General features: G+C 40.3%; 2 protein-coding genes across 16 annotated transcripts; one reads left to right on the top strand and one right to left on the bottom strand.

Moving 5' to 3' along the window:
• Positions 1-12,255: 12,255 nt before the first annotated feature.
• LOC120719283 (inhibin beta B chain) lies at positions 12,256-17,259 on the bottom strand. Its single transcript, XM_040008389.1, has 2 exons — positions 16,318-17,259; positions 12,256-15,472 (listed from the first exon to the last, which is right to left on the bottom strand). The coding sequence occupies exons 1-2, from the start codon at positions 16,658-16,660 to the stop codon at positions 14,691-14,693; spliced, it is 1,125 nt and encodes a 374-aa protein (XP_039864323.1). The 5' UTR covers positions 16,661-17,259; the 3' UTR covers positions 12,256-14,690.
• A 1,234-nt stretch (positions 17,260-18,493) lies between these two features.
• LOC120719217 (R3H domain-containing protein 2) lies at positions 18,494-75,066 on the top strand. Of its 15 annotated transcripts, none has more exons than XM_040008273.1 (28): positions 18,494-18,795; positions 19,147-19,198; positions 45,951-46,110; positions 46,545-46,700; positions 46,849-47,071; positions 47,673-47,714; positions 48,743-48,829; positions 48,980-49,100; positions 49,215-49,293; positions 49,876-49,935; positions 50,242-50,382; positions 51,720-51,828; positions 53,766-53,861; positions 55,146-55,177; positions 55,841-55,894; positions 60,112-60,380; positions 61,880-62,055; positions 63,198-63,296; positions 64,936-65,229; positions 66,610-66,745; positions 67,737-67,894; positions 68,702-68,841; positions 68,972-69,072; positions 70,178-70,347; positions 70,610-70,754; positions 72,558-72,652; positions 73,346-73,430; positions 73,856-75,066. In XM_040008273.1, exons 5-28 carry the CDS (start codon positions 46,913-46,915, stop codon positions 74,257-74,259), a joined length of 3,252 nt encoding a protein of 1,083 aa, XP_039864207.1. In that variant the 5' UTR covers positions 18,494-18,795; positions 19,147-19,198; positions 45,951-46,110; positions 46,545-46,700; positions 46,849-46,912; the 3' UTR covers positions 74,260-75,066. The 15 variants fall into 15 exon arrangements, with proteins under 15 accessions (XP_039864207.1, XP_039864191.1, XP_039864224.1 ...); XM_040008257.1 differs by having other exon boundaries at positions 55,128-55,177; XM_040008290.1 differs by having other exon boundaries at positions 18,495-18,795; positions 60,112-60,344.
• The last annotated feature ends 53,942 nt before the right edge of the window (positions 75,067-129,008 follow it).

Below are 129,008 nucleotides of genomic sequence, written 5' to 3'. Positions count from 1 at the left end.
GTGCTCATTATGCCTCATTATCTGACAGATTTTCTACTTTTTGTTAGGACATACTTGGACGAAATGCACGCCAAAAATGGTTCTTGGCCTTCATAAGCATGAAGCAATAATCATGAGTAAAATATATCTGAAATATATCAAATCAAAGGTCTATTTATTTACATAACTAATCATTGAGGAAAATATGCCTGATGTAAACTGAATGTATATCAACCAAGTAAATTTCTTTTATACAGTTCTAATAAATAGGGATGGGTATCGTTTAGGTTTTATCCGATACCGGTGCCAAACCGGTACTTTTGAAACGGTGCCGGTGCTTAAACGGTGCTCAAACCGGTGCCTAAAGAATGGAGAACACAAAATTGGTCCAAAAACCTCTCATGTTCAGCTGTTTTTTTGTAAAAAGATAACAATGTTAGCCTTTTCTGCAGCTATGGGGCATATATGGCATCACTCTTGGCTGGAAGCAGTGCTTAAACAATGGACAAAACACAAACTTTGTCCAAAAACCTCTCATGTTTAGCTGTTTTCCACTTTTTCTTTGGTCATTTTAGCCTTTTTGGCCAGGGTGAAGGGAGTATCTGCCATCAAACAAGAAGACAGCCGCATGTAACTACGACGGTGTTTGCTAGTTCACCTTACATGCATTAATGTAATAACGTGGTTAGCCTACTCAACGTAAATTCCACACGAACAACATTAAGCTACTCACGCAGAGTAGGTGATGCTGCGGCCATCATCATCATTTCTGCTACACTGGCAGGGCTAGGGGCCAGGACTCTCCTCTTCGGGTTCTTGGGGGATGTTGCTAACTCCGGGTCCGATAACAGGCAACCCACCCGCAGTAGATGTGCACGATGTGAGGTCTCGCAGCAAGCTATCAAATACGGCGCATTTTTCGGCTTTTAAAAAAAACTCTATGCGTCGCCAGGTGTTTCATCACATTCGAGGTGTTACCTCCTTTGACAGTATCACAGTATCAGCTTAAAGCACTTGTTGTAGGGTGCTGAGTTTGCATATTTTGCTGAGAAGTACAGCCAGACTTTGACCGCTTTGCCTTGGGCATTTTTAATCTGTAGCTCTGCTCTAAAAGAACGTACGTACCTGGACCCGCCTACTATCCTCGGAAACGTAAAATGATTGGCTACAATCTAAAGTGTATCACAGCTCAGGAAAAAAAAGCACCGAAATGTGCGCTGCTTTTCGGTCTGGTTACTACCGTTTATGTCAGAACCGATACCGGTACCCATCCCTACTAATAAATTTAACATTTTACGTTGTACTTATGAAACAAAATTATGTTTAAATTTACATGTAATTAAAATACTTAAGTTAGCATTTTCAGGTATAAATATTTTGAGTCTATCCCATAGTCCCTTCATCCCAGCTCTTGCCCTGTAACAGCTGGGGTAGGCTCCAGCTCACCAGTACCCGTCTGAAAGCAACCCTGATAGGCAGTTAAGATAATGAAATGTAGTGAGTCTGTATTGCTGCATTGTTATGTGTCATATGGAGTGGTGCAAATAAGACAGCTGATGCATGATGTAGGCTAACTTAAATGTTTATATAAAATTTCAGGTGGATCTCTTCTGCACTCTAACCTCTAATGACTTTTAGAAAAGATAATCCAGTGTGTGACCCATTACTTTCTCTAAGTTAGTATGACCCCGCTAAAAAGAAGAAGAAAAACAAAAAACAGTGACGTTCCTAACACACCGAAATACTAAATTGGTCCAAGCCTTTTGAACAGCTACAGTCTTTTTATGTGACCTATTAATGTGACAGCATTTCTGCTTCTTTTTATCTATTATAAATGGGATGGCATGATCGATTAAATGATCTTTAATTTTTTAATTTAATTTATTCAGAGAAAGCTTTTGTCGAATGACCTCTTTGACTGTGCCCAACAAGTCAAAGCAATGTAACACACTGATGTAACACATAGAGATAAAAGAGGTAACTAGGCCTGATGTAATGGGATCATCCTGTGGATTTAGGAGTTATTTGAGTGCTCTGTACATTGTACTTGTACATTGAAGTACACAGGCAACACAGAAGATACAGGCCCATCTAAAATGACTATCAAGATATAACTTCAGTTGAACTGGATGTCCAAAAATGTAAAAGTTTAAATGGCAACAAAACAGATTTAACAAGTAATAAGATGTTTTTGTATTCTGTCCTTTTACAGCTTGTATACCCATTGGACATGTTAATGCTCACTTTTATGTTTAAGTCAAGTTTTGATATTGCTGTTTAATAAGTATCAGCAATTACCAAGACATGTACGTACAAAAGAATGAAATACCTGAAATAATAAATTGCACTATTAGTCAGCCGGCCAGTGTCATATTGCAAAATTAAATCTGACCTCTTTAAAGATTTGATTTGACAAGTCAGGTCAAATAAATCAGACACTTTCCTTCAAGAATCTTAGAATGGACAGTAAAACAGTGTGTCAAAGCATAGTTAGTATATGGTGCGATCATTAGTGTGAGTAGATGTCTGAGTGTTGTTTACTGTTTGCCTGAAAGTCTGCTGGGAGAAAGGACAGTGTGTGGGAGAGTTTCTTACCGTCTTGTCCTGTCATGACACTGCGGGGGGTGGGGGGAACAAGTCTGACGGACACCTTAACCCTCCCTAGAGGATTTTCGGGATTGTGAGTGGAGTAAAGGATTAGGGACTTAGTGGCAAACAGCAAACAGTGGGTCTGTGGGTCAGCGTGTCAGTGTATCAGTGAGTCAGTAGGCTTTTGCTTTTCCCAGAGTAGGTCAAATCTTTGTTTTCCATGAGCAGTGCTAATGCAGCCACTTCCTGGTGTCAGAGAGTACTCACCTGCTCACCTCACATGTTAACATCAAACTGTCCTCATGGTTATCCTCTAAAACCATCACACGTGCAGCCACAGACTAAGGCGTTATCTATGTTCTTCTTCAAACACAGGCAAGAGGCCTCTTTTCTTGTTACAGGAAAGAAGAGCTCTCTGCTTGCAAAGTGCATTTTTTTTTACCACCTATCCATCCATTCTCTTCCACCTATCCTTTACAGGGTCGCGTGGGCGCTGGAGCTTATCCCAGCTACCATAGATTGAGAGGCGGGGTACACCCTGGACCGGTCGCCAGTCTGTCGCAGGGCCAACACTTAGAGACAGACAACCATCAGATTCACACCCACATTCACACGTATGGGCAATTTAGAATGACCAATCAACCTAACCCCACTAACTGCATATCTTTGCAAGTGTCATCCTTAGTCCTTTAATTTTAAACTTCAAGACTGTGTTTTCTGCAATTCAAACCAGGCTCATAAAATTCAGATAACACCTGCAGAAACCAGTATCTAATTCTCAACATCTCATTAAAGTGTTATGCTAGGGTTGGTCTTCATGTTGATATTTTCTTTGAAATGTAGCATGCAACTAAACATTGTGCAGACCAAGCACACCCTCTCATTGCAACGCCTTGCTTTGACGCCTTTCCCACCAAGACAATACATCTCGCCTCTCTCTAAACACTGCTATTAAATGCTTAAAGAAGACATTACAGAGGTGAGGGCATTAATCCAACTTCTAAATACCTCAGATTCCAGACTAATCAAGCGTTGATGGGATGGGCCAAAACAAGCCCAATCTATGTAGGCCTCACACTTAAGCCACGGGACTTCAGCTCTTTTGCAGTGCATCACATGACACCCCCTAGAGCAGGGGTGGGCAATCTCAGTCCACGAGGCCGGTGTCCCTGCAGGTTTTAGATCTCACCTTGGGTCAACACACCTGAATCACATGATTAGTTCGTTACCAGGCCTCTGGAGAACTTCAGGACATGTTGAGGAGCTAATTTAGCCATTTAAATCAGCTGTGTTGGTTTGAGGACACATCTAAAACCTGCAGGGACACCGGCCCTCGTGGACTGAGATTGCCCACCCCTGCCCTAGAGGTCCGGGGGGTGTTATATGGTGTCTGCATGAAGGGGACTTCCAGTCTTAGCCAGATGGTTGTACTACTGTGGAAATCTATGGTGTCAATTTACTGCTGCCCATCCATATTACAGTTTTTCTTGATTACTTTGGCCTGCCTAAGGAAACTGGGATCCACTCAGTTTTTATCATCACTATCTCATCAGAGCAGAAGACACCTTTTGGAAATGTGTTAACCTTTTCTCAATGGATTGACACAGATGTCATTCAAGCAGCCCAACCCCCACTGTTTTAGCTATGGTAACCAAACAGAAAGCACACATTTATTTATTTCAGTCCAACTCATTGCAAGAAGCCAAATTTGACACATGTGGAAAGATAACACATGTGGAAAGATAACACATGTGGAAAGATAACACATGTGGAAAGATAACACGGAGGCTATGTAATGGGCTACATTGACAAGCAATGGTGCACTGATTTGCACTGAGTGCTGTGTTTTGTATTTTGCTGTCCATTGTGTAATGACTGACTGGAAGAGCTCATATACGTGTTTGCAAGCTATTTTATTTGGAGGCAACATTTGCTTTTGTTTCATATTTCAAATGTTTTGGCACGGTTAGAGCCTTATGCAAACAAAACGTGCCACTTTGACAACGAGAGCCTCTGTTTAGGTCTGTGTGTTAACTGTTTGGAAAATGTGGAGTTTGCTGTCATGCAGCAGTCAAGTCAATCAAGAAAAACTGTACATCATACGTCTTACTTCTAAAAAATGTTTTAGTGGCTAATGCCGATTGGTTTTTATTGCAAAATTTAGCAGGTGACACAATAGTTGCTTACTTCATTGAGAGCTGTACGATTTTTCTTCTTCAGTTCATTAGCCATCAGATACTTAAATGTGCACCTCGAAGGTGGTGGTACCTGACTAGTGTGCATAGTATCAGGTGCATAGTCTGCTCTGCAGCTCACGTTGACTATAAGCAATTAGCTTCTGTTGCGCTACTTACTTTTGCTTTGTTGACGATCAGGATTTTAAGTACCATGTAGTACTAACATTAATTTCACACAATATTTATCAGTTTATTTTAGTTCACTGTCCATCGCTGACTCGAGGCAGTAATAGTTAATAGAATCTCATTTAAATTTGCATCTATTCACAAATTTAACTGTTTACTGTAATGTGATACAAAACCTGTTCGGGACAAATGCACCCCACACCCTACGCTATACTTCTTATCTGTGTTCCTTTATGTTCTCATTCACCTGCAAAAATCTTATCTCTCACACACATTGTAGTTCAAACTTCTGAACTGTCAAAATGTGCATACTTTATTTATACACTAAGGATTGAAAGAAAACTATAACAGAGTCTGTGCAGAAAAATAAGCCGGTCTAATAAAGGTCTTACGCAGGAGATAGATGAGACTGCATCAAAAGCATTGCGACACCAACATGGTATACCTAGCATTAAATATAGATGGAACAGCATCACATGAAGGTAACATGGACTTGGGCTTTGTGATACAAAACACAATAATTAGTCTGTTCGGTTGTCCCCTCGTTTTTTGCTAATGTTTCTTTCACAGAGACCAACAACTCAGTTTAACCAGGAATTCTTCGATCTTCTGTTAATACAGATGAAAGCGACCTTTTAGTCCAGTAACAGAAATTTAAATAAACAACCGCTATCATCTAACACGATTTTAGTGCCAGGTTACACGCAGACACTGATTATAGTCCATTTTGGATGGTGTAACATCAGCATCACTGTTGATTGTACAGGGGGAGTTGGCAGATTTTGGCAGGAAAGCATATCATGGTACAAGTCATGGAGTCTGATAATTGATCTTTTGGACATTTGCTCCGTGGTGGTTACAAAACATGAAAAATGTTTATTATTTATAATCTTTTAATGTTCTTGATATAAAAACTGTGCTTATAAATTGTTACAGCGCAGCTGTACTGGGCTGTGACTGTGATTTTATTCCACTGGATTGATAATGTAAAAATCAGGATGCAGATTCTTTCCATTATTGCTCTTTTTGAAATTGCAAAAATTAAAATATAGATCATTTAATATTTTTAAATATTATTTCTACTGAGATGTGTAAGATTTAGATTCAGATCTATCCCAGTTGCTAATGTATGATGTGAAAATGACGGCATGCCAGGAGAAAAAGACAACTGTTTACACAGCAAACACAGACAGTCCATAAAGCCACTTTTGCTGTTTGAATGAGTAAACACACCCTTTGCCTCTTAGACAGTACAAATGTGGTTACACTGCAGGTGACTTGTTTCTCAACTGGGAATTTTATAACCTTGTTTTTACATACAAAACAACCCTGTTAATTAATAATGATGAATTTCTTGATCAAAATATATTTCTACTTCAATCTGAAAAGCAACGCTTACCAATGCATTACATTTGTCCAATGAGAAAAAAAGAAGGTTACTATTTACAGTGATGTGCAAAAGTCTTGAGCCACACCTCTTTTCTTCATATTTTACTAGGAAAATGGGAAATATGTTCAGAGATTATTGAAACACATGCAAACATACATGGAAATACAGTATATAAGGAAAGAACAGAAAGAACAGAGTGTGTAATCTTCTAACACGCTTGAAAGTCAATATTTGTCATGATCACCTTTGTTCTTCAATACAGCCTGAACTCTTTTAGGCAGCTTTCTTGTAATTTCTTTAAGTAGTCTTCGGGAAGATTTCTCCAGGTTTCTTGAAGAAAGCTCTTCTTCTTCTTCTTCTGCCTTTTGTTCTGTTTCCACACTGCTTCAGTAATTTTGAGGTCCTGGCTCTGGAGAAGCCAATTCAGTTCAATTCAAATCATAACAACAGTCGCCTCAAGACGCTTTATATTGTACAGTAAAAAGATACACCGACTGATAGTGTCTCACTATGTGTTTTTGTATTTAGGTATGCTTTTACTATGTTAGCAGCATGTTTGTGGGCACTGTCATGCTGAACAACAAAGCCACTGCCAATCCAACACTTTCCAGATGGAATTGCATTGCAGATCAAAATCTGACTATATGTTTCTGTGTTAAATAATTCTGTTCAATTTTATTTATATAGTTCCAAATCACGGCAACAGTTGCCTCAAGGTGCTTTGTAGTGTAAGGTAAAGGCCCTACAATAATACAGAGAAAAGAGAGAAAAGCCCAACAATCATATGCCCTCACCCAACCACCCACCCTCTATGACCAAGCACTTTGGCGATAGTGAGAGGGACAAACTCCTTTTTAACAGGAGGAAAGTGCTAGCAGAACCAGGCTCAGGCAGAAGCACTGATCTACAGTGACTAGTTGGGGGTAAGGGGAGGAAGACAGGACTAAAGACATGTTGTGATAGAGAGAGATTAATAATAGTTAATGATTAAATGCAGAGTGAGGGGAAAAGGTGAGTGAAGATGAAACACTCAGTGCATCATGGGGAGCCCCCAGCAGCCTAGGCCTATTGCAGCAGAACCAAGGGAGGAATGTTGACAAGATCCCCAACACCACTGACTGAAATGCAGCCCCAAACCACGGCAGCACCTCCACCACATCTTATAGATGGGTATAGACACTTGCTGTTGTACCTCTCTCCTGACCTGAACCAAAAAGTTAAAATTAATCATGGACTGAACCTTATAAAGCGCTTGTCTACTCTCCCGGAGCAGTCACAGGCTTTATACATCATGCCACATTCACCCATTCACACAAGTGCTTTCTTCTAAGCTTTTCAGTGCTTTCTAGCTAACATTCACACACATTCAGTCTCTGATGGCTGCATCGGCGTGTTGGCATCGGAGATCTTGCCCAGGGATACTTGGCATGGAGACTGGGGGAGCCAGGAATCAAACGACTAACCTTCCAGTTAGTAGATGGACCTGCTCTACCTCATGAGCCACAACAACCCATAAGACCTTTTGCCACTGATTTTAAGCCAAGTTCTTGTGTAATCTGATATACCTCAGCATTTTCTCCAGACCATTTCTTTTTTCTTTCTTTTTTTTTTTTGTGTGTGTCCCGTTTGGACCTTTAGCCATCAGAATTGTTGTCTTAAGGCCAAGAAAGATGCCAAGCGGATTTATTTTACCAAGTGGATCATCATGGCCTTGCCATATTGGTCCATTTGATTGACCTTTATTATAATTATGAATTTATTTTATTTTCGGTTGCTACAAACGGGACAGACATGACTGGGGGATAGGACAGGGAGAAAGAATGAAAGAAAGAGAGGGAGAGAAAGAAAACCAAAGGGGAGAAGAGACAGTGAGAAGGGGGGAAGAAAGAAAGAAAGAAAAACAAACAAAACACCTGGATCACCTGTATGGAGAAAAAAAAACAGAAGAGAAAGCAAACAACAAAGAGCAACATAATAAAAAAACAGCACCATCACAATAAACTAGCTAGCAGTAGATAACAGTAGATACTAAATAATAAATGATATTGTGCAGCACGCAAGACAGCGCACAATGTGCTTTGAGGCAGCAGCCAAGAAAGGTGTAGTCCGCTTCTGTGAACACCCGTGTGTACACCTGTGTGCATACCTGTGTGGATCAGCATGCTTGTATTCCAAAGGTTTCTCCATGTAACGATCTGCTAGGGAGTGTGGGGAGCCATAGCCCCGTCCACCAGGGTATGAAGCAAGTATGGAGAAGATCCAGGCCCCAGATATCCAGAGGCCCCAGAGTACAAGGACCCGAGGAGGACCATCAAGGGGGGGGGGACCGTGCCACCCTCCTGGGAAGAGCTGAGTGGAGCCCCAAAGGAGAGGTCACCCCAAAGCTACGGAGCAGAGGCCAGAGGAGGTTGCAGTGGCATGCCCGCGGGCTCTGCCGGCAGCCAGCTGTGCCAGAGAGGACCGAGCTTCAGGCCCAGAGGCCAGAGGCCTGAGGGCATCCCACCCCCCGGAAGGAGCCCAGCCGGGCCACAGGCGCCCGGCCCTGCCAATCGGCCACCAGGAGTGAGCCGGTACATACAGTGGGGCAAAAAAGTATTTAGTCAGCCACCGATTGTGCAAGTTCCCCCACCTAAAATGATGACAGAGGTCAGTAATTTGCACCAGAGGTACACTTCAACTGTGAGAGACAGAATGTGAAAAAAAAAATCCATGAATCCACATGGTAGGATTTGTAAAGAATTTATTCGTAAATCAGGGTGGAAAATAAGTATTTGGTCAATAACAAAAATACAACTCAATACTTTGTAACATAACCTTTGTTGGCAATAACAGAGGTCAAACGTTTACTATAGGTCTTTACCAGGTTTGCACACACAGTAGCTGGTATTTTGGCCCATTCCTCCATGCAGATCTTCTCGAGAGCAGTGATGTTTTGGGGCTGTCGCCGAGCAACGCAGACTTTCAACTCCCGCCACAGATTTTCTATGGGGTTGAGGTCTGGAGACTGGCTAGGCCACTCCAGGACTTTCAAATGCTTCTTATGGAGCCACTCCTTTGTTGCCCGGGCGGTGTGTTTTGGATCATTGTCATGTTGGAAGACCCAGCCTCGTTTCATCTTCAAAGTTGTCACTGATGGAAGGAGGTTTTGGCTCAAAATCTCACGATACATGGCCCCATTCATTCTGTCCTTAACACGGATCAGTCGTCCTGTCCCCTTGGCAGAAAAACAGCCCCATAGCATGATGTTTCCACCCCCATGCTTCACAGTAGGTATGGTGTTCTTGGGATGCAACTCAGTATTCTTCTTCCTCCAAACACGACGAGTTGAGTTTATACCAAAAAGTTCTACTTTGGTTCCATTTGACCACATGACATTCTCCCAATCCTCTGCTGTATCATCCATGTGCTCTCATGCAAACTTCAGACGGGCCTGGACATGCACTGGCTTCAGCAGCGGAACACGTCTGGCACTGCGGGATTTGATTCCCTGCCGTTGTAGTGTGTTACTGATGGTGACCTTTGTTACTTTGGTCCCAGCTCTCTGCAGGTCATTCACCAGGTCCCCCCGTGTGGTTCTGGGATCTTTGCTCACCGTTCTCATGATCATTTTGACCCCACGGGATGAGATCTTGCGTGGAGCCCCAGATCGAGGGAGATTATCAGTGGTCTTGTATGTCTTCCATTTTCTGATGATTGCTCCCACAGTTGATTTTTTCACACCAAGCTGCTTGCCTATTGTAGATTCACTCTTCCCAGTCTGGTGCAGGTCTACAATACTTTTCCTGGTGTCCTTCGAAAGCTCTTTGGTCTTGGCCATGGCGGAGTTTGGAGTCTGACTGTTTGAGGCTGTGGACAGGTGTCTTTTATACAGATGATGAGTTCAAACAGGTGCCATTCATACAGGTAACAAGTGGGGGACAGAAAAGCTTCTTACAGAAGGCGTTACAGGTCTGTGAGAGCCAGAGATTTTCCTTGTTTGAGGTGACCAAATACTTATTTTCCACCCTGATTTACGAATAAATTCTTTACAAATCCTACCATGTGAATTCATGGATTTTTTTTTTTCACATTCTGTCTCTCACAGTTGAAGTGTACCTCTGGTGCAAATTACTGACCTCTGTCATCATTTTAAGTGGGGGAACTTGCACAATCGGTGGCTGACTAAATACTTTTTTGCCCCACTGTACATGAGCGCCCAGCCCCAGACGACAAGGACCACCAACACACCAACGTCTGAGGGCATCAGCCACCGGCAGGGAGTGTGGTGAGGGGAGATAGGCCTCCGTACTTTAGAGTGCCTGAGATGTACCCAGAGAGGTGGAGTCTAAGACCCAACCTGACCTAAAGACACAGACGAACAGGCGTACGCGGACACAAACGTGCATTCCCACCCCATATGCACAACCAAATACTCGGCACTCACCCAACATGTAGACAGACACAAATAGACACTGCACAGACAGTCGCACTCCCCAAACATACTCTATATCCCAGGTCCAGGTACCCCCGCCCTCAGAGGGGCAAGCTGCACCTAGACCCAGGAGATGTAACCCTTCTCTCTGGGGTGGAGGCAAGCGGACCACCTCCTTATCTGCAGTAGCAGGGAGGCCCTGCATCCCAGACCCCAGTCTGATGGCCAGCACCTCCTCCCAGCCCCCCAGCCCTGACGGCTAACAGAACTGGGGTGAGTGAAGACCTCAAACCTCCCTATGCCCGCTCATATGTAGTGTTGCTGTGTGCTGTTCTAAAGTGCATTTAAAACTCAGGAGAGCATGGTACTAGCTTCCTCTCAGAGAGCAGCACGGCTCTTCCTGAAAACCCTTAGTGTCTAAATGCATTTAAAATTGAGGGTAGAGCACCAGCGCCAGAGGTGGGTTGGAGTACACCGACCATCCTCTGGATGCTGTAAAACGTGCCCACCCCCAAGGCCCTATATGTATGTGTTATGTGAGAGTGTGAGTAATGTGGATGTCTAGGTTGCAGAATAAAATTGAGGCACAGGCGGCCAGAAGGGGACAGAGGGGGAGTGCCTCCCCTGCACCCTGGTGACACACCTGCACCCCAAGCCCTGCGTGTGTGGGTGGGTGTGGTAGAGCGGGAATAGGGAGGCAGCTGAGGATGGGGAGGGAAGAAAGGGAGGGGCAAGCGGCCCCTCCCTGGGGCCAGCTCCCCCGCTGACCCCAGTAGGCACCCCCACACTCTGGAACCCACCAGGGCAAGGGGGCCCAGGCCCATCCAGACCGGGGCCCGCAGCAGCAGCACCGCCCAGCCCCACAGAGTCCGGGGCAGCCCACCCGACTCCACCCCAGAGAAAACTGCACCCACCCCATCATCCAATCATCTCCCAAACTACACAAGACAATAGACACCCAGGTTGAGACCATTTCTGATGAGGCTTTGGTGATTATTAGATTAATTAAAGGGCCAGATGCATCTCTCAGGTTCTGTTTCAGGTTTTTGCTGGATTCTTTCCCGTCTTTGTTAACATGATATTCAGAAACTGATCATCTGCTGTGGATGCCTTTTTTTTTTTTAAGTTTGCCACTTATTGTTTTGTCTTTGATTTGTTCAGTTTCATCAGATTTATTTTAAGAACACACTACATACCATGCTGAGATATGCCAAGGTTTGATCTAACAGGTCTTTGGGAATCAGCTTGTTGGTGCAAAAATGCTCTTTTTAAGTCTGTTTTATCTTTGTTATTTTTATAGATTCAACTAAAGCAATGGGAGGAAAGATGAGCTCAAGGCTGTTGCACAGTACTGTACTTACATTTTGCTGCTACAGTTGGCTTAATTTACCTAATAACCAGTACTGCTTTTGCTGTACACTGCAGTGTGTTGTGGCTTAAGAATAAGACACATACAATAAAATGCCATTTATACAATAAAATACAATGAAGCAATTTAGTCTGTTTAAAATATAGATTTATTTATTAATTAAAAATAGAATCATGACATTTTATCACACACTGACTTTTCTGAATTGTATTTGCTCTTACAAAGTTTTCATTTACATAAAATAAAATAATATGATACAAAAATAACAACAATGATTACAAATTTCAATTGAAACAGAATTCAAATTCTTGCATTCTGTGAATGCTCCAAAAGTACACACACACACACACACACACACACACACTTTTAAAAACAACTAGAACTTTGAAAATTGACATTTTCTTTCTGTAGGCCCGCTTTTAGGTATTTCAGGTAATGCCAACCTGATGCATTAAGTACAGTAATAGAACTGTCAGCACACTCTAAAATACAGTAGGGTGATAAAGTGCTTAATAAGATATGTTGCAATGGCACTTCAATGTCACATTGAGTCTTGGACAAGAAGTGCCTACAATATCAATCATAATATTAAAATACAACAGTTTTATAATTATTTCACACAGGTGTAAAGTAAATTGCTTTAATACAAGAGCAGCTCATAGAGGCAAGAGAGAGAGAGGTGAAAATAGTTTATCAAATATCAGCACAAAAATAAAATAAAAGGGTTTTTATGGTCTTTGGTAAAAAAATTCCCCCATGCACTGTTTCAATTGTTTCCTTTGCATTATGGCTGTAAAATCCAAGTCCGTAAGACATATAGTATATCAATACAGCCAAGATGAACACAGTGTTAATACAGGTAGAAGTAAAGAAACCCTGGGTATCATCTCTAAAAATAAAAATGTGATGTATTGATAGACATTAATTTATTAACACTCTTCCAGGTTCAAAGTTGGGGAAACTAAAAAAAAAAAATCTATTGCTGAGCTCCTTTGCTTTCTCGTTGTTGTACTGCTGTTTTCATTTTTCCCTTCCTTGAGTAGATCTCAGTTTGCACCGTTTCCCACCAAATTTAAACTGTGAAGTGATTTTAGTATGGAAATCGGTAAACATTTGCTTTACTTGGTAATATTCCGATAGACATTCTGCTATACAGTTAAAACTATACAGCTATGCAAAGATTGTGAAATTATGAAGCGTAAATTATGCTACTGGGACATGTGTACGATGTTTCCAGCATATGAAAGAAACAAGACTGCCTCCACCTGGAAAGCATGAAATTTTGCAATCTTTAGACTTTGAGAGCTAAAAATGCCAGCGTGCAGCAGCACATGCTCACTGACCTACCTACCCTCCAAACCTTCACCTGACACTGAAGCAATAGCTAAATGTTTGCTCACATTGCTGAGAATAACCTTGGATTCATATGCTGTTTGAACCACAGTTGCCCAAATGATAAGCCAGGTTGTGTAAATAATACAGTGGAGATGCTGATTAAACATATTCCAGCTGCATGCAGCATGGGGTACCCTTTGACAGAAATCAGTCCAGATTTCTTGCATTGTAACAACAACTTGTTCCCCTCGCAGCCTCACAATGTGATCAAAGTATTTGTGGAATGTAAATGTATTTGCTTTAATGTCATCAGAAGTTAAAGAAAAAGGCACGCTTTAAAAGTTTTTCATTGCTTTGAAAGCATTTCTGTAAAACAGCAGCATTTAGGTGGATGAAGATTTACAATGAAAGAAATAGTTACGTAAAAATGAAAGTATAGAATATATATATAATTTTTTTACATTTGGACACTGATTATAACACAAAACAGACTATAAAACATACAATGAATTAGGAAAAAAATGTAGTGCATCTTTGAACTTCATCCCGGCAGCATGTGAAAAGTAAAAGTTGTAAGGTACAAATGACAAAAGTGAAAATTAATTAATGCAAGACTTTATGGGTTTATATAAGTTTGAAAATGGAACCTGATATCATTACTGTACTTTTGTATTCACTGTACTTTTTTGCATTGAAATTTAAACTTTATTATTGAGTCTTTCATATTTTAGTGCTGCTCTTTGATTTTTGTCTCTGACATATAAAAGAATAAATGTATCTGCATCCAGACTTAGCGTATTTGCTCACCTCTAGGCACTGAAATGCATTTGAGATTCTTTAAATACTGACTACAAGAGTTTAGAAATAAATTAAAAGTTACTACAAGCAGTAAACTGTATCAATACCTATTTCTTTAGAACATAATACTTATATACTCATAATATTCTTTTTTGTGCCCATAATTTTCTTAATGTAAACCTAGAGTGTTAATTCATACGTTTATGCAAAAATACACACAACACACCTATTGAGTAACTGCTATAAAACAAACGTGTTTGTATTTGTAAAGATAGTTTAGTAACATCCTCTGTCGATAATTCAAAAGTCTTTTGGGTGGGCATTTCTCATTTTAAAGTACTCTGTGTAAAAGTTGTTTGTCCAAAGTTGGTCAAATTTGTGTTTCTTTAAGTCAACTTGTCTACAATACACTCAAGAAAATAATTAATTATACCACTAATAGTAATACTCAATTTTTTATGTGCATCCACAGGTCTCCACTATCATGTCAGGGACATCTGTTTTGACAATGCTGTGCTGAGAGTTGAAGTAAACCATGGAGAGTGGTCGACGCTCTGTGGGAACGCAGCATGAGGCTGTAGCTGTGTTAATACCATTGACTTTGAGTTGGCTGAAGACAGTGGCATGGAATGAGGATGCTATACCTGGGGAACCGGACAGATGTTGGGGGCAATGTCCCATGCAGTAGTTCATATGGTAGCCTTCAGGCGCAATGATCCACTCATCCCACTGGATGTCTTTAAACTTGATGTAGAAGTCTCTCTTGCAGCAGACTGTTACATCGTCACCGCAACGCACTGAGCGCTTCCTGAGCAAATGCTTGGAGTGGTCATCACGGAGACGCACCTGAGCCACCAGGAAGGGCTGGTAGGGGGTTTCAGCAGAGCCATCTAGGGAGCAAAGGTTCTGTCCGTCTTCTTCGCAGGTGACCTCCAGCTGCAGCCGATGTTGGCCCCCGTCCAAGAAGGTTTGCAGGGTGTGGGTGACAGAGAAAGTGTGCCAGTTACTCTCCTTGACGTGCAACATCTTTTCCATCACCAAGGTCCGATTAGAGCCTGAGATGTCACCATCTACGGAGAGGAAAACCTGGGCAAGGAGACGAGAGTTCCGTTGTGGGTCCTCAGAGGCACGGGCATAGATCCACAAAGAGGACTGGAGGACCTGGATACTTTGGCCACGTTCCTGCAGAAACTGAAAGGTAAGGCTAACGCTTGCCTTGTCACTGCTCTTTGCATCATCTATGAAACAATGACAATTAAGAAAAACACACAATGTTAATATCTGGAAAAACTTCATAGCTCATCACCTTTCTTACCCTTATAAAATTAATGGAAGTAACAATCCTCTTTCACTGTTTTAAGCATTTCACCTTATGGTTAACTTTTCCTACAATACAGCACAAGGGATATTGTATTTAAATGTTTAGGCAGATTACATGTGTATTTGATTTTAAATATAAAGACCCAAATGCAAGTCCTGGAGCAAGCAGCCATCTTCAGATTTCTTCAAATTTAAATGCACCGTTGCATTTTATGTTGTGAATATGTATAACAGATTTTGGAGACCCCAGCAACAGAAACCTTCTGAGAGAGGGCTTTTAGTCATTTGCACTCCTCTTTGCAGAAGCTGTCTATGCACTTCATACAGATTTTGATTTACATATTCATTCTTGTCCTCTTTGTCTGCCACCCAACTCCAAATCAGAATCCTATCACCACAACCTGCACGAAATTACGTAAATTCACTTTTTATTACTTTCCCGTGTAAATCTTGTTAAAAGTGCAACAATGTAACACTGAAAGATAGATTCCTTTTAAAGCTTGCTTACCACCAGTTCATGTATTTCCACTTTAAAAGGCAATAAAATATGTAGTTTGCCCAAGGGGAGCAAACCTTTTTGCATATAAGTAACGATAGATACTTGGATCCTTAATATTACAATATAATAGTTCAGGGAACCCTAGCCTTATGTTAATATCTTACGCAGGAAAAGAGACCTTATTAATCACAACGCGCTCTCCTGTAGCGTTATTGTGCCATGCGAAAACAGCTTTATAGCATAGAAAGTGGATACAAGACTTACTTATATCTGCAAAGCTCACTATTTCATAGGCTTGATCTCTGGTTGGTATATTGTTTTCTAGTTCAAGGGTACCATCCTGTCTGACGCGCCCCGAGTGAAGTTTGCGCAGCGCCGTGAGGAGCGCGACCCGGGGCACGGTGTGAGTGATGTTTGGTTTCTCTTTCAGGTGCAGTTTGTCCAAAAGTTGCTGCTTGGCGAATTCTATCATCATCCTTTCCTCTGCGTCCTTATCCATCGCTGACAACCTGCAAGACGCGCAGCCCGGGGAGCCACTGACCCAGAGACCCTTAAACAGCAACGGTGCCAACAGGAGGAACGCTGAGAGTGACAAAGACATGGCCATCTTCGATCTTGAAGTAAATAACTGCGTATTTGTACTCGGACTGAGGTAACTAATAAACGTCTAGACTTCTAAACTGGACAACCAATAAAAAAAATCTTCAAATCCTTCCCCTTCTGAGTTGTTCTTTGCGAAAGAAAGTCTCCCAAACGTCAGAGGTCCTTGTTGGTAGCTCGTGAAGAGAGGAGCTGAGTGATGTTTCACCCTCCTGATGGTAAAGATATCTGGGGTAATCCACCAAAACTGGTGACACGTTGGAAGGATGCACCAATGAGCGCATCGGGAAGCTTGGAAATTACTGGCAAAACACCTCTGTCCTCTCTCACAACACACGCACGGGCACACGCAACACACACGCACGCAACACGCGTTCACATGTAGGTTACTGTCTCACAGTCGCTGCGTACACGTGCTACATGATATCACACGCTGCTTTAGATTAATTACTACGCAAGTCCATGGCTGGTTTGGACACATATCGGGAAAGCCCGATAAGGTCTTGAGTTTATCACAACAGGTATTTTCTGTGCCACGTTTCTCCACTTCGGTGCCACTGATACGTAACCTACCAACGTTCTTGTCGATCAAAGTTGAAATTCTTTGCCCTTTAACCTACTTACAGAATATTCGTGTCCCACAGACACCAAGCAATTGAATCCGTGGGCTTTAGCTTAACCTGACCGAAAACACTGGAGGATATGAGGCGGAGAGTTTAATGCGGTATTTGAAACACGTTCCGTCATGTTTCCTGCAAGGTGTCATAATGTGGTGCAGTAAAACGATGCCTCGTGTGTGTATGTGTGTGCGTGTGTGTGTGTGTGTGTGTGTGTGTGTGTGTGTGTGTGTTTGAAGGAGAGAAAGAGAAAGCTGGGAAAAGGCGAATCCTGCCTTCATGTCGGTACATGATTTGTCTGTCTGGGTTCTCGCAAAAGTGCTGAGCCAGCTTGACATAGCCTACTAAAGATAACGCTGCCAATAAGCCGGACAGTGTATGCACTTAAATAGGCAAACATACGTTAAAGTGACCCTCTTTTCATCATGTCGGGGTCCAGGTCCAGTGTGAGCAGGAAAAACAATGACTTCCACAATCATTTAACACATAAACTATATGCATATGCACATGGAAATAATAGTTGTGAAACAGATTATCCTAAAGCGGTCACGTGTTGATTGTGCGCACATCTCCACAAACATAAACTGTATGGATCACAACACGGGTTGCACGCATTTTTATTTCTTTTATTTTCTTTGTGTTCACGTTTAGTGTTAAATGTGAGTCAAGGCCTTATCATGTTAAAGGAGTACTTGCCTGCCCACGTGTGGGGCATTTTGAGAATTACAACTGACCTCACCAAGTTGTGTCAAAGAATGTGCCCAATACATTTGAATAATTTAAACGTAAAGTTAAATCAAATAAACACGTTACATTTATTACCTAGAATTGTCAGCATTTTTCCTAGGGAGGTTTGAAAAATAAGGTTAAAACCAGCGTATTTTTAACCAATGCCGTGAATACAAACAATACAAATATATATATATATATATATATATATATATATATATATATATATATATATATATATATATAGACTAGATGTTATAGGCTATAAGAAGAAAAATATCATCTTAAGAAATGTGAAATCGTTACATTTTATAGTATTTAAACAACTTTGAATGGCACATCTCCTACAGAAGTGGACAGCTGTCAAATTACATCCCAGTAATAGATTTTCAAACATACATCACTGAGATGTAACGAAACTGCATATTACATTTTAACGCTTGATGCACAAAACAAAGTTCTCATGCATCCTGTAGGCTACGTATCCGTACGACTAGGAGGTACGCCGCTGACGTCAACTGTCGGTGAGGGGAAAAAAGTGACGCTAACACACACAAGCCGGAGCCCTGACGGGGGAATAGCGTTTTGTTTCTTTTTTCTTTAGTTTTGTGTCATTTATTCTTTAGGGTTTAGTTGTTATTTAGCAGTATTCCTGCGTCGGACTCGACCGCCGTGTTCTTCAGCGCTTGCTATCTCGCATTAACGTCCATGCTGCTCTCCCCTCACGCGGCGCTATTTTGACAGTCGGGGTCGCGGTGAGCCAACTCAAGCTAGCAGCACCATTATATTAGCATCGGTAAGTCATTTGGAAAGCTTGCTAACCGTACTAGCTAGCACCTTCTATTTTGAGACCTGACAGTGCTTGTACATGTCCACAGCAAGTTTCGCCATTCTGTGATCCACGGCACACTCTTATTGAACAGCGAGTTGTAATATTAACGTTGTGTTTCATGGACGCTGAGTAGCTAGCGTCCACTAAAAAGAAAAGGCTAGCTAGCGGGCTAGTATTAGCTAGGTAGCTAATTATACACGCCGGACGAGGCAGGCTAATGCTGTGAACTAGCTATTGTTAGCATAGAGGCAAGCTAATATTTTCAGTCAGCTGCACAGCTACGACTCTGACCAAACTGCCATCTGTCTTCTACAGACCCAAGTTGAAGGATTCTCCACGCAACTCAAGACATACTGCCAACAACACGGTAAGCCGAACCCGCGAAGATGACTCAAGAGCCACTATCTTTAATATGTAACGCAACGTTAAGCACCATCTTTAAAGTCCGCCTTCTCTATGCCAGGCACGAGATGGCCATGTTAACATTTTATCCTTCCAATCGTGACCGAGAAGGTTCACTAAAACCCTGGGAATATTTGCTTTTTCCGAAGCGATTAACTATCTGGATGAATCAAAATTAAGTAATTGTTAATTGCTTATGGCTCTTCATTGAAGTCGTACTCAAAACACACACTGGATACAACAAAGTTTTATTTATTGACGTGTGTGACTTTCATATAACAACTCAAGACTTGAAACGTCAGCTAACAAGGTTGAGATATTAATACAAACCAACGGAAAGTTACAGAGCTGTAGTGTTTTTATAGGACTGAGTGCCGGTGGGTTGCATGGCGGAATGCAGGTTGTACTACAGTACTAAGCCGTCTTCACTGCTCCAAGCAATTTAAGGTTGTATTGTGTTAAGTGTTTTCATTAGCTTGCTTTTTGACATTCAAGACTAAGTAAATATCAGTGATTTTAAGCCTTGGCTCTTCCAGTCTTAATTCCTTAATAATTCATTATTAGTGACTCAGAGCTGGCTAGAGATTTGTGCCCCAGTAAATCATCTGTAAAACGCACTGTTGTAAGTGATCGAGAAAACAGTGGGGTTTTCTCAAGACATACTTCACACGTGGTCATCACTCTCCGAGTCTTGGCTTTAGCTTTACTTTTTTGAAACTCAATCCTAAAATAGGCAGCAACAGTGCTGTGAAAACAAGGTGGGATCACAGCATAGAATAAGTGGTTCAAACATCTGCTCTGGGAAAACATGTGTGCCTGGGAAAACAACAAAAAACTCCCCCCCCCCCCCCCCCCAACATATCAGTTGGTGTTGGCTAGTCATGTGACAATGAGAACTGATAAGTGGCAAGCAGGGACTTCCATTTTAGTTCCATTTGATGTTGAGATTGTCATAAAAATGCTTCCCAGTTAGATTAATAGTAGTCCAAGGTGATAACCCCAATAAAGCAATGTTAGTTTTTCTGGTTTAAAGCACTGTTACTACTTTATAATCAATTTTTTCCCCTAACACAGCTTTATTCTCTTAAATATTTTGTAAGCAACACAGAGTATGATTGTTGGTGTCAGGGCAGTATCATTGAAAAGTATGGTCCATTGTAAGATCTGTAGGAGGTGAGTCATTGAATCAATAGTCTACTGTTGCTAAGGCCACCAATGAGAAAGATGGAGTAACCTGCCTCTCTGTCAACATATTTCCCTCCCTTATACCCTGCAGCCTGTGGATCTTTGTGCATATACATAAATTCATGTAACTGTGAAGCATCGATTGCTTATGGAGTTTTATGAAAATCAGGAAATTTGTTGATTACTATCTGTTAAGTATATGTAATTTCATGTTCGTGTTTATTGTGGTTTGCAGGGTGCTTTCGCCTATTCTAGTAAATCATGTGGTTTTTATGCTAACTTGCTCACTTTAATGTATTTGCTTCCTGCATTCATGTATTCATACAAGCCAATATGGCCATTGTAAGCATATTTTAAACCCAGAGTAATTAAAAAAAGAAACTTATCCAATAAGATTATATCTGTGTATTTATCGCTCAGATATCTGCTTTTGCCTCTGAATCTCTGTTTGCAGCAGCATAAGCAGAAGAGTGGCTTTTTCTAGAGAGATTTGAAGAGCTATTTATAGATCTCTGCCAAAGCACCAAGCGTGGTGCTGTTGCTGCTGCTCCTATCTGTCTCTGCTCTTAACTGCTCCTGCTTCTGTTTCTCTCTCTCCATCTTCATTTGTTCCCCCTTCACCTGTTCTTAGTTTTCTGAACTCATTTTCTCATGATGTCTTCCACTCTAAGTGTTTGTCAGTCTTCTTTTTCCATTACTGTCCTCCATTGCTTGCTTTGATGTAAATTATCGATCAAAGCAGAAGGGAAGTGACATGGTTATAAGTCAGGCCTCAGATTGGTACATCAGCTTGACTAACTTTAGTATACTTTGTTGCAAAGCTGGATGTTTTTTGCATTTGTTAGTAGCCTTTATTTAGTAAAAGATATGGCTCACAGTCCTCAGACCATGCAGAATCACAGTAGATAAGGTGGGTTTGCCTAAATAAAGGTGTTTTTGTAAAAACCTGTTATGACTGCTTTGAATATTTGCAGTGCAAATAACAACAGCTTTCCAAGTGTTTCATAATAGCTTTAGCTTAGCTATGCTGCATGCAGAAATGGCAGCATCTTGTAAGGTGGTTGTGTTCCCACTCAGTCTATCTGTGGTATCTTTGGATACTGATCCTCACTCAGCCCCTCCCCTTTCTTCTTCCTTCTTTCTAAGCCCTTCTCTTACTGATCTGTGAAAGAAGCTACCTGGCTGAAGAAGTGACAGGACAGGTTATGAGGCATTAGTCCATGCAATGCATTTTATCCCAGTCATGTTGTTAGCCTGAGACGAACCTTTATTCAAGCCCATGCTAGGATTGTAGAATCATTGGTTGGGTAAGTCTGGTGTCTTAAATTAAGCAATGCTAGAAAAGAAGTTCGATGCTAAACAGCTGTTTATTAAATTTCTCTGGCTGCTTATGTTTTGCAGGGCCCTCTCAAATGTTAGGTGATGCTACTAACCACTGAGCCACAGTACTGATCTTCTGCTCAGTGTTTCGACTTTAAAGGGAAATTTATTGTACAGTTAAGTGCATAAGTGTATGGGCTATGGCACAATATTTGTAATTTTTCCTCTTTACACCACCACAGTGGATTTTAAATCAGATAGTCAAGATGTAAGTGAAGTGCAAACTTTTATTGTCACTACAAGGGGTTTAACAAACACATTGCATTAATTGTTTGGAATGTTTTGGCGTTTTTCATAATAACACATTTTCAGAGGCTCAAATGTGACTGGACTAACACAATTTGAAATATAAAAATGATCATTTTAAATACCTGGGCAAAGATGACGTGATTGTAGTGACTGCCTGAAGTCAAAAACCCCTGGACACCACTAAATCTCCCTTGAGATGCTCTGCCAGCCTGTTCTGCAGCCACCTTTAGTTGCTGGTTGTTTGTGGGTTTTTCTGCCTTCAGGTTTATCTTCAGTAGGTGAAAAGCATGCTTTGTTAAGTTGAGATCAGGTGGCTGGCTTGGCCACTGAAGAAACTCTTAGGTTGCATTTGTACCGTAGTCTGTTGTAATTCATTATCCATTCACTCCGTGGAGTGATGTTCAGTTTTGTAGGATTTGAATCTGAGCAGAGACTGTAGCCTTGTACACTTAGTTCATCCTCCTACTACTACTTTTATCATCATCAATAAACACTAGTGGACCGGTTCCACTGGCAACCATACATGCTCATGCTAGATTTGACAGATAATATGGCATGCTAAGGTAGGGCTGTTCGATATAACGATATATATCTGATGACGATATAAAAATGTCTATAGTTTCATTTTACGCTATCGTTTGTTTCATGGTGTCGCAAAATAAACTGTTTACGGCATTATTTTCTCATAGTTTTGATGGTCACTGTAGTGGCTATATTAATTTATTAAAGTTCTCTCTTTCTCTTATATTTAATATAACCACACAACAGACGGACAATCGCCTGTTTTTATGCGTTGTCGTTAGCAACAACGACGGTAAAACCATCGCATGTCCGCTTGTTTATTTTCCACATAAACCTTTCATAATAAAGCTCAAGATCCTGTTGAGACTTCTCAAAATAAACGGAATCACGTGAAAAAGTATGCAGAGTATTTACGGATGAGAAGCAAAAAGGAGCCGTCAGGTGCTAAAAAATAAACCTTAGACTCAAACGTTAGAACAGGCTTTCCCCCGCAGCACGCTGTGTAATAAATACAAATGTTGTATCGGCTGCTGTTTCCTATGTCTAAAAATGTGTAGTTTCATGCATCGGTTAAAACACTCGACTCTAGGTACACAACGCCCAGCTGGAAACACTTCAGCAACCCGAGATTCACAGAATTTACAGAAAATGTTAAATTTTTGTGATTTATATCGTTATCGGATGATAGATGTTTTATATCGGGATAAGAGATTTTAGTCATATCTCACAGCCCTACGCTAAGGATCATGAGTCATTCGTTACCTTTTCAGTTTGTCTTCCCTTCATTATAGTGCAAGCTGTGCTTGATTTAATTAATATATGTCCAAATATTTTTTTCCCCCAGATCTGGGCAGGTTCTACGTTCAGGTTTTAGATGTTTTCTGGCAAAATGTATTCTAGCTTTCTTGTTGTTGAGTGTAATCCATGTATTGCACAACTGCTGTAAACCCTCTGTATTTAAATACCCTGTGCATCTCTTTTAAACTCTGACAGTGATACCTCTTTGAGTATGCTTGAGTTAGGTAAATGTTGTGAAAGATATTTCTTAACCACGGAAAGAATTCTGCGATTATTTACTTCAGTTGGTTTCTACCCTTTTAGGGCGTTTCTGGTGTTGCTGAGCTGGTCAGTGATTTCTGCTGATTTTGCCATTTCTCAGTTTTTCTGTCTCTCATGGACAGGTTTATTTATTTTTGTACCTTAATTGACAGTATGTGACCAAATACCTCTTATTAAGAGTGAACAGTGAATAGTTATTATATGCACTTGAAAATAATCTCAGATTTTTGATGTTGAATTTGTCATCGCAAAATGAGGAATGAGGAACAGACTTCACCTGGCCATGAATCTGCATGTCAGTCAGTTGTCTAATTACTTTTGTGTCTCTGCAGAGGTGGCACTATGTATATCGTCAGCCTTAAAGCTGAACTCTGCACTGAAATCACATTTTGATAGTTTGATTCAAATTATGAAATAATAAATGAAATAAATATCGAGGATTGATGTGAGTCTAGATATATATTTGAACATAAACTGCCCTCTCCCAAAGCAGGAGAAAAGCATTACAGAACAACCTAATAATTACTACATGTACTATAAAAGTAACAAAGCTCAGAGTACCCAAGTTGCTGTTGGAGGGTTGTTTCTATGTTTCTGCGTGAACTTGTAGTACTGTAACTCTTTACCTGAAAGGCTACTAGAAGTAATCCTTGAAGCTATTTTCTGAACTGAGTGCTTTCTGTCATATTTCATGCCTGATCACAGAACAAAACAACTGGGTTTGCATCAGAAGTCAGTAAGGGTGGTCTCTGCCTACGCAGCTACGCCTGGAAAAAACATAGAAATTGTTCTAATGGTCATCAAACCACATCTTATGGATGTATATGCTGATGTGTCAGTGATATCAAGGGTCCAGAGGAGGTTGCATTTATAAGAGGAAAGGGCTAAAACAGTTTTGTTCTATTTGAATAAAGATTGGACACATAAAACAGTGTTTTGAGAAAACAAGATTTACTGAGACTTTTAGCTGACTAGAAATGTAACACTGATCTGTGAAACTGGTGAAAATGATATTCTGATATGCATTTAAACAGGCCTATATGTCAATTGCATGCAAGTATCCATGATGGACGGGGGTAGAACTCCCCACAAAACAATGTGCACCATTTTTCTTCTTCGACTTCTTCGTCTTCAACTTCTTGAAGTCCAATCCTATGGCGTGCATCTTTTAGTAAAGTCTGTTTTAAATAATCATTTTATTTGCCTTTATGAAATCTTCTCTTAATTGTAGACTTAATATTAATGATCGACTTATCCCCTGGATTGTGTTATAACTTGCATGAAGTGAAACTTGGTGAAGCTGTTGGTATTTGTCATGCAAAGAACCCTGCAGCCATCTAAAAGCTGAAATCGTGTGTGGACTTTGAGGCCTTTTTATGCTGCACTACGTTTTTTTTTTTTTTTTTTTTTTTTTAAGCGGTACCAAAGTTTTGACCAGTGGTACATTAAATTTTTAATTTTTTAGCGAACTAAGGATGTGCAGTCTAACTTGCATCGCGAGCTCCTTTGTCTGCAAGTTGTGAGTTGATATTCAAATGACTTTTGACTAATGATTGAACAATCAGTCTTTTTTTCACAGCTGCATGAATACAATTTCTAGAGGGACCACAGTCTAACATTTTTCTTCAAATTTTGCTCTATAAAGCCTGGTCACATACTGTCAAGCCTGAAACCATGAGACAGATAATCCTCCTGATGTTTTCCTTGATGCTGAACTTTTGACTGCATAATTTCCCTCCACTGCATCTTTCAGCTGTCATTTGCAGTGGGGGCTACTGGGAAAACATGCAAATGTGTTGTCTTGTGGGATTAAGGCTTTTCCTTGCTAATGAGGTGGTTTCATTATTTCACTCCATCTTCCCTTCCTCCTCTTTATTTTTTTTTAAAAATTGTTTATATATTGGAGCAGTTGTCTGGTTCACCAGCATCTGTCAGTACTCATTTAGTTTGTCCAGACAAACGCCAAAGACAACGACTTCAGACTTTCCATATAATGAGTGATGAATGGGGACTGTGGCTTCTGCCTGTCTCCAGGTGTTTGATTATTGCAAAAAAAGTTCCAAACCTTAACCTGTACCTGTAAAAGAGTCTATTTATTTATATTCATTCATTTACTATAAGCTTTCAGTGGTGCTACTGTTGTATCAAGTGACATTATAGCGGATCCAAGCAACTCTTTAAACAGCTTGGCTTCTTGCGCGCCATGGTTTGCCTGTCATTGCAATTATATTGTTTCACAAAGGCAGAGAGCAAACAAGACCTGTAAGAGAGAGAGAGAGACAGAATCCACACGAAAGGGAGGGTCGGAGGAGAAGGGAGGGGTGCACACTGTGCGCATGATGGCATAAGTGTGGTAGTGAGAGAGGGAGCCAGCTTACAAGCAAGATTTTCTTTCTCACTGCTGTGCTTGTGCTTCATTCAGAAAAAGAAAGGGGGCAGTCGAAATAGAGTTTTTTTGACCGTTTTCATGAAAGCCATTAAGAAAACTGAGCTGGTAGTGTGTACAGACAAGAAGACAACACGGCAAGCTTGAAGACGACAAAAGTTGAATGAGCTGAAGAGACGGAAGAAAGACCTTAAACACCCTACAACTCCAGCAGGAAATGGGATACATTTATTTGTAGTGGGAGAGAAAACTAATGACAGCGTTGCCCAGATCTGCTTCTGCTGCTCATTCTCCTGCGATGATTTGGTTTTATCTGAGACACCTGATCTGATTTGGCTCGAGATCCATAGAGCTGAACTCTAAATACAGGAAGGATGTGCACTGTAAGTGAATGTGCTTGTGCGTCTTTGTCATTGGGTGTTAATAATTTGTAGGTGAGATGTAGCTTCTGTAGCTGTAGGTGTGATTTTTAGCATGAAGCCATTGCTGCTGCTATAATTAACTATTGTTATGACACATTGCATTATCACTTTTGTGAAGTTCCTAAAGCATTTTTAAGCAATGTCTCATCAACAGTGCAAATATGATGTATCAAGGTTGACTGAAAGGTAGTTTCCTATAGTGTGTGTATACAGTTTATTTTATCACATGTGATTGCATTTGCACAGAAAAAATGTATACATGAAAGCATCTAAGATACTATAATGTGTGGCGTATTTACCAGTGTCATGTGTACAGGGTCATGAAACATGTTTGAGGCAAATGCTGAGGTAATAAGGAATTCCCTTCCACTGTCCCTGTGTGGGAGGAGGGACAGAGGAGGGTGGAGGTGGGCTGGTGGTGTGGAGAGTCACTGAAGTAGGCGTTGCTCTGCAACACTGTCATACTGATTGTGAGGGAGGGAGGTGTGCAGAGGAAAAGGACAATGTATGGGCTTACATAAGGCATGTGGATTGCACTGTATTTTAAGCAATAGTGGTTGTGACTGTTTGTGAATGCACCTGGAATTTAAGACTTCTCCTCCTTTATTTGTGGAACACAGTGTACGGGAATGAACAGACTAGAGAGGAGGTGCGAGAGAGGCAGCACAGCCGTGAGAGATGCACAACAGCAGAACCCTCTTGAATAAAAAATCTGTCACTATAAATAGCAAGCCATCCTTATGGCTTGAGCATTGCTTCAGGTTTAGAAGACCTGGCTTTCCCTCTATCACTGTTCTGGTGGTTATAACCCTGAAAAATCAACCCACAATCCTCATCATTTCCTGCTTTTATTCTATTTTTTTTTTTTGATTGCTTGCCCCAGATCTCCCTTGTTCTGAACATGGCCTGTTTATATAATTCATTTTTTATGTACACGCATCCATCTCTTTTAGTCTCCTAAGTAATGCATCTTATTGAATTAGCTTGATGTACATAATATGGCAACGAGCCCATCATTGTACCCTGTTCTCAGTTAGAAATTGAAAAGACAGACAACTGCCACAGCTCCAGATTAAATATAAAATGCTCCTTTGGTGTTATGTTGCTAGAGCTATTGCTGTTTTTCTTTTGCTGTTTATTAACATGTGAGTCTCTTCTCTTGTAACACAACACAGATAGCTGAAGTCAGGTGATTAGCGTTGACTGAGCTAATAAAGTCCATCCCCTCACTTGATAAAAATTATGTGTGCATCCTTGCATGACCAGTACTTTTGCTGTTTGTTTGTGATATTGGAGTTCTTCTCCTTACGTAGTTGGTGCACCTATAGCCTCACTGCTGCATACTAATTGTTAATGTGTGGGAAAAAGCCTGTGTATCAAACAGAGGAAGCACGAGAGGGCGAGAAAGAGAGGGGAAAAAAAATCAATAGCAAACCCCTGAGAAACTGCTGCTGTAATTGCTTTATACGTCAGAAGGTTCACACCTACTCCTTTGAGACTTTAAGAAAAATCTAACTCCAAAACTTTTATTTTGAATTGATAAATACAGTCTTTGTTACAGGAAAAAAGAAAACCAAATCATCAAAAACAAACAATAAGGAAGCACTGATTGAATTCTATTTATCTGATTTCACACTTTCCCTACTCATCTGAACTTTTACAATGTTTTTTTTTTTTTTAATTTTTGATGTGTCCTCATTTGAGCTAATTATGGTATTAATACATGCTAATTTATGTGTGACCTTTTATAAATACATCAGTTCTTTTCTGATGAATTGACATCTGCATTACAAATGAATGTACCTGACACAAAGCATAACTTTAATGAAGGTAGATGGCTAACAGGAGCTAAAAGGAAGAACGGCCAGTAAAATCCAACTGCAATTATTTGAGCTGTAAACTATAGAGACAACTTGTGCTTTACTGTGGGGCTTATATGTTCAAGTAAAATGACTATGTGGCTCAAGGTAGGTCAGCTCAACCTTGTATCTACTTTATCCTCAGATGAGACTGGGACAGACGTGTGCCCACTTGGTGAATTTTAATGAAGAGACAACTAAAAGAAAGCGAAATATGACAGCAGGAGTCCTCTAAAGACGAGAGGTGTTGTATTTAAACAAGACAAGTTCAGGAGTGCTTCTAAACTTAGTGTATTAAATAGCCTCAAAAACAACTTGCATAATTAGGCGATGATGAACACAGGAGCAGAGAGGCAAGCAAGCAAAACTGTAAGAAGAAGGGAACAGAAATTGGTATCTTTATGCTGGCAGACCTATTGGGAGCAGTTGGCTTTTACAGGTAAACAGATGGCATGGCACAGCACAGCACACTGATGACCTGCCACCGCTGTCAGGTCAGCTACGTGATCTAGTGAGCCGCTGCAGTGTGCAGTTTCTCTAATTAACTGTACTTTCTGATCTGTGCTGGGGCTGGTGCGTTGCCAGTGTCATGCTAACATTCTCACAGCTGAGGAGAAATTGTCTTTAGAATTCACCACATCAACACATTTCATATCATGAAATGTCCAGAATTTATCAACTGGAATTTGGTGACTAATTGGTATCAGTGATTAACTTATGGCTTGTTAAATATTGATGGACATTAAAAAAACAATCAAACAAAAAAACCAACATTCAGATGTGCTGCTGTCCCTCCTTAAAGCACAGTGTCATTTGAGACACTTAATTTATCAATACTAAGAGAACTAATATTATATTTCCTTTTGTAAATACAGGGAGTGCAGAATTATTAGGCAAGTTGTATTTTTGAGGAATAATTTTATTATTGAACAACAACCATGTTCTCAATGAACCCAAAAAACTCATTAATATCAAAGCTGAATATTTTTGGAAGTAGTTTTTAGTTCTTAGTTTTAGCTATTTTAGGGGGATATCTGTGTGTGCAGGCGACTGTTACTGTGCATAATTATTAGGCAACTTAACAAAAAACAAATATATACCCATTTCAATGATTTATTTTTACCAGTGAAACCAATATAACATCTCCACGTTCACAAATATACATTTCTGACATTCAAAAACAAAACAAAAACAAATCAGCGACCAATATAGCCACCTTTCTTTGCAAGGACACTCAAAAGCCTGCCATCCATGGATTCTGTCAGTGTTTTGATCTGTTCACCATCAACATTGCGTGCAGCAGCAACCACAGCCTCCCAGACACTGTTCAGAGAGGTGTACTGTTTTCCCTCCTTGTAAATCTCACATTTGATGATGGACCACAGGTTCTCAATGGGGTTCAGATCAGGTGAACAAGGGCCATGTCATTAGTTTTTCTTCTTTTATACCCTTTCTTGCCAGCCACGCTGTGGAGTACTTGGACGTGTGTGATGGAGCATTGTCCTGCATGAAAATCATGTTTTTCTTGAAGGATGCAGACTTCTTCCTGTACCACTGCTTGAAGAAGGTGTCTTCCAGAAACTGGCAGTAGGACTGGGAGTTGAGCTTGACTCCATCCTCAACCCGAAAAGGCCCCACAAGCTCATCTTTGATGGTACCAGCCCAAACCAGTACTCCACCTCCACCTTGCTGGCGTCTGAGTCGGACTGGAGCTCTCTGCCCTTTACCAATCCAGCCACGGGCCCATCCATCTGGCCCATCAAGACTCACTCTCATGTCATCAGTCCATAAAACCTTAGAAAAATCAGTCTTGAGATATTTCTTGGCCCAGTCTTGACGTTTCAGCTTGTGTGTCTTGTTCAGTGGTGGTCGTCTTTCAGCCTTTCTTACCTTGGCCATGTCTCTGAGTATTGCACACCTTGTGCTTTTGGGCACTCCAGTGATGTTGCAGCTCTGAAATATGGCCAAACTGGTGGCAAGTGGCATCTTGGCAGCTGCACGCTTGACTTTTCTCAGTTCATGGGCAGTTATTTTGCGCCTTGGTTTTTCCACACGCTTCTTGCGACCCTGTTGACTATTTTGAATGAAACACTTGATTGTTCGATGATCACGCTTCAGAAGCTTTTCAATTTTGAGACTGCTGCATCCCTCTGCAAGATATCTCACTATTTTTGACTTTTCTGAGCCTGTCAAGTCCTTCTTTTGACCCATTTTGCCAAAGGAAAGGACGTTGCCTAATAATTATGCACACCTGATATAGGGTGTTGATGTCATTAGACCACACCCCTTCTCATTACAGGGATGCACATCACCTAATATGCTTAATTGGTAGTAGGCTTTCGAGCCTATACAGCTTGGAGTAAGACAACATGCATGAAGAGGATGATGTGGACAAAATACTCATTTGCCTAATAATTCTGCACTCCCTGTAGGTTTATATTTTGTCCTTGTTAGCATGGTTGTGAAGTCGTTGTTTTTACCATGGTGGCTTTAGACAAGTCTGTTGACTAGTCAGATTCTGTGTTACTGACTTCTGACCATTAGAAGCTGCTTTAGCATGCAGTAATGGGTGTGTTTGCTGATTGCCCCTTGGTATTGCTTAAATTGTATTACATCAGATCCTCTTTTCCATCTAAGACATAGGTCATCAGTTAACTCGTACGTTGTCTCATAAAATGTTACCTGGTTAATACCAAACTCAGATTTTCAAACACTAACAGAGTCTGGGAGCTGAGCGTCAGACAGCAGAGAGCAGCTGTAGCTTTTAACACCCCAAACGTTCAGGAGCAGCAGGACTCTTATTACACATGCTTCCAAAAACATTAAAAATAAAGTGATGAAGTGTATCGTGGCGCTCTCTGCTCGGTGTATAAATATGCTCGTGGTTAGTAAGCACTGACAGACAATGCTTTTGGACATCTATTCCACCTGACCAGCTGTTTCCAGTAGCAGCTGGACCAATTACAGTCAGAAAGTACATCTTTTACATAGATAGGTATTACCAATATATCAGTGCTGAACTGTTGTCCCTTCTAAAGATAATAGTAAATTAATGTGAAACACTGTAGCTTGTTTGCTCTGTTAAGTATTTTGGGTTTTGTTGGCGCAATCATAGAATAGCAGTTTTTAATGAAACTTTTGGCTATTTGAGTTAAAGTAAACACGGCAGTGTTGAATTATATCTGAATGTCAGATTCTTAATGTACCCCGCTCTGAATTTTGCTGTAAATATCGCAGTAAACCTGTGGAAAAGTTGTCTCTTTGTCAATTTATTGATTTAATAATTACCATGTCTAATTGAGAAAATGGTGTAAATTAGCATCCTTAGGATACATTACTAAACTAAATTCACTGTAGTCTATACAATTTGTTTCATTTTGCATCTACAGCTCAAGTAACCAACAGCAGGCCTGTCTTCCTCCCCTTATTTTTCTATTTTAACACAGTGTCGTCATTGTTGAGACATTGCAGTTGTAATGTTAGCTCATAATGGACAGAGGCCGTGACATTTGTGCTTTTAGTGAATTGTGTGATGATGGGTACTCGTCTAGAGTTGAGTGATTTGGCCAGTAGATAAGATGATTTGGAGAACAATTGTCATGCAGAATCTGAATTACAATTCTCCCCACAGACTTAGTTGTACTCATGATCACATAATTGTCATGTGATCATGTTGTCTTCATATATATCTATGTAAACGTTATGCCCTGATTTTGTTCTGAAAGTTTTGGAAGTTACTGTAATTTTGTTTGTCATGCATGGACATGGGTTATTGTTATTTGGAAGTATTTTCTGTAAGTAAAGTTCTGTAGACATCAATGTACCCCTGCACCATGTTGACAGGAAGGTCATGCTGTGGACAGCAGCAAAAATTATAGCCACCTAAAAGACATCCCTATCGGTTTACATGTATGATGTATTAAGAAGCTTTTATCCCCTTAACCTGCTGGTTGATGGTTAAGTCAAAGCTGGTACATTTCAGAAGTTTGCGACTATTAATATTTTAATAGGCTACTTCAGACCTGAACTAAGTTGCCATCCAAACTAAATTAAAAAAAATCAAAGAAAACAGGGCAGCATTAGGGCAGGGCAATATGGCCAAAAATATTTATCACGATATATATTTGAAAATTTGTGATAACGATATAATTGACGCGAGACAAAATACTTTACAACTCCACAACTTTATTAGTGCAAACCCCCCCATCAATGTATTTTCACTTAAACAAGCAGCTGTTTTTTATGTGCATTAAAGTTATATAAAATTTTACCAGTGCAAATGCAAATTCCTTGCTGACAATTTAACTAAAAGGCATTTCCAGTGGAAATTGGCCGACATATCCTGAGCATAACCATGTTTAATATCCACAAAACTTAAAAAGAGGTTATACACACACAATGCTAATTATGAAAGTATCATTGTCACTACGTACCGCAGCTCGCCACGCTGCGGGGCGTTTAGAAGTTACTAAAACATATTGAGCGGATATTGCCGTTACACGAGCTGGTGTCTGATACCCGCCAGTACAGAATATCTGATAAAAAGTTGATTGCGCCATTTCCGCATGTGGAAGAAAGAGTAATATTTCAAACTCCGCCACTCTGTGTTCCTCCGCCACTGCCTCGTTTGAGTTTTGGACGAAATGGATTCTGGGATATTGCATTTCGTCATTTCGAGCTGATTGGAGACCAAAAGAGCCAATCAGATTTTTTTTGCATACAAGTCTGTGATTGGCTGGTTTTGTGGCACAAATATAACGGTGTACAGAAAGAGTTGAACGTGCACAGGCAGTAATGTTGAGAGCGCAAGCAACACATTGCGAGCAAGCGCAAATGCAAAAACTGAGCGAGAGGGGCTGCTATTGTGAAAAATTAAATTTTTTTTGCATGCAGCAATGAATTTTGTTTTCTCAAATTTAGCTTTTCTTCGCTCAAAATAAATTTCTCCTCAAAATGCAACACTTGCACCTGCAAATTTTTTTTTTTACGTGTGCTCATTTTTTTTTTTATAATGTGCGCTCAGAATAGTGGCACAAAAATATCGCCATACTGAAGTTGCACCATTTTTATAAACCAATTCTGGTTCATCTGTTTCATTCAATGATCTGCTTTCGCCCTTTTCATTCTCCGTCGCCGCCATACTTTTTTCTGCCATGTGTGTATGAAAAAAACGGCGCTCCGCATGCGCGTTTTTACCCAAATTCTATCGCGATATTTCATTTTCTTATCGTTGCCTAACATTATACTGGTATTACTGTGAACGGTATGATATGGCCCAGCCCTAGGCAGCATGTCCTTTTTTTTTTTTTTTTTTGTCAAGAGACTCAAATATGTTTAAAAGGGTTCATTCTTTCACTGTTGCCACACATACAGTTTATCATCAACTTAACCATCACTTTATTTATTGTTGATCCAGTTCTGTGTCCTTTCTTGAAGCAGGAAAGCAATGAGAGTGAGGGGGCTGTTTGAATCAGAGGGTTAAGAAATCTTTTATGTAATGCAATATCAGACAGTAGATCAGTATGAAAAACACTCTCAATCTAAATTTGATTAAAAAATCAATATATTTTTAAGGAACGCATATATTGCCATCCCTAGTTTTAGCATCATTAAAGGTTAACAATGCTTACTAGATATATCTGTATTAGAGTATAATTAGTGATGTTGCTGGATTATTCCAGTAAATATTAGAAACTAAATAATGAATATATTTGCTACACACTACTCTTCATCTTGCAGTGAATGACTTCACTCACTCTGCAAGCTACAATCAGCCTGATGTAATTTATTTCACGACGGATTCTATATGGCTCCTCTGACAAGCAGGTCATATGCCAAATTAAGATCATCGTATCACCAACTACTAACCTCATCTGGTATGTGTACAGAGATCTTGTTTGGGGTGTGTCTGTCTTGTTTTCAGGCCATGGACTGTGGTATATGGTATTTGATATTTATTTGGCAAGACTAGCCCTTGGGACTAAAGAAGGGATTAGAAACACTGCAGAGGATGATGTCTGGTGATCTAGAGAAATGAGTATTCACTAGCTGGATGGCTGAATGAATGGCAGGGTTGCCTTCCTGCTGGTTATTCTTGAGTGCACAAGCCACATTGTAAGAGACCACCACTTTGCACTGGCCTAAGATAGACAGCCTGGCAAGTTGACTGGCTGGATGCCTGACTTCTGGGTTTGGCTGGCTGGCAGTACTCAAGAAGCCAACAGTGTTGTGGTGTTGGCAGCCCAGAAATACAGCTGTTATTAAGTCTGGCTCAGGCAAATAGAGCCATTTGTGTAGATCACAGAGGACATCGGTCACCATCTGGACACATCCAGTAGTTGGTTAGCAGTAGTCAGACTTTATAATATATACTAGACCATTATGTTCTAATATCCCAAAGTAGCACTGTAAAATCTAATAGCGTGTGCAAGCAAACCCTTACTTATAACCAGCCCAGCTCTCGAAAGCTGTTTCTAATGTTGCTCATCAGTTGTCATGTAATTTTCTTTTTGTTTTTAGTTTCCCCTCTTGGCCCATCTATCACAATTAGCTATTCCACAGCCTGTGCCTCAGTCATGGGAACTGCTTAAGCCTGTACTGGTCTACAGTCTACACTTTTGAAGAGTGGGCAGTTTGTGTCCTAGGTGGCTAATCATTTCGTCAACAAAGCTTTGAATTGTACATTTCTAATACAACAAAATGCTTATGGGTTTTAACTTCACAGTTTTGAGTAGTGCTCTGTTTTGATCAAAGCAGTAATTAGTGGGATTGTTGCAACAATCCCAGTACATGTTGTTATTATTAAAAGATGCAGTGTTTCTAATCCCTCCTTTAGTTTGACTTCATTCTTTTGTTTTTTGGATGTCAGTGTAATTAACATTAAATGAATATAACTGATTAAGTGGTGTGTGTGCGCTTCTAAAAGACAAGTTATAAAGAACACACTTAAGTAAATGTCATAACACAAGACACTAACTTTGGAGCACAGTGCAAGCACATTGGGGGACAAATGTGTTTGTAATACTGCTCAATTTACCAAAGAATCTGTGTTTAGATATGTATGTATGTATATATGTAGATATGTATCTGTTTTGCTGTCAAATAGAAGCACACTCTGACAAAGGATTCCTTGAATAACTTGTGACAGTGACATACTCATTCATGAGTCCTCTCTAAGCTTGTTAAAGACTAGACACTGCATTTTAAATGATGTGTAATTATGTGGTTTTTCACTTGGTGTGAAAATAAGCAGCCAGAAAAAGGTTTGGTTTTGTCCACACAACATCCTGATATTAAGTAGTACTGCAAATCCACTCCCACTACACCATTCCATCCATACAGTTTATTTCCCTGAATGTTGACAAGATTACATAAGAACTGGCAAAGTGAAACTGAAGAAACATCATGCAGAGGTGGAGCATGGGCAAAGGAAGAACCCATGACATTTTCTTGATGATCTGGATCTCTTTCTTTAATGTTGTGAGACAGAACATTATCAGAGTGCACGCTCTTCAAGTGACCCCATAGTGTGTTGTGTTTTTTTTTTTGTTTTTTTTGTGTCCCTCAGTTGTTTGCGGCACATGTACACAACCCAGTGCAGCACTGTCAATATCACCCTGGGGAGATTGCATTAAATATTACATCTCCTCTTCCTCCACCTGTCTATAATTGTCAGCTTGTCACTTCCACTTAGACTGTGGCAAATTTGAATTTCATCCCATGATCACACAGAAAGTGTTAAGAATAACTTCTGAGGAAGCATAACTCAGTTTTTTAGACTGAAGTGATTATGAAGTGGTTTAAGGGGCAATAGAAATTGTTGCTGCTCCACTCTGCTCTCATATTGTACAGAACAGAAAATAATAGATAGTGGGCAAAAGCAAACAGGTTTTTATAGCATTTCTAAAATGCTAAACTGTGAAAACTAGCTGGATAAAACTTTTTGCAAATGTCTTAATTTTTTCAGTTGCTATCTCTGTGGAAAGGTGAAGATGCAAGGAGCTGAGGTAGTGAAAGTGGCGTGGAGACAAGTGACAAGGGGGGAGCTGTAGGTGGCACAGTTGAAGATGCTAAGATTGGGACTGCCCAGGAGAGACGGGATTAGAAATGAGTACATCCGAGGGACAGCTGAGGTTGAGCGGTTTGGAAACAAATGTAGAGGCGAGGCTGAGATGTTTTGGACATATGCAGAGGGGGGATAGTGGATATATTGAAAGCATGTTGAAGATGGAGCTTTTGGGCAGGAGGAAAAGAGGAAGACCACAGAGAAGATTCATGGATGTAGTGAGGAGCAGAGGATTGGTGTGACAGAAGATGATGTCAGGGATAGGGTGAGATGTTGGCAGATGATCCAGTGTCACGACCCCCAAAGGGAGAAGCCGAAAGACGGAGCCATTTCCTTTTATCACACTCAACTGTGACTTGCTGTGGGGAACAAAATATAATTGGAGCGTACCTGAAGATGATCTAATGTCTCTGGAAGGCTTCAGTGTGAGCTATAACATTTTGAATGGATTCACTTGAGAGACCTATGTCCTGTAAATTTACTGTGAGCTAGTTTGAGCAATGTCAGCAATATTTAAAATAACATTGATGCACAAAGCTTTGAGTGTTTAATTTTTTTGGCTGATGGGTGTACAATGACCTTTTACTGTGCATAATGTGCATCTGACAGAAAAGGGCAGTTACTATCTGCTGGGGCCTACTTACTTATTCTGGAAATCTGTTCTTGTGTCTGTGAGCTCAGTCTGTTTAGGTCAAGGTTCAGCTCCAACAGACCTAGTAGTTAGTCACTGCTTTCATGTGAATGGAGACAGTCAGGGACGTCATGCCCAAAGTGCACATTTAAACAAACTGTGTGAATGAATCCCATTCTAATAATTTTGTGTTAAGCTGGTGTCCCCCTGTGTGTTTGCTTTGTCTGCAATTGAGCTGTGTTGTTTAGGCTATATGTAACCCACGATGCTGCTCTTTGTGTGTCTGTGTGTGTCGTTTTTGTCTTTACAAGAATACCCAATGATAAATACATTGAGCTTTGTAATTGGGGATAGACGAGGGTTGTGAGAGAGAAAAGAAGTGAAAAAAAAATATGGGGGTGTTGAGGGATATGGCTGCTTTTCTCTTGGTGACAGAGCTTGTTGCCATGGAGCTGGTCCTCCCATTGGTGGAAGTCTGGTCCAATCACTTAACAGTGCAGATTGTTTCATCATTGAGAAGTTTTTCCTCTCTTCCTGTCTCGCTAGCCACCCCTTGCTCCTCCATCCTTCATTCTTTTTCCCCCCTCTCCCATCTCTTACATCCTCTTGCACTGCTTCTCACACTAAAAGAAGCTGATATGTTACATAAGGTTTATAATGAGTGCAGTAGCTGCCACCCAGTTTCATTTTGACACAGTTATTCATTTAACATCAGCGGCTCAAGTGTGGGAGGCAGAATCTTTCATAAATCTCTTCACGGTGCTTGAGGAGACAAGATAACTCTAAAATCCAATATACATCTTCTTGAGGGCAGCTAAGCAATGTGATTATTTCAAATCACGTTTCTGATTGCCCAGAAGGTTTAAACACCGTGAAGTGCCTAGCTGTTGGACAGGTTTTTTTTTTTTTCCTTATTTTTTTATTAGTTGCTAATGCTTCAGTAATGCTGTGTCTGAAATATTAGATTTAGCAGAATTTGAGTTTGTTCCCATTTTGCACAAAGTTTCAGGAATATTTCAGTTGTAAAACATGATGAATGCTCATGACATTTTCTCATTTTAGTAGTGTTGTCTTCGGCAGATAGACAAATAGATATTTGTCTGTTATACATTGCAAAACAAAAGAACGCTCCATTTTCTTATTGGAAACAGAGGTGGGTCATCTGTGTGTTTGCTTCCTCACACATTTGTTACTGAAAAGTAGCTTTTGGGCCTGCAATGTGTAAACACTAGTGGTGCAACGGATCGGATCACGGTTTTAAGTCACGGGTCGGATCAATTTTCGGATCAGCAAAAAACGAAAAAAGACAAAAATGTAACATTTACTTATTCACTTATTGAAGTATTTTTTGCCTGTTAAAAACATTCAACTCAAGACTCATTTCACGCAATTATTAAAAAAAAAAAAAAAATTATGGTTCAATATAGGGCAGTATAGGGCTTTGTATCTACCACTCAATTCAATTCAATTTTATTTTATTTATAAAGCGCCAAATCACAAAAACAGTCGCCTCAAGGCGCTTTAGATTGTAAGGTAGACCCTACAATAATACATGCCGAGGATTATATCGCACTCCACTGTGATATGAGCTGTCATGGTCACGTAGCTTTCCATTGCCCTGGAGCTCCACCCATTTGTAGTAGTTAGGGCAACAGAAGATGCCTGGGACAGTTCAGCCATAACTTTAAACTTTTCCTGCTCATACATGCTTGGAACGATCTTGCCACTAAAGTGGATGCGCAACGGGATATCATAGCGTGGCTCAAGCACGTTCATCATAGTTTAAACCCCTTGTTTTGCACAACGGAGTTCGGCCTCCCGTCTGCAGCTAAACACCCCAATAGCTTTTGTAATAGCTTTAGCCCGGTTGGACTGGGCAGCAAAGGGCTGCTTAAATACCGAAAACTCCTCTGCTCCTCCACTTCGACCGCTAGCGCTGGCCATAACGATCGCTTGACAGACCCACCATGCGCACCATACACATACTTTTTTCTTCTTTTTCGAATCTTTGGATCACGTGCGTGCCGAACCGTGGAGTGGGATCGGTTCGGATTACGGATCAACCGTGATCCGTTGCACCTCTAGTAAACCCTGTTCAACACTGGTGTTGATACACCTTTTGATTGATATTTAAATATGCATATCAGGTGTACAAGGGCTCTGTTTTTCTGCTTCATCGCTAACATAGACCCCAAGCAGTTATCCCTTTTGCCACAGAATAAAGAAATAAAATGCATTATTTTGAATGAGACAGCATGGTTACGATTATTTTGGTCATTGCTGTAATTTCATATATTTTACATGATTATTTAAGTTAACAAACATCATGCAGACCTTGAAACATGCCTCTTTATACATTTGATCTTTATACATAAATCAAATGAAAACAAGTCTCGAAGTGTATATGGTGGGGCAAACAGGGTTTTTCTACTAGGGAGTTGGCCCATAGAAGACTATGATTATGAATTCAACCCCAGCTCATTGCTGGTTCCTGCCAGCATGCAACTTTAACTATGGGAAATTTCAAGATACAGACAGGGGCAAATAGGGGCTTAGGCAGCAGCGGACTTGTGTACCTTGGTAGACTTGCGTGGCAGCCTCGGGGGTAGTGATGGAGGCCTAATCTGACAGTTAGTTGGCACCACCAGTATAGGGGCTCAAGAGTTGGCTGGTCGCCTTGTAATCGGAAGGTTGCCGGTTCGAGCCCCGGTCGTTGTGTCCTTGGGCAAGACACTTCACCCGTTGCCTACTGGTGGTGGTCAGAGGGCCCGGTGGCGCCAGTGTTCGGCAGCCTCGCCTCTGTCAGTGCGCCCCAGGGCAGCTGTGGCTACAATGTAACTGCCATCACCAGTGTGTGAATGGGTGGATGACTGGATGTGTAAAGCGCTTTGGGGTCCTTAGGGACTAGTAAAGCGCTATACAAGTACAGGCCATTTACCATCATCTCAGTTTACCAGCTGAGAGATCCTGAGAAATCTGGGGAGAGCTGTTAATAATCCTTCTGGAGTCTTAGTTGTGGAACCTTGACAGGTTTACCTTCTCTAGGTTGATGATATTGCCTGAAAGTTTTCTTTTAGTATTGTTGACTGAAGCTGCACTAAACAGTGAGTTTGAGCTTTGTGGCCACTGTTAGAAATGCAATTTTTGGCACTTCCATTAACTTAATTAAAGGTTGCCACTTTTTTCTTTTTAACAACTTTTGTAGAAAAATACTAAATTACTACCACACACCTTGACAGTGACCTCAAAAAGCCTTTTACTAATATCTTGTGATAAGGATAGCAGAACTGTTATTTTTAAATGGATATTTTAAATTTCATTTTTTTTCTTATATTGATTACTTTTTTAAATAAAAGTGGTTATTTCACAACTCTTATTTACTTGTTTAGTTTTGGCCCACATGGAATTCAATATTTCTCTTCATCACCCACATTCCTGCACTCTTGCCTTCATCAATAATGCATCCAGGATCAAGTTGCCCCCTCTCTCTCCACTGGCGTTTGTTCATTATGCAGAAAAGAGTCTTTTATGCCATCACCCACTTTGTCCTTGTGTGTTTATTCTGTTAAGTTTTTTTCTCTTTATATATGTTCTTTATGTTTTTCCACATGCAACAGTGGAAAAACTACTTATACATAGGGTATAAGTAGTGAGCCACAGAGAGATGGTTACGGAAAGGTATGTAGGTAGGTAGGTAACTAGGGAGGGAGAAGAGGGAAGGAGGGAGAGAATGAGTCATAGCTCGTCCCACAGGACTGAGTGGGCTGGCTGAGTGGAGGAGGATGGCGTCAGCACCAGGCTTGACAATTTAAGAAGACACATTAAAAGAGGAAGAAAAAGAGAGGCAGAGAGAACTAACATTTATTAGTGGGTGGAAGGAGAGAGAGGTATTGATAGGAGGGGATGATGTGGAGGGGGTGGAAGGCAGGAAGGGGTATCCTCATAACACAGAGAGAAACAAGAGAGGGGGTGGCAAGGAGAAGAACGGAGAGAAACATAAATGGAAGAAGAGAAATCCTTTCTTCCGCTACATTCGACCATTTATGTTCCCCTCATTTGTGTTTGAGTGCTGACAATGCTTTTTCCCCCCTCTCTGTGTCCTTATCTCTAACCCATATAATGTTCTTATTCCCTTTCACGGAGCTTGTGACTGAAAACTATATAGACAAATGACTTATCTATAGATATTTAAGTGAAGCAAATGTGCATGGACCGCTATTCTACAGTCCCGAGTGCTCTGCCAGCGCCCTCGTCCCCTCCCTATGTGAAATTGTGCAGCCAACGCAAAGGGGAATCCTCTCTGACACAGACAAGCACTGCTACGCACACACTGCGAGGGCTGCTGATATATGATATGTGCAGGCACTGAGCTTGCACAAACTCTGCTTTTACTACACACACATCAGCCTCCACTCTGCGAAGACATAACCTTGCTGCCTTTTGTGAAATGGGTTCTCTCTGACGTCAAATGGGCGAGGCGTGCAGCTGAATACAGAGGAGATGAACTGGGTCGAAGCTGCCTGTGTACGTCTCCCACTGCTCTCTGTGGGTTTGTGTGTGCATGCTCACTCCTGTTTGCAGCGATCTGCGATTTCATTCACCTTCATCTTTCATTCAGCCTCTGCAGAGAAAATGGAGATGCATTCTTGCTACGCATGCTTTCCCATTATGAAATTTGAAATGATGCAGTGAATGAACTAAAAACCAGTCATAGGTAGCAGCTATTAAGTTACCCTGAGAAAATTATAGGAATATACTGTGATTGTTCTGTTTATTTACCCTCTGTGAAGATTCCAGTGTATTTCTTACTGTTCTTATTGTTATGTGGTTTTTTTTCCTGAGGTGTTTCATGTTTTTAACAGTTTACAAACCCCCTCCCCTAATATTATCATACTCGGCTGGAAATGTCCACACTGGACTGTTAGTACTCTACGTAATAGTTAGATATATTAGAAATGTATGTCTATTATTAACTATTATTCCACTTGTAAAACTGTGTTTTTCGTTGGGTTGACTGATTTATTTTTGTTGAGGACAAAGAATTTTAAACTGGCTCCCAGTCTCATTCTGTTAGGCATTTGTTGTGTCAGCCAGTCCGTAGCATTTGATATCAATAATCTTACTGCATTTATAACCGCCATGCAATTCCTTTCATTTCTCTGGCTTACCGGACTGCTAACTATTGCAGAGACCCTGACCCAGCCTGACCAGATGGACGCTAAATTTGACAGTGAGCTCATACCTGCAGACAATATTTAGTCTGGCTAGCCTACTGTCTGCAGTGGTTATATGCATACTGTGTGTTTGTAATGGTGTGTGTTAGTTTTAAGGCAGTGTTTACCAGGCAGATGACTGTCTTTCTCTCTCACACACACATAAATGCGCACACCCGCCCCTCATTTCTGATTCAGGGATCCTTTCCAGTCGCAGCTTTTGATGTGGTAACCTGACCCAGTGGGCTGGGTAGCTTATGACCTATGTGTCTCAGCATGGACCCTGTCATCAGGGTCCGTGCTACTCTGCAAGACCAGTAATGTGCATGATGTGGGTCAAAGTGTCCTGCACTGCATCATGACAGCTGATGAGGATTGACTATATTTGTTATGTTGTCAGTGGGTGTGATTTGTGGACCTCGGGTAATGTCAGACATACACAAAATCTTACCTCTGCAATCAAACACAAGTAGTATGTGAGAGTGAATTGTGCAAAAGCAAAAAAGCTTGACAATAGCAAAAAAAGTGGCATAGGTTAGTAATGACCCCACTGTTAGCTTTCGGTAAAAATAAATAATCTGCTGCACTGCCCGTGTTTTTTGTTGTAAGGTATGGCATAGAAGATGGCATTTGGGACTGTAAAGTCTAGCATTGCATTGTGCAGTGAACTTTGCAGTGTGGCACAGATGGTAAAAACAATTTGTGGTTGTACCTGGCTTTGTGGAAACATGCTTTCGACATAATTTGCAGTGTATGCTTTTCTAACCACATTATTAGTTTGCACAGTGTTATTCTCATGGCTTTTCATGTTGCCTGTCAAAACATTGATGGACTGAGTTCTCTTGCCTTTATATTGACCATGTCTCATATTTATATTGAAGAAAAGTTATTTTGTGATTATTATCAGTTTTATTGGCTGCCCTAGCAGATAGCCAAAGTGAGATGTCAGCATCAGGCCCTCCACCACATTGACTGAACTGGGGCACAGGAAGGAAAGAGCGGTGCTGCTGCTGATAATGTAGTTGTTCAGTCTACAGTGTCCAACCCTTAATATATCATAATGTAATCGTGGTGTATACATTTTTGATAAAATGGTCAAAAACAAATAAGGCTCAATCTTTACAAAACCTGTTGTTGCCCTGTTGCTCATAGGAAGTTTATTTGATTGTTAGAGCTTTTTCCAGAATACTATAGGGCAGGGGTGTCCAACTCCAGGCCTCAAGGGCTGGTGTCCTGCAGGTTTTAGATGCGTCCTTGATCCAACACAGCTGATTTAAATGGCTAAATCACCTCCTCAACATGTCTTGAAGTTCTCCAGAGGCCTGGTAATAAACTAATCATTTGATTCAGGTGTGTTCACCCAGGGTGATATCTAAAACTTGCAGGACACCAGCCCTTGAGACCTGGAGTTAGACCCCTCCTATAGGGTCTTGCAGTATAAAGTGGCTTGAGGTGTCTGTTGTGATTTGGCAATATATAAGTAAACCTGAATTCATGTGAATTTAATATAGACTCACACACTATATAGCACTATATAGTGATATTGCCCATTGTTTAGAGATGCCCCATTTAAAAAGCCAGGGGTTAATTGTTTAACAATTTATTTTGAGGCTAGATGTTACAAATGAGGAGTGGTTTTGACTTTGAAACCACACATTTATTGAGCCTGTGATGCCCTGGATATCCTTTCAAAATGTTTGGATGGCAGTAATTTACAAAATAGACTTAATGTTGTACTCACAATGCCCTGAAACTAGTGAGTTTTCCTCATAAACTCTTTAGGAAAGTTTTTTTTTACTCAGGTCACAGGGTAAGGGAGCTTGAGGCTGTTTCCCCATAGATTGCTAACTAGTCTTTTTGCAACCACAGGTGTTGCCACTAAAACCGATTCAGGTTGAAGGAGATAACTTTTCTTTTGTTTACTGATTTAAGAGACCTTAAATTGGTTGTAATATCAGAGTGCTCTGTCCAATCATATAGGTGTGACTTTCATCCTTGCTAGCTAGGAGAATGAAGACACGACTTTCCCTTGTCATGTCTATACCAGGCTATACAGTTGGATAAAAATGAATGATAAATGCTGCTAGTGAATGTTTTGACATCATGTCCCAAGATGTTTTATCAAAATCAAAAGGAATATCGGTGTCATAATGCACATCGGTGTGAAAAGAAAAATAACAAGAAGAAAGATTCTGATAAATATGCAGCAGTCTGAAAGGTGTAGTCATGTTTATCATCATTCAGAGCAAGGAAAAGCACGGAGCAGGTTAAAGGCAACTGAAGAAGCCTCACTACTCACTTATCAATTCAGTAGCATTAATTTGATGTTTTACTACTTGATATCCTGTGACCTAGAAAAATGAGAAACCACTTTGTTGTCAGTGTAAGATTGCCTGAACTTGAGAAGGCGAAAATGAAACACTCATAATGGCGTATCCGAGCTCTTGCTGTTTCTTTTTTTTCTTGCTGCATTTTCTCTGCTACTGTCCTTCCATATCTCTCTCTGTACGCTGAAATCCTTTTATTTATTTTTAATATCATTGTTTTCTCTTCCTGTTTCACTGGTACTCTCTCAGCACAAATGGCACTAGTTCAGAATGACGCTATCATCTCCTTGGCAACCCCTTGGGCTGGTGTGCGCGTGCGTGCGCGCGCGTGCGTGCGTGCGTGTAAGAAACTGGGAGGAGTGTTGATAGAGCAGAGATCATAAGCGAGGGATGGGCAGAGGAGGAGGGGATAGGTAAAGCCGGTTTATTCATAAGCACCCCACTACTGGCTCTGATTCACAATTTCTCCTGCAGCCCCTCCCTTACATTAAGCTTGCACAGTTTGCTCAGCAAGGAGATTTGAGACTGACGTTCGAAATGAATGAATATATTTGCTTTCGAATCAAAAATCTTTCACTCTCTTTGTGCAAAACTGCCCTGCAGAGTGCGGTCAAGCAGGAGCATGATATTATTCTTATATGATCAAGTCGGCCACATGTCGGCGTAGCTGAAGTTTTGTGTAAGCAGAATATGGCTGGGGCCTGTGGGTGCCCTGGTCAGTGATGTAGTGTAATGCTGCTAGTGCTGCTGATGACGACTTTGCTGTTACATTGCCTGGGTCTTTCCCACACTGGGAATCCCTGCCTCATTTTGAACACTGTATCTATTCTGTTCTACAGCATGGCACAGTGGTACAGGCATGGATGTGCATGAATCTTCGACAGTGCACGCAGTGCATTTAATACAACAAGCGTACTTATTTTATTTATACAATTATATTAACAAAGCTGCACAACGTGCTGTTTTTACTCCTGTGTGATGGAGGAATATAGGACTATATGACCGTTTATTTGCTAGTGAGGCTGTGTTGCTGTTCTTGCATGACACCAGAATTTTAAAAAAGTACTGTTTCAGTGTGCTAGACTCTGCCAGATGGTGTGTGTCTGCTACCTTTCTGCTGGGATGAATTGCAGAGGAGGAACACATTTTTAGCGCTTTCTCAGAAAGCACATCGTGAAACATGGAGCCCACACTGTAGAAACTAATTATAAGCAGTGACAAAGTCAACAATTTAGCAGTTTAAGGAAGATTAATCCTGCTTTAGCTGCTACTTTTTAAAACCTGCCTGCTGCTAGGTTTTGAGCTTTCAGCTGCTTTGTCCCCCTCCCTCTTAGAAATAGCAACAGCAGCAGCGATGAGTCACTCAGTGTGTGAAACATGACGTCATCCGTGTCTTCCTCTTCTGCTCTTGGTATACAGGACTCCTGACTGTAGGACAGACCATGCTGCTGCACTAAGCTGAAGAGCGAGAGAAGGAGAGAGAGGCCACTGAGGACCCCTGAGGTGGTGGCTGGTCGTTTGGTGCCCCTCCCACTTGTCTGGCTGGCTGGCTGCTGCCTCTTCAATTCACCTGATTGCTGTAGATATCTTTTTTTTTTCTCTCCCATGTGCATGTTGTTTTTCTAAGGTTATCCTAAAGGTGTGTCATTGAGAGCAGGTTTTGCACCTATGTTGGGAAATGTAGAGCTTAAAATTAGTTACTAAAATTAGGTACTTCTGCATTTCTAGTTTTTTTTTTTTTCATTTACAAACTGTGATTTAGTTTTGTCTGATGTTTTTTAAAAAACAAGAACCAAATAACCAAAAATAGCCTGCCTAATTTAAACCTAAAAAGTTTTTAGATGTTACTTTTTAAAGTTGCTGCTGTTAGGTTGAGCTTTCAGCTGCTGTGTTCCCCCACTCAACTCCACTTGAGTGTCACAAGGCGCAGTAAAATGTTACATTTATATATATGTATGTATATGTGTATTATGTATCATAATTTGGGGATTTTTCTCTCTCTTGTCCTTATAGCCCTTCCCCAGAGGCTAAGACTTGCTATGGACTGCACTTCGCCCCCTGCTGCAGCCCAGTCGAGTACACTACGTTAGTGGGTCCCCACATCTTTCCGTGTGGTTCCTGTCCAGACTCAGTGAACAGAGTCCAGCTCCGATCTGGTACCACCTACAGGTAAATGGTGTTAAAGTACATTCTCTCTGTCTTTTTTGGCTTTCCTTGCACAGTTTTTGCCAAGTGGATAGCCATTCTGTGCAGCGAGTGCAGAACTTCCCCTTCTTATATCTATCTTCTTTTTTTTTTTTTTTTTTTTTTTTCTCAGCCACTGCTGGGTCCTCCACCCAACCCCCTCCCCACTCCCACCCTCCCCCCTTTCCCCTAAAAAGATGTCAGTGAGCCTGACAACGGACATCCAGCAGGAGGGAGAGAGTGGGCCACTTATTGAGCCCTGCAGTCGAGGCAAGACCTCCCCTCAACCACAGGGCACCAAAGAAGGAACTGGAGAGAGCCTGGAGCCGGATGATAGCTCTCCACAGGATGCACAGGTAGGAGAAGTTGATCATACTGGTGATAGTAAGTTTGCATTTAGATGTTAAAAAAAAGAAAAGAAAGGAAGTTGTATTCCACATAGTTCTAAAGCATTTCCTCTCTTGAGAAGGACCATTGTTGAATTTCAGGGCTGGTAACAATACCCAGTAATCAGCTGTTTGTTTTGTTTTGTGACTAGTAAGCTAACCAATTATTGTTGGTGTTACGGTTGAGGTGGATTCAAGTCAGGAAATTCATATTATTATTATTATTATTTTTTTCAAATGAAGCTACCTTTACCTTCTACTTTATTGGCAAATATCTTATTGTGCTTGACAAACATTGTTGTCTTTTCAGTAACACATTACCAAAAATTTTATTCCTTATTTTGCTGCAGGTTTTTTAATCAACGAACAATAGCGTTATTATCCCACATGTTGTGTTGAAGCTTTGAGTTAGCCAGTAATGTTTAAACCTCATTATGGTTTATACTGATGAATGCAGAACAATTTCTTACACACATGTTCATTTACTCCTCAACTTTATGTACCCTATTTAGTTTGTGTCTAATATACTGTAATTTAATTAATAAAATGATTCAATAAACTATTCTTTCAGAAGCGGGCTCCTAACCACAGCCATGGAAGGAAAAGGGCCAAGGTAAGTGTCTGTGGTTAGATTTTTTTTCTTTTTAAATAAATTTATTCAAGTTTATTCTTAATTCCTTGAAATAATCCCCGTGCTATTTTGTTTGTTTGTATAAGGCGACTTTCCATTATTAACACTGTAATCCTCTCAACTACAGAGGAGCACCTCCTTTATTGGCTTAAAATCTTAAGTCCAACTTTAAAAGTAGCTGTGTTAGACTGACCTCTGTAATGATAAGAGAAAAACAGATACAACCAGTTACATTTTACAACTAGATGTTGGTTTGCAGAGTAAAGGGAAAAAGAAAATCCGGTCAGCTGTTTCGTGAGTATGGCGACCAAATTGTACATAGCATAGTAAAGTAACATTTTCATTCAGTTATGTTAGTAATGAGTTATGGATACTGTAGCTCTCTTAAACTGGCTTTACCTTACTTATATGTATGTGTAATTGATTTTGGACATTCGGACATTGATAAATATGACATACCAGTGTTTAGTCATTCTTGATTATGAGAGTTCAACCCAGTTATTGCGTTTTTGAAATGGTATTTTAGTATGACATACCTTGCTTAACCAGTTCCCAATGCTTTCATTAGATAATGGCTCTCATCATGTCACTTAAAGGTTTAATTTTCTCTGGGGTTTTAACCAACAAATGAAGTGTTGTCATTACATATGCTGTATTGAAGATTTGTGTTAGCCCTGTGCCATCTTGGGTCTTTCTTCATTAGCTAATATCATTGTCCTGAAGGCTCGAGAGACATTTATGCTGTTGTTTATGTGATAGAAAGCCATCAGAATTTTGGCATGGTACACAACGATGTTAATGAAATTCAGAGTTTCCTTGTATCAAAATGCTAGGTGCTTGTATTTTACACATGGATAGATGTAATAGTATGTTGTTGTAGTAAATTATAGTTGGAAAGTCTGAGCATAAAATCTAAAATCTAGCTTAGTGAGATTTGCTCTATTTCTGTGTTTAGAATATAAAATTGTAACACATTAGCCTTACAGATAATTTGTGTGGTAATCTTTCAGTCTAATGCCAAACTGAAGCTGGTACGAAGTCTTGCAGTGTGTGAAGAGTCCTCCGGTCCGTTTTCCAATGATGGACCACCAGAATCGGTAACGTGTTTTGGGTTTTTTTTGTGTTTTTGTTTTTTTTGTTTTTTTGTGGTTTGCGAGTCTGTTTTGACGGGATTTACAATGCTTAATAGGCAAAATTAGTAAATGCACAACCTGCAATTTGTGTAATAATGAAAAGCGGTTTTCTAGGATATCATCCAGCTTCACATCAGCTGTCCATCTGACAAAGAGGAGGAGAAGTCCTCGAAGGACGAGTATGAAAATGAAGAGGAGAAGAAGGACAAGACTCCCCGAAAGATGCTGTCACGTGGTAAGATGCAAACTCTCACTTCATAAAAGTATCTTTTCCTATCAACATCTTCCCTTAACTCTGTCTGATTATGCCCCCCCCCCCCCCCCCCTCCCTTTTTGTTTTTTTTAATAGACTCCAGTCAGGAATATACTGACTCCACAGGCATCGACGTTCACGAGTTTCTGGTCAACACACTGAAAAACAATCCCAGGTACGGGTCTGACGGATGAACATGTTGGTAATAAGATGAGCACAATAATAAATTACTTATTAAGTAAGATAAGTGCTATTGATTTATACCAATCAATTTATAAAATTGATTTTTTCCCCATTTTTTTAACAGGCTCAAATAGTGCAGTTCTTTGTCCAACCTATGAAAATATGAAATAATATCAAACTTGATAGCAATGATTTTATTTAAATTGCATTTTTTTATTGTAAAATCAAATATCATTTGTTTTTGACTAGTTGTTAAAAAAAATCTGCACTCTCTAAATATCTTCATTTTCATCCCGCAAAATTGGGTGTTGTGTCATGACATACGATCTACGCCTGTACAGGCTTCTGTACATGAATTATTAACTTTTATTTTTTAGATATCTGAAAAACAGCAAATCTTGGTGTCCTGAATTTTGAGAACACTTTTTGTGTGTGTGTGCGTGCGTGCGTGCGTGTGTGTGTGTGTGTGTGTGTGTGTGTAATGACATGTCAGTAGTATACTTGCTGCACTATTCGGCGTCTTGCTCACCTCTCTGATCTGTCCCTCACTCGCTTTCCCTCTATGGCTCACCAGGGATCGAATGATGCTGCTTAAACTGGAACAAGATATCCTGGAGTTCATTAATGACGACAAGTAAGCCACGTTCTTCATATCACTCACATGTTTTTAAATTTAGCCCTCCCACCTTCAGTTCTTATTATTTATAGTGTGCTGAGGAAATGAGAGAATTATGTTAAGTTGTAGTTGTGTATTCTGTAATTAAGAATACTGTTTGTGTATCCTAACAGTTTGAAAATCTATCTTTATCCTTTATAAATATGACATAATTATTTAGCTTGTTTTTCAAATGTCCTAAATAATCAGAGAATTAAAACCCCAGCTGTGGGTAATTTGCTCTGTTGAAATAACCCGCTTCACGCATTTTTATCTCTGTTTCAGTAACCAGTATAAGAAGTTTCCACAAATGACTTCTTATCATCGTATGCTGCTGCACCGTGTGGCTGCCTACTTTGGCATGGACCATAATGTGGATCAGACGGGAAAGGCTGTCATCATCAACAAGACGGGCAACACACGCATGTGAGTGTAGTTTGTCTTTGGCTCAGATTTCAACTAGTCTGGTTAGTTAGAACGTCAAATTAATGCTCAAAGTTCAATCCTGTTCCAAGACAAAACACAAGAGGCAATGTATGTGATATCAGCAAGAGTACACAAAAACTTTATTTTAGATTTAATTACTGTTCATTAAATAAGTTCAAATTAGGACATTGGCTGTGGTGGAAAAAACCCTCAGCACACAAGTTTGACTCCCTGCATGTATCGCCCCCCCCCCCCCCCCCCCCCCCCCCAAAAAAAATCTAATAGATTTTTATCAGTTTTATTTAACTCTGTACCATTGTTTCAACTAAGAAAGAAGTAAAATTTTTAATATAAATAATACTTGTATTGAGGTATCGATTGTGCCAGCAGCAGTTTCACCTTAGATCAGCGGTCCCCAACCTTTTTGGCGCCATGGACCGGTTTATGCCCGACAATATTTTCACGGGCCGGCCTTTAAGGTGTCGTGGATAAATACAACAAAATAAAACTAGTACCGGTACCGAAAAAAAAGATTTATTCATAACACACGTGAAAAGACCCAGGAAAACAGAGTTAACGATAAAAACAATAACAAAATAACGCTGAAAACCGATTAAAAACCCTGAAAACCATACATTTCACACCTGAGCCTCAACTCTCGCGGCCTGGTACCAAACGACTCACGGACCGGTACCGGTCCGAGGCCCGGGGGTTGGGGACTGCTGCCTTAGATGTTAAAATGGACAAAAATACTATGTGAGGATTTGTTAAAGCACATGTTGACAAATCGTTAGACCTAGAAATGAAAGAACAAAACATTTGACTCCCTTTGGAGGTACCAGCATTACAAAATTTACTGTTTTTTCCCTATAGTTTACAAAATTTCACCAGTTCAGTTTTATCTAGGTTTATTTACTATATCAGTTTTCAGAAATCCACTCAACTTTTCTAGGCATGATTGGATGGAAGTGCATTTAAGAACATCATGTCTGACACTGTCAGATTGGGCATTAAGCTTTCTTTAACTGTCAAATCCCCCATGTGGAGTTTGATATGCACGGATGTGACAGCATTACAGGCAATAGTCTTGTGAGTTCACAGCTAGTGTCCTGTCTCATGCACGATTTACTTAAGCAGAATATTTCCAGTATTAAGAACCCAGCTGACGCAAATTAACTCCTGCTGTGACACATGTGGGGCAGTGCGTTAGAGCTTTGGACAACAGTTTCTTTCTCAGATTCTCCCAAAATTCTTGTCTTGAATTCATGTGTGAAACGAGCTCATGTTTAAAAGTATGCTTTTTGTCCTCCACAACGTTTGTTTTTTTGGTTGTATAGCCCAGAACAAAGGTTCTCTGAACACATCAAGGATGAACGCAACATGGACTTCCAGAAGAAGTTCATCCTTAAGAGAGATGATGCTAGCATGGACAAAGATGATAATCAGGTACATCGATTGTTATCACAAGTACCTTGTAATTTTTTGTGTGTATACAGTGGTTCATTTGTTTGTTTGTTTTTGTCACTTTCCACGCATGCTAGTGTTTTTAGCTCCACCAATGAGTTGGATTCATGAAGCGTCTTGAGGCGACTTATGTTGTGATTTGGCGCTATATAAATAAAATTGAATTGAATTGATTCCTCGCTGAGTAACAAAAGCTTCTGTAGGCTTGTCTCAAATAGTTTTTCTTAATAACTTTAAAAGAAACACTGTATGTAAAGCTAGTTCTCAATCTTGCTGCCACATGTTACAGCTTTTGGAGATGGCCCCACAAAAATAAAGGGACATAGCTGGATTTAATGGCATGTGGTGTTTGACATGTTTTCATTCAGTCAGACAACAGATTGCCGAGGCATCTGGATGTGTGAACAACAAGCATTGCAGCAATTTCTTGGCTCAGTCCTGTAGTCATCTTACATAACCTTACTGAGGAGGCTAATTAGCTGTGTCAGTAACAGTTATGATAGAATGCAGGGTTTGGCCACAGAATGGCCATTGGCTTACAGTATACTGTTAAAGTAGCACAGTTATCAGTTAGGAGTGAAACTGCATTTGTTATCAAATATGAAAATTGATACATTTTTAATCTGCAGAATCTGGAAACATACCACATATATTGCATTCCTAGGCTATGTACAAATAATTGCATTTTTCTGTCTGATCCTGATGCAACCATTGCATTTTAGCTTTTTGCTTGGTTTCACATCCTATGGTTTCCATATACAGAATCTTTTCTTATTGCTAAATTGTGGTGATAAATTTAGGGTGATGACTGGGAACTGCTTGACTGCACCATTTCCTTTCTAACCTAGCATCACCAATATCATTTCTGTATTAGTTATCGTCCTCCTACTTTCATACAGTTCATAGTCTTTAAGACATTTCAAAATCTTCTTGATGGCTAAGCCTAACATTATGACCACTAGTACAGATGAATGTTAATTACGTTATTCCAACAGCAAAGGTCAGAGAAAGACAGCAGCAGAAGGTTTTTCTGAGTGTATCCAAACTCCCCATCAGCAGTTATGAGTGTCTTTTTAGAGCTTTCCAGTAATCAAATTAGGGAATGTATTACAGCAAATCCAAACTGTTTTGGCTTTGGCTTAGAATTTACAGGAATTAAATGATCATCGATGCTCGAGTCTGTGTACAAGATCCCCGGAGGACCTGTGTGTTGCACCCAAAAGAGTAACGAAGTTCCCTGCAGTGGTGGTCATAATGTGACAGCTTTGGGGACCCCACAATTGTGAAACATGTAGCACAGAAATTCAGTGCAAAACTTGAATTTATCTGCTGTATTGTTAAATTTGATCTATGTTGAAGAGCTATAAAATTATACACTTTTATAAAAACATTTTCAGTTTATTTCAAAAGGAACTTGATCTTTGCATGCTTCGATATTTGAGTAGCTCTTGAGATTTTAAATTAAACCTTAAATTGGACATTTTCAAATACAGAGACAATTCTCCACTTTGGAATTAGGAGATTCTCTGTCTCAAAATTGATTTTGTTTACTTTGTTTTCTGGACCAAGTTTATCACACCATTTTATTCATTTCAGCAGTGTTTGTTTGGGGCTATGACACTTTTTCCTAATGCTTACACAGATTTGTCATACTGTCTTCTATGATTCTATGTTCTCTCACGTTTGTGGTGTTAAAAATTCCCACGCTGACTCATCCCTTGAACACTCACTTTGCACAGTTTTCATTCTGCTGTCTTGTTTTGACAACAGACATCTGCTCTTCCTCACATGCTATTGTTATCTTGTGCATTGCTGCTACTTTTCTTGACAGCAGGTTGCACAAAGTGTGACTATAGGTGTTTGAAAATTAAATTGCACGCTTAATTATTTTACATTGTCATTCTCTCCCCAAATGTTAGATCCGCGTGCCGCTGCAGGACGGGCGGCGTAGCAAGTCCATTGAAGAGCGAGAGGAAGAATATCAGCGGGTACGAGACCGGATCTTTGCCCGAGAAGTAAGTATTGAACATGGATGGAGGAGCAAGTGCTTGCAGTGCATATTTCCTCATATGTCAACAGCACCAGTGTTTACTCAGTCAGGTTTACTCAGAAATTAATTTCTTTGTGATAATCTTCCACAATATCAACAATTACCTTCACTTAGTAATTTACTTTATGTGTTAAACTTTTTAATGAACTGTTCTTTTTCTTGGGTTGAATAATTGACAGTTGTATTTTGACCAGATGCTTGTGGTAGACATAAACAAGCTTTGGACATAATTTAATGGGATTTCTGACTGTTTGTCTTGGCAGAATTAGTAAAGTTCAGTACAGTTTGTTGTTTTTCAGGAAGAACCTACATTTTAAGCACATTCCACATAATGATCTCAAAGGGTTAAGATCAGAAAGACTTTATGTTAGCTGGATTTATCCCTCCTATTAGCTGCTTTGATTTGTGTTCAATGTGAGATGTCTGAGGTATTCGTCCTCCTCTATCATTAGTGTTTAGCGTTTTTTGAGTTGTTTGGAGCCATATGGTCTGTTCTCCACTTAGCTAAAGGTAACACCTTGGGCTTACTGATCTTAAGCACTTCCCAACTTTTTGGGAGATTATTAGAAAGTAAGTGATCAGAATCATGTGATAATCCTGGAATCTGCAGTTCGTAAGAAATGCGTTAGAAAGAAAAAAAAAAATCCTTTTTATCCCCCCCCACCCCATTAAGAGAGTTATGTAGTAGGGTCATTCAACCTCAGAGGAACAGGTCAAAGAAACCAGTGAAGTCATTTTGGATATGAATGCCATAGCATTACAGATCCTTCAGAGTTTCATCGTGCTGCCTTTCCAGTGAGTCCCTCATCTCAGACGCGCTCACTCAAATGGCACCGGGTTGGACTGCTGGCAAGAGTAGTCCTTGTTGAAAGTGTAGACTGTTGAGAAATGGGTCCTGTGGTAAACTCACCAAGGCTGCGCATCAGAACAAAGATGTCATAAAATCTGCCTGTAATAGATTGAAACTGTAACTGGATGTAGTTCAAAACACTGAAGTTAAAGCTCGTCTGCTGGATGAGAGAAACACTGAAAAGGCAGTTTTGTGTTTTGATTCTTATTATTTGCCACACTCAATTTGCAGTCTCTTGTGAGGTTCTTGATCCCACACTGGGAATCTGTGCTTTATTTTATGCCAAATACTCATAAATCCAAGCCTGTAAACCTTTTTGAAATGGAAAACACTGCTTGTCTTAAGTGCTCTTGAAAGAATTATACATTTCATAATGTGCAGGTGTCCTTTTTTTTACAGTCTTCTCAAAATGGATACATCAATGACAACAGGTAAGATCCTACGTTCTTCTGAAGACTTCAATGTTTGTAGTTCATAGACTTCATCATGGCCATCTCTCCTATTATCACTGTATTGTGTTAGGTTTTAGTTATGAGAGGTAGGCAGCTACCTCATTAAAATATTAAGAAGTATCTGTATGAGTTGAATTTTTGACTTCTTGCAAGTTTGCCTTGTGTAAAATTTGATTGTAGAGAAGAAATCAAATTTCGCTTTTTTTTTTTTTTAATCTTTTTTTCTTTCAAATGATTAATTTTCTAATTTCCCTGATGTTTTGTGTTAAAATTACTTTGAGTGACACTGTGTTTGAGAGAGATTTGTGCATAGTGGAATGCCACTTTTTTCGTTCTCTGTTATTTTAATAAGAAAATAATTTGACTCACAAGCAGTTAGACTAAGACGACCCCTAAGCATCCTGTCCGTTGAACTTGAAAGAGTATGATATAATATGCTGAGAGAAACGGGAATGATTGACCAGTCAACTTTTTGCCTTGTGTGCATTTTGTTTTTCTCCCTTATTTCTTTGGGTGGTGAAAGTTGCAATGAACCTTCCTCTACCTCTTACACCACTCGTTGTCATTCTTCTATAAACCCTATCCTGTTTTCCACTCCAGTCCTGTAACTCTAGCGTTTTCTCCTAATGTTAACCCCAACAGACTTTCCACTGAGGGCTACTGCTCTAGCTCTCAAAAGAGGAGGCAGATCTTTAGGTATTGGGCTACTGCTGACTGACTTGTGTGTTGCCATGCCCATTTTTCAAAGTGGTTTGGTGATGATAGTGGTGACCTGTGGTGGTTATCTTTGCTTGGCATAGTCGGCTGATTAATGGCTATTCCAGCATTGCACTTTTGGGCTTCCCAAGACCCATGCATGGCTGCTTTGTGGTTTCACTGGGGACTCACTGACCTACTTACCCTTCCACCCATCCACCATCAACCACATTTTTACACAAAGTAACTGCATTGCTTTCACAGTAATCTGTTTGTTTTGTGGTTGACTCAGTCTTGTAGTTTTTGTTAACATGTCAAATGTTGCATAGTATTGCATAAAATATACAAGTAGTGCGCATGTGCAGTAGTGCTCTCCAACTGACATGGTCATTTGAAAATAAGAACCACGAGGCCCTTTATATTTTGTGTCCAACAACTAATAATTTTCCTTATTGATAAATACTTTCTACTTTCATCTATACAGTGTTGGGAGATGTTCGTGATTACTAATGAGTACTGTGTAGTCTCTTAGATGGAAGCCATAAAAATGTCTCATGCATCAATAAATACTTGTGTATATAAAAACTAAAGTTAAAAGTCCAAAGAGATACTAAAAATAGCTTTGTTTGCATGCTTAACATGCTTTTAGACCTTTGTGCCCAAACTGTTCGACCTGCCTCAGCTTTGACTCTGATTTCTATAGCTATCCCATGCTACTCAAATATTATCATCAGATCCTTGTAGTGTTTTATGTTGCCTGAACAGATCAGGCGCTTTTGTGGCGTATCCTGCATTACCAACATTTCCACTTGTCCTTAAACTAACCTCTGTTAGTGGAGCTTTGTCGCTGCTCAACGTAAACACATTACAAAACTTAAGATCTAATGTGTCTTTGCCGTTTAGGAGTGGTATTAATGTTTTGGTACGCATGTGTACTTGGTTTAATTGGAGGAGCAAATACGTTGGTAACTTGTGAATCAATAGAGTGCAGAAATATATGGTTTTCATGCCTCTACACTTGGCATCACATTCTGTTGTTTTGAAAATGCTGCCTTTAGGGAGTTACTGGAAATTTTCATTTGGATTAGGATGAACTGATTTGGAATTTGGTGGTCAAAGGTAAAAAAAAAAAAATCAGATAGGCCATGTTTTTGGGCTAGGCTTTAAAATTCTTATGGAATAATCCACTTGTAAGATTTAGATTAATAATAGGATAAAGTTTTGGCATTTTGTATACAAAAGCTTAAAGGCAGAGGCCAGACAAACATTGATAAAACTGGTGAAGGCGTACAAGATGATAATTCCAGTGTTTTTATTCTGTAAATATAAACAGGATCTAATATATGCTCTGCTGTTTGTAACATGTGTTTGTGTAGTGAAATGTAGACGTTTTCAGACATGACCCTTCTGTCATATTTAAGAATTTTTTAAGTTTTTTTTTTTTTTTTTTTTTTTTTTAGCCATATGAGTAGTCCATTTAAAAAAAATTCTGTTGTCACTTAATTTATGAAAATTTTAGAAGTTTAACATGGGAATTGAAACAGAATTATGTATGTTTGAAGTGTTTTTCTTTCCATCTAAATGTGCTTATAAGAAATTTTAACCTTTTAGAGAATGCATGCTGTTTAAAATACACCCCTAAAATCACAGACTTGTTGATGTTCTTCAGTTTAATGAACCCACATAAAAGCTCTTTGGCTATAATAACATCTAACAAGGAAAATGATTGAGGTGCAGAACACCAGGAGTCTTATCTCCCCCTCCTTCCCTTGTTTGTGCATGTGATGGGGGAATGCTGTCGTGGGGAGATGAAATATCATGTGATCAACAGCAGAATCCCTCCTCCTCTTTCTTCTCATCCTGCTCTCATCTTTGTCTGCAGATCGAAGCGAACAAGTGTGCGACTGCTTGTACAGAGAATGTCAGAGCACCCACCCTTCCTTAAAATAGGCTGTGCGGAGAGAGGCCTCAAAATAGATCCCCCCCCATTAATTCGGTCTCTGAAATATTTATGAGCCACAGCCACCTTTTAAGCACTACTGCCTATCACTATGGTTTTACAACCATAAACACATCTTCGTGCTCATCATGGAGATTTCCACAACCTGTCTGACATATTATGAATTAATTCCAGTCTTTTCTCTGTACATGGACATACTCTGTTCATAAACCTCCAATGATGGGGTAAAAGAACATTTACAGCCCTGGTGGTTGTTTTTCTTTTCTATGCTTTTTTTTTTCTCTTGCATGCAGGGTCTTTGTTCTACAATATTTTAGCAGCACAGTTGCATTTTTCTTTTTAAGTTTTAAAGTTAATAAATTCCGCTTTCTTTTTTTTTTTTTTTTTTTTTTTTCTTTCATGTTCAGCTAGAACAATAGTATTCTTAATGCTGCCACTTAACTGGCAGACCCAGTCATTCACGTGATAGTGGATTTCCTCAGAGTGGTGGTTACTGTTTCAGCATGATCATTAGTTTTCTTGGCAGCTACCCTTATCTAGGGTGACAGCATCACAACAACACGTTGTGTGTGTGAACACAGCAGTGTAGCTTAAAGAACTATATTGGTGAAGCAGTTGTAGTAAGTGTGTATTTTTGTAAGTATTGTGTGTGAGAGTCTGAGTGCTGATGTACATCTGCTCTTAATGAGTGTTTATGTACATTTGGTATTAATTCAGTAGTGTATGTGTGTTTTGTTTCTATGCTATTTGCTGTCTCAGTGAAAAGACGATGCATTTTTAAGTGCATGCATGATTGTTTCATCTGTGTTAATATGTTTAACATGTTTATGCAAGTATATATGTCCTCTATGGGAATGGTGTCTACAGTCTTTGGGCCTTTTCACACCTGGAAATACAAACTAGGTTCATATTTTGTTAAACTGATCTGGTTAGTATGTGAATGGAGTCTAAAATAGTTTACGTTCCACGTGGACTTGATACTGATTTGATGGGGATGTGTCTGATATACACATGCATACATACCGGCCTCACTTTCTTTATTTTCACATGGCATTGCTCTGTCACAATATACCTGAAAGGTGTCTGCATTTTCTTGAGGTTTTAACCCTTCAAGTCCCTTGATATTTAAAAACAGTCTCGGCCTCTCTCTAGCCCAGGGGTGGGCAACTCCAGGCCTCGAGGGCCGGTGTCCCTGCAGATTTTAGATGTGTCCTTGAACCAACGCAGCTGATTTAAATGGCTAAATTAGCTCCTCAACATGTCCTGAAGTTCTCCAGAGGCCTGGTAACAAACTAATCATGTGATTCAGGTGTGTTGACCCAAGGTGAGATCTAAAACCTGCAGGGACACCGGCCCTCGAGGCCTGGAATTGCCCACCCCTGCTCTAGCCTCTACAACAGAGTGTTCTAGTTTTCACAGTAGAAACAAACACAACTCGTTCTGGACCGAAGCCACCTCTTTTTGTCAGGTTAAGTTTGACTGTTTGGTCTGGACCCAGGCCCATATGTCCATAAGTTTTAACTACAGTGATTTTGGTTGGTATCAAACAAAATTTAAAAAGTCTAGACCAAACATGGTAGGTGTGAAAGCACCCTTAGATGGTTAATGTGTGCTGAGCTCTTGGAAATCTGTCTTTGTGTCTAGTGTCTTTGTAATATCTTCTTACATCCTAGTGTTTGGAGCATCTTTTGCATGTATGTTTTCCTTTCTGGATGGGTTTGTGTGAGTGTGTGTGTGTGTGTGTGTGGGGGGGGTTGTATTTTTTAAATTTGAGACATTATTATTTGGTATGTTGCCTGAGTTTGTATTGTGGTATACTTAACCAGCAAATATACATCTGTGTTGAATGCTCCATCTTTAAAACCTCTTAAACTGTGTGTACTCTACGCTATTGGTGACCTTACTCTGCTCTTCTGTTTCTGCTCCCCCTATCCTTTTCTGTCTTTAACTGTCTTTATTCTGCTTCCACCTACACACCTCTGCTTCGAACTCTCTTATATGCACACCTTTTTTTTTCTTTTCTTTCTTTTCTTCTTCTTTTTTTTTTTTTTTTTTTTTTTTAAAATCTCCTTCTAACCCTATACTTTTTTGTCTTTCTCTTCTGGCTGTGCTTTCTGTAATTTGCACATTCTCACTCACCTTTCAACTCTTCCTGCTACAACACCTCCTCTACTTCATCACTACTTCATTCCCATTTTATTTCCATCATGTGATCTCTTATCTTTCTTTTTTTTCTTCCTACTCTGTCTTTTCTCAGAAACCGCGAGAGCTCCAGCCGGGCATCAAGCAGCCGTCAAAGCAGCACGGACAGTGACATGAAGTGCCTGGAGCCAAGGCCTTGGAGCAGCACCGACTCGGACAGCTCTAACCGCACTCTCCGGCCACCCGTCACTAAGGCCAGCAGCTTCTCTGGTATCTCCATCCTTACCAGGGGGGATAGCCTTGGCAGCAACAAAGGCTCGCAAGGGAGCTGCAAAGGCTCTCGCTCTGGTAAGGTTTGGAGAAAAGTGGAGAAGAAGCATTTAGGTAGTATGCTATTAGCTTGTTTTATTTTACTTGCCTTAAATGAGTAGTACAACATGGAGAGATGGATTATCTAGTCATGTAAGCTGTTTTTTGTATAAAATATAATGAAAAATTATGATAGAACTGACCGAACGTCATTGTAGTTTAAGAATTAGCTGTGTAGCATAAATTGAATTCAAGAAGCTCCCTTATGTCTATATTCCACATCCCAGAAAATTCTCTCAGGTCGGCTTTCTTAGCGAGATTTTAAGGTAATGGATAGTGCCTTATTTCTTATTTCATTGCTAAATGTGCCAGATATTTTTTTTTTAAACAAGCTCTGGAGAATGATATGGTTGGTCATTTCTAAAAGTTGCCCTTTTCATATGTAGCACACAGCAAGAGATGGTCTGCTTCAGACAAATTCTCACCTTTGAAAATACTCATTTTTGGTTCAGGAGAAGGGTGCTGCCTGGGTAAAGTGTGGAGAATGAAGGCTATTTGACGCCCACTTGCGCAGTGTGTATTCACATTACCTGAGCTATTTCCACATGGTCTCTGTTGGGCATAACAGATTTTGTACTATGACCTTAAATAGCTTTTAAGGTCCGGCTGTGTCGGACATTTGCCTTCCCGAATGTGTCTCCATCGGCTTGTGTCTATAAAAGTTCAGGGCTGGAGTGCATGTGTGAAAACAATTTAATAGTGGTCATCAGAGGACTCGAGGATTGGTTGATTTGCTTCTCCTGACGGGGCTCCCCCGGTTTCATTTTAAGTCTGTGTTGACTGCTGTGCTAGTTTTTGCTTTTAAGATTCATGTGTAGAAGTGTTTTTGCCTGCCCTACTCTGTGGAGACTAAAGGTGTATTCATTTCTCCTGTATTGTTTTGGGAAAAGCCTGTGAAGATCCTGACCCTTGTTGAGTTTTTGTGTTGGTTTTTATTTTGGAAAGTATCATCCACACAGTCACAGGCAGCCTGTTGGTCAGAACAATAAAAGCGTTTTCTTAGGAAATTGTGTGCCCCCAGTATCTACTAGCTACTTGACAAATGATTTGGACCCTGCAGTTTGTGACTTGTTAAACAAGTCATCAGAAACTCCTGTGGTTTAAAGGCTTTCAAGGCCGTCCCTTTATTAGCAAAGAAAATATTAAAGCTACAGGTATTTATCTGATTAAGAATTAATTTCTGTCCAAACGTGTTCTTGTAAAATGTTGAGAGCTTATTTAGCAGAGCTCGTATTTTATAACAACCAGGAATCAGAAGTTACTAAAATTAGCTTCAATTGACTTTTTAAACTACAAAGGTGGCAAACGTTTGATGCAAAGTTGACTTTATTTTGCCCTCTAGTGGTTTTGCACATATACAAATCATTTTCAGAAATCTTCAGAACACTATTTGGTGTTATTCAGTGATGATGCAATATTTTAAGATCAAGTCATAATTTGTGGGTTTCAGTGTTGGAGAATTTAAATTTCAAAATCATCTCCTTTATCTATCATGTCATCTTCTAAATCACTAGGCCTTCCCCTAGTCAGCCCTGATGTATGTCCTCCACCTGCAGCCTCCCAGTCCAGCCGTAGTCTGCTACCCTGCCCATCTCAACAGCCACAGCAGCCACAGCCCCAGGCTCCACCTCAGACTGCCCTGCTGCCTACACCGCCGCAGCATCCTATGAGCAACCACATGATTGCTCAGGTAAGTTATCTCCACTACCAACCAAAAATGGATGCAATGGCACATTCAATTTGTGGTTTAATATAGGACGTCTGTTTGAGAGTCTGTTTTTCTTTTTGTTTTCTTCGGTGTAGCAGAAGAAAGAGAAAAACACGAGGTATTTAAGTGGTCATGACTGTTAGTGTAACAACTCTTACTTAAATGTGCATACTGTAATTGGAAAATATGGAAAAATTTTAGACAGTCCAGTTCATTCATTGAAATTGATTATTAAGGGCAGCAGTGTAATTTCAGGTATAAATATCCTGCAGACAGTGAAGCTGCATTATTTCTCCTTGTCATACACAGCTCATCAGTGAAAAAAGAATTTGAAATGGAAACTTGGCCTTCTCAATGTCCTACTCGCAAACACTTTTATTACTTCTTAAAAGTGAAAGAAAAAGTTGAAATGGCTACAGATAAAACGTGCTCTTAATTAAAATAAAATTATTAGACCCAGAGTTGTTTAATATATGGTCGACATCCCTTTTACTTAGGCCTGCATGCCACATTTTTATTCTCCGGAGCGAGGGAGAACTTTAAACACAGTTTTCTAACTATTACGGTTAGACACTGTGTGCATATTGTTCTACAATCACTTCCAGGGTGTAGTGGCCTGAGGACATTCCTTTCAGAACATTTGGGATTAATGCATATCCTGTTACACCCTCATCAAACGTATCAGGGAAAAAACAAAGAGACTTTGTGGAGGAATGGATGGAAACAAGTGCAGTGAATTGAACATATTCAGCTTATATATAGAATCAATGTCAACCATCCTCCTTTAACAGGTTTGATTTTTCCAATAACTTCACAGTCGATAGTCTTTGATTGCACACATTTCCCTTTCTTCCTTTTTTTTCTGAGTAGTAATAATTACACTTAATTTTTTATACATAATTTGTTTGTGTAATATTTAGAAAAAAAAAACTTGATTTCCATTACTATCCTCTCTGCTCATTAACAACTTTTCCTTTGTGTTCTAACCCTCATTTTTCCTATGTCTTCATTTCTGTTTTTCCCTTCTTTCCACTGCTTCTGATGCTGTGTTCTTTTCACTGCCTTGCTTCACTCTCTCTATGCTCTACCTCTTTATTTCATCCCTTTTTTTTTGGTGTGTATAGCCGGTGGCGTCTCTGCAGCCCTCTCAGCCTGTCTCCTACTCCAGCCCTTCCTGCCCCCAGGTTCTCCTGCCAGTTTCTCCTCCCCAGCAGTACACAATGGTACTGACACGTATTATAGCTTCATCTCATTTATACTCATTCAGTTAATGACTGACACTTTAGCTGATGCCATATCCTACTAAAAACACTTGCACTCATTTACTGTCCTGTTTACATTCACTCAGGGGAGTCAAAAAACATATCTTGGCTTTATCAAGATGTGAGTGTGTCTGCAAATACATTTAAGTAATAGCTTTTTCATATAAATTGGTGTTACTGTCTAAAGTGGATTCAGTGAGTAAATGTTGTGTCTGTAGTAACAAAAGAAATGGCAAGGATGTGTCCAGTTTGTTCCTGGCTACGTTTTTTGTTTTTCTCTTTTAAATCACTGCATCTGTATGAGTGCAACCACGGTTGCCCACAGAAGCAGAGTTTGAGTTTGGTTGTGTTTACATTGGAACAGTCATTTGAAAAAGAGTTTTCACTTGACTCTGTGCAGTCCTTTCTAAAATTACTTACTGCTTCCATAATAATGAAGAGGATAAGCAGCACTTTTCTTATATGGATAATCAGATGCACTTGATTAACTGATCATCAGCAAGTGTAACCACCTCTCCAGGACTGGCCATCCCTACAAAGTCACACAAGATCAAACCACCCAAAAAATTATTTTAAAAAAAATGTGATACTCTACTGGCCTCAGTTACCTTGTTAAATCTTAAAAGTTCATGCAGTACAATTAGAAAAAGACTGAACAACTGAGGAGTTTTTGGGAAGCGTTACCAGAAGCTGTAACCTGAAGCAGCTTTCTAAACGAAGCACAGCTTGTTTTCTGCCCCAGGGCCTTGCAATCACTCACTCAACCATGAAATCCTCTCCAAAGTATTCTAGAGTCAGATCTATCTGAGAGCAAAAGGTGGCTGAAACCTGTCACACACCCTAGGATCATTGTCCTGTTGCAACAGTCATGCAACAGGACAATGATCCCAAGCACAGCAACAAATCTATGACAGAATAACTGGAAAAGACTCAACGTGGTGTAATGGCCCCAGTCAGAGATGAGTTCTGCCTGATTTAAAATGCCGCGTTGGGACCTTAAGAGAGCTAAGCATAAATAATAACCTGCAAATTTCAATGAACTGTAAAGTCAAGTGTGTGAAAATTCGTCCAGAGGTGATGTGAGAGATGTGGGTTTTTTTGGGGTTTTTTTTTTTAAAACAAAATTGTGTAGAGTCCTTTGAAAACTTTCTTTTTCACATGACTGTATGTAAAGCAATGACCGATTAAACCAGTATAAACTTCAGTGTCTAATTTTAGATTTTCCAGCATACAACAAAGTCAATACTCCTGTCATATATTCTGAATGTTTGCAATGTTGTATTTGGATTCTGCTAATAATAATAATAATAATAATAATAATAATAATAATAATAATAATAATAATCATGATGATGTGTTTAACTGTATATGTATATACTCAAAGTAATAAATAAAGTGTTTTCCAAAATGACACAATGACCCTTTAATAATCAGAATAGGAGTCGTTTTAGACCATTGCTAATGAAGCATTTAGGCTGTTGGAGATCATTGTTAATTACTTAGTATATCCTAAAATCCATCTCCAAAATCAAAAAACAGTACTGATATAGGAGTGTCACCTATAAGTCATAACTAATGGCATTATTCCCATTCTACCCAGGGAGAAGAGCTGGCACCCCAGTTCACACAGATGACACTGAGTCGGCAGGGCTCCAGTGAGAACCCCGAGCCTCCCCCGATGTATCAGGCTACTCCTCCAGTGCTGCCGCAGCACCCCCCACCTCAGACCGGCTACATTATGGCTACTACGGGTCAACCTTTGCCACCTCCGTCTGGTTACCAGCCCACCACTGGACACCCCCATCCTCCACCTCCTCCGCCTCCTCCATCCCAGCCTGTCATGCAGGCCGCACCACCTCCACAAGGCTACATGCAGCCCCCTCCACCTCAGCAGGTATGCGTTCCTCCACAGGTGGTTAGATAAAAACAGCAGACATACCTTTTAGATTTAAATTCAGTTTCCACAGTTTGTCAGCTTTGATTGAATATTGATGTAGCTGATATCTGGAGGCAACCATGCCCAAGGATTACATGATTAATGAAATGTAACACAACGTAATAAATAAAACAGACCTGTGTATGACTTTCATATCGGGTAGTTAAAATATAATTGCAAACATAAATTAATATTTCATACTTGCAAAAGGTTTTATAGGTCTGTTATCTAATTTAAATCATTACCTAGAACAGCACTCTACACCGAAGGCAAAGTAATTAACTTCGTGATATGTCAGTTACCAAAGCTGTCACAAATATCATGGAAGATTTGCAAAATGTTCTGTTTTTATGGCTTTTCATCAGGCTTTTCACTCATCGGATTTTTATCAAAAGTTATATACGTACTATTTGTAATGAACTAATTCAGTTTTGACATGTTGTGCAGTTTTCTTTATACAGATTCATCCTGATTGACACTTAAAAATAGCTTTGATTCTGTGTGCTTTCATTGTAAAGTTCTAATCTTGACCTTTAGAGACATTTATTGCTGGTTTTTGGTGCATTGTAGTGTAGTGTACTCTAGTGTTTCTGTTGGCGAGTCAGCACCTTTGAGTGGAGTTGATTGTCTTTTGTTTTAGCTCATCGTTTTGATTTACTCTCACTTTTCTGCTATGTTGTAAATGTCCTCGACATATTTCCTGCCTACAAACATTTTGCAAAATAATCTTAAGATGCAGTACGTGTTTGCTCTGGTTCTCTCCAGGTACTCTGGCTTCCTTCTACATCCAAAGACATGCAGTTAGTGCTGTTTGGTTAATTGGTGATTCTAAATTGCCCACAGCTGTGATGTGAGTCTTGAGAGTCTGTCTTTTTGTAGCTGGGATAGCCGCCTGCAAACCCTGATAAGGATAAGTGGAAGAAGATGGATGGAGTTGCTTGAAAACCATCCAGTTGAAGTACAACAATGAATGATGAATGTTATTTGCTAAAGGTCTAAATAAGCAATTTTTAACAGAGGGGAAATTTTTTTACTGCTTTAAATACAAGACTATTACTACAAATATTCCAGCTTTCATGCTGATAATCCTGTCCTAACACATTTGCTTTAGTGAAATTTAAGGACCAAGTATTTATGAAAGTCTTTATTGCTGTTAATTTGCTTTCTAGATTTAAGTAAAATGTGATTTGAGAATTTGATGGTTTGCAGAAGCAAAATAATATGGTAGTTTATTACTTCTACACTAAAAATTGTCGACACCAGTGTGATTCAGTTATTCTTCCCTTCAAAGTTCATTAAATACAGATTACTGAACTTTGGTTTGTTATTTCTACGCAGATACAAGTCTCATACTACCCTCCTGGTCAGTATCCAAGCTCAGGCCAGCAGTACCGTGTGCCCCAGCCAATGTCCCACCAGGTGTCTTACCCAACCCAACGCACACAACCCATGCCTCAGCCAGCACAGCAGTCAGGTCAGTTGATTTTCATGTGCTGTGCATCATCAGACAACATGATATTCAAAAAAAATATATATATTTTTTGATATGCAAAGACATAAATACTTCCATTTGCAGCAAATGGCCATTAAAAAGAGGCCTTTGTCAAATGTTGATGCACATTTATTTTTTATTGCATATTAATGTGTTTTTATTTTATTTTAGTTTTCAGTCTATTGACAACTGGAAGACAGGGTTTTAATGTGTATTTGTAACAGATGTTGTATACTTAAGTTCAAAATTATTATTTGTCCATGTAGTTGTACTTACTGGAAATTATATTGGGGATAAAGTCCACTCGATTTTGGAACTGTAAATGTTTTCCACAGTCACACTTGCTTTTAAATCTACCAGGTGAAAGGTTGGAGTGAAACAGCCGTGCCTGCTTGTTCATCCAAGTCCAATACAATCAGATAAATATAGGGCTATTTTTCCTTTTGTGTTCCTGGAAAAAGTTGTCAGGCGCCAGCACTGTATGGTTTGTGAAGTCTGGCTGTTTGTATAGTAAGTGACTGACAGTGTTGACAACCTAAACGGACTTTGGATCATAATGGACGTCTGCCAAAGCCACATAGTTCATGAACATGAAGGTCAGAAAGACCCTACATTACAACATGCCTGCAGTCTGGTCTGAAATATAATTTTTGTGATGGTGAAGATTTATACTCATAGAAAATGAATTAATGAATTTATATTATGTTTAAGCATGTAAGCTTAAAGTGATGGTACATTTCAGTTTTTGTGAGTTACGTGATTGTCAGTGTTCTGTAAATTCTTTTCCTTTTTTTCCTTTTTTATTTAATATATTATGGTTCTCTTTTTTGACATTAACGCTTATGTCCTGTTGTTCTGTGAATTATTTAAAGGTAAAGACCCAACTACTCCTCTTCATCCCATTTCCTCCCTTCTGTAATATACTGTGGTTTTACTTTAAATATTTTTATTTTTAAATTATTTTGGTCATCAGGTCTTCAGACCATGATGCCCAGCCAGCAGCCGAGTTACCAGGGCATGATGGGTGTGCAGCAACCCCAAAATCCTGGACTGCTCAATTCACAGAGAGCAGGAATGGGAGGACAAATGCAGAGTATAATGGTTCAGTACCCACAGATGCCATCATATCAGGTATGCAACTGTAGGAGTTGATAAAGGATACTTGTCAACAGTCATATCTTTCTTTGGTTAATGTGACTAGTTGATGATTACAGAACTGTCAGGTTTTTTTCCAGGCGAGAACAAAAGTTAAGCATTTCCAGTATCTAAACCACATGCGGCTCAATGTTAAAACAGCGCCATCTGGTGTACAGTTGAAACATCATTTTATGTCTGTGAAACAGATGTGGAGCTTACAGTCCTAAAACTGCAACAAGCTTAACAAAACAATCTAAGCAAATATTTTGAAAGTAGACCTGTTTTTCTGCTGTACTGATACAGATAAGAGTTAAAAGAACTGATCAGATCTAACTCAGGTTTGTGTCAGTGGGTTATTTTAGAGTCAGGGGTGCAGCTGCAGAAAGCTCTCGCTTTTTGCCACTGTAGTTTGTGTTGTGTGTAGGCACCGAAGAACACCTCAACCCTGTGTTGGCAGCCAAAAAAGCTTGCATTTATAATCCATGTTGCGATGATATTTTACTAAAATGTGCTAACATGGAGTTTTGATTATGTGGTTTAGATTGTGTATATTGAATAAGGTTGCCGCTCAGAGGCAACTGAAAATCTGTTGCTACTGTGATATTCCAAACACACCAATATGCAGCAAAGAGTTGCGCTGAATATCTGGTGCTTGTTAAACAATAACAAACGTCGTGCAAAGTGTAACACGGGTTTAACACGAGTATCTACCTAATCATTTTTGTCAGAAGACCCCTAGACCCATCAGTACACATTCTTGAACTGGACATTTTTTTTCCTTGATCTTTGACACTTTGCTAGGTACCTGTGGGTAATGAAAATCAGCAGGTGGTGCAGCAGCAGTACCAGCAGCAGGTCATGGTCCCAGTCAGCCAGTCTGTCCAGGGGCCCATGCCTGTTTACTACAGTGTTATCACACCCACACAGCAGAATAGCACAAGGTAGGTGCTTGAAGACATGTTATTCCAACAAGAGATTTAATAATAACCTTGAAGTATTTGAAATGTTTAATATAACCATCCACAATGTGGTGATGATGTTCATCTTTTTATGTGTCTGTCTATCCTGCAGTCCATCAGTAGGTTACCTGCAGCCCCCCAGCTCTGAGCAGTATCAGATAACACAGTCACCATCCCCCTGCAACCCTCCACAGTTGCAGCAGCAATATTCAGGTGAGGCTTGATGTCAGCAGATTGTAAAGATGAATATTTTTAGGATTTTTTTGGACATCAGAAATTTGTGTGACATCCATAATTAATACTGGACTTATATGCTTTATAAAAGTGTAGGCTCCTAAAAAGAAAACAGTCTAAAAACTGTTTTTGTTCTAGACTGCAGCAGTCCCAGGTACATCTGTATTTGAGTATATACTAGTGCTGACCTGATGAAGTCATAGTGTGCTTAAATCTACAAACACTATGTTGACTAATCTTAGTTGAAACTATCCTTTACAAAATTAGATGAAAGGTATTTAGGTAAGAGTTCAGACAAAGGTACACAGGGTTCACATGTTTAACACGTAACTCGGTGTACTTCAAGCCCTGCACACGGGGACAAACAATGTTTTACCTCAAATTAGGTCAGGTTTATTTTTATGTATTCATAGAGTAATGTGATTGGTCAGGAAATGAGATGTATCTATAAACGTGACATTGTTCTTCAATGTTTTCCGCAGTTTTGCTTCATTTGTGACAATTAATAATTTTATCTGATTTTAACCCGTAAACATGCTTCTCTTTCATGTGGTGGTTCATGAAACCACCAAATTGAAAGTTGTTGCGTAAACAGAGGGGAGAAAATAATGAGAAAATTAATTTAAAAATAAGTCAGCTTGGTTGGCATTTATCAAAACTATGCAAACAGCTGATCTAATGCAGGTGTACACAGATATAAAGACATCTTAATTATACAACTATATTTTTAATGGTTATAAGTTCTCTTAATATGGTTGTCATGTTATAATAAACGCCTTAATATTATATTGTTCATTATCTGTTTTTAAAGCAGCTCTCACTCATGGATGAACACAGATTACTTAGATTAATAGTTGTCTGCACTATAATTTAATATATAATATATGTGGCTTACTAAAGTGGTTTAAAGTCTTGGAATTGCTCAGTTGTCACTCTTAAAGGGAAACTGGTATTTTAATTAACTTGTGTAAAGCTGCCTTTTTTGCTGAATCAAATATTTATCTTTCAAAAGATATGAAACGTATTTCACTACACATATTGATATTATTATGTTACACGTGTCTGACTGTTTGTGCTCTCTCAGGAGTACCACCTCCTGGGCCTGGGGTGATGGTCATGCAGCTCAGTGTCCCCAATGGACCCCAGCCTTCCCAGAACCCCCCTCTTGTCCAGTGGAACCCTTGCAAGTACTACAGCATAGAGCAAAGGGCAAGCAAGCCAGGCGAGCTCTACAAACCTGACAACACTCCACAGGTACACGCGTGCATGCAAGCCTTGTTGATCAATGCAACAAACCTTGTTAATTCAATCTGCAACTCGCATGTCCGTGTGTGTACTTAATTGTCTTTTCATTAACATCTCCACACCCTAGCTGTGATCTGTGATTCGCTTTAAAAGCTGTTTAGATCAGGAGGCTCTTTGAATCTGATGAATGAGTAAAGATTTTGAACTTAAATTACCATCAATTAATCAAAATAATATTATAATGTCTCTTATTTTTGCTCTGTGTGTATAGGCCAGTACTCAGCTGACGAGTCCCCTGGCCTCCCCCACTCAGTCTCCCACCCCGTCACCTTCTGGCAGCGTCAACAGTGTCTGTCCAGGCCTGGGACCATTACCCCTCATTTCCCAGTTTCCCCGGCCAGGAGGGCCAGCTCAAGGTACGAGTGAAAGTTCAAATCCATAAACAGATACTGACTGTTCATGAGTAAGTTTTCATACACAATGTGAAAAATATTGCAGGTCTCCAATTGAATATCATCCCAGTATAGCCCCTAGACTCACAATCACATAAAGTACACTTAAGGCTTTGATTTGTGTGCTATGTTACCCTTTCATATTCTTCTCAGCAGCTTTACGCATCCATAAAAGTCTGGACTAGTCAGCAGTAGTATATATATTTTTGCCATGTTAGCTTTGTTGGTGCTACCATTTACAGCAGCATTGATGAAATGTTGTTTTATACATTTAAGGTTTCGCCCCCAGGTGAGTTATTTATAGAAGGGATCCCAAAAAGAATCTCTTGTGAGGTCATAAAATTGTGCTTTATCTATAAAAATGGCACCTTTACAGCCAATTTACAAAAAAAAAAAAAATCTTATTTCGCCCTTTACTCTGTAACATCTTATCATGTACTACCCAACATCTTATCTTTTAGCCTGTACAAACTCTAAAATGATTGTGACACATCAGCTCAATCTGTTAGGAAATCACCTACTGCAACAAGGGTGTAATAGACTGTTCATGTTCATTTGTGGCTTTGCTTATTAGCCATTTAGGTGGCGAGCATGGAGTCTATAACCAAAAAAAGCAAATGGGCTAAATCATTACCATTACTCTGTAAGTTGTCTTTGACAAAATTGCTCTTTCCTGTAATACTTTCTTGCTCCCCAAAAGTTTGGGACCCCCTGATTAAAATATTATGAGTGCAACTTTGATTTAAAACAAACAAATAAATAAATAACAATTGTATTCGCCCAGTTTTGTTGGTTGAAAAGAGGTTTAGTGCACAAAAAGCAATCCTCTTGATGCAGGTGTGCTTTCAGCCCTTGTTAGGTTTGTGCTCTTTCACCAGTTGCGTCAGCAACCCTCTAAACCATGTCGGGTGGCTTTTGGCTGCAAGCCAGTGAACAAATGATGGCTTCACCTCAGCAAATTCACATGACTGGCATCGTGCCACCTGGTCAAACCTTCTGCATACACGCGTAACTTTACCTCATCACTGTCCTTTGGCCTATTTTTATTCTTCGAAATGTACGGTTACACATACGAGCAGGCTCTTGCATCAGTCTGCGATACTACATCTCCACAGTGCATCTTTATGGCATTTATAATGTATAATAAATACTGTAGTAGTCAGCTGACCCATAGATGACTTTAGGTGGTTTCCATATTTTTTTGTTTTAACTTCTTCCAAATCTTTATTGGAGTAATTTGCCAATTTAATTTACCAGTATCCATTATACGTATCCATTTTGACTGTTGAGTGTTAGTGTATTTAGAGTATGTTGTATGGATTTCCAATCTTGAACTGTTCCTTCTTCATTAGGAGTTGTTCTCTTTCTAAGGGATCATTTGTCTTATCCAGTGGTCTAACATTATGCCACATGTATTTTTCCAGCCACACTGTTAGGTTTTCAAAACTAGTGAAAATCATTAATGCTTATCCATTTAGATTACACTTATGTTCATCTGGTTACAAATAAGAAATGGTTTCTGTTTCTTGTAATTAGTTTTGAAATGATGTACTCACATGTCATCGGACCTCTTTTATTGTGCACTGCACTCCCAGACACACAAACATGGTCTTCCTTTAAACGCTGCATTTAGTACATACATCTGATATGTTTAATATTACTCACTTTAACTTGACAGGTGCTGCATATATTTGCAAAATGGATTACAGCACGGTTTTCAAGCTTCGGGTGAGGTTTTAATTTTAATTCACCATTTGAATTGTGCAGGTGATGGTCGCTACTCTCTTTTGGGGCAGCCCCTCCAGTATAGTCTGTGTCCCCCACACCTCATGCACGGTCAGTCCTCCTACAGCTCTCATCAGGTTAGTATTGACAAGCCTTTGTCCTGAATTCCATCTTAATGATTAGGGTATTGACTGATATTGATGTTTTCTAGTAAGAGCCTTTTAGTTTGTCAGTGTGCATTAATCAGTTTCTCTGGTTTAAACTTATTGCTTTAGTTTGTGGACATTTGTTTTTCGTTTGGGTGCTGTCATGAATTCTGGGGTGTAAAAACTTACCACCAGCTACAGAACTGTTTTTGAAGAAACAATAAATCTGTATGCATGTGAAGAAACTGATAGCCTCTTAAGAATGACATTTTTGTTACTATAACACAAGGAGAAGCTGTTATTTTGTTATTCTTAATATTCTTAAAGCAATGTAACATTTGATTTGAATTCATTGCTGATTGAGACCCATTGATTATCTGTCTGGGCTCTGTGATTAAAGTGCTGCAGAATTGAGAATCACACAACTTTTGTGCGTTACAGTCATAAAATGTGGCCTTTGAAGGATTAAAGCTCTTTTTAGAGCACGTTGTGTAGCTAAAGCGCAGTGTTTTAAAATTTTGAAATCCGTGAGCTGTCATTTTGTTTCTCTGCTGCTGACCTTCCAGTGCCCACGAACTGTGCAGTCTGGTGAAATGTTTTTAAGGGTACAACTGATATCACATACCCCCACCTAGTGTCCTCCTTTGTTACTGCATCTTTATGAGTGTTATCTGATGTGTTTAGGGCCAAGGAGTAATGAAACACGGAGCACGAGGGAAAAAACAAACACTCAAATCTGCATCAACAGATCTTGGTACCACTGATGTAGGTAAGTTAGAAATCCACCATCACAGACCAGCATAAATCGGCAAGTGTCCTTTAATTTTGTGCTGGTATGTTTTTAAAGAGTTACACAACTTAAAAGAACCCTGAGTTTCAACATTCGGTATGTTGTTTTTGTAACAACACAGCTTCCTAACTCGACTGGAATCTGCAGTTTACTTTATTCTTCTTTATCTTTATAAAACCCAAGAATTTGTGGCACGTATAAGACACGCATGAGAAAGTTGCGTATCTTCTTTTTTTTTGTCTGAGGACGTGAGGATTATAAAAGCTTGTTACTTAGGTGAAAGCAAAGACTGTGTATGTGTGACTTTATTATTTTTGGTAGCCTATATTCCTGTGCTTTTCTCTTTTTGGTTTGCTCACATTATATGGAGTTCATTAGTATTATCATTGTCCCTCCTCGTTCAGTGGTGAGTCGAGTACTCGAGGTGACAGACCTGCCGGAGGGGATCACACGTCCAGAGGCTGAAAAGCTCTTCAACCAGCTGTCGCTGTGCGGTGCCAAGATCCAGTGGCTGAAGGAGCCCCAAGGAGGCCGAGGAGGAGCAGGGGGCTGCGGCCCCTGTCCTGGTGCTGGGCCTTCAGGGCCAGGAGCAACAGCAGGCCCCGGAGCTAGCATGGGAGCTGGGGGAGCGAAGGGCGACGGAAACGACCCAGCTCACCTCTACACAGTAGTGGCAGTGTTCCCCAACACCATGGCTGCCCAGAGTGCTTCCTTCAAACTTAACAACAGTGGGGCCAGCCTCTTCAAACTGAGGGCCGCCAAAAAGAACTATGACCTGCGCGTGCTGGAGAGAGCCAGTTCTCAGTGAGAGGAAAAGAGAGGGGGAGGAACGAAGGTGAAAGACAGACAGAAAGAGAGACACTTGTTGGAGTGGTGGAAAAGGGGGAGGACTGAGGGGGACTGCTCTTAGTGTACAAAAAAAAAAAAAAACTTGATTTAAATCATGTGTCAAATGTATAAAAGGGAAGAGGGTGTGAATCATGAGGTGGCTGGTGTTTGGTTGCAAATATGATTTTGTTGTTTGTTTTTATTCATTGTTTTTGTTTTGTATTTATATCGCAGAAGAGCACACAAGACACGCGAGCATGTGTTTCACTGTTGCCGTGGAATGTGTGCTGCCATGATACAAAAACACACATAACAGAAACACAAGTGCAGGCAACAGGGTCACGTAGCACATAACAAAAACACACTGGACAGTCGACCTCAGTCAAACCTTTTCCTCCTCTTCCTCCCTCCCCCCCCCTTGACCCTTCCTCCTTTTTTTCTGCCAGCGCTTTCTCACCTTCCTCGACTTTCTGTCACACAGTCGTCTCTTTATCTCACATATTTATAAATTTTCATACGGCACAGTTGCGTACGCTCCGCTTTCTCCTGCTGCCCCCCCCCTCTTGCCATGTCTCAAACTGCCTCCTATCTTTCTCTGCTCCTCTGTCCCTCTCATGTATTCTGTCACTGCTCTCTCCTCTCTTGCTTTGTTTGCCTTACTGCTGTTGTGGGTTTCTGTATTGCGCTGTTTTCTTTTTTCTTTTTTTCTCAGAAGTTTTTCTTTGTTTGTTTTTTGGGGTTCAATATATTTATATAAGTGATGTAAGGAATAAAAGAAATCTATATATTCGGTGAATTTTTTTTTCTTCCCTCCCCCCCTGAGTGACAAAGGTTAGGCCTTCCTATTTATCCCTTTACTCCTTCCCTCTTCATCCCCGCTCCTCTTCCCATCTTTTTTTTCCTTACTGCCCTCTACCTCACTTCTTCTGCCCCTCTCCTCTCTCCCACAGCCGCCCCACATGCCCCAGCTCCACCCACCCGACGCCCCATTGTGTTTGCGTTTTTTTTTCGTTGACAGCTGTGCAGAACGTATCAGAAGAAGTAGTAAAAGTGCACAATGATTGCATATGTCTACTGTAAATTTTATTTAATCTGTTATTTTTTGGTTCGTTTTTAAAAATATAAAAGTCGAGAAAAAAAAATCTATGAAAACATGCTTTGTGTCGTGGTTTGTTGTACTGATTTACTAAAGCTGACTGTGACATCTGAACCTAGAGGTGGTACCCTGCAAAAGCGCTTTGCAGTCTTCTGTCCTGCCTGGTAGGTCTATCCACCTTGCATTTTTTAAGGATTTTTGCCTCTCTGCAGTAACAACCATATTTTAGGAATCATCTACTGTCATGGCTAAAAACTCTGTTGGCCAATCAAAATTTCCCTTATTGGCCAAGCTTTCAAAGACACCAGGATAATGAACATACAAACTAATATACAGTCAGGTCCATAAATATTGGGACATCGACACAATTCTAACATTTTTGGCTCTATACACCACCACAATGGATTCCAAATGAAACGAACAAGATGTGCTTTAACTGTAGACTGTCAGCTTTTATTTGAGGGTCTTTACATCCAAATCAGGTGAACAGTGTAGGAATTATGTGTGCCTCTAACTTGTTAAGGGACCAAAAGTAATGGGACAATTGGCTTCTCAGCTGTTCCATGTTGCTGTCAACCGCCAAGATGAGATCCAAAGAGCTGTCACTATCAGTGAAGCAAGCCATCATTCAGCTAAAAAAAACAAAAAAAAACCATCAAGAGAGAGCAAAAACAGGCGTGACCAAAACAACTGTTTGGAACATCTTAAATAGAAGGAACGCACCAGTGAGCTCAGCAACACCAAAAGACCCAGAAGACCACGGAAAACACCTGCGGTGGATGACCGAAGAATCCTTTTCCCGGTGAAGAGAACACCCTTCACAACAGTTGGCCAGATCAAGAACACTCTCCAGGAGGTAGGTGTATGTGTGTTAAAGTCAACAATCAAGAGAAGACTTCACCAGTGTGAATACAGAAGGTTCACTACAAGATGTAAACCATAATCTGGCCTTCCAACTCAACTGTATATACATAACACTATTTATACCAATTCCATGTGCAATATCATCTGTATATACATAACACTATTTATTACATATTACTTACGGCTTGTATATTGTACATTTTATATATATATATATATATATATATTAGGGGTGCAACGATACACAAAATTCACGGTTCGGTTCGGTTCGATACTTTTTCGATACAAAAAAAATGTTCATGCCTTTTTAATTTGTCATTTATTAAAATGATAAATATATATTTTAACTCAAAAGTACAGTTTTTAAATTTAATGTTGCTGAAACAAAAGTAATTTAAAAAATAAATATATCACTGTGATTGAGGAATCACTCATCTTTGGAAAAGAGAGTTTATTACAGAGAAATGGCTCTTTCCAAAATAAAAGTTATACTATACGCTTCTTCTGGGCTATATTCTCAGCAGCATATTGTAGCGGGTCAGGGCTGTTCGGGGTTCTGTTTGTACAGTTATGTTTTGTTTATGTTGCCATAGTGACGGGTGACGCCCTCTCGCTGCGACGGTGTGTCCTTCCGGGGTCAGAGGGCGCCCTGTGTGTTGTTGTTGTTGCTGTGCGGTTGCCACGCTGAGCAGTTAGCTAGCGGCAGTGTTCTTCTGCAGATGTCAATAAACGGCTGTGCTCCCTGGCTAGCTCACGGGAAGAAAGACCAAACAACACCCCCGTCTCCTCGTTGTCTGAGCTCGCCACATTGGTGTCAGAAGTGGGATGATGGTGGCAGCCCATGTTCTGACCCGAGTGACTTTTCCCCCGCCGGTCGTGACCGGCCGGTGCGCCAAAAGAAGGCACCTGGACATTTGCAGGACTTTGTGTGGGGCAATGGGGTCGTCGGGGACGACTGACCCCTTAGGTGGGGGCTATGTAGCGGGTCAGGGCTGTTCGGGGTTCTGTTTGTACAGTTATGTTTTGCTTATGTTGCCATAGTGACGGGTGACGCCCTCTCGCTGCGACGGTGTGTCCTTCCCGGGTCAGAGGGCGCTCTGTGTGTTGTTGTTGCTGTGTGGTTGCCGCGCTGAGCAGTTAGCTAGCGGCAGTGTTCTTCTGCAGATGTCAATAAACGGCTGTGCTCCCTGGCTAGGGAAGCAAGACCAAACGATACCTCCGTCTCCTCCTTGTCTGAGCTCGCCACAATATTAAACATATCAGGTCCCCATAAGGAGAATCATGTGCTAACGGCTGTCTAAACGACTCGGGTAAAGTTTGTAGCATGCATGCTTGTTGTTTTTGTCTGCTTCCACTTGTCTTTGCACTAGGATGATGTCAGTGTAAATGTGCAGTCATATTCGTTGTGTTCCCACTAGTGCTGTCAGCGTTAATCTCGTTGAAATGACGTTAACGCCACAACACGGCAAATCTCCGTTAACGAGCTACCCCTGCCTGGGGCTAGACGGCTAACGCGTTAACGAGCTAACTGCACGCTAACACACTAGTTCCCACCCATGTAATTGAGCATTGCGTGGCACATCCAACATACTGTTTTACTTTAGTCCATGACCAAAATAATTCCAAACGCCAGATCTGAATGAGGGTGGGGGAGGTTCAATTTGCCATGTTGCAAGGAGAGCTTAACTTCTGTCTCGCTAGCTTGCCCTGCTCTCTTCCTTCTGATGATGCAGTCTGTGTTGAGCGCTCAGTGGATCTGCGCTAGACAGTGCAGCCTAGGCGGAGTAGTCGAACGCAGATTCACTGAGCGCTCAACACAGACAGCATCGTCAGAAGGAAAGTTGATAAAATAAATTGCAAATTTTGTATTGTTCGATACATATGCGTACCGAACCAAAAGCACTGTATCGAACGGTTCAATATCGATACGAGTATCGTTGCACCCCTAATATATATGTTTTTCCCTATGTTAATACTGTCCATATGTACATAGCGCTGCAGAACTGTACCCCCCCCAGCATGTTTACACTGAGTAGGAGATGCTCTGTATCTCATTGTACAACTGTATAGTAACAATAAAGGCATTCTATTCTATTCTATTCAAAACAGGAAGCCCAGATTAGTTTGCCAAACAACATCTAAAAAAAGCCTTCACAGTTCTGGAACAACATCCTATGGACCGATGAGACTAAGATCAACTTGTACCAGAGTGATGGGAAGAGAAGTGTATGGAGAAGGAAGGAACTGCTCATGATCCTAAGCATACCACCTCATCAGAATCAGAATCAGAAAGGGTTTTATTGCCAAATGTTGAGCAGGTTTACAACATTAGGAAATTGCTGCGGTGCTTCAGTGCAAACATACTGTCATAAATTACGCTTAAATAGACATGAAAATAAAAATAAGAATAAGAATTAAAAGTGCTAAGTAGATAGATATATACATGAGTGCAGGTAGTGATCAGTGCCAAACATGGAATGATGCAGTGAACACAGCGTAGGGTCATGTGTTAGTGGTGGGAATAGTCATACGGTTATTGTTCATGAGTCCAACAGCAGAGGGGTAGAAACTGTTCTTATGGCGAGAGGTTCTGGTGCGAATGGACCGGAGCCTCCTGCCTGAGGGGAGCAGGTCAAACAGACTGTGTCCAGGGTGAGAAGGGTCAGCTGAGATCCGAGCTGCACGCCCCAGTGTCCTGGAGGTGTACAGGTCCTGCAGAGATGGGAGTCTGCAGCCAATCACCTTCTCAGCAGAGCGCACAACACGCTGCAGTCTCTGAAGTGAAGCATTGTGGTGAAAGTGTCATGGCGTGGGCATGTATGGCTGCCAGTGGAACTGGTTCTCTTGTATTTATTGACGATGTGACTGCTGACAAAAGCAGCACGATGAATTCTGAAGTGTTTCGGGCAATATTATCTGCTCATATTCAGCCAAATGCTTCAAAACTCATTGGACAGCGCTTCACAGTGCAGATGGACAGTGACCCAAAGCATACTGCAAAAGCAACCAAAGAGTTTTTGGAGGGAAAGAAGTGGACTGTTTTGCAATGGCCAAGTCAATCACCTGACCTGAATCTGATTGAGCAAGCATTTCACTTGCTGAAGACAAAACTGAAGGGAAAATGCCCCAAGAACAAGCAGGAACTGAAGACTGTTGCAGTAGAGGCCTGGCAGAGCATCACCGGGGATGAAACCCAGCATCTGGTGATGTCCATGTGTTCCAAACTTCAGGCTGTAATTGACTGCAAAGGGTTTGCAACCAAGTATTAAAAAGTGAAAGTTTGATTTATGGTTCTTATTCTGTCCCATTACTTTTGGTCCCTTAACAAGTTGGAGGTGCATATGCAAACTGTTGTAATTTCTACACCGTTCACCTGATTTGGATGTAAATGCCCTCAAATAAAAGCTGACAGTCTACAGTTAAAGCACATCTTGTTCGTTTCATTTGGAATCCATTGTGGTGGTGCATAGAGCCAAAAATGTTAGAATTGTGTCGATGTCCCAATATTTATGGACCTGACTGTAGTACACATGCAATTCCAAGAAATTTTCTGAGCCCTTTACCCCTTAAACCAAGTTTATACTGTTATAATGTCAAGTGAGAACTGTTGGGCTATACCTCGTAATCCAGATTTATAAAAGAAAGCACCTAGACGTGCAGACGGTCTCTGCAAATATTTGTGAATGAAGAGGTCAGGGGTGGCAAACTCCAGGCCTCGAGAGCCAATGTCCTGCAGGTTTTAGATAACACCCTGGGTCAACACACCTGAATCACATGATTAGTTCATTACCGGGCTTCTGGAGAACTTCAAGAAATGTTGGGGAGGTAATTTAGCAATCCAAATCAGCTGTGATGGATCAAGGACAAATCTAAAACATGCAGGACACCGGCCATCGAGGCCTGGAGTTTGCCACCCCTGGAATAGGTCATCCCAAACCAGGGGTCCCCAATCCCAGTCCACGAGGGCCGGTGTCCCTGCACTGTTACGGGAAAAAAAAGAAGAAAAAAAAACATCCGCCCATAAAAACGAAAAAATCACCATCGGCCCACTGAGTTCAGCTATGGCTGCAATTGTGTTTAGTAGTAATTTGTTTTTGTAGAGGGCTAGCAAAACAACCGTTTTCGAGGGCATTGCCATATTGAAATCCAGACTTCTCTGACGAGGCTAACCAGTAGTGGTGTGCGGATCGATACTGAAATATCGATTCTTCCGATACCAGTGATTTATGTTATAGAATCGTTTCTCATATTAAAATATCGATATTTTAGTACTTTGGGGTAAATTTGTAGTTTATCATTAACAGGAACACAGTGGACTAAACTATATCATTCGGATCGTCTAAATAGGAAGGAACTACTTCCTCTTATGCCTTTCATAGTCATATGCGAAGTATAAATATGTTGCAGCCCCTGGCGTGCGCACTCACAACAATGGCTGAGCGTAATCTGAGTCATGTGTGGAGGTATTTTACCTCCACAAACAGCCAAGACGCGGTTTGCGATACATGCGGCAAGACAGTGAGGTGTTGTGGCAACACCACTAACCTCGTCAAACACCTCAGAGTAAATCATATCACAGAATATTATGAGCTTATGTTGATGCGAACCTAAGAGGAGGAGAAGGACAGGTGCTGCTAGGGCGAGATAGACGTCTCTCGCGGAGTCCTTTAGTGCTGCAGGCAGGCAAGGTGTTCAAATAGCGCACAACTTCAAGTTTTTTTAAATTTCTATATGATTATTCTGCATTATTAAGCAATAAGAACAAGTAGTCTGATGTTCTGTAATCATTATGAAGCTATAGCTTTATATTATTATTACAATTACATAATACAATTATATATTGTATTATGAAATACAATGATAAACATTAAGTTTTTGTACAAAGCATCGGTATCGGATCAGTATCGTTGATACCACCCTGAATTTTACTTGGTATCGGATCGGAAAGGAAATCAGTGGTATCGCACATCCCTACTCCTGGTCATCAGATGCCCTTCTGGGATAACAAGCTGACCAAAGGAGGAGATAGAAGCCACTTACATCAAGACAAGAAAACTCCTCACCATGCATGGAGGGTTTCACCCTAAATCCAGCACCCTGAGACTTGATGCTAAGCAGAAAGAAGGTGGCGAACATCTGTGCCGAGTATGGCCTGGAACCTCAAAGTTGGAAACGGGAAACGCCCCCTAGGGTGGTAGACACAGATGGACAAGCTGGTGAGGGCTAACCAACTGGACATAGTTGTGGTAGACAAGCAGAGGAAGATGGCCGTAGTGATAGATGTACCTATACCAACTGATAGCAACATGGGGGAAAAAGGAACATGAGAAGCTTGAGAAATACTGAGCGCTGAGAGAGGAGCTCGAGAAGACACTGAGAGTAAAGGGAACTTGGAGCACTTGGGGCATTGACCCTAAACTGGCTGAGTGGATCCAGCAAATCCCAGGACCAACATCTGAGCTCTCTGTCCACAAGAGCAGTCTTAGGAACGGATACTGAGGAGAAGATACCGCGCAAGACCCTCAAGCTCACAGGCCTCTGGCATTATTTATCTCAATCTCCCTCCTGTTGAAGTGTTATTGAGTAAGACCGAGCTCCTAGAAAAAGATCTGAGAAAAAGTTTAAGAGTCAACAGAGGGACAACAGTGAGCAGTGAGATCACATCATTCACAGTTTTTAGTGTGTGTGTGTTTTCAGATGAACGCACCACCAGCCTTTCTGGTGTGTTTTCTGTCTACAGTGCCATCTACTAGCTCAGTCAGGAAACAACTGAACAACATCCTGGCTCGCTGTGACTCATAAGTTTTTCCTACAATTTGGATCAGAAATCCAGCTTGACAAGTTCCATTATTCACTCACAGTGAAATGTTCATTCCCTTAGTGGGACATTTGCCACCAGGCTGGAGGACAAGGACTCTGTGGACATTAATGATAACCCATCTCTCCCTGAGAGTGAGGTGAGACATCGAAACAATGTGTGACTGTTTATGAACCGCACAAAGTAATTCTAAAACAAATCATTCATACCGGGAATTCCTCTTCATGTGTCATGTTTGTGATAGTTTACATGAAACACCGGTTGTCCTACTACAAGACTGCATCAATAATCTAAAGTTTTGAACACATTTTCTGATCTTTAAGTATTGCAATTAGATGATTTTGAGAATTTTATCTCTGCATCTTTCCTAATCAAAAAGAGAATCAAACTAAATAAAATAATTTAAGAAATAATACACTGGAGGCATCTGACTCATTATAGGTCCACATAGAGCCTAAAATAGGTTGAACTATTAAAATGACTGTATGGCATCCTATAAAAAATAGAGGCAGGACTCATCAGAGAGCCCAAGACATGATATTATCACAATACTCAAAATGATAGATAATAAAACTCATTAAAACTTAAACCTAACCCTCTGACTACTTTATAAAACTGCTCTTGTGATGTGAGCCATTGTTAATAATTTGTAATAGGTTGCTTTCTGCTGCTCAAAGTACTGTGAAAATAATTATAGCAATAATTCTGGCATTTTCCTGCAATTTTTGCAGAAGATCTTTGCAGGCTTTTCAAAGCCATCCTGTGGGGCAGATTGGACCTCACAGCGAACTCACTCTAGGATGCAGACCATATATTTAACACCTCTGCAACACATTATGAACTTGCTTATTTTTCACAGAAAATGAATGTTTTTTGAGTGATTGTAGAGTTTTGATCTATCCTGTGCGATTACTACTTCTGGAGGAAAGTTTTCTGAACATGCCGCAAATCAATCATACTGCAAATCAAAGTCTGTTCTGTTTTACTGTGTCTGGGATAGAGAGGAACCAACATAACTACCTATATACAATTAATTGGTAGAAAATACAGGTGGTCTTCATTTGATTTATCTAGCCTACTTTCATGTCAACACTCATACTTTTATTACCTGATAAAGTGTGAATGTCAGATATTGCATCACCTCTTCCTCTGCCTCGTGTCATTTGGTGAATAACTGCAAATGTTAACAAAACGTTGCAAAAATAAACAATAAAAGCAAAGGTGAATCAAATAGACCAATACGGCAAGGCTGGGATGGTCCATTTGGTCAAGTAAATCCGTTGGGCATCTTTCTTTGCCTTTAGACAACAATTCTGATGGCAAAGGAACCAAATGGGACAGGCAAAAAAAAAAAAAAGAATAACTGCAAAAGTGAGTTTGAATAAGTCAACTCTCAGCTGACAGAAGCATTGTGGTAGGTCTGTTTAGGAATTCTGACAGCTAAATAGAGTTGCAGTGAGATGGCACTGTAATGTGTGAACTATCCCTGGTATTAGCAGTTATTATTGTGTAAATCCACAGCCTGATGGCCGCAGGGCTTCTCTAATCCTGCCAGACTTTTGAGAGTTCAGTCTGACAGGCTTCCCTGTGATGGTGTGTGAATACAAAAGCTTGTAAATATGTGTGTGTGTGTGTGTGTGTGTGTCTGAGAAAAAGATGGCCTTGTTTTTGACTGTATAGAGCCGCAGTGAAGTCAAGTTCTTGGATGTTCAACTGGGAATGTTGTGGGTGTCTGCTGATCGCTATTTTAAAATCTACATCTATTTGTCCCACCTGTGGTTTGTGACAAAAACTCCATAGCATGCAAAGCTACCCACTTAATCCATGAATTTTCATCATGATAGCCTATCTCTATGACAACTGGGATAGACTCCATCCTACCCAACTGGATGGATGGAGGGATAAAAATGAAGAAGCAAAAACCTACAACAGTCTCAGCACTGAAGTTCTTTTTCTCGGCTCTGGCTGACGTGATGCGGTTTGTGCGACGACCCGACGGGCTCCATATGACTCAGAGTGCAGTATTAATAGACCCGGTCTTGTATAAATCTGTCAGCCTGTGGTGGGCGGTTCAGGACACTGAGACTGTTTGGGTTGAATAAAGAGAACAAAGTAGTGGAATCTCAAAACTGTGTCACTCAGGCCTTTCAGATGTTGCAGGTAGACGTGTAGCTGATAAAATTATCCAATTAAATACATCTTTATTCACATCTTGCTTTTTGAAAATTTTCACAAAAAGACAAAGTCCTTCATGTCAAAACATTGGTGCTCATGGCAACTATTTTATCCTTATCTGTAGTGATTTTATCCTCTTTCCTTTCAGGTATATTTCACCTGTGATGAGGATGTAGAAGAGAACGAGAAAGAGGAACGACTTCCTCCAGAGCCAGTCAAACCGGCCAGTGACAAACCTCACAAGTTTAAAGCTGCAAGAAACCAAAGTTATGCGATATCTGTGCTCACATGATTGTTTGTGGGTGTCACAAAACACCACCCAGCACCACAGCCAGGCACACGTTTAGTTCCCGATGTGTTTTGGTAAAATTTTAAGACACAGCGTGGTCGTGGCATGAGTGTAAATGAGTACTGCAGAGATTTTTTCCTCCCATATATTTAATGTGTATGCACCTCTCCTCGCCCCCTCTCTTGTCATGTGCTCTCGCAGCCTGTAGGCTTTGGAAGAGCCTACAGCTCTCTCTACCGGAGTCAGCAGTATGCCACAGTCTCGCTGCTCCTGCCCTTTTGCAAATCCCACTTGCACATATTGCTACATTGAGATAAATTCCTCATTAAAACCAAATGCCAAACCTGGACACTTAGCCTTTTAACATAAGTTTGCGTCAACATAGCGGTCGTTTTTAAGAAATGAATCATAAAGCAAATGTGTTTTTAGTTTCGGTAACCTGTAAATAACCCCTCTGTTTTTCATGGGCTGGTTTGTTTGTTTGTTTGTCAGGTGGAGTTTTTAAATGAACTTTTTAAATAACTTGCAACATCTTCAACACTTGTAAAACAGAAATATATATAGATACATAATAAGCAGCACCTTTTTTTTGTTGCTAATATATCAGATACTGGGACCCCAGAACAACTTACACAATCAGTTTTGAGTCCTTTTTTGCAGTTGAGTCGGTCTTTATATTCTTCCTTTATCAGCACGTCTAATGAATGCTAATCTTTGACAGCATAGTCAACCCACACTGACCCTGTGTTAGAGACACTGCAAATCAGTTCGCCTAGAAGAACGTATGTATGGATGTACTCAGACCTTTTAATAATACAATGCAAAGGCAATTGTGATTTTAATATCAGACTTTATGGTTTACATATAATATCTGTATATGCATATATTTATGCCATTAATCTTGTATTAGGTTTGCAATACTGAAGTCAGCAGTGCTGTAAAAGTACTAGTACTGCTGTACCCACACTCAGATGATGATGGAGGAAGCAAGAGGATGAAGAAGGTGAAAAAGCAGAAAATAATCCTGTGGCTTCAGTAAATGCAGACACGCACCAGTCGTGCATTTTAGTCAAGCTTGGACATCTTTTGTGCCAGGAGTATTTTTTTAAAACATCATCAAAATATTTAGTATTCCTCCTTGTTCTTAGCAAAGCCAGAAGGAAACAAAAGAGGAGAAGTTCTTGCAGATGACAAAGTCTGAGAATGACAGAGTCAATGAAAATTATAATCTTGCAGATAATAATAGCAGTGATAATTACCGCTGTGAAAGACAGGTCAATCTAAATTTTTCAGATTAAAAAGCTTCAGCAGGGGAAGATCAGTATGTTCAGCCAGTCTCGCTACTATCCGGCTCTCTATTGCTTCAAGGCCATAGGGAAAGATGATCTAGAGGTTCGGTAAGCTCCTCCACAACACTTCCTGTCTCCTTTGATGACTTCCTTAATCGCTTTCTTGCTCTTTTTCTTCCAGGCTGCCCTACTTGTTTGTGTCATCATGTGACGTCTGAATATTCCTAAAATACTCGTGTCTTATTTGTTCTTAAGTGCCAGTGAGCACATGGCAGTGATAGATGACTCCAATGAGGAATGGTGGAGGGTGAGACCCAGATTTATTTTTTTTAATTCAGCTCACACAACATATTTCACTGTAATCATGGTCAAGTGATGTTTTCAACCCTGTCTGCTCTCCAAACACTGTGAAATTTCACCTAGAGATATCGAGCCAGATGGCGCGGGGATTGATTAATTAGATTTTGGTCATTATTGAGATCTGGGATTTCTGCCACTAGATGATGATCTTTTTTGAGCCAGAACAATTATGATGGGGAAAAAAAGGTCTAATTGCTGCTGGCTCCTTCGAAAGGTTTGTTTTCAATATTTATGTGGTTGTTGAGCAAATGTAAGCCATGAGACCAAAATCTTCAACAGGATATGTTTTAGGAAAAAACAAGTGACGTAATTAACTACAGACCTGATGAGTTTGACAGCACTGTGCATCATCTGTTGTGCTATTTCTCACTAATCTCAAAGCCTTGCTATGACATGATATGTCCATGTTTAAACTGAGGCATCTCAGTAATTCAAATTAGACCCTGGAGCCTCAGTATACCTCATGATCAAAGCGTTTGCTCCACCAGGAGGGGATTGGGACAAGAACGGGATTCATCCCCGCCCACTACATCATCCATGTGTGAACAAGAGAGGAGGTCACCAAACTGTAGGCCAAGAATAAAAATGAGAGAGTGAAATACAGATATTTGACAATTTAAAGGAAATCCTAGACCCTTGATTTACATTAAGGGAATCCGATGACTCTGATGATATTTTGCAGGCATAGTTCAAGTCCATTTAGAAAGAAGGGCCACTGCAAATAAAAACACAGTGATTGCCTTGTTCTGACATTAAAACATTTCCTAATAGAAGTGATCTCTTAAAGCAGGGGTCCCCAATCCCAGTCCACGAGGGCCGGTGTCCCTGCAGGTTTTAGATCTCACCCTGGGTCAACACACCTGAATCACATGATTAGTTCATTACCAGGCCTCTGGAGAACTTCAAGACATGTTGAGGGGGTAATTTATCCATTTAAATCAGCTGTGATGGATCAAGGACACATCTAAAACCTGCAGGGACACCGGCCCTCGTGGACTGGGATTGGGGACCCCTGTCTTAAAGGATAACAATGCTCTCATGAATTTGGCATGAGGGAACAGTTATAAATAATGCGATGTCCCCTGCAGTCACCAGATTACAAGCCAACTGAACACCAGTGGGAGATTTTGAACAGCAGTGCTTCCCACAACCAAAAGAGGAACTATCTTTTGGACGAATTGTGCTCATTCCTTCAGCAGATGTTTAATTTTAACTCATCAAAAGTGAGCTAAAGAAATATAAAAATAAAAAAGTGCTACACTGCATTGCTCTGGTATTTGATAAAACGTAACACAAGTTGCCTCACGAGCTCCAAATGTGTTTTACATCCATATTCCTGCTCTGGCTTACTATTGAGGATTGTTTTGCATCTCATCTGTCGAAGCGCACTCACACATATTGAATCGCAGATTAATTTCTGCTCACAATTGTTCTGTGCTCTCAGCGGATTTGTTATTGAAATAACATTTCATGCATAAACCAACACACACGCTGAAGAAGAACATGGTCTACACATTTCTGAAATTTCTCAGCGCCGGGCCTGCTATCACGAGCAGCAGGTTGAAAACGTTTCAGAGCGGGCTGTCAGGCACGACCTAAATGGACTTTCATTTCAATGCAGGACTTAAGAATGCCATGTAAACAATTACTGGTTAAAAGAGTAAGTTTTTCCACCCGTAGCCGTTACATCAAGTGAAACAAAGTGTAAAAAACACCCTCACCGCTTCCATAGGAATTAAGACTGTAAGCAGCAGCCAGGTGCTGTGAATCAAATGCACTGGATTAACTGATCATCACCAAGTGTGATTCTGTCTATTCTGTGATTCCCTGCTTACCTGGGTTCCTCCCCTTCACGGGCTCATCCAACATGTTTAGATGCAGATGATGAGTTGCCTGGTCACACCTCCTTCCTGCTCTGTCGTCTGTCAGAGGAAAGGAGATTCGTGGCCCGAGCAGGTACCACTGCCAGGCTTCAGCAGTCTTCTGATTGGACAACAGAGAACCCCTTCAGACACGGGTCACTTCCCCCTGGGAAACTGCTTCTGCTTCATGCTGTGCTGGACTGAAGTGACTGTGAGGAAGATGGGCTACCATAGCTGCCATGTTGTCATCCTCGACCCTGTGACCCTGCCACAGCAGACAGGCAGGATGGAGGAAGGTTGCCAGGATGTTTGTGGATATGTGTGGGTGGATGATTTTAGATATTTGTATGTGAGTTTCTGTCTGTGCATATTTCAATTAGTGTGCTTATATTTCTTGCTTGTTTTGTTTTCAAATGTAATGCATGATCAGCAGATTGATTTGATATTCATTTGACTTTGATGCTATGGAAATATAACGTAAGGATTAACTTTTTAAATACCCCTCCTGGCATCTGAAAGTTGAGTCTGAAAGCATAAAGTTTGGAAATGTATGTTTCCTCTGAAGATTTGATCATTTAACAGCTAGAAATGAATAACTGGTGCTTGGTTTTTCTTTCAAAATGACACTCATTGTGTCATTTTACACAAATGAGGACAAAGAGCTCTATAAAATGAGAAATTTAAAGCTCTCAACCTTTACTATGGAGTGCTTTAACAGACTTTCTGAAAAAGGCTTTTTTTTTACACCAGTCAGTACTTCTTCTTCCTCTTCTGGCCACACATGATCATCTGCCTCCATCTCCTCTTTCATATAATACATTCTTAACATATACAACAGAGTAAATACCACCTTGAATTACACTGTGCTGTACACAGTTACCATGCAGTGCCAATTTTAACCAACAGAGGTCCCCGTTGCACTGGACATAGAGCCAGTCATGCTGAAATTCTCACTGAACCAACTTGACACCCCACTGGGAGCCAGTGTGTGCTTATTGTTAATAACAGTTTCGGAGATGCACAAGCAACCAGATTCCAGCCTTATTTGTAGGAAGTGTCTTATTTTTCATGTTAATAAAGCTGTGATATAAAACAAGCATGCAGAACAGCTGGGAGCGCTGGTTTGGTTTCTAGAAACCCTTTACTTTTAGAGTATTGACCTGATTTGTAGCCACGCAGCAATTAAATTAAATTCACTCATGCCAGAATTATTACTTGGCATTAAATATAATAATCAAATTAGATCCAAAAGTTTATTACATTTTCTCTCCTTAATTTGTGATCCCCAGGTGTTACGTATCACACCCATGGGTGCAGTTTTAGGCCTGGCACAGCTTGCTGCTTTCCTCTAATAATGGAAACCTCCTTGAACGTGCGATGTGTCATTTGCAACGCATGTTGAAACAGCATTATACAGCGTTAAAAAGTAATATAACCCTGTGAGGTGTCAAACTGCACCTATGGCTGTGCAGAAAGTGATGCACCCCTTTTTAAGAGCGCAGGCTCTGCATCATCCCATTGAACCGCCACATTCAGAATCGCATTTACCATCGAGTCGAAGAGAAAATCTATCTTCCCTCTGCCAGCCGCCGAGAAATGTAGCAATGTGAGGAAAAATAATAACATAAAACTATATTAGAGATCCTCTTTGCCTAGCAGAGAAGGTATTGATTTTTAGAGAAATGTTTCAGAAAGTCTCTTCCATGGGCCACTGCTAATGCTGCTTCTTTTCCCAGACCTCATAGCAACAAAACAACATTTTAGGCCTCTCACAAGCTTGGGGACCGTGTTTATTTTTAGAAAGTTGCCATACTCTCTTGGTGTGTCTCTCTTTTTTCCCTGTGACATACAGGTGTGTGTAAGTGTGCGTGCAACAGCATGAATTTGTTTCAAATCTCGGATTTCCTGACAGAACCTGTGAAGCGTTAGATTAAAAACCCTGACATGATTCTTTTAATAACTGTTGCAGAATAACACGCCTTTTATTTCTTTCCATTTTTCACTGAGGCGCCAAAATTCAATTATCTAATCTGATTTGTATGATTATTAATCTCCGTTACTCATACATTCAAAATGACTTTCCAATCGTGTGACATACAAAATCGAGTCTTTTTTTTAAAAAGTGGAAATGTAATGAGGTAGGCTCGGTTCAGGGCAGGGGTCAGAATTATGGACAAGGCAGACAGGTGTAGAGATAGAAACAGTCTTCTGTCTGGCACCATTAAGTAATTCAAGGTGTGTGTGTATCCACTAACTGCCAACACACACCGCAGGGGAAGACAGTGGCGAAATATTGGCAGCATGTTGCACAGTACTCTACATAGATGTCAGTGTGTGTGTGTGTTTTCACGTCTGTCTGTCATGTGTGTGAGGAGAGGGAGCAAGGGACAGAAAGACAAAAAGTGCTGATTTATATGTGATTTCATGCTAGTGCAAAAATAAATTAAAGATGGTGATGACACACACACACACACACACACACACACACGTTAGAAGAGTGAGAAAGACAAGTTTACTGAGTGGCTCCCGAGGCCCACAGAGAGAGAGATTGAGGAGGGAGGGAGCAAAGGCTGGAGAGAAGACTGCAGGGTTGGAACCAATTAGGCCAGGAGAGGCTCCCTCCACCTGCACTGCGGAGCCCCCGGGGGAGAGCCCCAGTGACAAGATGAGGGATCATCATCATTACCATTATTTATTTGCTAAGCAGAGGCCGACTCTGGGGCCAATCCTAATAGGATTCACGAATTACAATGAGCATCTTGCTTTTGGGGCAAATATAGGATGTTGGAGGAGGAGGAGGGGGGTTAATGCATGGATAAAAGCGAGCATACATTTGGAAAGCAACAGCAAACACAACTGATTTTTGCTAACACAAATGGCTTTTTAGTCAGTCGTGCAGACTTATTATAGACTCCCAAACTAGCATCAATAATATATGTAGTGTCCCTGGAATTTTGGCAAATTATGTGAGGAAGTCAGGTTGGACTACTCCTGAAATCAATACTGCTAATTCAGGTGCAGGCCCAGGTAGAGGAGTCATATTTATAATAACTTCATACTTCTGCTGACTTCTCACAGTAGCACAAATTTGTTCATTTCAAGAGAAACTGCATCTTTAGTTTTGTTAACAATTGTTTTAGTGCGTAGAGGTATTTAAAGAAAATGTGTCCATCAATTTGCATGGAAAAAATTGGAGTGGGATTGGTTCGCTACGCTTGAAACACTGAAGTGGTTACAGTTACAGGCTGAGTGCTTGTTTACCTAACCATCAAACAGACAAAAAAAGACGGGAATTTAAACAGATTTCCTAAGATTTTACAAAACAATTACACACTGAAAAATGTAAATTCACCATAGGGGCTTCAGACAAGAAACGTCCACACCACACAGGAGTTCTTAAGATAAACCTAAGTGTGTGTCTCTAAATGTTACTTTCTTCTCTCTTTTGAACCTGTTTATACGCGAGGACACGATGGAGCAACTGAGTATGTCTCAGGAGCACTGCAACAAGTAAGGAAAATGAGCCGAGTTCATTGATAGTCACTGATAGTAAGCTACCGGCAGCAACACGCAGCCATCAAAGTGGGCTGCCTGCCTCTGTTGCCAGGGCGATGAAAAGCCAAACCAAGCAGAGCTGCTTTACCTGATTCGTTCATAGTGGTTAAATATTATCAGAGTGTCTGTAACAAGGACGCCAACTGTTAGACACACAGCCATGTCAACCTTTGCAACAGCAACATCACTGTGTGACTGCGGTGGCACTCATACCCAGGGCTCCTGTATACATTTCTGTGGTAATGAAATACTTTTGTGACTTATTTTCCTGTGGAACTCTGGGATTGTACTCTGGCACATGTTCCTGTGGTAAGATCCTGTGCTAATCTGGGATGTTCACCTGATTGTTCCACAGGCTCTGTGGTACTTTACAGTAGGTAGCAATGATACCACATTCCTTAAGTTGTACTTTTTTGGGGGGTGAGGGGATATTTACCACATGATTGCACCACAGCTCGCCCTGTAGTTAGCAGATTTTTATCTTTTTCAAGTCCTAAGACACATTTTTCCCATTGTGTAGGAAACAATTTTGTGTTTTGAAAGTGTAACTACTAATTTCTACCACAATGCACATTTACATATGCAATGCAAGGCAATCAGATCTGCACATTTACACATGTTTGCAACATGCCACTGCAGAAATAAAAATGTAACTTTTTTATTGACTTACTACTGAAAGTTATTATATGGTCACTTCTCTTGATAAAGGTACCACTACTAATGCTCTGCATTCACTTTTACCCATCATAAAAGTCGATAGCTATCAGCAAATTGTACTTAAGTTAGTATGAGTATTAGTCTATACTAGATATACACTCTGGGCTTTAGAGTCTGTACAGCACACAGACTGTCTGGTTCATAAAAAAGAAACAAACAAACAAATAAAACACTCTCAAAGTACTTAAAAAGCAATAAATGTTTTTAAAAGTTGATTTTTTAACTACTTCATACTAATTATAGTGTCAGTATCTAAAGATTTGTGCCAGCTGTGGGTAAGATACTTATCTTTAAAGTGGGCAATAGTTAAATGTAACAGGCACACAGTGGAAATAAATGGATATACTTCAAAACTGTATTTAAACGCAGCGGTTGAGTAAACGTGCAAAGTCGCTGCACCTACCAGACTTTTCTCTGTGAAGGAAAAAGCGTTTAGATTCTTTCTGTCCAACAACTATTTTACATTTACTTTAACAAAACCTATCTGCAAAGATGAAGCAAGTGAAATTCTAGCATTTTTTTCTAAATGTTATATTAATGGAATAAAAACTGAATGTTTGACCAACACAATGAAATGATTTGGCTGTGTTGGGTTTGTGGGGATGTTTTGTTGGCATTGTTCAGGCCACCTCTCGGGTTTGATGAAGGGACCACTGTAAATCACTACAGTGTTGTTCTGAGTGCTCATCTTTACTCTAAGCTGAAACAGAGGTCTATTCCATGATGGCGACCCCACCCCGAAAAGTCTTGTAGAATCAATAGCAAACACACAGATGCTGTTCTTGTACACCACCTTACACTTGTGTTGATTTTTCCTCCTAAATTGTCATTTCTCTAAATGTTACGATATCTCTAGAGCTAATGTTTGAACTCTTTTTAGACACTACTTTCAATGCAAACCCAGACACAGTAATAGCGCTATTTTGGATAGATATATATGTATAGAGGTCTTTGGGTAAAAACAACTTTTGGATCCCTCGTTTTGACCCCAAGAAACAATTTTTGATGAATTTATGGACTCGACTCCATGTTTCACATCATATTAATTAAAAAAATGGAGTTAATTTTATAAATTATGGTCATTATTAGTTGTGTCCTGTTTCCTGCTAATGTTACCATGTCCATCTTTTATGCTATCTATGGTAAAAATATAATGTAGTTTAAAATGGGCAGTTCAAAAATGACAAGCACAGCTTTTGAGTAAAATTAACTTCCGCTGCCGTGTTTCTGAACAGCGACAAGCCAACGCTTCACACTCGCTGCTGCTAAGCTTCTGGGAAAGCTGTGTCTGTGACACAGTGCAGCTCTGACTGAAATTACTTGTTGTCCTCTTCTCTTTTAATGGTGAGTAAAACCTTTGCTTATTTGTTTAACCACTGACATTATCATTAGTGTATTCTCTTGCATATTAATTTGTGTAATACACGTATCTGTAGGTGTTTATGCTGCTGCTGAATCATCGATCCAACATTGAATGAATATGTGTGATATGACTGAACTGCAAAGGAAGCCGGGGGGAAAAGACAAATATCACAGCACGATGCAATCTCTCTGAATGCAAATGAGTATAAGAGAAAGCTCAAGAGGTTATAAAATGACATCTTTAATTTACACCTTTGCAGAAATTAAGTTATGTCTACCGTGAGGCTCGTTTCTCTCTCTCTCTCTCTCTCTTTGTGTGTGTGTGTGTGTGTGTGTGTGTGTGTGTGTGTGTGTGTGTGTGTGTGTGTGTGTGTGTGTGTGTGTGTGTGTAATACCATGTCTGTGATTCAGGTGTTGTGCAAGAGTGACTATAGTTAGTCCATAACTCATGATGCTCTCCATTCAGAAGACACCTTAGGGCCCACATTACACCCAGTGAGACTCAATCACGGCCTACGCTAAATCGATAATCCTGGAGATAGTTGGTGGGAGGGAAAGAGAGAAAGATGGAGAGAAAGTGGCTGGGGGGGACAAAGAAAGGGAGGAGGGGGAGGAGAAAACAAGACAGTGGATGAGGAGGGAAGAGCCTTGAAAGACGGAGAACAGGGACCAGGATGGGAAGATGAAAGATGAGGACTGGTTTTCCTACAAACCCCCAAAGGCCCCTTTGCTGACTATGTTTTTATCTGAGGATGTGAGGACATTGTTGAGGTGAAAAGAGAAGAAGGACAGAACGACTAAAACGGAGAAAAAGAGCAGGAAAGAACAGAAATAGTGGCTTGCGAGCAGAGATACAATGAAACAAGATCCACACACCTTGGAAATTTTGCCTAATCTTATTTTATAGAGTTTGAGTCAGCTTGCTGAGAAATACAGAGTCAATTCTTACCTGGCCTTGTTTTTTTTTTTTTCCATATCCTCCTAATATAATAAGAGAGCAGTTTCTGTGTGTGTGTTACTCTTCTTATCACATTGCATGCACATTCCTGCATTCATCCAGTTCCTCACAAACCTACTCCAAACTTAGCTTAAGAGGGCATTTGCTGATTGTTTTATCTTTTCATTTTTTCTAAATCAGTCTTAATGTCAGCACTCAGCATTTTAGTTTCCCTCTGTGAATCTGTTATTTTCAAGTCCAGACCTTTATTACTTTATAATGAAAGACAGACTGTAAGCCTTGCTGAAGTCCAAACCGAGCACTAGAACAGGGAAGGAAGGTGAATTTGAATGTGGCCAGACATGTGGTTGTTGGTGCCAGGCGTGCTGGTCTGAGTGTTTTAGGACCTGCTGATTTTTGGGGATTTTCCCTCACAAACCATCTCGAGAGAACATAGAGAAAATCGACAATGAGCTGCAGGCAAAAATAGCTTGTTGATGTACAAGGTTAGATTAATTTTAGCTAATAGGAAAGCATTATTAACTCAAATAATCACTTGCTATAACCACGGTATGCAGAAGAGCATCTCGGAATGCACACAGAATCATGAAGCTACAGCAACCACACCAGGGGTCAAAATTGATCAACAGAATACTGGAAAATGCTCCCTTAAAGCTGCATTGAGTCTCAATTTCTTCTGTAACATTTGGATCGTCAGATCAGAAATTGATGTAAATACATCCTGCTTTGTGTCAACGGTTGAGGCTGGTGATGGAGGTGTGACGGCACGGGGGGTATTTTCTTGGCACACTTCAAGCCCCTCAGTATTACATGAGCATAATTTAAACACATTAAAACTAGCTGTAATGAGGACTAATGAAGTGGTCAGCGACTGTATATATATATATATATATATATAGAGAGAGAGAGAGCGAGAGTTGGGCTCATTAATTGCATCCCTTCTGCCCTGATCTTGCAGATGTTTTTAAAAACATAGACATGCTGGAAATGACCAACTTTTTCTGCCGCTTTTTAGTGTTATATTTCCTGTAATGCTGACATGATGATCACCCATGGCGGCATCGCTAGGTGCACATTATTATAGAAAATTACTACTGACATTTCTGCCTGTTGCAAATAGGGGACAAATCCAGTTCAATCCAAGACTCTTCTTCTAAAGTAAGGTCTATTTACAGAAATCTTTAGAGCCCGGTTCATGGGAGAGTATCAGTCAGTATGATGATTTTGGTAAATACGGCTACTAACAATCTCTCTAGCAGTTCAACAGCCATCTGCAAAAGCCCTTAAAAATAAACAGCCACATAATAACCTTTATATACAAATGTGCAGTATTATTTTTGTGTGTGTGTTTTGTATGTCCTTTCCAGTTACACAATTAAATTACGTTTTGGAGATCTGTTCTCCTCAGAGGAAATTTTAAGTGTTACAACCAGAAGGAGGTGAAGGGGGATCAGGGGAGGTTGGGGTTGAAGGCGATGAAGAGGGATACGGTACAGCTGGGAAAAGTCTCAGGGGAGGGTCAAGGAGAAAAGCACGCTGTACTGAAATGGTGTTTTCTTTGAGTCCGGAGATGTGGAAAACTAGACCTGGAGGTTTAGCTGACAAAAATAAATAAATAAAAAAATAATAATTAGAAATCAAACAAACTATTTAAATAAAAAATGGGGACCATAATACTTCACAAGGCTTCTACATTGTCTCTCTGACTTATAATCTCATTTATCCCATTTAATCATGTAAATATATAATAGGTCATACACAAGGGTTAAATGGTGTCTGTGTTAAATGCATATCTGCAGTATTAACTCAAAATAAAGAACCGTGTACATGATGAACGAGTGTGAGCAGTCTGCTTGGGCCGAATACTTTTGTAGAAACGCAGTCGGGAAGAGTAGTGGGTGATAAGTGGGGGAAGTGGAGCTCTGGTGAGATTCGATCATAGGCTTGTGGGAGCTGGCAGGACACTTTCTGTTAGACATCTGTGGGCACAACAGGGCAACATCAACGGTTTGGCTCGGAGATGGGCGGCACGAAACAGCAGAGAATCTCCATCTGTCTCTTCCTCTTTCTTGTTGTGTTTGCCGTCGTCCCTGCACTCTGTCTTTTCACCCTGTTCCCCTCATTTAATTTCACGCACACTCCCCAACTCTCATTTTTGAACCTCCCGGTCTCTCCAGCTCTCCCTCCTCATCCCCCCCGCTGTCTCTCTCTCTCTCTCTAAAGGCATTGTGGTGTATGCACCCAGCCCTTGCCGCTCTCTCTCCATGACTTGCTGTTGTTTTTGAGTGATGTGCGGCTGATGGCGAACGCTGGGCGATGACAGATGGATGTGACAAGCAGATGGTTTTGCTTGTCGTCTCTTTAATCACAGAAATTCACTCGGCCATGAAGTCGGAGCTCTGTCTTGTCATAGCAACACAAAGTGGAGACAAATTTATCCAGCGCGCCATAGATTTTGATATCGAAAAATGTGTAGGCATTTGTGAAGAAAAGAGGCTAAACGTAAATGGAGGTCCTTGTCTTGAAATCGGCTCTGATAGTATTTTGATGTGTCGACTGCTCGGTTGCATGGTGAGGGGTTGAACTTTTAATTTGACAGCTGGGTGACGGAAGATAAACAATTGCCTTTGCCGTTGTGGTTGTGGAACTGTTTGACATTATGTGCATTTAACACAGTGCATTGCTGATATTTTTGGTGAGGGCATGCACAACCTGGTGCAATTTCATCCATCCCGTGAATGAAACGCAGCCTCAAAGCTCTCCAGTTTACTCAAATGCAGAATTGTGCACTGTAGCCTCAAACAAGCTTAGATCCCCAAAGAATGGGAAGCCTCTATGCTAATGTTCCTGGAAATAACATAAATATAAAACTCCCTTCTTCCCAACTCCAACATCACAACAAATTTGCACTCAATAACTTCATTGACCTACTGTATACCATCTAACATCCATTCCACCATGAAAACAAAACACAATACATGCCTCTTACCTGCCTAACATAAACAGAAAAAGTGCATTCAAAGAAAATAGTTTCCAGGCCTACAGCTACACTCAACTGGACATCACTGCTCTACACATGATACAACATCGGCTCAAAGTCAGGAAGAAGGCAGAATCATAAACTGGTCACAGTTTAAAGTTGGTATCCTCAGCCTTCATCACGTGGCCAGCAGGAACTGATTTTACATTGTGGCCCACATACAGCCCACTTTGATATGGACCAGTGGAACTTCATGATAAACGTATAAAGTTACAGAAAAGGTTCTGGTAGTTCATTGCTCAGACTGTCCTGTAATTATAAAATTAGAATATAAAGTTTTCATTAATTCCCAGAAAATGTCCCTGTACTTTGGTGTGGTATGAATTTCTGTCAACAGGAAAAGCTGTAAAACTTATGAAAATACGGTTGAAAGTTTAAAATCTATGCACTCATTTTCACATTTTCTAAAGCTATGCAGTGGGCCGGATTGGAGTCCAGATTGCGGGGCCTGATTCTGCCCCCCGTGCTGGAATTATGTTTGACACCAGGTCACACAATGGTAAAACACACCTGGATGAACACAGCGCTTGTGAGCGATTTCAGACTCTCCTTCTACCTGCAGTGAGCAACTGTTGTCAAATGTACACAGTGTCAATAATATGTGACACAAGCGGTCAAGAACAAAATTTAGTTTTTAACAAAACGCTGTATTCTGACCCAGATTTACTTTGGACTGCTGTCATTAACGGCATGATATTATTATTATTACTAGAGATGCTACGATGCCACTTTTTTTTAATGTCTGATACTGATATCATGAATTTGGATATCTGCTGATACCGATGATATGAATCCAATATAGTCAATTTTATAATCAATAAAACTGTTTGATTTTTTTAATATCTTGCTGAATTTTGGATAAGTTCATACTCAAATTTAAAAAGACAAACCACTAAAGCTATTCTACTATAACTGTATGCAAAAAATACACTGCACCCAAAATATTTCGCAGTTCAGCAATACTAATCTTATTATTTAAACTTTTAGCAGAACTTTAAATCTGAGAATTTAAACTAATATTCCAAAAAGTAATTCAAAATGCAATTTTATGCAGATTTCAGAAACTCTTTGGTTCTGAAAAAAGTGCAATATCAGCAAATAATGTTTATATTCAACAACTAAAAAAAAAACAGGTTGTAGGATGGACCCTTTTATACTTAAAGCTTAACATAAATAGACATCCAGAGTGGAAAGCAGTGCAAATAAATGCAAACACAGCTTCACAACACTCATCTTCTGTCCAGATGGATGTCAGTGTAAGCTGTTTTTATCACAATTAACCTGAGACTGAATTTTGTGTAATTTCTATACAAAACTTAACACAAGTTTGAAAAATAAGTGTTTTTCATAGTTTCTTTTTGAACCACGGAACTGTTTAGCCTGCAACACTGTTTTTTTAAGTAAAACTTGAGCCTATCCATGGTATGTCAGTCTTGGCAATGACAACGCACAGATGTCCAAGCTCCATACATCTGCTGTTAAGCTCAACGCAGGAATGCTTTACAAACATTCAGAGATGAACTTACACACTTTACTTCTCTGGGATAGCTTGCTCAGAGATGAAATGCCGGCTTGGCAGCAGGTAGTGAGGTTCCAAATGCTTTCGGTGTGAAGTAACTCCAGACCGCCGACAAGCCTCGCACACCAAAGCTGCTCTGTCACGTGATGCATACTGCTCCGATGTGCTAAGGTCAATACCTGAGTTACGCCATGTCGCAAGTTTTGTGAGGTGCTTTTGTGATATTTAATGGATCGGGTTACATTTTGTTATTTTCCCCCGATATCCAATCCAGTAATTTAGGTCAGGGTCGGACTGATACCGATGACTAATTATTACCTCATAAAACCTGATACAGTTTTTTCTGGTTATGATGCTTCAGTGATTAAACTAAAATAAGAAAGTTTTCTAGTAATTTCAACCATAAAGACTTCCACACACACTGTGGCTTTACAGAGCTTTCAGATGAGAAGTGTAATTGTAGCGACTTCCACAGTCGCTAGAGGCCGGGGATGGAGCCTGCCTATTTGCCTGACGCGCTGTCAACGTTACGCAATAATGCGAGAGGTGGAATTGTTTGCTTGTTTATTAAAGTGCTTTGAGAGTTTGCAGAGTAATATCTTCGGCTCCTGATTCAGACTCTTACAACATCACAGGCTCTAATATAACGAAGCGAAACATGTTGTGCAGCGGTCAACAAAAACTACGGCTACCCAGCCCTCCTCTCTGTCAAAATCAAAACCAGTGAATGACAGACTGACAACGCCCATTTATGTCACCGCTAGCACCCACGTGACTCCCATAACAACCAAACAAATAAAAAACCCAGTGATCATCAAAATTCAATACATTCAATTATGGCTCCTTCACACCAGCCCCTAATTATTAGGATCCCTTCTAATAATTACCCATAATTAACCAAGTAGGAGACATAAAACATGCAGAGAAAAGTCAAGCATTTACTGTATTTCAATATTACCCGCAGGAATCCTATAGGTAATCTTAAAGTCTATCTTTAAAGAAAAAAAAATGAGAGACATTTTATGTCCAAATACAATCAAAGTCTGATAATTGGACCCAGAAGTCTTTAACTGTGATCTGCCTCCAGCAGTAGACACAGTTTGGTAATAGGTCGATCCAGGCAACTAGTCTGAGTTTTAATCCGAACTTGACGAACAAATCCTCTTCGGTCAGGAAAAGTCTTTATCACACGTCCCATTGGCCAAGAGTTTCGAGGTGCCGAACTGTCCATGACGAGAACCAGATCTCCCACGATGAGGTTCCTTTTTACTCCAATCCATCGCTGACGTTCCTATTGCTGTAATAGGTATTCCTTCACCCATCTTTTCCAAAACAAGTCAGACATGTATTGGACTTGTTTCCATCTTCTGTGTGTGTACATATCAGTGGAATGGAATACTCCTGGTGGTAATATCGGTGAGGTCTTTAACAGAAGAAGATGATTAGGGGTCAAAGCTTCCAGGTCGTTAGGATCCATTGAGGCTTTGGTAATTGGGCGGCTGTTAATGATGGCTTCAACCTCACAAAGTACAATATGAAGACCTTCTTCATCCAGGTTTTGTACTTTCATTATGGAATTAAGTACTTTGCGAACCAGTCTTATCAGTCGCTCCCAGGTTCCTCCATGATGTGAACCTCCAGGTGGATTAAAGGTCCATTTAACTCCCTTTTGCAGAAAGACGTCATTGATTTTTACCTGGTTCCAATGTTCAATGGCAGTTCTAAGTTCACGTTCAGCACCTACAAAATTGGTTCCGTTGTCAGAACGCAGTTCTCGAACCTGACCTCTTCTTGCATTGAAACGTCTGAATGCATTAATGAAAGAGTCAGTATCCAGTGATGGAGCAACCTCAATGTGAACAGCACGGATAGCAAGGCAGGTGAATATAACACCGTATCTCTTCACCACGCTCCTCCTACTTTTTACACTGAAGGGTCCGAAGTAATCCACTCCCACCCGCGTGAATGGAGGTTCATCTGGAATGATTCTTTCATTGGGTAAATCCGCCATCTGTTGATTCACTGGTGGAGCATTAAGACGTCGACAGATGACACATTTAGATAACACTTTTCTTATTGCTGTACTAGCTCCAATCAACCAGTACTTTTCTCTTAGCTTAGACAGCATGTGGTTACGACCACCATGTCCAACTTCCTGATGTATGTGTCTAAGCAAGAGCTCGGAAATGTGTTGATCCTTTGCTAGTATTATGGGATGTTTCACCTCAACCGGCATCAATGATCTACTGAGTCTCCCACCCACTCTGAGAATTCCATCTTGCAGCTGTGGGCAGAGTCTTCTTAGAGGACTTGATTTTATAATGGGTTGTCCCTTCTCCAGACTCACAAGCTCCAAGGAAAATCTCCTCCTCTGACAGAACTTGATAATGACAACCTCAGCTTTGTCCAGATCTTCCACTGTAAGATTCTTAATCACAGATGTCCTCTTAAAGTTCCTCAGCTTTTCTTCCACAAATGATTTCTGTTGCTCTTTGGTGACCTCTGACTGTGGTAAGCTTGAACACAATTCTCTCCTTTTCTTCACAAAGGACAGAAGCAAGTCCTTAAATTTTAACAGCCATGCCACTGACTTCTTAAGACATGTCCAGGTGGAAAAATGTTTAAACAAGCGAGTAACAGAATTTTCTCCAGCTTGCTCAACACTCACTGTGGCAACTGTTTTTACCTCAGGATCATCAGATGCAAGCAGACTGATGTCATCTGGGTAGACAGGCCATTCACTTCTAGATTGTAGAAGATACTGAGGCCCAGACAACCATTTTGTATTCTTCATAAAAACATCGACTTTCACTCCTCTTGAGGCCATATCTGCTGGATTACTGGCAGTGTCCACATATCTCCATTGCGAGGAAGATGAAACTCTTAAGATTTGTGAAACTCTGTTGGCCACAAAAACCTTGAATCTTGAAGTCTCACTCCTGATGTATTTAAGAACAGAAGCACTGTCTGTCCAAAACACAGAATCCAGAAGTTCCATCTGCAGCTCTTTCCTCCAGAGTACATCCAATCGACTGGCCATGGTTGCTGCAATGAGCTCCATTCTCGGGATGGTAAAGGAGTTAAGAGGAGCAACACGAGCCTTTCCCATAACAAACGCACAGTGTCGTTCTGAACAAATGTTTTCAATCAGCAGGTAGGTCACTGTTCCATACCCATCCTCACTGGCATCACAGAAATGGTGCAACTGAGCACTCGTGATTTCTCCAAATCCATCAGGTTTCAGACAACGACTCACTTCAAACTTGCTCAATAGCTGGAGGTGCTGGAGCCATGTTAACCATCTTTTGGAAAACAGCTCTGGTACATTATCGTCCCAGCCGATTCCTTCCTGGCATAGATCTCTTAGGATTTTCTTAGCAGTTAAGACCACAGGACTTAGCATTCCAAGAGGATCATAGATAGAACTGACAATTGAAAGGATTCCTCTTCTGGTGAGCGGTCTGTCCTTGAGCACAATCTTGAACTTAAAAGAGTCTGATTTTATGCACCACTCCACGCCCAAAACTCGCTCGATCATTGAGGAATCCAATTCCATGTTCAACTCTTTCATTCCTGTGGCTCTGTGACTTTCAGGAATTGATTCCAGCACTCCAGGCTTGTTGGTGATCCACTTTTTGAGCAGAAATCCTCCTTTGGCACACAAAGAAACCAACTCGTGGTACATTAACACTGCTTCCTCATCAGTTTCAACGGACACAAGACAATCGTCCACATAAAAACAGTGCAACAACTTCTTCACAGCTTCCTCACTGTAGAGATGTCCAAAGTCATCCGCACACTTTCTGAGTGCAAAGTTGGCACAACTTGGTGACGAAGTTGCCCCGAAGAGATGTACATTCATCCTGTATTCAGATGTTGGTCGTTCCAGATCACCTTTAGGCCACCAGAGAAATCTCAATAGATCTTTATCTTCAGCTGGAACCATGACTTGATGGAACATGGATTCAATATCTCCCATAATTACAACTGGCTCCTTCCTGAATCTTGTGATCACTCCTATTAAAGAGCTTGTAAGATCAGGTCCTTGTAAGAGTTGGGAGTTTAAAGATGTTCCATGATAACTCACTCCACAGTCAAACACAACTCTGAGTTTCTTCTTGGTCGGATGGTAAACACCATGGTGTGGTATATACCACAGCTTGCCATCATTGCGATTGATCTCCTCTTCCGGGACCTTTTCAGCATAACCTTTAGCCAGAAGCTCATTCATGAAGACTTTGTACTCAGTATGAAACACTGTGTCTCTCTCAAATCTCTTTTGTAGAAAGCGCAGACGTTGTTGAACAACTTTCTTATTGTTTGGCATACTGATACTGGCATTCCGAAAAGGTAATGCTATCTGGATATGACCACCCACATATTTGGCAGAGTTAGTCACTATTTCCAGAAATCTCTGATCCTCTCTTGACAATCCAACCTGCTCATCAACTTTGCTCTCAGGAAAGTCATTCTTGAACTGTTGCTGCCAAAGCTCCTCCAGCGTGACAACAGAAATTCTGTTGACTGTAACTTGTGGATGCTTCTGATCACCTGTAGCTTCACAGTTTCCTGAAAGTGGTCCATTGATGGTCCAGCCAAGCCTTGTCCTTACGGCATACGGTCCTCCATCAACACTACACACCACTTCCAGAGGTTCCAAGGCTTTGGGAATGTTTGTTCCAATCAGAAGTTCGATTCCTGCATTTATTTGAGGCAAGGTTATGCGTTTTAAATGTGCCCATCCTTCAATATCTCCTAGTGTTGTAATATTTCCTTTATGTACAGGCATGGACTCCTGTGTGTACACTTTTGGCAGTTCCAGAAATTCGTCATCACAAAGAGCGGCAACCTCCAGTCCTGATAAAGTGTTGCTGCTCACAATTCTTTCCTGGCCCATGGTTCTGAGGAGGATGTTTCCTTTCCTTCCCTCAAGGTGAAGTCTGCGCATCAGACTCTCAGTGCAGAAAACTGCTGTGCTCCCTTGGTCCAAAAAAGCATATGTTGTAATAATGTTGCTTCCTTTCTTTGACTTTACTTGGACAGGCACAATGGGCAGTTTACAGTCCTGGTCTCCAGCCCCTGTAAGACCACTCGACACCAGTGTGCTCACATGCGGCTGCATGTTCCTGTCGGTCTTTTCAGAAGGTGAACTTTCTTTGTGCAGGATGGTGGGATGTTTCCGGCTGCATTTGGAACAGGAAATCCTCTTACGGCAATCTTTACTGATGTGTCCTATACACAAGCAGCCAAAACAGATGCCATTTTCCTTTAAGAAGGTTATCTTCTTCTCATGAGCCATTTTTCCCAACTGTGCACAGACGTCCAACATGTGTCTTCCTCCACAACAAATACAGACGTTCCTTCCAACCTGATTATTTTTCATTTCCATTTCCGCAGGCTTAGGTGTACTCTCCACAACTTGCATAGTGGTGGCAAAGCTTGTTCCTTTATTTCCAGGTCTGCCTTGATACTTGGCTTTACTCATTCCTTTTGTTGGTAAAGAAAGCGGAGAATCTTGAATATTACCGAATACAGGATCAGTTAATATTCTTATTTGCTTCTCCAAAAAGTCTGCAATATCCATAAATTTGGCTCTTCTTTTATGCCTTTCTTGCAGGTCACAAACATGGCTTCTCCATTTGTCCCTAAATTTATACGGCAATTTTTTAATAATGTTCACCATATTAGAAGGCATGTCCAAATCACTCAGATGCTGCACCTCCTCCATTGCATTACAGCATCCCCTGAGGAACAAACTGTAGTTCTGAAGAGCTTTTACTTCCTCTGTTTTAATTGATGGCCATGAACGTGCCTTGTCCAGATATGCAGCTGCGACCTTCTGTTCATCGCCATAGTGCTCCTTTAACAGTGATTTTGCCTTGCGATAACCACGATCTGAGTTCATTTGTTGACAGCTTCTCACCAATTCCTTTGCATGGCCTCTTGTGTACTGTTCCAAAAAATATAAACGATCGCTGTTATTTTTCGTATTGCACTCGACTGCATTCTCAAATGCTTTAATAAATGAATAATATTGAAGTGGATCTCCATCAAAATGAGGTATTTCTCTCTTTGGCAAAGAAAAGAGGCTTTGTTGTTGGATTAAGAGTGTTGTTATTTCATTTTGTTTAGTCATTATTCCAATAACATCATTTTGTGGTTCCAGTTCCACCATACCATTTGTATGACAGTCATTTTGTCCATTTGCATCAGATGGGTTTGAAGGAATAACTGAATATTGTCGAGGATGCTTATTTTGAGAAGATTCAGTCAGCACGGCTTGTTGCATGACACATTCCTGGGTTTTATCTTTTCTCCTGTTTTGAGTTTCAGCATTAGTCAATGAATTTTGTTTTGCAGAAATGTGAGGTATAAATTCCAATGCATCAACATTAAGGGTTTGTTTAGATCTTTCATGGGAAATGTACGAATTCATTCCATCTGAAACTTTTAAAGATCCTTTTTTGCTTGTTATACTTTGAGCTTTAAGGACATTTATTGTAGCCATTTTTTCAGCAATTTCAGTGTCCAATTTTAGCCTTTCCTTTCTTTTACGAAGACGTTCCTCCTCTTCTTCCGGTACATGTTTCTCATCCAATAATTTCTGCTTTATCATTAAAGCTGCCAACTCTGCCTCAGCTTTCATACGAACAGATGAAGTTGAAGATCTTGATGAAGAAGTTTTGTGGCTTTCAACATTTGAAACACTATCACTTGGCTTGATATCATCCTCCACTTCTGTCTCAGTATTTGATGCAACATTGTTTTCCAATAAATTGATTTGCTTTGGACGAACAGCAGGATTTTGTTCTCTTTGATTTATCCAGTTTTGAATTTCATTTAAAAACACATTGGTGTATTTCATGATGCTTGAAAACCATTCCTCTTGTTTTATTACTTCTTCCTCTGGCACCAAAGACGACACCTCAACATGTGAACTTGAAGCCTTTTCACACAGTGCCTTTAAATCCACCAAATACTGCTTAATTTGAGAAAGATTTTCATTGTGTTGCATGAGCGCTTTCATTTTTTGTATTAGTCCTTTCATTTTATTGACATATATTTTGCATTCATTTTGTAATTTTTCGATTTTATTCAACAATGCCTTTCCAGTCATTTTTCTTTCTCTCTTTCCCCCCAAATGATTAGAGGAACAATCATCACCACCTGTTTGACTCATGATTTTCCCGTTTGTTTGTTCGATTTTTTTATTTATTTATTTTAATCTTCAGTGATCATCCATTAAAACATATATCCACTGGAAGCCACAATAGACTTTGACCATGAAATCCTTTCAACGTAACGGCACTTTAATTGTCCATTTGAACGTCATCCAAGCAGCATAATTAATAAGACGCAGCGCAGTCATCATTCCAAGAGCGCAGCCAAAAACGTTGCACATCTAACCAACATTCATTCCATTCAGTGTCTCCTCTTGAACATCTCAGCGCTAATGCAATGTGGCTTCCTTTTCCACAACCAGACATGCACAGGTATTCTTAACTGCGCTCCTCAGAATCGCGTCAGGTGTGTCGGTGCTGCTGGGCTCACTCATTCAGATGCGCTGCACTTACGTGGCGTCTTTCAGGTTCCTTGATCTGATTTCTTTGATCCTACTTGCGGCTTGTTTCTCAAAAATGCCGTTTTTTGTTGACTAAAGATGTAGCGACTTCCACAGTCGCTAGAGGCCGGGGATGGAGCCTGCCTATTTGCCTGACGCGCTGTCAGCTTTACGCAATAATGCGAGAGGTGGAATTGTTTGCTTGTTTATTAAAGTGCTTTGAGAGTTTGCAGAGTAATGCCATCGGCTCCTGATTCAGACTCTTACAACGTCACAGGCTCTAATATAACGAAGCGAAACATGTTGTGCAGCGGTCAACAAAAACTACGGCTACCCAGCCCTCCTCTCTGTCAAAATCAAAACCAGTGAATGACAGACTGACAACGCCCATTTATGTCACCGCTAGCACCCACGTGACTCCCATAACAACCAAACAAATAAAAAACCCAGTGATCATCAAAATTCAATACATTCAATTATGGCTCCTACAGTAATTAACACCTAAATGATCTGATCAACATAATCAGCTGGAAATTGTTGATAAGGTGTAATGTGGAGCACACTAACAGGCCACAACCCATCTGTGGAAACATTTGCCACACTAGCGCAGTCCATCTTCTCTTTGACAAGAAGATAGAGCATGTGCTTTCTGCTGGTGTAGAGACACAGTCTATCATTTCCCTCCACCCTTTCTTTCCTTTTTCTTCTCCCTCCATCCCACCGTCAGCCTTTTGCCTTAGTGTCATGACTACCACAGCCCCTCAATCTCAAGGTTAGGCTTGCAAGGTCAAATTGACTTTAGATTAATTAACTGTCAATTAAAGGAGTAATTGTTTCATAATGTGGTATGCCCCCGAGACAAGGTGTGTGTGAGCCGGGCTGGCACTGTCAGAGCTGGTTTAAGCCGATAAGCCAGTGAGTGAAGCCTCTCAGAGGCAGGGAAGGAAAAGGGCACAGGTGTAAATGTGTTTGTGTGAGAAGACAGCGATCTGTAGGATGTGTGTATTTTATGTGCCAGAGAAAGTCAGCAACAGACCTGCTGTATAATGAGAGAAACGAGTGATACATCCTCTATTATCCCATAACAACAGCCCTGCTGGACCCCACATTCTTCTCCGTCGCCATCCGAGTGCAGCGGCTAACCCTGACATGGCTCCGTATACATCACACAAACATCAAAACAGGCCTGCAGGCTAACACACCTGAGGTGAACCTCACACACCCATAAATCCTTCACACGGGTGTTGCATTCTTCTCTTAAATCAACATTCATTAGCACATACAGAGGCTGATGAATGGATGCATCCACCACTATAGTGAACCACGGAAAGGAGAGCAGAGCTCCGAGACGGAGAACAGCGATGAAAACAGAATCAAAATGAGAAATGGAGAAGGAAAAAACAAGTAAAAAGAAAGACGATATGAATAAAAGAGAGGGGGGAGAGGCCGTGCGGTGAACGTTGATGAAATGGTGATTGCCTCTTGCTTGCTAATGGTTGGCCTGGAGGGCTGTGTGCGAATGGCATGTGCAGCTAAGCTCTTTGCGCTGCATTTGTCTCTCCTCTTCCTAATATTATCAGCGAGGTTCGACTTTGGAGACAATTGCAGACGTTCCGTTGAGAGAACAAAGGACGAATCAATAATAATTCAATAGCTTAATTGTCTGAGATGACAAGCCTTACAAAATATAAGATATCCTGAGGCTGAAAATCCACGATAAATAAAAACTTGCTCATTTGAAATATGAGGGAAAAAAAGATGGTTGGCAGTGGTGTTTAATTTGTTACTGTTACCAGATAGCTGTAACCACCTTGACATCACTGGTTAGTTTTTAAAGGCTTATTTTTGAAACCTTAACTTGAGCACACTGAGTGTTGCCATCTTAATCTAAGTGACCCAGATCGACAGATCTGTCCATCACCAGCATAGTTAAAGTAGACAACATCTTGCAAACTGAATATTGTATTCAGTCTTGAAACAGAATGAGACCTAAAAGAGTCAGAGATCCGGGGAGTCAAAGGTTAATTTTTCTACACAGTTGGATTTCCTTGCCGTTTATTGCTGGTTTTACTTTTTTTGGTTTCATGTTTCAGAGCTATAAGCTGCAGCTATATTTATAGTTTACACCAGTCCCTACGTATACTGTGCAGCTCGCTCAAGCGAAAGCTGTGGGAAACACAAAAGCTTCGTGTTTAGTATAAATTTTCTCATCAGCTCTCAATAACCATATTGTATCTTAACAAATTATTTTAAAAAGGTTGAAATATTCCTCTAATCTAGAAAAACCCCTTGATCTTGACAGCAGTCGTAGACACTCCCTGGCCTTGCAGGAAGCTCACGCCACAGGAGAATAATCTTCTAACAGCAATCCATTTTAATTACAGGATGTATCTGTGAGATTTTGATCAATTCCAGTTACTAAGACCCCCTATTGGTAATCAACTCTATTACTGCTGCCTCTACTACCTCTGCCAAACACCTTTACATTGTTGTCTACAAGTGTACTTAATTGTTTCCTCAGAGTTTCCAAGAATTATTGAGTCACATGAGCGATTGGAGCTTAACCCAGCTATTGATTGAAAAGCTCGCCTGTTTTGCATTTGTCTGTTTTTAAGTCTGACATATCAGCCTGTTGTTCATGTGAGGCACTTTAAACAACTGAAGTGCAGTCTTGATGGCGCTGCTGGAAACTGATGGAAGGAAGCGAGCGTGTGAGGATGGATGGTTGGATGACAGACAAATGGATAAATGATGGGAAGATAAATGGATGGGTAGATGAATTGCTGGATGGGTGCACAGATGGATGCGTTGATGGACTGATTATCTGAAAGATGGAGGAGAGGCAGAAGAACAGTGGAACTGGCTGGGTGGATTTTCATCAGATAGGCTGATGAATAAATGGACACACAGATAGGTAGATGGCCAGGGAGAGATTGATAGGTGCTTTACTCAGTGGGCCACCTGCATCCTCAGCATTTAGAAGAGGGTGGAGAGTAGATACTCATCTGTAATAGGGGTAATGGAGCTCAAAATAAACTCACAAATAGCTCTATTTCTGACTTCCCCCTTCACCCTCTTAGCACGCCCTCACTCCCTCTCACACCCTCAGTAAGAACATTTCCCATATACTAGTCACTGCATTTGGTGTTTTTTGAAGGGCCAAACATTGCTCCAAACTGGAAACAAGCTCAAACACTAAAAAAGGAAGAAAAAACACCTGCTTTGTATAATGAAAACACAGCAAAATACTACACAATACTTCATTTTTCTAGAAGGCATTTAATATCAAAATAATAAAAAAAACTTCATTAAATAACTTTACATGAAAAGCCAAAAGCTGTTTTTCATTTTTTTAACAATTTGAGTTGAGTTGAGTCCTGCTTCAGGACTATGGGGTGTCTGGTCAGTTGCTATGAGCCATTTGGTTGCTGTACAATAGAAGCAGCTTGGTCTGCATTGCTTGCAATAAGTTGGACTTGTTCCTGGTGGGTCTTGGACTCTGGGAGAGCTGCCCTTTGTCACCAACGCTGTTCATAATTTTTATGACTGTGTGAAATGACAGGAATGAAAATGAGCACCTCCAAGTCTGAGCCCATGGTTCTTAGCTGAAAAAGAAAGGAGTACCTACCCAGCAACAGGAATGAGTTGCTGCCCCAAGCGGAAGCGTTTAAGTGTCTCTGGGTGTTGTTCACGAGTATGGGAAGAGGGGTGTGGGAGATTAACACCATGCCTGCAGTGATGTAGATGCTGCACTGGTCCATTGTAGTGGAGAGAGAGCTGAGTGCAAATCCGAAGCTGTTGATTTATCAGTTGATCTACATCCCTACCCTCACCTATGGTCACAAGCTTTGGGTAGTGACTGAAAGAATGAGATCACAGATACAAGCAAAGACATGAGTAATGAACATTTTGCGAAGGGTAACTGGCCTCTCCCTTAGAGATATGGTGAGAAGTTTTATTATCTGAGAGGGGCTTTGTTATTCATTATTCCAATAACTTTCATTATTCCAGTAGAGCCTTCCTGTGCCTTCACATTAAAAGGTTCCAGTTGAAGTGGTTTGGGCATCTGACAAAGATGCCTTCAAAGATACCCTACAAGGAGGAAATCCCAGGGTAGGCCCGGGACACGCTGGAGAAATTATAGTCTGTCTCTCATCTGGCCTGGGGATGCCTCGGTATTCCCCCTGTAAGCTGGATGTGGTGCCAGGGGAGATGGAGGTCTCGCTTTCTCTGCTGCTCCTGGAGTAACAAGTTATCAGCTGATACTAGCAGGCTTGGTTAGTGAAGTGCATAGACTGCACAGTACATGCTATTTAAGTGTTAGTATTTAACATGCTGTACATTACACTAGAACTTGTGGCTAAACTGAAGCAGGCTTCTCTGGGAAGCTGTTAGTTATGTGTCATATATTGTCACTTAAGACTTCAAAAAGAGCCAAGACCACATACGCTTTATGTCAAACATTGGTGTCTGGATACTGTGAAGAAGGGCACAGATTTTGGACTTGTAGTTATATATTTTTGTGTGTATATATATATGTAATATATGAGTATAATTACAGGACAGTTCAGTTAGTTACCAAAACTTTTTCTGTAATTTTATACATTTCTTATGATTTAAGCCCCATGTAAGAATAATGCAGAAAGATTCCTCTCATTAATCACAGTTGCATTTCTTTATAATTTATAGAAAAATTGAGGCATGCTCTTGAAACTGAATTTCTTTTCCTTATACTGAGATATTACTGGGATTAAATGTGCAGTTAAACTACTTTACAGTAACAGAAAGGCGATTTTCACTGATTCAGGCCATGTAAAATCAAACTGGGCTGTATATGGCCCATGATGTAAAATGAATTTGACATCCGTGGTCTAGAGGAACAGTTCAGCAGCTCTGAGGTGAAGCTTTGCAGACAGCCATCAGCTACAGCTGCCTGGCCCGGTATCCAGCTGTAAGTCAAAGTGGCAACAAAGATGCATAATTTTAGGATTGTGGATAAGTTAAAAAAAAAAAAAAAAAAAGCATGTACAGTTGTCATGCAGGGGGGGATAGCTGGTGAAGTTTGGCTTTTTAATGGTAGAATCGTAGTTTGGAGCCAACCTCAAGAGGCCAGTCAAACAACTGTTTTTGTCTCTTTCGCACTGACTTAATTTTCCAGCCCCAGAGGATGATGCTTGGAAGTGGTACACGATACAGTACACGGAGGGAGACACACACAGATACACACAGGTTTATGGTGACAATCCTTCCATGTGCAGAGTGCATGTATTTCCCTTTGTTTGCATGGTTACCTATTAATATTATTTCCTTCGAGCATAAGTGTGTGCATGTGTGTCAAACACAAACATGAGTTCAGTATCATGTTCCTGTACATGTTTCGCACCTTTCTGTTACACTACTCTGCAGTCTCTCAGCAATAACAGGAGTGTAACACGTTACTGCCTTTCTTTCATTTAGTCTCATGCTTTTCACTCCTCTCCTCTCCTCGTTTGCATGGACTCTGTTTGCTGTCTTCTCTCAGCAGATGGGCTGGACACACATTGGCGGCTGAGTGCGTAAAGTAAATGATATCGAGGAAGTATGGTTGAGGTAGTTTATGTGCATTTTCATCAAGGCAACATGTTATTTTTTTCCCTCTATTTTTCTGTGTCTGTGTGCGCACACTGTGTGTTGACAGGTGGCAGTGGAAGTGGTAATGCCACCAGCAACACACTCAGAATATATTTTCATGTCTCTCACCCCCCCATCTCATTTAATAGTCTTCCTGGTTGCTCCTGCATTCAAACCCACTTATGTTAATGTGTTTTTGGGTTTCAGCCTGCCTGATCTTAGACCATGTTATATTAGCTGTATTGATCATCACTTCGTTACGAATAATTGTGCAGATAACGGTTATCTGCTAAAGGAAAATGCAGGACATACAGAAGGGCAGCAAAAAGTAAAGAGTCTGCAGAATGGAAAAGGGGAATAAAAAAGAGAAATCAATAGGAAGTAAGCAGTTTGCACTCTCCTGAGAAAAGCACGGGAAACTGCCATGACATCTTTCTGCAAAACACGTAGTCATTCAAATAAGTAAAACTTTGAATAGCTGAAAAGAAGTAATCATTACTAGACCACTTACAAAATGTATGCTATTTTTGTGCAATTAAAATTGAAAAACACACATTTTTTTCCAGCTTCTGCTACTTGTGGCAAAATTCTGATGCAAGTTTTTAAGCAGTTTTGTGATTACTGTGAGAGACACTTTAGGTAGGATGTTGTGGATGTTTCCATCGATATCTCTTGAGCTGTTTTTTCAATATCTGAATATTTTAAGTGGTGGCAGCAGGTCCCTGGCTTTGAAGAAATACAAGAGTGACAGACTGAAAACCTGACGGGCACCGACTCTACTGTTTCAAGTCTCTGACTTCAGGTAAACCACTCGGATTGCTGAATGACAGAATGGTGTCAGTGATCAACAAATGTCCTCTGGAGAATATAGGCTTCCTGATCTCTGTAACAGATTCTGAAATTTAATATGTAATGGAATGAACTACTTCACTTATACTAAAATATGTAGAGGTAGATCTCCACACTGACATTTCTCTACAGACACATGTGGACAAGTAGCCAGACAAGGCGACCAATCATCTGTTTAAGTATTGATGCATTGCTAAGGAAGTTTTAGTAAGCAACAGTTATACTGGAGCACACAGAGTAGCAGGTATAAGTTACTGGTTACTCATGCAATTCCAACTCAAACCTAACTCCATTTGGATACACTACTTTTGGAGGACATCTATCTCAACCCAATGTGTAGCATACTGACAACTGTGACAAACCATATGTTAGCATTGGGAGGCATGAGAGCGGGTGAATCTATACATGTGTTTTGAGTGTGACATGAAAATCAACCAAACAAAGCAATGTATGTTAAATCTATTCACTTTCAGATCCTGAATCACTTTGGAAAACACCATGTGATAGGGTTAAGGTTATGGTTTAGGTTAGGGCTAGAATAGACGGCTGGAGCCTCTGCTCTAAGCATGTCTTAGAGCAGAGCGACTTTCTATTGGATTCAACTGGCAACCCAGAGCGTTTCATAAGGACACGGAACCACATGACGCCTAGGGGCGTGACACATCGTTGGTATGTTACATGTTGGGAATGATAATGCTCTGAATATTTAGTGTTACTTCCCCGTCTCATTATGAATTTGTTTAAGCTGTGTTTCCCTTTTAAACACAAATATGTTCACGAAATAAAACTGACCCAAGCCTAAACTATATTGGCTGATATGCACTGGACTATCTTTGCCATCCATGATCTGTGTTGGATATAATTTAAAAACAGTGCTTACATGAAATTGTTTTCCCAACACAGAATAATGACAAGTTTTCCAGCTGTAAAATTCTTAGCTTTATTTAAAAAAAGATATATTGTTCATTTTTTTTTAAAAGAAAACAATTAATTTGAATGTTACAAAGCTGATATTTAAACTGAAAAGTTTCACCTTGTATGTCTGTGTTACATATGTGTACATGCCCACCCACCCACACACACACACACACACACACACACACACACACACACACACACACACACACACACACACACGCACAAAAGCATACATATACATTTGCAGTTCTATTGGGCATCTGCCCCAAAGGTAGTACAATCAGCCAGGGTCATAAGTGAGGACAGACAGGCTGACCTTCACTGCTGCAGGACCTCTAGGACACAGTGGGAGGCAGGGAGGGAGGTAAAAGAGAGCCAGAAAACGAGTCTAGATGGCAGATGTCGAAGCATAAAGTGCTGTGAAAAAGTAATTGCTTAGTTGTGTTTTTTGCATTCCTTCCTAAACCTGTTAACTCATTGTGCCATCCTTGGCAGAAATATCAGCAATCAAACATTTGCAATAACTGTCAATGAGTCTTTCACAGTGCTGTGGAGGAATTTTGGCTCACTCTTTCTTACAGTATTATTATAATTCAGCCACACTGGATCGTTTTGAAGCTGTTTAAGGTCATGCAAAAGCATCTTAATCAAATTTGAGATTTCTTTAGGTTATTCTAAAACCTTTTAAAAACTCTTCTTCTTCTTATTATTATGATTACTATTAGTAGTAGTAGTAGTAGTAGTAGTAGTAGTGGTAGTATTGGTAGTATTTGAGCCATTCAGGGACGGACTAGCTGGGGTGTTTTTGATCACTGTCCTGCTGCATAACCCGGGTTACCTTGAGCTTCAGGGCAAGAACTGATGGCTGCACATTCTTCTGGTGACAGGGTGTGATTTGTGGCTCAGCTGTAGGTGGAAGAGGTGGGGCCAGTTGGCTAAGGGAGTGGTGATGGTGGGTAGAGTGGTACACCTTGCATGCATCTGCTAATTATTCTCCCTACCTATATAAGTACAGCGATGGAGGAGAGGATGGAGATGAACAGAATTAAGTACAAAGTCTCCGAGGCTGGGTGGTTGTTGAGGTGAGCATTTTTCTGTGCGAGTGATTAATGAAAAACTGCCTGCACTAACTGGATCACTACTAACTACCTTCCTCCATGTGGTTACTGAGAGGAGCCTGGTACAATTCTACGTCAGGATTTTCTGGTAGAGAGAAGAATTCATGGTCCCACTAACTCATCCAAAAACAACCCCAGACCATCACACTACCACCGCCATGTTTGACTGTTGGTATGATGCTCCTATTAAATGCTGTGTTAATTTTATGCCAGATGTATTGGGACAGAAACCTTCCAAAAAGTCCACAGAATATTTTCCCAAATGTCTTGGGTATCATGAAGATGTTTATTTGGCAAATGGAAGACGAGCCTTCGTGTTCTGCTTCTTCTTCTCAGCGGTGGTTTTCTCCTTGGAACCCTCACATGGATGCCGTATCAGCCCGTATCAGTCTCTTTCTTATTGTTGAATCATGAACACTGAGGACTTATTTGAGGCAAGCGAGCCCTGCAGCTCTTTAGATGTTGATCTGTGTTCTTTTGTGACGATATGAGTCATTGATGCGCTGGTAGGCTGACCCCTCCTGGGAAGGTTCACCACTGTTCCAAATTTTCTCCATTTGTGGATAAATGCTTTTGCCTAAGTCTGCTGGACTCTCAAAGCCTTAGAAATTTTTAACCCTTCTGTTAATAGACTGACAGATGCCTTTGTTTTCTCAGCTCTTTCTTTAGATCACGGCATAAATTGTTTCTTTTTAAGATTTTTTTTGTCAGACAGGTTTTATTTAAGTAATTTCTTGATTCAGCAGTTGTGGCAATAATCATTATTGAGTGTGGAAAGTAAAACTGAACTCAGCTTTTCGATAAGTGTGGTTAATCACAATTAATTCAGACTAACTTTTTTCATGATCTGAAACATTTCAGCGTGACAAATATGCATAAAACTAAGAAATCAGGAGGGAGGCACATGCTTTTTCTGCTCTATATAAATGTTAAATGTTTAAGAGTTTAATGAGTTGTGAGAAAGGCCTTGAAAAAACAACAATTAGAGAGACTAGAAACAAATAAAGCACTCAATTTTCTCTGAACAGAGACACAGAGACAAGTCAGTCTACATTGCCGGGGGTTTTCAGTTTGTAGTTGGCAAGAAAATGTTGGCAGCTCTTAGAGAAAACTGGCTGGCTGGCTGCCTGTCTGTTAGTAACTTTGATATATTTCCTGTCGATACAAAACCCAATCATCATTTTAGTTAACCCCCAGGAAAATGATCATGTACTGAACTCTGATGAACGAATAAATGGGTTATTAAGATTATTAAGATTAAATCTGATGGTATATTGATAGAAGATGGATATGTCACATCCAAAGTAACTGCATTAACCTCCAAATACAGTCATACCACATGAGTACAAAAGGATCATACTGCATTAGATTTCTCTGTTATGGTGTAATTTGACCTATTAGTGAGCATGTTCATACTGGCTTCAACACAGATTTTTTTCCACGGCCAACATGACAGTTCAAGGTCTCAAATCAGATTATAAGACTCTGACTGCAACAACCTGGTGCCAGACTGCTTTACAACAATCCATAACTCACAGAAACCACATTAACATAATCTTTGAGTGACCAAGTTTATAATGGAGTCCAGATAGAAACCTCTGCTGTTAGACGTTAAAGTTGACACCACTTGACAAAAGTGTTGACGAAATGTCTTATTTTTACACTGTGTGAAAAAGAGATATAGGAATACAATGTGCAGGGAAAAAGTGAAAGTAGCATCTCCCACAAACGGTCACCTTTCTTCACAGACCAGTTTTGTCTAGGAGTGCCATGCCAGTATTTATACAGTTGTGACCTTCCCCCTGTAACCTCCTGATCCTCTTCAGCATACATAGTTTACAGGCTGGCTGTCCAACCCTGGATAAATCACATCTGATCTGTTCTTTCTCTCTTTCCCACATCTCCCCAAATACTGCTCTCAGGAGAAGACACGCGAATACCAACTAAAAGCAAAGACACAATGGACTGATGTTAGCTTGACAGAATCAATGGAACCCAATACAGGTAAAAAAAAAAACCCTCAAACAAACAAAATGCAGAGTAAGGTGTTTATTTGTATGCCTTCCTGTGTCTACCATGCATGTAAATGCTGTACTGCATGTGTTATATAAAGGGGGCCAGACTGAAAAGAAAAGGTGCAATTCCAAATACCTTGTAGTACAAATATTGTACAACAAAAGGAAAAAGCCTGCCAACTTTTCATAATATTCAATAATAAGATAGTTTGTGTGAACATATTCAGGGGTTAGGTGCTTAGAAAGAGGGGGTTTGTAAATATTTACCACCTCAAGTGAGGTTAAAGAAGTGGGTCCAGGGCACGGGAGGCCTCAGGAGATACATGTTGAGAGTAAATAATTACATAGGAGGGCCCCTCTGGGGCTTCTGTAGAATCAGAAAAAGATGGTGAGAGATGAAGGACAGATTAAAAAAGATGCTTACTGGCACTTGAGGTCCATCTGTATCTTCATTAATGTGCACAAATATACATATATGTATGTATGAGTGCATTCCCAACTGTGCATTACTCACAGGTCAGCTCTTATGCACGCACAGATCTTCTAGATGTACCCTGCAAAAAGGGGAGAATATCTTATAGCCACAGATAGCAACATGCCAGCTTCATACTAAGAAAGCATCTGTTTATCACTCTTTTTAAGTCATTAGTTTAAAATCTCAGAGGTAACTTTCCCATTATACTTTTCTCCAGAGGAGGAGTTGCAACAACCAGATATAGAAATAGCCACATAGTATTGAATCAGACAAGTGGCAAATAAATAAATAAAATGATGCAGCCCTCAGTGCCGAATTATAAAGAGTTTACATTCAGAGATACAGAGCTGTCTATCATGAACCTGCTATTAATAAAAAAAAAACATAATAAAAAAATGAGGCCATCACTGGCAATAAAAGTGCTTTTTCCTCATTTTCCTTTTTACAGAAAATCTGATAGCACATCTTTGTGTGGAGTATTAGAAGATAAATTCTGTTTCAGGAAAATGAATTAGTTAAAAGACGGTGTCTTGGTGAGAAATGGCTCTGTCATGAGGAGAAAGCAAAACAGTGGCGATAATAAAGTAAAATGATCTCAGCCGCCTGGGTAGTTTAAACAAACCGGCAAAAGCAAACTTTTTGTATTCAAGACTAACTGGTTATCTAAGGAGCCTGGAAACAACACCCCCCCCCCGAGCACAGACCAAAACATCACCATGTTACCAGGTGACAAGGGGGGGTGCACTGTTGTTTTAAACACAGGGGATTGTCACACTCTTCACACACCCCATCACATCACAAACTCTACTGCCTTCACCAACAAGGTCCAGAAACCTGCACTCGATCCAGATGAAACCAGAGTGTCCTTTGATGCGGTCGCTCTCTTCACTTGCACCTTCAACTGAAGCAGTAGAAACTGTCAGAATGTAACTACAACAAGACAGCCGCTTAGAAAACTGAACCAGCTTCACCAATGATCAACTCTGATCTCTGCCTTACCACCACATATGTTAAATATAACAAAGTTTCTACAAATAAAAACATGGATGCTCTCTGGGCTCACCAGTGTCATCCATTGTAGACAACCTTTACGTGTAGGAACTGGAAAGAAGGGACAGCACCCATCCACTGGTACAGGTACGTGGATGACACCTCAGGTTGAGGTCTGGAGTTTTACTGAGCCATTGCAACATCTTGATTCTTTTCTTTTTCAGGTGTGGATTTGCTGCTCTGCTTGGGATCAATGTCTTTTTGCATGGCCCAAGCAAAGTCCAGCTTTAGCTGCCGGACAGTTAGCCTCACAGCTGACTCTTGAATACTCATTGACTGCAAGGCTACAAGGTCTTCACATCAAATGTGCACTATGGTTAAACATCTTCACTTTTGTCTCTTCCAGAGGACATCAAACTAGAAGTCTTGCAGTTTGTTCAGATGCAGCTTTGAAAAGTAAACCATGTTGTTTAGAGAGAAGAGGCTTTTTCAGTGTTTTCTAATTTAACATTTGTAATGCTTCCGAGCTCTGTAGAATCTAAGACATAAGTCTTGAGTGTTTGCAGTTTCTCTGAGCATTACACAATCTGTCCTTGGGGTGAATTTGCTGGGAAGATTGTGGTAGTGTGCTAATACACACCTGAATGGTCCAGACCAGCAAACGGTCAAAACTATCATGTTTACAGAGTTGGTCATGCTTTCTGATGATCAGTTAACCAAGTGAGTCAATGAAATTAAAATGACAAAAATAAAGTCAGTTTAAATGCCATTAATTTACTGAAACAATGTTGAGAACATCATGTTGATCACTGATCAACATGATGTTGTCAACATCATTTCAATAATAACCAGCAAATCAACAATGATTCAATGACATTTTTCAGTCTGAGCAAATCTCGTCGATCTGTAGCTGTAATTTCAACATTGTTTGATTATGAACCAAAGGTGGAAAAAATGAAGCAATGTCAGAATTTGAAGTCTATCCATTGACATGTAGGTTGATTTAACATTATTCCAACTATTGTTTGCTATCTTTGAGGAACAGTCCTATAAAGTTTAAACGACAAATTATTTTAACAAATTCAATTTTTTATAGTGTAAGTAACCATTTTTATAGTGCATTAACAGCTCAGACTTAGTCACCATTGTTTAAAGTACAAGTGCATCTCAATAATAAGAGCATGAGAGTCTCTGTGATGATATATTCACTGAGCCATTCAGTCTTCACAGGCTGAAATTTCAAAAACAAACCATCAACTAAATCCAATTTTTACTATTCGTATATAAAATATTATGGATGTTATGGTGAAGACTAAAGACTAAAAGCCTGAAATTAAATTACATTTTTGCTAATATGACAATATGTTTTTGCATTACTGACTATCTTACAACCCCACCCCAAACACACACACATATTCACTCACACTTTGGATTTCTTTCCACATTTTCCTTATTTCACACTGGTCAGATGTTTGTGTGTCCTGATTCATGTGCGCTGATGTTTGAGGAGCCAGACAAACATGCACATATGCACAAGCATCCTGATTCTGGTTTACAAATTGCATGCAGACTGAGTGCTGGCACTTTGGGCCCTGTCCTGTTCCAGCTGGGATCTTATCAGTGTGTGTGGTGGGTGGTAATCAGAAGATATAATATATCAGGCAGCTGGCCGGCCAAACACAATGGAGGGAGCATCACTGCTATAACCACAAAATCATCACACTCTCAGCAGCCAACGTGTCCTTGAAATGGAGAATGAGACCGAAGTGGAAAAATTACAAGTCCAGGTCCCAGTAATGAAGAGTTTGGCCAACCCTATCCACACTCTGGTCTCACTCTTTTTTCTTACACTGCCTGATTTTGTGTTTTTAAAGACGAGATTGGATTCCACATGTGGTCCTTGCAAAGTCCTTCTTGTAGCAAGACTTACCACTGAGAAGCCATCTTGGTAGTGCCTCTGGGGAGTTATTTGGGTTTTTATTTTGAAGCCTCTGTATAAATGATTGAGGGAAAGAAAAACAGAGAAACAGAACGCATCGGATTAAAAAAACATTTAAAAACTTTGACGGTTTTAATGACTTTGCTACACACATGGAAACCATCCATGCACACGTGCATGAAGCAAAATAGCTGTCTGCTATTTTGCTTCATGCACACAGTCAAGAAAAATATGTACCTGTATCTTTACAAGTGGGTACTCCTGTCACAGCACAGAGGGAGCTGTTGTCAGCTGTGAATATTTGTCAGTGCAACAACGTGATTGGCTCATACATTTCCTGATTTGGCTGGTGATTGGCTCCATGGGAGGCTGAATGGTTGGCCTGTAGAGTGTGATTCCTGAAGTAGCACCAAAGTCCTTCTACAAGCAAGGATTGCTATTTGGCAGTGATGCTGAAAGGCTTCCAAACACCTATTAGGCAATTATTTTAAATAATTATCTAAATTAGCTTTAATTTCAGTGATCCCCAGGACATTAAAATCTGTACATTTGCAATCACTAGTCATACATGACAAAAACAAAAACTAATTAGAAATCAGCTGAATTATCCTAAAAACACTCATTTCTTTCTTGAAGACTGTCATGTCTCTGGATCTTGTGTGCTGCTTGTAAGAATTTCCTGCCAACTGTCTTTCTAAACATAAACATCACATTTTGTAATTGAGTTTCAGACAGTTTTCATAATTACTGTGAGAATTACTTTATCCCATGAGGCTTTCACATTATATACCCAAAGTTATTTAAAAATTATATCAGTATTTTTTTTTAAACTTGTTGCATTTTTAGCTATTCCTTATTATTATTAATAATAATAAAGTACACAATTTCTGTGCATGGTCTCACAAAGGTTCGCTTCCTTTGGTATTAGAGCCCAGCATGTAATAAGAGAGCAACAACGTGGTGACACTGTGCGGTGGGGGATTGTTTAATCTAAATTCTTTTATTCCATCTGCTGCAGCGCCTCTCTCCAGGGGTCCAGCACTACTCTGGTGCTGGCTGTCACTGCTCTGTTCACTGCCTGCCTAAATGAACAGCCCTGCCTGTATCTCAGGGTCACCTTCTCCAGCGTCAAGCTCCCACTGCCACTACCTCACCCCCCCCCCCCCCCCCCCAGCTTTCCTTGCTCTCTCTCTCTTTCTCTCTCCAAACTGTGGTTTTCATGATGTCTTTGCTAATGCACATTATACTTTATAACATTTCCTTCACACTGACTTTTTTTTTTTCCTAACAGGCATCTATGTATTGATGTGGCCTACAGGTCTAAAAAGTGAGGCCACTGCAGAACACCTGTATTGTTTCTTAAGGCCTGTGAGGACCAACTCCTCTGCTTGCAAAATAAGTCTGAGTCTATAGAAGTTTATAGGAAAGCAACCTTACTCCTCGTGACCTTTACTGATGGATTTATGGTCTCAAGTTTCAAGCCCCATATAATATGGCATGGTGTTCACTCTGTTCATTCTGCTCTTATGCAGAAAAAAAAAATATGATAGCACAGCGTTTGCTTTTGGGTGAGCCTACCTTGTAATTGATGAATTGCTAACCATATGAGTAGCATATGGAATGCAGTCAGATCAATGCTGTGCTTGTGAAATCTGGTTTTCAAAAAACAAGGCAGCTGCTCAAAATGCATCAGCCAAGGCTTCAGCATCTTTCATATAAACTTCTGCAAAAATCTCTGAGGTTTACTTACATTTTCCATTTTCTATGTTGAATCTTACTCGTTTAACTCAAGTATACAGCAATATGTCGATTTTGCCAACAGAACTTATTCTTAACAGCACTTAGGTCCATCAATATCTGTTTGTATAAGTTATCGTCCAATTACTTTTAATACTCTGAAAACGCTCCTTATGGATAAACATGTCTTTAATTCCCAAACAGTTAATGCAACACTTTTATTAAGGCCATTAAAAGTCTGCACTGCAATTAGGTCTTTATTGTTTGATTTAAAAATCCATTTTGGAGTTGTACAAAAGCAAAATCACATAAATTGCATCATTGCTATGAAGCATGCAGAACTAATCGTTTTATTAAAGAGATGAACTCCTCCTCACAGTTGCTGTCCAGCACATCTGCAGAGGTGCTGGACCAAATTTCTACATCAAACTGAACTTAAAGTTTAGTGCCCTTGTTTATTTCCTGTGATGTTAATGCCATATTTCACCATTATCTGAAGAATGAAAACCGCCCTTTCTGAACAACCATAAACATCTTAAGAGAGAAATAACCTCTGCTTCCAGCTCTGCATTGAGCTTTGAAACTGAGTGAAACTGAGAAAGGTGGCATTCGGCGTAGTGCTGCCCTCGCTTTCTCAGTAAATGTTGTATTTATGTAGTTTTGAGAGTAAAATGTAAAGTCTGTCTTTTTTCTGTCTCACTATATTTTGTGTACTGTGATGTATTACTAAAAAATTAAACCAAAAGCAAAAATGACTTTCACTCATTTAACAATTTGAGAATCAACTTGGGGTCTTTATGACTGATAATTAAAAATCAGCATTTAGGGAGCAGGCCTTCCTGTCAGCATGATGGGCTTGCAAAAGCTTGATTAACCTATTTTTAGGTTCACACGATTGACTTTAATTTCCAGATCATGTTTTGAAGTCCCATTGAACAAAAAACAATTAAAAGCACTGCTTTATTTCTATAGCTTGGACCAAAAACTTTCTCACATGCTACAAATTAGAAACAAATTTTCGACAGAATTGACCCTGGGATCCAATTAAACCTTTAATATTCCCAGTAATTACACGAGACTAAGGATTCCAGGTCTACGGAAGAGCTTTTTGATTGATCAGTGGATCAATCCAGTAATTAATCACCTCATTAATTACATCAGGTGCTGATTTCGATCGGGTTGAAAGTCAAACCAAAGAGATAATAGGTGATATATACCCTGACTGCTGAGTTAGAGAAGCTCAAGAGTCAGTTTTATGGGTCAGAGTTTGCATTATGAAACCCCCAGATATGTACAATAGATTAGGCTGATCATATTCACTTCACTGTTGTGAAAAGGAAACACAATATTCTCATGTGCAGAGCGCCCACATGCTGACATGACCTTTAAACGTGTACTTAAAATGCAGCTTTTTGTAGTTTTCTCCAGTGAGTTATGAGACAACATATAAAACATCCAGGGTACGAGTAAGTGTTCCTGTTACTTTACATCATAGACATAAAGTTGGTTGAGTGTTTCTGTTAAAACTATGATCCCATGATGTTGATGCTCAGCGTTATATAAAAACATTGTTCTGCACAAATATTACATTTTGGCATTAGATTGTGAACTGCTGAGGGTAAATTGATTGATCTGGAGGATTTTGGTTGTGGTTTTTAACAGAGCCTGAAGGTGTTTTCCAGTCCTGAAAATTTTATGTGGCTACAGTAACTCCTGTGCTTAAGAATTTATGAAGGCTCAGAAATTATGGAAAAAAAATCAGCTCTTGGTGCATGCTCAAAAATCCAGGTATGGAAATCCCAGAAAATTGATATTCTTCTTCTTCTTTAGTCAGTTGAAGAAGAAATTTCTTTAAATATCACTGAAGTTATTGCACAAAAGCACCAGCTGACTCTGTGCACATCAGGTGGAAGACAGCCATGGATTTATTTATGTTTTAATTGAACGAGCCTAGCGTCTTTTTCATTGTTTTTTTTTTGGGTACTGTTTACAAGTGTATAATAAGGAGTGAGCATTCTTCCTGAAACTGGGAAAACCATAAGATTCCTAAGCTCCTTATCTGTCATGCATGGGTGGCAGGAAAAATACTTTTACTGGTGGCATATCTCTGGCAGCATGAACGCTTCATAACTGTGGAGTGTTCATCAGATAGCGAGGGTAAAACTGATGAAAGCCCTGTGAGATAACATCCTGTCCCATGTTGATAGTACACATTTCACCTCTCTTTCTCTGTCTCACCCTAACCACATGCAACACTTGATAACACTGAGGCTGTGTCAGTGTACTACTCCTGCCCCCCCCTCTTCGTGAAGACCTCATTGTTTACGCAGAGAGCCAAACAGTGGTTCATTCCCCCCGGGCTGCACTCATTGCTTGTGTAAGTGATATGGTTGTTGGATACTAATTGCATTAGCCCAGCGGGTTATTGAAGTTTTGCTCCACAACTTGTGGTCAGCACAGAAAAGATGACCTCAGTCACCAACCCAATCAGTAGGTTGAGCATCAGTGAGCGCACGCATGCAGGGCGGTGAGTTGTGAGACACGGCATGGTTCCCATTAGTGTCAGCCACACGGGGAAATATGGAGGTTATTTAGCTTCAACAAGGAACGAGAGCCAGAATCTTAACATTGAACTGTTGTGGTTAAGAGGCCCCCTGCTCTGAAGGCTCTGCCGATTTTAGAAATGCAGCTTTGATGGTGGCTTGTATTAAATTTGCAGTTTTTGTAGACACTTGTTATCATTTCATAAAAACGGCCAAAGGAGAAAGTTTTTTTCTGCTCTTTAGTGATATACCTCACATGTACAAGCCGTGACAGCAGGGTCGGTATTGTTCGGCATGCACCTCGTGAGTCCGTAGGTATTATTTTTGTATTGTTGCAACAACTATGTTTTTTTCTAGTGAGTATTTAAATGACTGACTGATTTTATGAGCTTAATGGTGTTGCTACCACTGACAAAGATAGGTGTTGGCCTTTACCAAGGCCTTGTGGGTCATGCCCATGTTCTACAATCGTTTTAGTTCCTAATGTGTCTTTAACTTCCTGTAAAAACAGAATTGCAGTGCCACGTGTTTAACTACCTACTCACACTCATGACAAATGTGTGTATGCACTTGTGGCTCATTTCTATGGTTTTGTAACCACAGTGGCAGGTTTACACACATCAGTCAACTGTAAGTGAACCACACTGCAGCTTGGAGCCTGCAGAAAAACTCAGGTACCTGGATTGGCCACTTGGCTGGCCCCAAAAGAAAATCAGTCCCTGCAGACTACAGTTACTCTTAACTGCTTCCTGAAGTCCCAAGGGGTTGCTACAGTGGATGAATCAGCATGTTTTATTTGGCACAGGTTTTACACTGGATGTCCTTTCTAACACATCCCCCCATTTTATACAGGTTTGGGACCGGCACCAGGAATTCATAAGCTTGTGACCCCCCTGAGGCTTAGTTTGTGTTTCCTCCTGGAATCCACCAGGGATCCTTCACATGTTAAAACTGCTCACATCCAAACAATAAAAAACATCCTTACAGCATGATAAAATAATATTTGGAGGCTTAAAGGCAATCTTCAGCTACCAACAACTTTAAAAGTTGAATGTTTTATTGTCATGTTGTCTTCAGTATCCCTGTTTCCACTGACTCGCTTGCACTAAATGTGCTTGAGTGATGACTGAATTAATTCAGCTCAATCACAGTAAATTCACATATTTTATTTCTTTGACTGCAGAAAAAGTCCTACTGTGTCTTTCTGCGAGCTGTGGACTGTGTGTGTGATGTACTTTTAGCTGGCGTACAAACAGCTTTTTGAAGACGTTAATGGTTTGACTGCTCCTTGGCATCGTGGTCGGCGTGCTCCCGTGACTATTTAAATTTTGCTTCCTAAGTAACTTTTAAGCTACTGGTTTCACCAAAGCAAAATACAATGAACACCAGGATGTGATCAGAGTCTGGTAGGATGTCTGTGATTAATTTTAATAATAACATTGGTGAGCAGCTAATTAAATTCTATGACTGCACATGGAGGGAGCTGATTAAGAGGGGTACTCAGAGGGCATGGAAATGACAGCAGGTCATTATTTAAGCCTTGGGCAGTCTGTCTGGATATTTTTAAATGTGTGACTTTGAAATCACGAGGGAATGTACACAAACACCACACGAGCAGATAGCACAGATATTTAACATCCTTCCCAACCACACCTCTTCAAATTTCCATTAAACATGGGTCAAACTTCAGAAAAGCATTTTTCGTGCAAGTGCAACTTAGTGATGTCCAGTCAGTCTTAATGGACTGACACACTGTGTCAGTAATGATTGGCAGATAGATTTTACTGGAGGGGATATAATATTTACCTTCAGTGGACTTGCTGCAGAACAGCCTGAAGAGAGAAGAATCGCAGTGCTGAGGCAATTCCAATTTGTCGTGCGAGTGTCGCTCGTTGGTCACAGAGAGTTAATGAGGCGAGGCCCTGAGCTCTAAGTCATCCTGCCACCGCCGCTGATCCCAGCCCTGATTACTGTAATGAAATGGTCAGGAGATTATTAACCAAACGCCACCATACATCCACATAAGCACACACACAAAACACAGATTGAATCTCAGATACACACAAACAAGACAAACACATACAATGTAACAGAAAAAAAGTCACACAGAAGAAATGGAAAAATACATAACACAAAAATAAGAGATTACACAATATTACTGGATTGTACCAAACACTCTTCTAGATTGATAGACTAGCAGGAGTGAATGCACGACTCTAAAAAATGTTTTTTCCCGGGCTGCAGGAAGATGCTCGAGCGCTGCTGTGCACAGGACTTCCCACTGCAAGCGGGATTTGTTTTGATTCCCATGGTGCCACAGTTTCTGAGCTGCTAGCACAACAGGTTACTAAAATGTGTTCCAGTAAATGGAGTATTTCTGGTTTCATGTGACTTTTGTTCCCAAAGCAAGGTACAGCGTGAAATTGGGTAGTGTGAACCTAAAAGAAGCAAACAAATAAAAAAGAAAAGTGCATAAAATCAAATCTATTTAAACGGGTTTCTTCCTGATATGCTTCTGTTGATCAAAGAGGGAAAACTGAATACTTCCACATTTCTCATCTTTTTGCACCAATAACAAACAAAGAAGGAGACTTGGAACAAACATGTCTGACATGCCCCTCATGGGTTCTGTGCTTAAACTAGCCACAGATACCAACATGAGGTGAATCCCCCAAATAACCTGTTTGCCTTCAGCCTTTAATTTCTTTCCAACAGGTGCATTTTAATTGTTCTCCTGCTCTTCCCACCCGATCGTATCCTCGGCTGGACACACAAAGCTGCAGACTGAAATTCATAACGGCAACATCATCACAGAAAGAGCCGTTGATTTGTTTATTGTGAACAGCAAAAGGAAGGTAATAAAAGAAAAGTGCACATGCAACCAAGAATTTAACATTACAGTGTGCCTGTTTGCTGTGTGGGCAGTCTTAGATGCTGCATGCAGACACAGTTAACCTGTGCAGATTAATTTGGCTTTTTTTTTCCATCTTTTTATTTTCCTCTTGTTTCATTTTATTGTTCTGTACAGAAGAAAACTGTTATGCATCCTCTGCTTTTGAAATTAAAGTGTTTTTATTTTAATTTGTTAAAAAAATAAAGTAAGAAAATGGAGTGAACAGTCATATGACAGTCACAACAGGTCAGATATGTGCAGATATAATGTGATCAGCTTTCATCTCGGGTGGTAAAAATGCAAATATCTCTCCCTCTTTGGTTTTAATGAGTTGTCATTTCCAATAATGTTATCTTTCATTCACCTGTCTCTTTCTCATGCTTAGCGCCACTTAATGTGTGTTGGATGGAATATCACACACGCACACACAAACTGTGAAACACACACCGTGAAACAGGGAGCGGAGGAGATGCTGGTCAGACCAAGAACAAAACCTACAGGGTGCCACAGTGGTAGTGGTGGTAGGAGAAACTCTGTTTCCCTAAACAAATAAACATGTAAAAAATACATGATTTGTTTTTTTGTGTGTGTTTCTTAGATCAAATTTGATTGAGATGCATTTTTGGCCAAACACTGTTTCTCTCTTTTGGTGCACAGAAACGCATCGCGCCCTTTTACAACTGAATCCATCACGCTAGTGAGAGGACAAAAAAAAAATTATGCTGTAACGGGAAATATAAGCTGATTTAGAGCACAAGCTTTGGGGTCAAAACAGACATTGCTGTAGATTTTGGGCAGACGCAAAGTGACGCAAAGTCACAAGGTTATTGTTTTGCTGTCCTACATTGGGCTTTGTCACTGCTTTGAGACTTCAGAGCGCAAACAAGCGAACAAAAGAATTTTATATGTAGTTGTCTCTCTCCTGACAACATGAAACCTTATTTTTAACCTCTGCTGTTACACTTCTATGACATATTCTCCTCCGAGGGAAAGAAATCGGCCAGTGTACAGCGCAGACCGTTCCTCCGTCTGCCGCCATGCTGCTCCCACAGAGAGCAGAGGTATTTTTCACTGAATTATCTCCCCTAATGACCAGGGGATTCTAATTAAAGGCATGATTAGGGATCGCTCTTAAGCACCTTATTGGAAATTAAGTACAATCCATTTTGCCTGACAG

This window comes from Simochromis diagramma, unplaced genomic scaffold (assembly GCF_900408965.1).
Source record: "Simochromis diagramma unplaced genomic scaffold, fSimDia1.1 OVJJ01000320.1, whole genome shotgun sequence".
Lineage (NCBI taxonomy): Eukaryota > Metazoa > Chordata > Actinopteri > Cichliformes > Cichlidae > Simochromis > Simochromis diagramma.
Note: the sequence above shows the minus strand (reverse complement) of the source record. Positions and strands in the feature narration are given on the sequence as shown.

Excerpts from the sequence above, each read along its gene's own strand:
- LOC120719283 (XM_040008389.1), bottom strand. The coding sequence starts at position 16,660 with ATGGCCATGTCTTTGTCACTCTCAGCGTTCCTCCTGTTGGCACCGTTG. Across the intron at positions 15,473-16,317 it reads AGTGAGCTTTGCAGATATAA|ATGATGCAAAGAGCAGTGAC; the intron begins GTAAGTCTTGTA and ends ATTGTTTCATAG.
- LOC120719217 (XM_040008257.1), top strand. The coding sequence starts at position 46,913 with ATGTCAGTGAGCCTGACAACGGACATCCAGCAGGAGGGAGAGAGTGGG. Across the intron at positions 70,348-70,609 it reads AACCTGACAACACTCCACAG|GCCAGTACTCAGCTGACGAG; the intron begins GTACACGCGTGC and ends CTGTGTGTATAG. Across the intron at positions 72,653-73,345 it reads CCTCCTACAGCTCTCATCAG|GGCCAAGGAGTAATGAAACA; the intron begins GTTAGTATTGAC and ends TGATGTGTTTAG.